General features: G+C 44.7%; 1 protein-coding gene and 2 long non-coding RNA genes across 3 annotated transcripts; 1 reads left to right on the forward strand and 2 right to left on the reverse strand.

Annotated features, from left to right (window-relative positions):
• Positions 1-45,019: 45,019 nt before the first annotated feature.
• On the forward strand, positions 45,020-71,648 carry LOC134565278 (serine/threonine-protein kinase 26). The gene is made up of 12 exons (XM_063424793.1): positions 45,020-45,309; positions 45,401-45,522; positions 60,801-61,031; positions 62,400-62,456; positions 64,044-64,152; positions 64,244-64,401; positions 66,856-67,041; positions 67,673-67,821; positions 68,459-68,552; positions 69,035-69,097; positions 69,185-69,321; positions 69,731-71,648. Exons 2-12 carry the CDS (start codon positions 45,481-45,483, stop codon positions 69,753-69,755), a joined length of 1,251 nt encoding a protein of 416 aa, XP_063280863.1. The 5' UTR covers positions 45,020-45,309; positions 45,401-45,480; the 3' UTR covers positions 69,756-71,648.
• On the reverse strand, positions 71,009-78,890 carry LOC134565279 (uncharacterized). Its single transcript, XR_010083851.1, has 2 exons — positions 78,522-78,890; positions 71,009-75,224 (listed from the first exon to the last, which is right to left on the reverse strand). It is a non-coding gene; the product is annotated as an uncharacterized LOC134565279 (long non-coding RNA).
• Positions 78,891-91,225: 12,335 nt separating this feature from the next.
• On the reverse strand, positions 91,226-98,454 carry LOC134565285 (uncharacterized). Its single transcript, XR_010083856.1, has 2 exons — positions 95,283-98,454; positions 91,226-91,879 (listed from the first exon to the last, which is right to left on the reverse strand). It is a non-coding gene; the product is annotated as an uncharacterized LOC134565285 (long non-coding RNA).
• Between the last annotated feature and the right edge of the window lie 45,725 nt (positions 98,455-144,179).

Raw genomic sequence — 144,179 nt, forward strand, 5'->3', positions numbered from 1 at the left:
GGTGCAGACTCCGGGGGTTTTTCCCTTGACGTTCCCGAATCAGGGCCCGAAGCAGGTCCGATGTCTTCAGGGAAGGGGAGGAAGGAAAGAAGGGGAAACACAAAAGCAGAAAAATGGCAAAAAGCAAGCAAAAAAAAGCAGAAAGCAAGAGAGCAAAGCCAGCAAAGCAGCCTAAAGCTAGCAGCAAGCAAGCCGAAAGCAAGCAGCCGGGGGAGGGGCTCAGCTATAGACAAAACAAACTGAGAACACGGGAACAGAAACACACGATTTGGGATACAAAGCATGAAAATGTCCTGTCACCCCAGGACATTCCACCCCTTATCCCATATCGTGAACGTGTTACTGAACACAATGAAAAATTTTCTTCTCACTTCCTCAAACCTTCCACACTTACACATTTCCTTCCATCTTACTTGCTCAGACCTTTGACACTTTCTCGTTTCCTTCTGTCTCATATCTGTATGATCTAACGTACAGATAATGGTGGTAACGCTCAGCGAACAATGATATCATCCCACAATCAGATCTCCCTGAGGTACACAACGGGTTGTCCCATCTTTCTGCATTATCCACCAGGTATAACCTGGTCCTTGAGCAAAGACAATCCCACGAATGGGTTTGCCTGTACTCAAGGCAGGATTAATCCATACTGTCTTCCCCAACAAACCTCTGACATGGGCCACTGGGACTTTATCTCCATCTACTATATTAAGGGGCTCAGACTGGGCAGGACCTGCTCGGTTGGTGGAACCTCGAGTGTTAACTAACCAGGTGGCTCTTGCTAAATGCTGCTCCCAGTTCTTGAAAGACCCCCCACCCAGTGCTTTCTAAGTGGTTTTTAACAATCCATTGTACCTCTCCACTTTACCTGCAGCTGGTGCATGGTAGGGGATGTGGTACACCCACTCGATGCCATGTTCCCTAGCCCAGGTGTTAATAAGATTATTTTTAAAATGAGTCCCATTGTCTGACTCAATCCTCTCAGGAGTACCATGCCTCCAAAGGACCTGCTTTTCAAGGCCCAGAATGGTGTTGCAGGCTGTAGCATGAGACACGGAGTAGGTTTCCAACCATCCCGTAGTGGCTTCTACCATGGTTAGTACATGACGCTTGCCTTGGCGGGTTTGAGGCAGTGTGATGTAATCAATCTGCCAGGCCTCCCCATAGTTGTACTTGGACCACCGCCCCCCATACCAGAGGGGCTTCACCCGCTTAGCCTGCTTAATGGTAGCACATGTCTCACAGTCATGAATAACCTGAGAAATGCTATCCATGGTTAGATCCACCCCTCAGTCTCGTGCCCACTTATAGGTGGCATCTCTACCCTGGTGGCCTGAGGCATCATGGGCCCATCGTGCTAGGAACAGCTCTCCTTTGTGCTCCCAGTCAAGATCTATCTTCAACTCCCCTATCTTTGCAGCCTGATCTACCTGCTGGTTGTTCTGCTGTTCCTCATTAGCTCTGCTTCTAGGGACATGGGCATCTACATGGCAAACCTTCACAGGTAGTTTCTCTAACCGGGTAGCAATGTCTTTCCATTCTTCAGCAGCCCAAATTGGTTTTCCTCTGTGCTGCCAGTTCGCCTCCTTCCATCTCTTCAGCCATCCCCACAGAGCATTGGCTACCATCCAGGAATCAGTATAAAGGTAAAGTTTTGGCCACTTCTCTGCTTCAGCAATGTCCAGGGCCAACTGAACGGCTTTGAACTCCGCGAGTTGACTCGATCCACCTTCTCCTTCGATAGCTTGTGCACCTTCTCGTGTGGGGCTCCATACGGCTGCTTTCCACTTCCGGTTCATCCCCACAAGGCGACAGGAACCATCAGTAAAATGAGCGTAGCGTGTGTCTTCTGCCGGCAGTTGGTTATATGGTGGAGCTTCTTCAGCACGGGTCACTTGCTCTTCTCCCTCTTCACCAGTGAGACTGAAGCTTTCACCCTCAGGCCAATTTGCAATTACCTCCAAAATCCCAGGACGATTTAGTTTCCCAATTTGGGCGCGCTGTGTAATGAGGGCAATCCACTTGCTCCATGTAGCATTGGTGGCATGGTGGGTGGAGGGAACCTTTCCTCTAAACATCCCCCCCAGCACGGGTAGTCGAGGTGCCAGGAAGAGTTGTACCTCGGTACCAATCACTTCTGAAGCAGCTTGGACTCCTTCATACGCTGCCAGGATTTCTCTCTCTGTTGGGGTGTAGTTGGCTTCAGACCCTCTGTAGCTCCGACTCCAGAATCCCAGTGGTCGGCCTCGGGTCTCACCAGGCACCTTCTGCCAAAGGCTCCAGGACAGGCCATGGTTCCCAGCTGCAGAGTAGAGCACGTTCTTCACCTCTGGTCCTGTCCTGACTGGGCCAAGGGCTACTGCATGAGTGATCTCCTGCTTGATCTGGGCAAAGGCTTGCTGCTTTTCAGGGCCCCAATAGAAATCATTCTTCTTACGGGTAACCAAGTAAAGAGGGCTCACAATCTGACTATATTCAGGAATGTGCATCCTCCAGAAACCTATAGCACCTAAGAAAGCTTGTGTTTCCTTTTTGTTGGTTGGTGGGGACATAGCTGTGATTTTGTTGATGACATCAGTAGGAATCTGGCGCAGTCCATCTTGCCACTTCACTCCCAGGAACTGGATCTCCTGAGCAGGTCCCTTAACTTTACTTTTCTTAATGGCAAAGCCAGCTTTCAGGAGAATTTGGATGATTTTCTCTCCTTTCTCAAACACTTCTGCTGCTGTGTTTCCCCACACAATGATATCATCAATGTATTGTAAATGTTCTGGAGCCTCACCCTTTTCTAGCGTAGTCTGGATCAGTCCATGACAGATGGTAGGACTGTGCTTCCACCCCTGGGGCAGTCGGTTCCAGGTGTACTGCACGCCCCTCCAGGTGAAAGCAAACTGAGGCCTGCATTCTGCAGCCAGAGGAATGGAGAAAAATGCATTAGCGATGTCGATTGTGGCATACCACTTTGCTGCCTTGGACTCCAGCTCGTACTGGAGTTCCAGCATGTCCGGCACAGCGGCGCTCAGTGGTGGAGTCACTTCATTCAAAGCACGGTAATCCACGGTCAATCTCCATTCTCCTTCAGATTTATGCACAGGCCAGATGGGACTGTTGAAGGGTGAGTGGGTTTTGCTGACCACCCCTTGGCTCTCCAGCTCTCGGATCATCTTGTGGATGGGGATCACAGCATCTCGATTCGTTCGATACTGCCGGCGATGCACTGTCGAGGTGGCAACAGGTACTCGTTGCTCTTCTACCTTCAGGAGTCTTACTGCAGATGGGTTCTCTGACAGTCCAGGCAAAGTGTTCAAATTCTTAATGCCCTCTGCCTCCATGGCAGCTATTCCAAAAGCCCATCTGAACCCCTTAGGGTCTTTGTAATAGCCATTCCTGAGATAGTCTATGCCCAGAATACACGGAGCCTCTGGGCCAGTCACAATCGGATGTTCCTGCCACTCCTTCCCGGTCAGGCTCACCTTGGCTTCCAACAGGGTCAATTCTTGTGATCCCCCCGTCACACCAGCAATGGAAATAGGTTCTGTTCCCTCTTGTTCCGATGGCATTAGGGTACACTGAGAACCGGTATCAACCTGTCATGGGTTGGCACTGGCCAGATGTTAATGCACCTATGAATATATGTTTTTTCTCTAACAACTACTGTGGGATGTGATTAGGAACAGAGCAGAGCAGGCTTAAATCTTGAAAACAAAACAAAAAAAAAACTACCAAAACTTTATTACATTACATAAGAACAGAGACAGAAAAAAACTCTTGAACACACACAGACACAGAAATAAAAAAACTTCTCAGAACATTTCTTCTCCCAGTTTCTACCCCCCCACACATTACTCTTCACAGACCAAACTTTTGGGTTTTAGATCAAACTATCACCACTCAAAGAAAAACCAATCTTCAATTCAGCAAGGGAGAGAGGAGTCTCTCTCGCACCACAGACTGTTCCTCAGAAAACACGGGTCTACCTCTTATGTGTTTCCATGTCACCCTTGGCACCGCCCGGAGAAGTCTGCCAGGGTGACACTTTCTTTTTTCCTACGTCCAGCACTCTCACCGCTGTCTATAGTCTAAGGCTGCATACAGGGCTCTTTTAAGGATACTTGCATGCCGAGCTCTCTCCCTTTTTACCCAGGGGCTGAGGTTCCGAGAGCAGGTCTCCCCTGAGGGCAGAGGGTGCCACCTCACCCTCCCCCTCTCTTCTCTGCTCGCTCCACTCTTCAAGTGCCAGTCACTGTAGCAAAAGCAAGGGCAGCTGTATCCACCCAAAATGCAGTTTATGTTCAAAAGAGACTTAAGTTCAGTCTATGGCTGACATTATGCAAGAAAAGTCCAGCTCAGAAAGCTACTCCTCTCATTCTTTGCCCATCGGGTTCCTTCTAATCGTGCTTTATCATCTCAGTCCCAGGCTGCTTCTTTTTCTTTTCTGAAACCACCAGTCATGAGAATCAATGTCTAAGAAAAGTTTCTTTCTGCCAAGCAAGGGTTAACAGTTTCTATCTCTCAGCAGGATGCAGTCTGAGGCACTACCAGGCTCGGCAACTCCCACGTGGCTGGGCACCTTCTCCCAGAGTTTGGGGGGGGGGAGGGGGGTGAGCACACACAGAAGGCACTTCCACAGTTTTCTACCCCTCCATCCTGGACAGGGCAGCTCAGTTCCAGTCCTGTCTACTCTCTTCTCCCCCCGGGGGCCCAGCTTACTTTAGTTCCACCGCGTGGTTGTCCTGAGCCCGGCCACGTGGCTTCCCCCTCCCCCTCTCAGCCCAGAGCTGAGCAGGGGAGAGGAGATGTTTCTCCTGCTGAAACCGGAACCCAAAAGAGGGCGAACCCACCTGGAGTCCTGCTTTAACTCTTTATGTCCTCAGAGGCATGTCCAAACTTCCGAGTGACCAATCCAGGTGCTAGCAGAAAAGTTGATCACTGATTGGCTTGCTCACATCCCCCTGGAAAAATTCACCTCCCCTCGCAACCACGACACAACCAAAGCTTTATATTTCTGTGGCTCTGATGTGCCAGGCCATAGAACCCATACTGTCCAAAAAACTCGGTTTTCCCTAACCTCTACCTGGCTAGAGGCAGCGCCCCTCTAAGCCTGGTTATCCTTCTTTCCTGAGACATATGTCTTGGAGGTTCCTTCAAGGGGATCAGACAAGTCATCGTCATCATTATGCCTGACAGTTCGACTACGGGCAACTGGAGCTGCTTCCCTTTTCTTACCTTCCTTCAATTCACGCACCCGTTGTGCCAGAGCAGCAGTAGGCTTCCCATCCCATCTCCTCATGTTTTCTCCAGACTCACGTAGGAAGAACCACAACTCAGCTCGTGGGGTGTACCTTCTCTCCCCAACAAGGGAACATCTGCATTGGATACTAGGGCCTCAAATTTGTACAGCTGAGATTTGGAGGAGGTCCTTCTTAATGTCTTCCCTGAGTTTCTTACGACTTTCCTCTATTTTGTCTTCTAATTTCTGCAGTCGTGTTTCCACAGCTGCAATTCTGGCATGAGTTGGGCCATGTACAGCATCTGCATATGCCCGAAGCTTCTTTGCCATATCGAGCACAGTCTCATATACCTCATCCCGCTTCATTATTGCTAGAGCAGAAGCGTATTCAGGTGGCCCAAGGCGCACAAGTTTCCTCCACATTACAGGTGTGCACGGTACGAAGTCCAGATTCCTAGTTGTTATGTCATCTGAAAAAATGATCTCTACCACTGCCATCTCCCTCAGGTGTTGGATCCCCTGTTCTATGGTCTTCCACCGTGTCTGCTGAATATAGACGTCATCTGCACACAGGTATCTTTGTGCTACGCTGTCCAGGACCCGTTCCCAGAGGCTGTGAGGGCTAGCCCTCCTCATCATGCCTTGGTCGATGACAGGATCATGTGACAGGGATCCTAAATGCCTCGCTTCAGTGCCATCCAGAATGGTAGCCTCCCCTGCCGCATCCCAAAGGCGGACTAGCCAACTAATTATAGACTCATCGGGCTGTCGCCTATAATCCTTCCTTAGGCCTCGAAGGTCCTTCAGGGAGAAGGAATCAATATTGGCTCCGGAATCTGTGCCACTTGGTGTGGTCTCTGATGTTGGTGATGGTCCTTCCCTTGGATCATCATCATCCTCCACCCTTCGGTCAGTCTTGCTTTTACACTTTCCACCTTTTGTATTTGCAGCAACAGCCATTGGTTGGGGCTTACTGTCTGGTTTAACTACTGGCCTGGACCCCGGGATGTTTGCTGCAGCCTGAGTGACTGGGACAGTAACTAATCTCCCTGTTCCCTTTCCTCTATCTGCTGCCCTACAGTATCTAGCAGGGTGCGATAAGCATGTGCCAGGACCCAGCTCACTGCAGTGATCCTTTCCTCCTTAGTGTTACCATGGCACCTCTCTTTCAGATACTTTACCAGCTCAGCTGGGTTCTGAATTTGTTCAGATGGAAAGTCCCAGACTACAGGATCAGAAAACTCCTTTAAAATTTGGCCCATATCCTCCCATTTCCCACGCCACTCAGAATTCTTCATCCTTGGTTTTACTCCTAAATCAGGAGTCTCACCAGCCCCTCTAGAAATCTCAGCCTTCATCTTATATAAACTGCAGACAGTATAAAGAAAGCTTACTAAATTAAATGCCAGAAAGATGGTGTCCTTGGCAGTCAGGGAGGACCAAACATTTTCTAATAGAGATGTAAACAATTCGGAGGAGAAGAAGGAAAGCAAAGGCTGAAAAGCCTCCTCCCCTGCTTCTCCCCTAAAAAACTGAGTACACAACTACAACCATGAACCATACATTCCTGAAACTGATAAGAACATTTTTATAAACCTCTTGCAAATCATCACGACCAAGCCCAGCCCGATAAATATTCTGGTTAGTGCCCCACGGCTACAAAAGCTACGCATCAGGGACAATACCGGAGCTATTTCTAGATAAGAAAATAAACCTAGGGACCACAAAGGTATTAAAACTTCAAAGAACTCTAATGACCAGAAATAGAGGCAGGCTTTCACTCCAAATGACATTATACCTTCAAAAAGAGACATACCAATATGCCCACAAAAAAACTGAAACCAAAATATTATTAGAATAAAGTTTTTTCCACTTGATATGGTCGATCCCCCCGTACGGGCCACCAAAGATGTTTGTCCTGGTTTAGGACAAAATTAGGGGAAAATCTCCACAACTCCCTCCCCCACCACCGGGTTCGGGAGGAATTTCCTCAGAGGAAAAATGGAAAAAACTTGTTTATTAAGAAACAACAAAAAAAACCCACTCCCCAACACAAGAAAAACAGTCCGAGATGACAACAAGTGTTTTCACCAGTCCAAGAGAGGGTGAGCAGTCTCTGCTGGGGAGGGTGCCAAAGCTTCTCTCAGGTGCAGACTCCGGGGGTTTTTCCCTTGACGTTCCCGAATCAGGGCCCGAAGCAGGTCCGATGTCTTCAGGGAAGGGGAGGAAGGAAAGAAGGGGAAACACAAAAGCGGAAAAATGGCAAAAAGCAAGCAAAAAAAAGCAGAAAGCAAGAGAGCAAAGCCAGCAAAGCAGCCTAAAGCTAGCAGCAAGCAAGCCGAAAGCAAGCAGCCGGGGGAGGGGCTCAGCTATAGACAAAACAAACTGAGAACATGGGAACAAAAACACACGATTTGGGATACAAAGCATGAAAATGTCCTGTCACCCCAGGACAGATGGACATGAGCCGACAATTGCCTTAGCCTGCTGACGTGTGAGATGTAAACGTCTGACCAAGCTTGGCACGTTCTGGTGGAAAAGCTGATGACTGAGCTTTGCCTGTTCGAATATGTTTGGCAATGGGGCTATTGCTGCAGGAGCAGCGAGGGCATCAGCTCTCCTGTTACCTTCAGCAATAAATCCTGGCAAATCAGTGTGTGATCTCGTGTGCATCACATAAAACAGATGCTCTCGGTGGGAGACAAGCTTTACAAGCTTCGAGAGCAGCTCATACAGAGTGGTGTTGGACACTTCTTGTAAGATGGCCTGATCTGCCCTAGATACCACCCCCGCCACATATGCGGAGTCAGTTACTAAACTGAATGATTCGGGAAACCTCTCGAAGGCTCTAACGACTGAGGCCAACTCAGCAATCTGAGGTGATCCCATCACCTCCTTAACATCTTCCCACTGCTGAGTTTCAGGATTCTCCCAAGTCAGAACTGACTTGTGAGAAGCCCCAGACGTGTCTGTGAAAACTGTCAGAGCTTTGAGGGGCTTTCTGCTCCGAATACTTTGCATTGCCAATGTGAATGCTGTTTCTGAATTGAACAATTTGTGGGCCGGCAGATGAATTGAAATTTGGCCTGTAAAGGAATCTAGGGCAAATTGCAATGCTTCATTCTCTTGAAGCAGGTGTTCTAACATGGATGTTGTCATTTGGCCCGTTGCCAAGCCAATTGCCATGTGAATGCACTCAAAGTCACAACCGGCCAGATCTTTCATCCGCACTCTCGCTTTGCGGACGAGCTCAGCCATGAGCTCCTTTCTTTTGGGCCGCTGGTGGCTGAGAAAGACCCACTCTATAATCAGCAGAGGATCTCCCCTGCCTTGGCCCTTGTTACCTTGTCTGGGTGTTTTTGCAGACTGGTCCCACTGAAAAATGATGCCATACAGATGCGGCAGCTTTCCTAGGATGATGAAACGGAAAGGCAGGTCTGGGTCACATCTGTGTGCCTGTCTGGAAGACATTGCATTTTGAACCTTCTCAAGTGCTGTTTTTGCCTCTGGAGTAAGTACCCTAGGAGAACTCAGCTCCTCTCCCCCCTTCAAAAGATTGAAAAGAGGGGCTAGGTCCCCAGTAGTCAGACCCAGCCAGGGCCTTACCCAATTCAAAGCACCACAGAGTTGATGGGCATCAGCAAGAGTCTGGACTTTTGTCCTGATCTCCAATTTCTGCGGCACAATGGTCCGCTTACCTATTTCCAAGCCCAGGTACTTCCAGGGTGGCATCTTCTGAATCTTGTTTGTCTGCAGCTCGAAACCTGCAGCAACTAACGAATCTGTTACAAGGCCAAGTGTGTGGGACAGTAAATCATCTGTCGGGGCACACACAAGTATATCATCCATATAGTGATGGATGATTACTTCCTCCGCGGCTGCTCTCACAGGGGACAACAAGGAAGCGACAAATTGCTGACACAGAATTGGCGAGACTTTCAGACCTTGTGGAAGCACACGCCAGTGATATCGTTTCCTTGGAGCTACTCGGTTGATGGAAGGAACCGAAAAGGCAAAACGTGGAGCATCGTCAGGGTGTAGGGGAATTTGGAAGAAACAATCTTTTATGTCAATGACTGCCAGATTCCAGTCTCAAGGGAACATGGTTAGGGAGGGCATTCCTGGTTGGAGAGACCCCATATCTTCGATAACATTATTAATTTGGCGGAGGTCGTGAAGGAGCCGCCACCGTGTCTTGCCAGCTTTTCGAATGACAAAGACAGGTGAATTCCAAGGAGAATTAGTCTCCTCAATATGACCCTTTTTCAATTGCTCTTCTACGAGCTCCTGAAGCGCCTGTAATTTCTCCTTTGCCAGCGGCCACTGTTCCACCCAGACTGGGTTATCAGTTTTCCAATTCAGTTTTTGGATGTGGCGCTTCTCAGTGGCCACTGCCCAAAAAATTTGTGGGGGTTCAGGAATGCTAATTGTGACCCCCCCCTTGGCCATGAGGTCTCTATCAAGCAGTGGCTCCTCATAATCTAAAACAAAAGGACGTACAGATGCCAATTGTCCATTTGGTCCCCTTACTTTCACCACGCTCTTAGATTGCTGTGCCAATTGAAGGCCTCCCACACCTTGGACGTGACCTGCCACGTCCTCCAGCAGCCAGTGCGTCGGCCAATCTTTGATTGGGACAAGAGTTAAGTCTGATCCTGTGTCAAAAAGGAGATTTTTATCAAAGGATTCCCCAACCAATATAAATGTACACTTCACCCTGGGTTTCTGTGTTGTTACTTTGTGTACTGCGTTAACTGTGACTGTGTTGTTCTGGAGGCCAAAGCACCTGAATGGGATGGCCTGTGCAATTATCTGCCCTTTTGGCAAGAATGTGGGTGGGTGAATACAACGCAGCCAGAGGATGAGGCGCTTGGGACAGTTAGCAAGTCGCCCAGGAAGAACCTCAACCTCTTGCGGAGTGTGTTTGCAGTCCCCAATGATGATGTACTTACTGCACTCTACCAATGGCCAGTCGCTGACACTGCAAGGATCTATGGTAACAAAATGCCAGTCGTGGTCACTTAGAATCAGAGGTTCTGTGATCTGCAACCAGTAAGGTTCATAAAGAGAATTAGTTGTTAAAATGGGTTTTGCAAGTTCAAATTCAGGAGAAAGAATTCTCCAGTCCGGTGTGTTTTCACAAATTGGTTGACCCCCTTTTGACTCCCCCACCTGGTCCACCCGATTAAAGTCCTCGCGCTGGGTGGACCCGCGCTCCCTTTTTAGTTTTTTGGCTGTTGCTGCAAAGGTGGAGGAGTCCCAGGTGTTCGGGGCATTGTCGTCTGTCCTTGGTGTTTGTGAGGACAGGAGGCAGCCCAGTGTCCTTCTTCTCCGCAGAAGTAGCACTGCTGTTGCTGCTTGCCACAGAAGGACGAGCGGCGTTGGAAAGGCTTGTGCAGCGTCTGGCCTGCAGGGGACGCTTGAGCCACATGTGGAGGTCGCAGGAGAGAAGATGCCAGAGCTGGTCGAGGCTGAGTCCCACGGCTGAGGAAGGGGACCTTGACCTGACACACTTGGAGCATGGAATGAAGTGTGTGGGGTGGATCTAGAGGAAGACTTAAAATTGCTGAACGACACAAATCATTTGCATTAATAAATGTGATTTCTTCTAAAATCTGATCCCTTGCACTCTCATTCCTAACCTGCACTTCAATAGCACGAGTCAATTTCTCCACAAAATCTACAAAAGGCTCAGTTGGACCCTGTCTGATCATGGTATAAGGTGGCATGGGAGCGTGGGTTTGGAGGCTAAAAAACGCTTTGCAAGCCTGATCTCTAATTGCTGTGAGGGCTGCAGAGGGAATCAGTAAGGCTTGTGTGGAATGAGAGTTCCACTGGCCTTCACCACAAAGGAGCTCAAGGGACATCGCATTCCCTTGTCCATCCACTGCAGTATCTGGCTGTTGTAAAAGGCGTGGAAGTGTTTCCCGCACCAGCTGCTTCCATGCCGCTTCCCAGAGTTTAAACTCTGTGACATTCATGAAGCATGAAAACAGCTGCTTTAAATCAGCAGGAACAACTGTCACATTAGAAAGATCGGCTGTAAGGAGACCAAGGAAGTACGGGCTTTCCCTTCCGTACTCTCAGTGGGCTTTACAGAGATCCTTAATCAACTCTTGGGAAAAAGGTTGCCAATTCGGACTGTCACTGGTGTCCCCCCGGGAGCGCCTGAATGTCACCGGAGCAGCAGTGAAGCAAGCCTGCTGACTCCCTGGTTCCCGGTTGTTTTCTTCCTGGTTCCGACCGTGGGAACCGGAAGCATCACCGTGGGAACCAAGCAAACAACATGACCGAATTCTGGGGTGGGGACACGCCAGGGACTCCGCCTGTAGCCCCGCCTGGCAGGCGGGTCCGTGGGCGGGCTCGGGGGCAGGGCAGGTGGGTGGGGTAGAGGACGGGAGGGGGTGGGGTGAAGGGGAAGGGTGGGGACAACGAAGAGGATTGTGGGGACAAGGAGTGGGGGGTGGTGAAGGGACCACGCGGTCCCCGCCATCTTGGACTCCACAGCCACCACCACAAGGCTTCTGTGGCGCAGCAACTTTAAAATAAACTTTTGGCTTGGAACTGGGAGAAATCGTGGTGGGGGAAGGGCTTCTAGACGCCGGGCCAGGGCTCCTAGAAGCATCCCGCGCAGTCCAGCTCAGACTACGCAGGCGGGGGGAACAGGAATTTTGAAAAAAGCCAGGGCTGGTAGACCTTTTGTCTGCCGCTTTCCTTAAAATTCCTTTTTTGCGGGGAGAGGGTTTGGGGCTGTGGGAAGGGCGAACCGGGGCAAGCTGTCCTCGCAATGGCTCTTTTTCAAATTCTCTTAACTCCGCCACGGCGGCTTTAAGTTGCAGAATTAAGGCCGCAAATTTTTGCATCTGCCAAATCTGCCAATTTCTGCTCCACAGCGCTCCAAAATTGCAGGCTGCGGGCATGTGCTCGCGAGATTTCTGGAAAGTTCACACAAAGCTATTGCGAAAATCGCTTTACACAACTTTTAGAAAACCTAGCTTTCTTAAATTCTAACAACTCAATCAGAACCTTAAAAATCCCATCCTGTACCGACGAGGAAGAGGCACCCATCACCATCCCCGTTTAGATCTTAAATCAGCACTTTCCCAACCGAGATCGAGAAAATAAATGTTTAAAAGAAAAAAAACCCCGCTGTGTCTTTAAAAGACCGGCACCTCGCACTCGCTAAATCTGCGAACCCAACCGGCGCACAGTGCGAAACGAAAGCGGCTGCCACAAACACGCTCCTTCCGAGCAACCGCCAATGGCCACGCGAGCGGCTGCACACACACGTGCACACCCGCACTCGCGCACAAAACAAAAATCGCGAAAACAAACGGAAAGAAAGAAAAGCGCCAGGAAAAACCAAAAACCGGTGAACGAGCAAAAGCGCTCCGATCCCGGCGGTCGCGCAACCAGCCTCTCCTCGGACTCGCTCCGACGGCGGCTTCCCAAAACCGAAACCCGCTCCTCAGAAACAGTGGGGATACTTACCAAATTCCTGGCGGCGGATGCAAAAACTGATCTCGGGGTACCTCTGCTTTTGGGGGAGACGCCTTCCCTCGAGTGCGAAGAGGGTGGCGCTACCTCCCGTCGCTCCGGGAGCTCTTCCTCGAGTCCACGAGGCTGCTACAACCGAAGCTGCTTGCAATGCTCACGGACCGCGATTTCAGACCACGCGCCTGGCGCGGGGTCTGCCAGTCCTTTTTCCGTGGGCTTTCGAGAGCTCCGTGGATCTCTTCTCAGCCTCACGACTTGGGCGCCACAATTTATGTCACGGTGCTGTTTCGAGACCTCAGCGTCTCCACGCACGGCCAGCCCGGGCACCGCGACACGGGACGAGGATCAGTTCGTGCGCTGAGCGACGATACTGATTCCTGTGGGTTCTTGTTTCGAGAGATCTTTGGCAGCGGTCTTAAAGTGACGAAGCAGAGGCAGGGTGGGAGGCTGCGAGGTAGCGATGTTTATTGTGCAGCAAGCGTGATCTCTCGCACCTGCGTTTGCTCTCGCAACTGCCCCGAGGGCAGTTCTGCGTACCCTTTTATACAGATGGTGTCAGGGAGGGGTAAAGGTGAAACAACCAATAGAGGGAGTTCTAGGGACTGTTAGACAGGTGCAATATTCAACTTTTGCCAACCAGGGGACAGGGAGAAATACAAAATTTGCGGGCTTTCTGACGGACAGAAAACTGACAGTTACGTCACTTGCCTCAGGGGTACACGTGGATGAGGAGGGAACAAAGGAACATAGAACAAACTTAATAAACTAAATTTCACACACCACCACAGTTTATGTCCTAAAAGGAGACGGAGGAGTCCTACAACTTTATTTGAATAAAGGGAGAGAGTCCATTGGGACACATGCCTGCACAGTTTACTCTCTCGAGGTTTCGGAGGACACAGCCTCGTTTTATCCTAACTCCCAGCCCCATGATGCTCTCTTCCTTTCCCCATTGGCTGAGGTACTAGGAAGGTACAGCCTTCCTGAACCACCTATCATGTATTCCCCCCTTGAATCTGTTCAGAAACTAAAGCTCATGCAGACTCGTGTCCGTTCCAGCAGCCTGGCTGTCTGGACTCTGCAGCAAACCTGCTGCCCAAAGTCAGTAGAGACATTATGACCCACATCAAAGATGTTAATGTTATGAACGACTTCTCAGTGAGTGTGGATGCTCCAAAGGCTGCCCCTGTGTGGCTGCTGTAGCCCGAGATGTGTTATGTCTCCAGAACTCCTGAGACTGATGTCTCAGCCCCTCTGCCATCCCAAAGAGATAAGAGAGCTGACAGATGAGTTTGCAAAGCCACTCTCCATCATCTACCAATAGTCCCAACTCACTAGGGAAGTTCTAGATGACTGAAAGCTGGCCGATGTAATTACCATTCATAAAAAGTAGAGAAGAGCCTAGTAATTATAAGCCAGTTAGCCTGACCAAAGTACCGAGTAAGAGAATATAGCAGTTTATACTGACAGCTATTGTGCAGCACTGATGAGATAGAGTATCAGACCCAGCCAGCATGAGTTTAAGAGAAGTAAGTTGTGTTCGACCCCACTAGCCTCCTTTTATGACCAGGTGACTCGCCTGGTAGATACAAGAAAAGTTGTATATGTTGTCTGTTCAGACTTCAGCGAAGTCTTTGACACTGTTTCCCACAGCATACTCCTGAGAGAGCTGGCAGCTCACAGCTTATACAAGAATACTCTTTGCTAAGTTAAGAACTGGCTAGATACCCGAGCCCAGAGAGTAGTAATGAATGGTGCTGCATCCAGCAAGCAACCAGCCACCAGTGGTGTGCCTCAAAGGTCTGTGCTGAAGCCAGTTCTATTTAATATATTTATTAATAACACAGATGAAAGTATTGAGTCCTTCATTAGTAAATTTACAGACGACACTAAGCTGAGAGCATGTGTCCATCTGTTAGAGAGTAAGAAGACTCTGTAGAGAAACCTAAAGTAATTAGATAGATAAGCAAAATCCAATAAGATAACGTTTAATAAGTCCAAATGCCAGGTGTTGCATTTTAGCCACAATAACCCCCTGCAACATTACAAGCTGAAGGTAGTGTGGCTGGACAGTGCCCAAGCAGAAAGAGACCTGAAAGTGCTAGTTGATAACCAACTAAATATGAGCCAGCAGTATGCCCTGATGGCCAAAGCTAACAGTATCGTGGGCTGTATCAAGAAGAGTGCGGCCAGCAGGAGCAGAAAGGTCATCCTTTCCTTGCGCATAGCATTGGTGAGGCCACGCCTTGAGTACTGTGCCCAATTCTGAGCCCCTCAGTTTAAGAAAGACGTTAATAAAATAATTTTTATTAATTTAAGAAAATATAGAACAGAATTTTAAACCTACCAGCAATCAAAAGTACGATGTCGATAGACCCGGGATCGGCATTGGGTGAACGCCAGTCACAGTCTCAATGTGAGCCCCCCTCTGTTCACAAATCCCGCCCCCTTCAAGTCCCCTTATATATCCCTTCTATATGTTGTCTGGGAGATGTGTCTTCCTTCAATATGTTGTCTGAGAGATATGTCTTCCTTCGATGTGGTGTCTGAGATTCCTGTAAACATCCAATGATTGAACCCTCAGTAGTCCTTGTTGCCAGACAAAGAGATGGCTCCTTCCTTAATGACGGTGATTAGATGTGGTAAGTAGGGGACAGGCGCTCAGGAGATCTCGGGATGTACGGAAAGAGTGAACCTTCCCCCCTCACTTCCCGTGGTATGCAATCCCCTAGCCCCAGTAATGTTCCATTCCGTTACTAACCCTAGTTATACCCAGCTATGACCATCCCCAGCTACCATCCCCCCTGTGACATAACATAACCTCCCCCAGACTATATAACCCCACGGTGTAACGTAATATACGCTATGTTATAAACGCCAGGACAAATTTATTGCCAAATTCAATAGTTTGGTTTATTAATATCCAAATCACAAAATTTAGAATCAAATTATAACAATTTCAAACAATAAGACAAAACAATACGAACCCCACGAACAGCAGAACTTACTTGACCGAAGTTCTCCCGGGAAAAGTAGAGCCAAGGGTGACCCCAGAGACACAGGACCTGGCAGCCGGTGTCTCTAGCTGGGTTCACCAATTTGCCATGTTCGAGGCTCGGTTTTTATACTCTTTATTCTGCCTCTGGCAATATTTCCCCATACTTCCCTTTGTTTCTTGGTTAGTTATTCAAACCCAAATTCGTCTCCGGTCAGATTGAAAAAGAGCTCCCCTCCCAAGTCCATGTGTTAATATTCAGTATTTATGGATCCTTATAGTTGATGAATGTTCGAGATATGGGTGATATTGCTTGATGGTCTGTGAAAGTGGCTCCCGAGGTGTGAGTTGCTGATCCGGCTCATCTCAACAGGTCCCCTCCCAATACTTGAGAAGGCTGCAAAGTCTTTTGTTCCCTTCTGAATGGAGACGCCTGATTTTCAGGGTGGTCAGTTTCACTATCTGCTGCAGAAACCTCCTGAAACATAGACTTTTACCTGATATAAATTTATACAGCTTTATAATTTTCCAGTTTATCATAAGAACATGAATTAATCATCCCACGTTTTTCACACGCTATTTGACCATCCACCACATTGGCGTCAGTGTGTCAATGGTCCGAGTGACCCGGGTGGGGCTGGGTTGCTGTGCCACTTCTTGGGACCAGGTCGTCCGCCTTTCAGCAGAAGGCAGCAATTAGCGTCATCCCTCCACCCAGCTACACCTTTGTCCTTTCTCAAAAGTAACTTTACAAGCCTGGGCTTGCCCGTTTCAGGGCAAAACCCTTGCTTATAAGTTAACTGTATTTTATACCCATATTCTTAACAAAATATAACAAAAAAACCATGAATTATCCCTGGTCATCTATAACAAAGGGACAAATGGTCCCGGCACTGCGGCGGCAGCAGCAGCGACTCTACCCACCCGTTACCTCTTCTACTCATCCTTCTCCTCTACCAGTCCCCCTCTCCCGTTCCTGTTCTCTTTGGCCCTCTGCCAGCCCAGCCCGTGCCACCCCCCTGTCCCCGCTCCTTCTGGGGGACCTGCTTCCTCCCCCCTCTGGGCAGCCGCCGCGGTCTCGCCTCTGCCCGGGTCTTGCCCTAGCGGCTGTGGCTCTGCCTGGTGCAGCCCCGGATGCTGCTGCCGCCCCCTCTGAGAATTGCCCAGGCGGAGCTCCGCCGCTTGGTGCCTGCTCCAGATGGGGAAGCCCGGCCCAGGGAGGTCGAGGACCTGCCCGGACCCCAGGAAGGAGAAGGTGCCGGATGGGACCACTGCTGGGGACTTGACCAAGTCAGCCAAAAGTGGCTGGAAGGTCCAGAAGTTACTCAGGAGCAGAGAGGAAGAGCTCGGCCCATCCTCTGCACCTCCATCAAACCAGCTTTGTGCAAGGGGAAATGTCACATTTGAGTTCAAAGGTGACCAGTGACCTGAGAGCAACCGGACAGGCCAGGGGGTGACACTGTCATCAGCCCTGAGACCAGAAGACATGACAAGCGCGAAGGAACAGAGCTGGTGTCATCTACGGGGACCTTGGTTGTGTCCTGCACACCTTCGGGATGCTTTTATGGCCTTGGGTTTGTTCGGTTTTTGAGGGATTTTGGAAGAAGAGTGTGTCTTGGGTGACACTATGTCCGAGTCTTCTAGCTAGCTCAGCCACGGCGGCACAGTGCCATGAGTGGGACACGTCTCCAGAGCAGGCGACAGGAGACGTGGCTTAGAGCACTTGGCTCTACAGCATGGAGGTCTTTAGATCGGCGCAGGTTGGAGGCAAGGAATGAGAGGGAGGTCCTCTGTGATCCAGAAGGGTTTATTCTCCTGAACAGCCAGTGACAGACTGGACCCCAAGCACAGTGCGCAGCAGCTTATAAACGAGGGAGGTCCAAGGGGCAAGTAACAAATTTTGACCAATAGGGAGAGGATGTGGGAGGAGAACAAGGAGTTTCACACTTTAGGAACCAATAATAAAACAGTGGGAAGAAAACAAGTCACATGGACCAATGCGGCATCATGGATTAGGGGAATCCCCAGGACAGGTTTCGGCAGGGACTGGTCCAGGGAAAGACTTACTTAGAACATTCAGGAAAAAGGGGTTGGGGGAGGTACAACTGACAGCTCGGGGGGGAAACAACTTTTGGGACAAAACCATTAACACAGAGAAACAGGGGGATACAGAGCAGTCCATTAACAATAAAACTCAAAGTACAACACTTGGGGACTTGTTTGATTTTCTGGCGTTTTTCTAAGAGTGTTGATTTGGGTTTTGCTTTTGTTAAACTGGTGTTTTGAAAGCTGTTTTATGGGAATTCACAAGACAGAGAGTCAAACAGACTTGATTAGCATAGCTAGTTTGATAACCAAGATGCCATGGCAGGAACAAACAGAACTGTGAAAATCACAGGAGATGGGATTACACCTGCTTACGGGAAGAGAGAAGATTCAATCAACTTCTGCAAGCAAAGAATTGTTGTAAAATGCATGAGTTTTCTGTGTGATTTTTAACCTGATTATTGTAGTAGAAATGATTAACCTGTTTGAAATAGTATATAAGCTTTTGGGAAACCTGAGTAAAATCGAATTCTGATCACCGAATCAGTCTTCCCGTCTCTCATCAATCGCCAATACTTTTTGGCTGCAGACCCCCCGCTAGCCCCAGGCGGGGGGAGACCTGGAGAGCGGCACTGGCTGGGGCCAACACTGGGTGGCAGAAGGCTCCTGCAAACGGCTTCTGTCCTAGTCGTTCGTCCCTTCCCAGCCCATCACCTCCAGCACAGGCTGTACTGTGCACCCCCTGGGCTTATCTAGGACTCCCTCGTGCCTGCCTTGCCACCCCTGCATGTGCCCTGGCTCCTCAAGTGCACACTTAGTCCCCCACCCCATTCACGCCTGGGCACCCTGTGGCCCCACCATCATCTGCACAGCCAGGGCTGGGTGTGCACCTTCTTTCATGGGCATGCAAGACTGCTCGGAGGGATGCAGGTGTGCTCGGAGGAGTGCACACATATTCCAGGGTCACTCGAGCCAATGCTTGGGCCTGGCTTAGTGAGTGAGCAGAGGCAGCACATCCCTCCCACTGTTTGAATAAACTGGGGGATGTCTGCCCATAGGGGATTAACAGTTCCAAGAACTTCTCAGAGCACAGGGACCTTCCATCTGAGAATGTCCCTGAACTGCAGCCTCCCACCAACCTCCTGCTGTTGTGTGAGAGTCCTCCTGCTCTTCCTACTTCTCCACTGTGGATGCACAATACTTGACCCAAACACCAAGAAGAACCCGGAGGAACCAGAATGGGCTTTTGTCAAGGTGTAAAATGCAGCCCAAGGGTGGGAAGGGAGCAGTTGGGGCTCTTGTGATGTGAACCTACCAGGAGCTGCCTACACATCCATATCCTGAATTTTTTTTTTTTTTAAAAGTAAATTCAGTGGGTGAGAGCTGCCCATGGCTGTATTGCCCAATAGTTACCCAGTGTCAGCAGCAAATCTCATATTCCCTTTTGCAGAGAGGGCACTTGCAGTCACTTTTGACCCCTACTCCCTGTGAACAGCCAGTCTTTGATACTTCCACAAAATCTGATTTTTTTGCTTTAACTGACTCTGTGTTTTCTAGGAAGGAGGACCAAGCACCCTGTGACCAGCCACTCTGGGATGTTTGACAATGTGCCACACTGCTTTAGGGCTTCCAGTAACAGAAGATGGTTGCTGTGGTCATGCAGCAGGTGGCATGGTTGAAGCCACCTCTGCTGCTACACATCTCTATGGTCAGCAGGTTGGTTACCTCTGTACCACTGCCTTCCCATGGGATTGTGGACTTCCAGTGCTGGTGCCTGGAGGAACATTTGTCAACAGGATACAAACATGCTTTATGCTGTTGTCAGATCAAGAGGAACAAATAAATGTGCCATGGGACAAATAAATAGGAAAGGACTTGAGGCTGCACTGCCAGGATAGCCTGAAGTAGTAAAGCACATGAGAAGTCCCTCAGGGCAGAGGGCAGAGTGGAGTGCCCAGGCCCTGCTTGAAAACCTGAGATGATGGGGAAGGGTGATGTTCTATTAGTAAACCATTAATGACCACCTCTTTGGCATTTCCTGAAAACTATGGTAGGTTGGCTGGTCCCTGGAGAAGCGCTGTGATGTCAGCAGCCAGAAATCCCATGGAACTGGGCCAGACTGGCAAATGCATGAAAGTCAGTTAATCTACTGTTTTATCGCTCCTCTGCCCCCAAATCCCTATCCACTTCCGGCATCAGAGGGAAGCTAATTGACTTGAGCTTCCTTTTTGTGCTCAAACACCTTGGTTGACTTGGTTATTTTCTCTCATTTTTGTTTCATACAAACAGATCAGCTTCAAAGGCAGTGCTGGTGCAGGTGTTATGTGATACATATCTACGAAATAACCTGGGAGAGGCCTTGCTTCACCAGGTGCTCACTGCCTCTGAGTGGTCTGGTCACAGTTTTGCTGCCTCTCCCCACTAACTGGGGTGAGAGTTACTGCTGGCAAAGGACATCAGTTGTTGCTCACCTTCCCTCTTTTCCTTTATCCCCCAAGCAGAGGAAAGTGGAAACTTTTGTGCAGCAAGGGCCAATGTGGAGTGGCTTTCCAGGGAATGGGACCATAGCAGGGACATGGCATCATTCCTCAGAGTGGCTTTTGTAGTGAGAAGGGCAGGTGTCCATGGAAATGGCTTCCTGGATGGGGGCTTACCCAGAGTGTGAGGCTCCCATCTTTCACCTTACCTGACCCAATAAGTTTGACTCTGATCCTCATCCTCCTCTACCCTGCAGATTGCTGGATGGGCATGCTGCCAGACTGTATTTTCCCTTACCACGTTGGAAACACAGTATAAACTTGGAAGCAGGTGGGAGGTGATGAGCTCTTGCATTGGCAGCATCTGGGACAACTCACTTCCTCATACCTGCCATCTTATTGGTGTGAGAAAATAGGAGCAGTTTGAATGGAGCTCCTCACAAGGGCCCCTATTCTTAGACACCCAGGGAATTTCTGGGATCTGTGCAGGGAAGGAAGCTGTATCTCTCCCCACTGGCATGTGCCAGGAACATGCACTGAGCCATGGACCAGCTGGGCGTCACCTCTGTCCCTGGCAGGGAGATGTGCATCCAGGTCTGCCCCAGACACACATGGAGGCAGCTCTCAAAAACCAGTCTAGGGCAAAGGGTCACCTATGTTGGACCCCAGAGAAACCACATGGGGTCTTTCTGTGCTGTGGCCTGCTGTTCAGGTCCCTCCTGGGGAAAAATTCCAGGCTGGGGGAGTAACTGGGACAAAACCAAAAGGCTGAGGAAGCTGTGCTGTAGGACACATCAGGGTGTTTATCATGGTAATGTAAAGAATGGTCTGCAGGCCATGCACATGAATATTTGCATGTGTGTGGGAGCATTGTTGTTTCATTTTGATGTAGAACCACAGCAATAATATCCAGCTGGAATAAATTGCTCCAAAATTCAGGTACTTGCATGCTCCGGTAGTACCAGCATGGGCAGGTGGAGGGAGGCAAGTTGCTAGACCTGAGAGCAAAAGCATGTGAGTTAAATTGGATCCACTTATACAGGCACCTCTGGAACATAGCAAAGCACCTACAGAAACCACCTGCAGAAACCCCTCTGTGGAGTGCTGGGGGAATTCAGGGGAAGCACTGCAGCTGCAGGTGAGGTTCTGCACAGACTCTACTGCAATGTGACAGCACAGAATGGTCAGGGCTGTGCAGAGCCATGGTGGGAACAGGGAGATGGGTGGGAAGCAGGATGCACTGCCAGTACCTTACCTGCTCACCAAAACATGCTATGCCAGATGGGGAAGCACCAGGAGAGGCTTCAATCTACCCCAGCTATAATTAGCCAGGAGGTGAATGCAACCATACAAACAAGGCTGCAGGAGCTCCATGTAACCTGGATGTGTGGATGTGATGGGGTCCTGGTGACACTGGCTGTGCCAGGAACAGAAGGGATGGGAGGGATATGAGCACAGGGGCCACTGGGACTTGGCATGAGGGAGCCCAGCGCTCTGGCAAACGCAAACCCACAGTTCCTCCAGTAAAATGTCATGGTGTGCATCTCTGCCAGGGGCCATCCACTGCTGCTGGCTGTGTCCCTGCTCCCTCTACAGCCGTACCTCAGAGTAAAGCAGGTTCCCACTGCCTTTGCCCATCACGTCAGGGAGAAGTGGAAGGAAAGCACTACAGCTCAAAAAATAGCCATGATGGTTGTCCATCCCTGTGGCAGTATGACTTGCCAACAGCAGGAAGTTCAAAATATGCTCATTGGGTGAGGACAAGCCAGCCAGCAGCCACTAATACATCCCTCTGAGCAGCCATAAATCACCAAACTGCATCACTGGAAGACATGTCAGAGAAGTCATGTAGGATAAACTGGTCAGGTGGGACCTACCTAATCCATAGGGGCATAATGCCAAGTATCTGGTGACTGAGCCTGTTTCTCAGGGCTTGGTGCTGCCTCTGAGCAGCTCATGGGCTCTGGGAATCAGCTGAAGCATGAATCTCTGCAGACCAGCACCACGTTGGACCAGTCTGGGAGTGTTACTTGCCCTTCTGACCTTACACTTCCAGATTGGTGACCCATCTTGCCTCAGGAGCTAGCAGAGGAGGAAGAGTACTTTGCAGGGTTTTCTCTCCTTGGTGGCTGGATGTGGGGCAGAGGGGACATTTGAGGATGCTGGCTCACCCTGCCAGGCAGCACCCCCTTGTCAGATGCACAGGTGCAGGCAGCATGGGCACACAGCAGTGACACAGCTGAGATACCACTTGCACCTTGTTTCACTCACGGGACCCTCCGGCAGAGGCTAGTACCTCCTGCCTCTACAACATTTTTCCTCTTATTCACTTGCTTGTTTTCTTTTGCTACACATATATGGTCTATATGGCCTAGCCAAACAGTTCATCCTTTTGGCTTGTGCAAGCCCTTTCAGGAGGCTGGCTTATTCCTCTTATCTGTGAGTTGATGTTTAATCAAGTCAAGCATTATTTTGTTACAATCTTTCTGCAGTGGCACTGTTGCACTTGAGCCTTCCTTCTCCTCCTGATGTTTTTGAAGTGTCAGCATCCTCCTTAACTTTCCCTGCCATGAGCATAGGCATTTTATGGTGACGCTATGCTTCATGCCCATCCTGTTTGACTTGCACAAACTTCCAGATCACCTCTGGTCTTCTGTCCACATTGCAATATGGGTTGAAAGTAGAAAGTTCTGTTAGAGAACACTCCTGTGCATTCTCTACTTTTCACATATGATCCATAAGTTGTCACTGAAGCTGTAGAAACACAAAGTATTGCTTTTCTTTGAGTGCAAAGAGCAGAGGACAGATGCAGGAGAGAGGAAATGGAAAGAGAAGAGATGCCCTATTGTGCTGCACAAGAGCAATCAGACCAGCATAGAGCAAAACTACAGCATGTCAAATTTGCTCTCTCTGAATTGCAAAAAGAACAGCTCTTTTTGCAAGAATACACAGCTTTGTTGCAGTTTTTTCCTCCCTAGGGTTACAAAATTTGCTCCCAGGCCCCCAGGCAACAGTCTCTGCTGCAAAGGCAAAGCTTTGCTCTGGTGGGATGCTCTCACAGCAGGAGAATTTTCAGAGTGCTGTAACCTTCCAAAGGAAGGGTGAGCCCACCTCTTCACAGCTTGGTTATGCATTTTATCCTGCCTCCTACAAATATAACTTTGGTCCATAAAATCGGTGTGTGAAATAAGGTTAGTCACAGGACTTCCTGGCAGCAGCTCATAAACAAGCTTTCCTCACTTCCCTCTTATGAAAGGTCATCTCTCCCCTGCTGCACTTTCTTTGTTTCCCTCTTCTCCCATTTATCCCTTGACTCCTATTAGTATCTCTGTCAGTCTAGTAAACGTTTTGCCCCATGGCAGCCTCATCAAACACAGCAGGAAGATCAGGCTCTGGAGTGCACTCTTGACAGATCTCCTGGGTATGGATCCTTTTGCACTTTCGGGTAGGTTATTTTGCTATCGTTCCTCATTCACACATTGAGCAAGGGGGAACCAATGGCCCAAGTATTCAGCAGCTCATTAGCAGTGAAAGGTAATAGGGTCTGTGAAGCTTCCTCTTCATCCCTTTCTCACTCATATGCTCCTCCTACTTTAACCTTTGTAGTGGCAGTTTCCTGGGCTGAGTCTGCTGTTCAACATCTGGTTGTAGAGGGTAGTATTTAACTAAGTCTCACAATTATTTATTTATCTATGATAAATACACCCACTTTCCTGGATGCAAAGGTGGCCAAGCACTAGCACACATGAAGGATTCACTACCCATTGTGTGTTTTATAGATGCAGCCTTCTAGCACACAGGTCACGCTGTCACCATTATGGCATTTACAGTCTCACCAGTAGCCTTGCTGGCCTTGATCCATGTTTACATCTGACTTCCTCATCAGCAGAAGGGATAAGTGTACCTAGCAGTTGGACCAGATAGAGGAGAGTTCTGAAAGCAGCCAGGGGAGATGTGCACTCATGAGTCATCTGCTCTTTGGTTGCTCTTAGCTGCCAGAAAAGTGACTCTTGTGGAAATTTCCCTTCCTTGCTGCAGCCTCTGTCATTGAACACACTGCACTTAGATCCACACACTCACCATGCTAGTGCCTTGATCTCACCCATTCACCCAGAGAAACCCTGGCCCTTGCCCAGAGTTTTATTTTACCTACCAGGCTCCTCCTGTACCACTTTGATTGCAGGTCTGGGACTAAGAACTGTCACCTTATTGTCACCCCATTTGCCCCCTGGCTAGTCACAGCTGTGATGGCAGCTGGGTTGCTTTGCAGCAGTGCTTGAGGGTTCATTTCCTGGAAACAACAAGTGTGAAGCCAGGAAAATTTTCATATCACCCCATTTACATATTCAAACAAAGATTAAAACCTAGCAGGATTTTCTGGTAGACCTGTGTTTCCTTTTTTTTATAAATACGTAGCCAATCCAATTAATAAAAATGAATTTTATTAATAATTTACAAAAAAAAATTAGAAACAAAATTTGCAAAATGAAAAAGACAAAAACAAGGTCAGTGTCAAGCCCGGGATTGGCACTGGGTGAACCTAGCTACGGCCTCTATCGCACTGTAGCCTCCTTGTTCACAATTTCAGTCCCCGCAGAGTCAGCTTATATACAGTTTTGGCCGGACAGGGAATTTCTTCATACTTCTTTTGTCCTTTTCTCACTCTTGCTCTATATTCATGAAATTCTGTTCTCACTGCCAGGACAGTTGATTGAATTTCTGAGAAGAGATGAATACTTGATTAGATTTGGATTTCAGGGAATCCTGTATTGGGATGCGCACCCTGGATGATGGAGTCTAGATCCATATCTGGCTATAATTGTCAGTCATTGGTTAGTCCATCTCCAGAGTGGGCTTATCTCTTCCCGTGGCCACCCTCCTTTCTGTTGTAAATTATGGTCCTTGCCCAAGTTTCAAGCAAGGGCGTTTTTCAATTCTTAATCCTTTTTCACTTTATTTCCAAGCCTGGGTGACCGCTAACGTATTCCTCTTAAAATGTGCCGAACTTATACCATTGACACACCATATCACATGAACATGGATGCTTATACACTTATATTAAATGAACACGAATTACATCATATATTACACTTTTCCTCTCTGTCATCCTTTTACCCTGTCTTGCTGTAAAACTGACAAAGCTCTCAACTCCTCATCTCAACCTCAGATTGCCTCCCTCCTCCTTACTGTCCTTGCTGAAGTCTTGAGCATCTCCTGATTTTTTTCACCCAAGAGCCACCATCTGTGACATCTAGCAGTTCACAAAAAGCTGCGTGCTTGCTGTTCATGAGTGATAGCCCAACTGGGACACAGATGTTGAGTCTAATTTCCCACAGTCCGATGGCTTTTGGACATTTTTCCAAGAGATTTGTTCCATTCTCTCGTCTTGTTCAAGCTCCCTTTTAACAACCAACTCAACTGAGTATGTCTTTTATGCAAATAGCAATTTCCTTTTGAAGCTCTCGCTGAAGGCCATGTTTGTCACATAGTGCTCTGAGGGGAATTTGGGTAAATTGGACTGGAGACAAAAATACCTCTGTTCCCTCTCCCAGGAAGGTATCAGGTTCCTGCATTTCATGTGTATTTCTGCTCTAAGAAGCTCAGTAAAGTGGTATTATCAGATTGTCTCTTCACATTGATTCCTGGCTCAACCACACACAATTCACTCATTAAAAAGACCTCTTGCCATCATTATTAAGTTCCAACTGGAGGTTTGTTACAACTCGTGTGGGCGGGGTCACAGGGTCCTGAAGAGCAACTCACACCTCTAAGCCCGGGAGCGCAGGATTGTAAGGACACGACTGTAATGGCACTGAAGAAGCAGCAAAGAGACAGGTTCTCGTTTGAATATCCAAAGACTGTTTATTTAGGAGTGAAGGGGCCCAGGGATTCAGAATAGAGGTTCAGGGATGAGAACAGCTTCAAACAGAATCAGAGATGAGAACGAGGAGGGGGCCGAGGGCATAGGGTTACAAATGAGACAAATTGGGTGGTTCTGAGGGTCAAGGTCCAATAGGGATAGGGGAAAATGGTGCAGAGGAGTGGCTAGGAACCAGGGGGACTAATAGGATCACAGGGATGGGGTACTGCATGTCTTGGTTTGGAAAGACAGGTATCTGTCAGGGAAATACTGGAGTTTCCCTTGGAATGGAAAATGTAAAAACCCCCTCCCTCTAAATTATTACAATTTTGCAATTAGGAGCGTACAGGCAAAAATATGGGAATAGGTGAAGGCTGGGAACAGATAAGATCGGGGACTAGAGAAACGAGGGTCCAAACCAATATGGTTATATCACAGGTTCTCCTACTTTATTCCGTGAGATGTCGGGTTAAATACAGACAGAATAGTTTACACGAACAGGTGCATTCTGATAGGCAGTGAACATACAGAAGTATGTAAGCTATTGCAGTTTAAGGTAGCCACCGTGTCTTCCCAGTAACTGTCCCATGCTAGCAGCACCACTACCTTAACACATTTCCAGTAACAGATAAGGTTATTTGTGCTGCGTATGTGGAACGTACTGAGGCCTGCTAGACCAGGCCTGAGGCCTGGTCTGAGGCCTGGCTTGAGGCCCAGTTTTGCGGATACCTCTGCCTTATGATATAAGCTATCCTCCTACAAATAGGAATAACAGTTCTTTACTAGGAATATAAAAAAAATACAAATGCAGTAGTACAAAAAAACCCAAACAAAAGTCCTAGAAAACCCTGACAAAGTCAGAGATACGATCTGACACCCTGTTGTCAGGGTGTTGGAAGCAGTCCAAATGAGTCTTCCTGGAGTAACAGATGTTCTGTGAAGTAGAGATGTTCCTGTAGAAAAAAGGGTCCAGTGCTGGTGAGACGGGTCCAGTCTTCCTCCAAGAATTCAGTGGAAAACCATCTCTCTTGGTGTTTGGGATTGCTGGTTTTATCCCAGTGGAAAGGCCTTGGCTCCTCCCACTGGGTGGAGCATCTCACAATGGAATGAAGTAATGTTATCAGTCATGTGAGAGGCCTTAAATGGCTCATTCAGAGGTGATATCCTTTGGAGGAGGCTGGGTGGAGGAAGAGATAAGAAGACACTGCCTTATCTGGTGTTATCAGTTGTCCCATTAACAGAAGGCATCCACCCTCTTCCACCCCTAGAGTTATAAGAGATAAAGAACAATATCTCCCAACCGGTTTCAACAGATGAAAATAGAATACACATTTTTGGTTACATTTTTCAACCCAAGACACTGCAGTAATACAGAGCCAATGGGGTTCAAGGGAAGGAACAACATTCTAGGAGGGGTACATATATGGTGAACTGAAGCTGAACAGGGTGACATAAACTTAGCAAACCAATAGAACAACGAAACCTCAGAGATATTAACATATGGCTGCAAAGGCCATTGGGAGGAAGGTTTTCCTCACCCTAATCTATAGGGGTGTTTCTGCCCAGTTGCATTGGTCCCTCCAGGGTTGAGGCAAAAATATCCTGGTGGCAGGCCCCTTGGCCTCTACATAGGTTCGGGTGAGTCCCCATTACCCAGCTGCGGTCTTTCCCCTTCTAAGATGCCATCACTAAAAGCAAAGGGTATATATGACAAATGCAGCACTTGGATGCACTGGCTGTGACAGTCATTACCTTGTTTGGACTCAGCTTGATGTTGTGTTACAGTGCTGGCTCTGCAGGGATATGGGAATGAAAAGTGAAAAAGAGAGGATTGCATTTAATGTCTCAGTTTGTCCAGGCAGAACTTGTGGGTAGACGCAAAGGCGGGTCTCTGCCTATTCTGACCACTCCTCAGGGAACTGAATGTAAACTTGGAGCCATCAAATACACGTCTCTCTGAATGGTTTCCAGGGACAAATGCTTTTCCACAGCCACATCCCATTGCTTTCCTTCTCTGCCTGCAGTGGAGCAACTGGGAAGAAACTGTGGGCTGGGGTGATGAGCACGTCTCAGCCACATGGAAGGGACCGTGGTGCCACCGTTTCTTCCTAGCTGCCAGCATCACTGCAGGGGCAATGGATTTCTGAGCTGTATTCCTCCAAGGGAACCATGAAGTTTTTTCTAGCTTTGACCAAAGTTTTCTCTTCTCAGTCCCCACTGTGCTGTGACCACTCCATCAGCCTATTTTCAGCAGATAATGATAGCTGTGATGTGCCAGGAGCTCTTGGAGGGCTGCCTGTGCATGTTGTGAACCCTATTGCCACAATACTGAATGCAGAGCAGATGTTTATTTCAATAGAGATGGCTTTGATTCCTTTTCAGCTTTTCTCTCGAGCTGCCATCGTGTATGAATACTTCTTCCTGGGAGCCAAGCACGCTGTCAGGGCCCAACAGGCAGGGGTTGTGGCTGCAGCCAGTGAGGAGGGCAGCAAGGCTGAGAGGCAGGTGGCAGAGCAGCACAAAGCAAGCTGATGGTGCTGGCCTCTCAGGAAGGATGGCTGAAGCTCTGGGGACAGGGACTGAAGATATGTGTCCGTCTGCATTCACATGTTTGTGCACACGTGTGTATGTGTGTTTGTGTGGCTCTGTTTTGGTGCTAGAAGCCTGGCAAGGCTGGGAAAAAGCAGTCTCCTTCTCACAGCTAGTGCTCCCTAGCACTTCATTCTCCTCTTTTCCTGTCCCAGTTGCCTCCATCAGATCATTGCTGCCTTGCTGCATATGTGGACCAGCTTAGCTGGAGACTGAGGTGAAGAGACCATCTTCTTGAGAGCAACAGAAACCAGGCACCAAAAAATATTGAAGATGTGGTAGGAAAGGTAAGGCAATTTCTTCCTTTAGTACAGTAATTCCATATGAGAATTATCAAGATGAAATTATTACTTCTTTCTGATTTTCTTTTTCCTTCCCTTCCTTTTTTTTTTTCTCAGTTGGCATATTTTAAAAATTACCTTTTTTTTCTCTTTCCTCTCTCTTCTTTAACCCATCTTGTCTTTCTCTCCACCTTTGGTGCTGGCAGAGCAACGTGCCCTCAGTAATATCCTGCCCAGAGTTCTGCCCAGGGCTATCAGCCTCTTTGGAAGGAGTGCTTTGCTAGTGTAGGAATTCCATCAGAACCAGCTTCTTGCTGTTCCCTTATATAGAAATATTTTTAATTCTATAAATCCTGTATGCATTTTACTAAAAAAAATTGGGAAAAAAAAGGTTGGACTGGCTATGTAAAGACACTGCGCTGTTTGGGCTGGTGTTTTGTTTGCCCACTGGCAGGGCCTCTCATTTCCTTCACCCTTTACCCTGTTGTGAACAAACTATTTTTGGTATTCCAAGAGCACAAGCTTTGCTGAAATTCTGGTTTCCTGCTTTGGGGGGGGAAATTAGAGCAGGGAAGAGTTATTTAAAATTACAAAATATATTTGCAAACAGGAGGAAGAATATATGAGAACAATAATTTGAGGACAATGTTCTGTGATACTAAACTAGTGAATTGGATACAATTACCTATAAATACATATATGTGTGTCTGTGTGTATTTAGAGATGTGTGGTTTATTTTAGAGATGAAAGTGTAAATAGAGTATATTTTTAATAAAGAGGTCAGAAAAAAACCAGTAGCTCCATCTCACTTATCTTGCAATTTTGGAAACACAGAACTATCCTACAGAAAATTATGTTCTTTAAGCCAAATATTGTATTGAAATAAAAAGGTGACTGTCACAAGGATCTTTTGTGTTGAAGGTGGAAAAGTTGCCTTTGAACTTGTGAACAGTCCATTAAATTTATCGTAATCCTTAGGAACATAGTGACTCACTGTAACAGGATTTCTTAGAGAACATGGACATGACGTATTATGGATTGAAGTTTGAGCTATCCCAAACTAGGCCTCAGGTTTGGGCCTGCTGGGCCTCAGTTTTAGGCCTGTGTAGAAGTAGATGAGCCTGTGGCGCAGTTAGAATTTAGGTTAAGGTGTGTGTATGGATTAGATAGGATAGTTAGAGTAGAATCATGGTAGCTACCTTAAACTGAGATTGTTTGCATTCCTTTTCACACTGAATGCCAATTAGAAAACACCTGCAACTGTAAACTATTTGAAACTGTATATAACTGGCCATTTCGGGAATAAAGAGGAGAATGTATGATTTCACCATATTGGTTGTGTTCTGCGTTGCTCTGTCCAGCTTCCATATAGTTAATAGAGACCCTGGCTTCAACTCACCATTTACCAGACTGGTATAATACACATGCACTATCAGCTTAGTGATAAAGACCTCATAAAGACAACTCACTGATTTTTTTTTCCCTGTTATGGAAAATTAAAGATTATGACAATGCAAAATTCCTGTGCTACAGACTCATCTAGTACCATGGGCACTGTGTCTACTAGTCCTGTTAGCAAGTAGCTCTGCCTACCATTGCAGGGCAGTTCCTCCCACCTCAGCTGAGTACTTTGGCCGAATTTTAACCCTCCAGGCTGAAACTTCTGCATGGAACAGGCCAATCATGCAAGAGCAAAACCCATCCACCACAGTAGATCATCTCTGACTGAAGCCAGTGGAAGGGGCTTGGGGAAGTGGATGAGAATGGAGCAAGCAGGGGATTTGCAGCTCACCTAATTCCTCAACTAGAGGTTCTGGTTTTATAAACAGTATTTCCCAGTGTTAGGGTTTTTTTTCCTTCCATGAAACTGTCCAGTCACTTTTGGCCTGTAGCAAATAGTTCACCAGCTTAATTATACCCTGTGTGAAGAAGTGCCTTCTTTTGTTTGTTTTGAACTTAGCATCTGCTTGTTTGATTTAATGATCTTTAGTCTTTACATTGAAGGAGATGGTGAACCAGTATCCTTCACTCACTTCTTCCATCCTAGGTATTTACGTCAGTCTGATTATTTTCCTTATAAGTACAGGAAGTATCAATTTAAAAATAGTTCAGGCATTTCTAAGAGGAAGATTGCAAGATGTATCATTTTGCTCCCTTTGCTTCTGAGGGAGGATGTGGAGCATCATACTTTTTGTCAAGCATGTGCCATTGTTGTCTCCTGGAGAAAATTCATGGTTTTGCTATATTACATGAAAATCTCAGTTTTTTCATACTTAGTTGGCACTGGCAGACTTTGGCAGGTGAATTATCTAAATAATCCATTTGTGCTGGAGGAGCACCATGCACCTGGTGTCCTACAGAACAACTGAGCTGCCTCTTCTGGGGGAACCCAGAGCTGCAGAGGCTACAAGGAAGGTGGGATACTGAGAATACTAGAGAATGAGGGGAGACAAGATGTATTCTGGGCATAGGAATGAAGGTGGTGAGCAGAAGTGAATGTACTATGGTACTGTTTCTAGTCCAGCTGCAAGGCTCTATAATTTTAAATTGTTTATTGGATACAGAGATGTCAAAGTTGTAATAAGGCATTGAGAAGGACTACATTTGTCTCCCATGTTAGTATCAGCAGCTTCTAGTGGGAGTGCTGGAAATTCTGAAGGTCCTAAATAAGTTGCCTTGAAGACAAAGTGATTTCCCTAATGCCCATGAATTTACTGATTTATGTCAAAGAATTGAGAAATTATGTGCTTACAAAAACATTTTAATTCTTCCTTTGACATCCCTGATGTTGTCATTAATAAAATTAATATGTGGGGTTTTTTCCCCCCATTCCAGTCAACTTTTAACTTCCACAACATTTGGCAAGGTGTTTCAGACTTAAAAAACATGAAAGGCATTCAAAGTTACTGGTTTGGGATGCTGTATTCCACTTTTATGGGATAACCCTTTAGCTGTGCTGCTTGTATTGAGAGAAAGGTGCCAGGAAGGAGAATTGTAGGTGCCTCTAAATGCATCTCATGGGATTGTCACCACAAGCCCAAGTCAGTGCAACACCAGCCAGCTGAACTTTGCAAATGCATTGAAGGGTTTGGAACACCCAGATCCATCCTGATACATAGAAACTGGGCATCACATTTCCTAGAGAGATGTGTGAGTTAGCATCAGCTCTGCTAGAACCAGATCAGACACCTGTTCCCTCTCTCCCCCCAGCACATCACTGTGAGGAGTCCTTGGAGTATGTAAAATGCAGTATTTTTCTGCTTAGCTCTCTAATTAATTTCATTTTATTCATTTATGTTTGAAAGTTTAAGAGACAGTTCTACCACTTTTTGTGGCAGGTCTAAAGCAACTAACATGGTGCAGGCCCTCTCCAAAAGCTCTGTGGTTTTGATAGCTCCCTGCAGTCTTCTGATGTAAAAATAATTATCTTTTCACACCAGCAACACAAAAAAACATGAAACAGTTGAAGGTCTGACTTGGGTCACATCACTACTGTGAGGCCCTGGGAGCTGTCCTAAGTGAATTATAGACACATTTTAAGTCTTGGAAAACAGCAGCACCAGGTATTTAAAGGGCAGGCTGGGAGGGAGCAGGGAAGGTCTTTCATAGAGCAATATCAGCAACTGATCACCTGTCTTTCTTAATGCACAAACTAGAATTTGCTAATTACAGAGGGGAATACAATATTACAGCCTTTTTCTTAGATGTTATGGTGCCAGTCTACCTCAATTCACAGCCTGGCTCAATGATTCAGTCATTGCATGACCAGCTGATTACTTAAGATTCCCTGACAGATTTTCCTCCCTGGCTTTGCTCACCATGTCATTCCCAGGCTTTCTGACCTGCCTTTTCACAGGATGTTTTTCTTTGTGTTTTTGTCACTGCACTTTTCTTTTGGTCAACTTGCCATGCACAGGAGACAGCTACAGATATAATTACTGAGGAGAATACCTTATCACATGCTTCACAGTTGTCCTGCAAGAGCAGAAGTAGAATTCTCTTAAATAAGTCTGCTACAATCTCTTTCATGTTATATTAAGCTGCATGCAAGTCAGAAATGCATAAAAGGCCAAAAGTCTCAGTATATGGCCCCAAAATAGGAAGAATGGATTGGCAATTAGTATTCTCTGGTACAAAGTAAACAGGGAGAAAATATGTATAACATCAAGACAAGGCTGAGATAAACAGTGAGCAGGAATCTGGAGAGAAAAATCAAGGTAATATATGGATAGAAAGAGAAAAACAAAGCCTCAGAACCAGAAGAGGAGCAGCAGGTCTGCAATGCAGCAGCAGAGTGAAATAAAAATCATCCTATTTCATTTGTCAGGATTTTTTCAGGGCTCATGTTCTAAAGATTATTAAAAGGTAGAAGGAGAAGTGATTTAAGTATATTTGAGCAGAATGAATCAGGCAGGATTCAGAAGTACCACGAGTGAATATTCATTCATTTATTTGCTGAACCACTGTACATAATTAAGAAAGCTTTTTGTCAGTAGAAATCCCCATTTCTTCCCAGAGGTTTATTAATAGAAAACATTTTTGAATTTAAGTGTAAGGTATAAACTTTCAGAAAATACTTACCTTAAACATTCCATACATTAAAATGAACTCCAGGTAGACTCATAAGTAACTTAGATGTATAACTATCACACAGAAGCCTTTTAAAGTCATGCTATTTTTTAAAAAAAGGTGCAGAAGAAAGTACCTATTTTAGTAACAGTAAAGGCTTAACAAACTGTCAAGTTGGAAAAAAATATTCCAACATGATCCACAAGCCTGTCCTTAACAAACATTACTGTTTTTTGGTTCAAACCACAGTGAGTTAAGGATGAAAAGACTGCCTAACTTTGAAATTCTTGTCTTCAGCCTGTTTTAACACAACCTTACCTTAAACAGAGGTGTTTTGTGTTTCTTGCCACAGTGCAACATTCCTCTGAGTCCTGAGGGAGGGAGACTGCCTGCTGTCATATCCTTTCTGAAGGGACCCACCCTCTCATCAGGATAGCTCTGGTATGGCCAGCAATCCAACACCTCCAGCTTACCTTATTTTCTTGACTTTTAGACCTAAAAACCTATGAATTCAAGGGAAGCCCTCACATACCCATGAGGATATTTGTGATGGATCCATGTGATTTCTATACTCTTGCTCAGAGGGCTGCTGGGAAGACCAGTGCCATGAAAGATGTAGATTTGAGCTATGCTTTAGTAACTGGCAAAACTTACATTTATAGGAATGTGAATCACACACACTAATGTGACTCATACATGAATGGGAAAAAAGTCACTTCAAAACACTGTTCTTTTCCCCTCTCCAGGCCATGGCAGAATGTTGGGGGCAGCCCACCTCACCAGGAAAGCAAGTGGTGGTGAGGGACAGAGGTATGTGTTGGGACAGCCCCGCAATAGCCCTTGCAGGTGGGGAGAGCTGGCCAAGGAGGGGGTAACCCTCCTGGTGAGCCAAGAAAGAGCCAACCACCCTGAACTGGGACCTGAACCTCCAAAGATGAACTGGACCTGCCCTCACCACCTCCATCACAGCAGGCTGCCAGGAGCACCCCTGAGACAAGAAGACATCACCACTTTTGTCACAAAAGCAAGTAAACCCCATCAAATATTCCCTCAGTTATTTGTACCGTTACTACCCTGTGTCTTTGGGGTGCAGGAGCCAGGAGTACAGGGGTGATGGGGTGTTGACAGTGGGGCCAGGTAGCAGTGCTGTGACTGTGCAGGAGGGACCCTATGACAGCACCCAAGGGGTGGGCATTGCCACTGGTGAAGCCACACCTTGAGTGCTGGGTCCAGTTCTGGGCCCCTCAACTCAGAAAGGACATTGAGGTGCTGGACCAGGTCCAGAGAAGAGCAACAGAACTCAGTGAAGCATCTGGAGCACAAGTCTGATAAGGAGCTCCCGAGGGAGCTGAGGGTGTTTGGCTTGGAGAAAGGACACTCAGGGAGGACCTTATTGCTCTGAACAACTCCCCGACAGGAGGCTGTAGCCAGGTGGGTGTTGGGCTCTTCTCCCAGGAAACCAGCGACAGGACAAGGGGATAAGGTCTTAGCTGTGCCAGGGGAGGTTTAGGTTGAACATTAGAAAGAATTTCTTCACTAAAAGTGTTATGAACGGAAAAAAAAAAAAAAAAAAAAAACAACAAACAAACAAAAAAAAAAAAAACACCAAAAAAACCAAAACAACCACCCCACAACTGACCCTCTCCTGGCTAGAGTAACACCCCCCACACCCCAGACAATTTGAGCAGGGAAAGCTGCCCTGAAGGAAAGTTGCCTGGCAACTTTTCCCTACCTAATTGAAATGTGAAAAGAAGCTGCCCACACCTAGATAGCCCTATTGTCCTTTGTAACTACCTCATTTAGCAAGAGTAACTTCGGCTATGACCAGGACAAATGCATATGCATTTGGATATGCAGATAGGGCAGGGCCGCCCCCGTGGATCCTGGGAGGTTTTTTTTGGGGATACTGCACCCCGGGACAGGAAGCTGGATTCGTCAGAAGAGAATGGGATAGTGCCCTGGCTGAGCGGGGAGTGGGTGCACCTCCTGGCCTGGTTTGAAGATTGGCCATGACCTGTGAGGAGCCTGAATGGAATGGGAACCGGCCAGCTGAGCTGACTGATGTAGAGAATGGGAAACTCTTGAAACTTTTCCCTGAGGGCAAAGAGCTGACTGCCAGTGCTCTGCCTTCTGATGGTTGACCAGAGAGAACTGCCAGCTGTTTCTATGGGAACAAGGACTCAGCATCCACTGGGACAGCATCTGCTCCTTCAGATGGCTGCAGTAGTGTGGAAAACTCCGTTCGGACTTTGCAATCCTGCTGATGATTTTAATAATGAGCTGATCACTTTAATAAAGAGCTGAATATTAATAAAGGCATATGCCCTGTTCTTTTCAATTGGGGACTCGTCCGGGAGAGCCACGCCCACAAAGGACCACCCCCGAAGAAGACGATCATCTGCTTCGAGGGATCCTCGGGAATCGCTGGCTACCCCCGGACCTTGGCATCAGCGTGGGACCAAGCAGCACAGAAGAACGCAGGATCGGCCCTGGGATCAGCGCTGGATCGGCCCTGGGATCATCGTGAGACCAAGCAAAGGAGAACGCCAGATGGGTGAGATAAATCCGTGGCGGAAATGGGAGGCGAGTGAATGAGTGCTTGAGTGAGATGGGGGCCGGCAGCTCGGACCCCCAGAGCGAGAGTGGACCCCCTAGTATCGCGTTTCCGGTCTCCCGAGAGGGTGCCGGCCGAGAACGGGCGGGAAGCGAATGGCATAGAAGAGTGACTGAGGCGCCTCCTTGGGGGAGGGCCCCATCGAGCGTGCAAAGGCTCTTGAGGTGTGAGGTAAGATCCTCGGCAGGGCAGGTGAGAGGTCCCTGGCAGGGCTGCCCCAGAAGGCAGATGAGAGGAGATCCCCAACAGGGAAGGTAATGTCCCTGGCAGGGCTGCCCCAGAAGGCAGATGAGAGATCCCCAACAGGGAAGGTAATGTCCCTGGCAGGGCTGCCCCAGAAGGCAGGTGAGAGGAGACCCCAGCAGGGCAGGTGAGAGGTCTCTGGCAGGGCTGCTCCAGAAAGCAAGTGAAAGAAGATCCCTGGCACAGCAGGATGCCCCATCAGGCAGGCGAGGGATGATCCCCGGCAGAGCAGGTGCAAGGTAATGTCCCTGGCATAACAAGACAAGATGCTCCAGTAGGCAGGCGAGAGAAGATCCCCAGCAGGGCAAGTGAGAGGCCCCTGGCAGGGTTACTCCAGAAGGCAGATGAGAGAAGATCCCCAGCAGGGCAGGTGAGAGGTCTCTGGCAGGGCTGCTCCAGAAAGCAAGTGAAAGAAGATCCCTGGCACAGCAGGATGCCCCATCAGGCAGGCGAGAGATGATCCCCGGCAGAGCAAGTGCAAGGTAATGTCCCTAGCATAACAAGACAAGATGCTCCAGTAGGCAGGCGAGAGAAGATCCCCAGCAGGGCAAGTGAGAGGCCCCTGGCAGGGTTACTCCAGAAGGCAGATGAGAGAAGATCCTCAGCAGGGCAGGTGAGAGGTCCCTGGCAGGGCTGCTCCAGAAGGGAATTGAAAGAGGATCCCTGGCACGGCAAGATGCCCCATCAGGCAGACGAGGAAAGATCCCCAGCAGAGCAGGTGCAAGGTAATGTCCCCGGCATGGCAAAACAAGATGCCCCAGTAGGCAGGTGAGAAAAAGTCCCTGGCAGGGCAGGTAGAAAGTCTCGGGCAGGGCAGGATGCCCTGACAGGCAGGCAAGGAAGATCCCTAATAGGGCAAGTGGGAAGCCCCTGGCAGGATAGGGCATGATGTCCCAGGAGGCAGGTGGGCTGTCCCTAAGAGAGTTTAAGCATATCTGGGCAAGCAAGTAAGATATCATTAGCAAGCAGGAAAGCAGGCATAAAGGTGAAGAAACAGACAAGAAAGCAGACAGGCAAGCAAGAAGGCAAGCAAGATTTATGAGCAAAAAAAGGCAAACAAAAAGAGCAGCCAGATAAACAAAAAGGGAGGCGAAGGGGACTCGGCCGGAGTTCGGGTGTGAGGCTCGGCAGGACGTTCGACCTCACCCCGGCAGGGAGTTTGAGTCTCCTAAGCCTAGGGGGCAAGGGGGGCTTGGCCGGAGTTCAGGTGTGAGGCTCGGCAGGAAGTTCGACCTCACCCTGGCAGGGAGTTCAAGCCTCCTAAGCCTTGTAGGAAAGGGAGGCGAAGGGGACTCGGCCGGAGTTCGGGTGTGAGGCTCGGCAGGACGTTCGACCTCACCCCGGCAGGGAGTTCGAGTCTCCTAAGCCTAGGGGGCAAGGGGGGCTTGGCCGGAGTTCAGGTGTGAGGCTCGGCAGGAAGTTCGACCTCACCCTGGCAGGGAGTTCAAGCCTCCTAAGCCTTGTAGGAAAGGGAGGCGAAGGGGACTCGGCCGGAGTTCGGGTGTGAGGCTCGGCAGGACGTTCGACCTCACCCCGGCAGGGAGTTTGAGTCTCCTAAGCCTAGGGGGCAAGGGGGGCTTGGCCGGAGTTCAGGTGTGAGGCTCGGCAGGAAGTTCGACCTCACCCTGGCAGGGAGTTCAAGCCTCCTAAGCCTTGTAGGAAAGGGAGGCGAAGGGGACTCGGCCGGAGTTCGGGTGTGAGGCTCGGCAGGACGTTCGACCTCACCCCGGCAGGGAGTTCGAGTCTCCTAAGCCTAGGGGGCAAGGGGGGCTTGGCCGGAGTTCAGGTGTGAGGCTCGGCAGGAAGTTCGACCTCACCCTGGCAGGGAGTTCAAGCCTCCTAAGCCTTGTAGGAAAGGGAGGCGAAGGGGACTCGGCCGGAGTTCGGGAGTGAGGCTCGGCAGGACGTTCGACCTCACCCCGGCAGGGAGTTCGAGTCTCCTAAGCCTAGGGGGCAAGGGGGGCTTGGCCGGAGTTCAGGTGTGAGGCTCGGCAGGAAGTTCGACCTCACCCTGACAGGGAGTTCAAGCCTCCTAAGCCTTGTAGGAAAGGGAGGCGAAGGGGACTCGGCCGGAGTTCGGGTGTGAGGCTCGGCAGGACGTTCGACCTCACCCCGGCAGGGAGTTCGAGTCTCCTAAGCCTAGGGGGCAAGGGGGGCTTGGCCGGAGTTCAGGTGTGAGGCTCGGCAGGAAGTTCGACCTCACCCTGGCAGGGAGTTCAAGCCTCCTAAGCCTTGTAGGAAAGGGAGGCGAAGGGGACTCGGCCGGAGTTCGGGTGTGAGGCTCGGCAGGACGTTCGACCTCACCCCGGCAGGGAGTTCGAGTCTCCTAAGCCTAGGGGGCAAGGGGGGCTTGGCCGGAGTTCAGGTGTGAGGCTCGGCAGGAAGTTCGACCTCACCCTGGCAGGGAGTTCAAGCCTCCTAAGCCTTGTAGGAAAGGGAGGCGAAGGGGACTCGGCCGGAGTTCGGGTGTGAGGCTCGGCAGGACGTTCGACCTCACCCCGGCAGGGAGTTCGAGTCTCCTAAGCCTAGGGGGCAAGGGGGGCTTGGCCGGAGTTCAGGTGTGAGGCTCGGCAGGACGTTCGACCTCACCCTGGCAGGGAGTTCAAGCCTCCTAAGCCTTGTAGGAAAGGGAGGCGAAGGGGACTCGGCCGGAGTTCGGGTGTGAGGCTCGGCAGGACGTTCGACCTCACCCCGGCAGGGAGTTCGAGTCTCCTAAGCCTAGGGGGCAAGGGAGGCTTGGCCGGAGTTCAGGTGTGAGGCTCGGCAGGAAGTTCGACCTCAGCCTGGCAGGGAGTTCAAGCCTCCTAAGCCTTGTGAAGTTAGAGAGTTCAAACAAGACTCAGCAGGGGTCCAAGCCTAGAAAGCCTAGAAAAAAGTTGAGACTTAAGTCGAAAAGTTAAGAGATACCCTTAGCAGAAAACAATGGGTGTGATTCATAGTAGTAAGTGTCATAGCCAAGAGAGAGTTTTAAAAAGACAGACGAAAAAGTGTCAAAAGTGGGTTGCCAAGAAATTAGATTCTGACCCTTTAAAGTTCAGCAAAGAGATTCAGAATGTTTAGTTGTGAGAGATCAGACAACCTTTAGTTATCTTAAAGTTTAGATTGCCCATCAGAATATTCCAGTTTAGATTGAAGCACTGTTAAAGTACTTCGTTTTTCCTTTTATTTTTTAAGACCTAAAAACTGAGATGTTATAGTAAACAAGCAGACCCTTCCAAAAGGACAGTAAAGAAGATTCTCCCTAACATCCCCCTAGAACAATTGTCAGACCAATAATATCCTTAAAAGACCACAAAGAGTCCAGATAAAGTTAAGATGACATATTATAGTAAAAGAATATAGCTGAGATTAAAATTACAAAGAGAGTAGTCATAGTGTAAGACCTGAATTCAGTAAATGTGTAACCAGTTAAACCAACATCTCTAAGCCCAAGAAGACCCTGATGTAAAACCACTATCTTATGCAGCCTGCTGGCTAGAAAACTATAAGTAATGAAAATGTGAAAATATGCAAACTCTCCCTCCTACCCCAGCTGTACCTCCAGTCTCTTCCTTAACCTCTCCAACAGTTCCCCTTCACCAGTTGTGATACCCTCACTTCCCCACTTGGGAGTGGGAACCACCCCTGCCCAGTGTTTCTCTTGGCCTGTCTCCACTACTGCTCCCTCTACCTGGTGTTTTAGAGGAAGAGACAGATTACAACACCCAATCCAAAGCACCAAGAACAGAGGAGGTCTTTCCCCTTAGAAAAGTTCCTATAGATTAATTAAAAAGATTAAAATTTATAAATGCACCTTTGACAGCCCCTGAAGCCCAAGACTCTAAGAAAGAGAGAGGGTTTAGTAGAAGACCCCATTGGAATGTCTAACCAGCTAGACCAGCTTCTGAGGCCAAATAGTTATTTCCAGAGAGAGTTAAACTCTATTCTAATAGTTCTGTTCACTCCAGAAGAAGCCCGGATAGTCCAGATAGCAAAAAAAAAAAAAAAAAAAATAGACTGTGACACCCAAGAGACCATAAGATGCCCTTAATAGACACCAGCTAAAATTCAGACCAAAAAAAAAAAAAAAAAAAAAAAAAAAAAGCAAAGCATGAGAGACTATAGATCCCTCATAGTGAGAATCAAAGTCTACGGTCTACCTCTCAAAACTACTAGACCCAGTAGTTAAGAGATAACCAACTTGCCTGCAAACAGTTGCAGTAACAGCTACTCTAATAAAAGAAGTCTAAAAGGTTGACCCTGCAAAAGAAAAATTGCTAAGCCAGAAGACTTTACACTAGTTGACTGACTCTAAAATAATGAACACAAGTGACTTAGAATTAATCACCCTATGCAGTTTCTCGCTAGAGAACCCCTAGCCAATCTAGAACATGATTCAAAGTAAGAAGAAAATTAGTAATTGCAGACAAAGAGAAAGCAGAAGTGCTTTATGCTTTGTTTTGCTGCTGTCTTTAGTGAGAAGACAGCTTGTCTTCAAGACAGTGGTCATACTAAGTCAGTAGATATTTTTAAAGAACAGAATAGTCCTCCTGTTATCAAAAACAAAGTAGTCAGAGAAGTAGTAATTTGCTTGAATGCCCACTCACATGAAATCCATCCCAAAGAGATAAGAGAGCTAACTGATAAGTTTGCAAAGCCACTCTATCATCTACCAACAGTCTCAACTCACTAGTGAAGTTCTAGATGACTGAGAGCTAGCCAATGTAATTCCCATTCATAAAGAGTAGAGAAGAGCCTAGTAATTATATGCCAGTTAGCCTGACCAAAGTACCGAGTAAGAGAATATAGCAGTTTATACTGACAGCTATTGTGCAGCACTGATGAGATAAACAGAGTATCAGACCCAGCCAGCATGAGCTTAAGAGAAGTAAGTAGTGTTCGACCCCACTAGCCTCCTTCTCTGACCAGGTGACCTGCCTGGTAGATACATGAAAAGTTGTTTATGTTGTCTATTCAGACTTCAGCAAAGTCTTTGACACTGTTTCCCACAGCTTATACAAGAACACTCTTTGCTAAGTTAAGAACTGGCTAGATACCCAAGCCCAGAGGGTAGTAACGAATAGTGCTGCATCCAGCAGGCAACCAGCCACCAGTGGTGTCCCTCAAAAGTCTGTGCTGAAGCCAGTTCTATTTATTATATTTATTAATAACACAGATGAAAATATTGAGTCCTTCATTAGTAAATTTACAGATGACACTAAGCTGAGAGCACGTGTCCATCTGTTAGAGAGTAAGAAGACTCTGTAGAGAAACCTAAAATGATTAGATAGATAAGCAAAATCCAAGAAGATAACGTTTAATAAGTCCAAATCCCAGGTGTTGCATTTTAGCCACAATAACCCCCTGCAACCTTACAAGTTGAAGGTAGTGTAGCTAGACAGTACCCAAGCAGAAAAAGACCTGAAAGTGCTAGTTGATAACCAACTAAATATGAGCCAGCAGTATGCCCTGATGGCCAAAGCTAACAATATCGTAGGCTGTATTGAGAATAATGTGGCCAGCAGAAGCAGAAAGGTCATCCTTTCCTTACACATAGCATTGGTGAGGCCACTTAGCATTGGTGAGGCCACTCCTTGAGTACTGTGCCCAGTTCTGAGCCCCTCAGTTTAAAAAAGACATTAAGATGCTTGAGCGTGTCAAAAGAAAGCAACAAAGCTAGTGAGAAGCTTAGAACACTAGCCCTATAAATACTAGCTGGAAGAGCTGAAGTCACCATTCCTAGATGTGTGTAAGAAGAGAGTAGATGTAGCACTTAGTGACATCGTGTAATTAGAGTTAGACTTAATCCTAGAAGTCTCTTCCAGCCTAGTGATTCTGTAATTCTGTAACTAAGAAGAGGAAAATTATGAAAGTCTCTTCCAGGTGCTGCTCACCACACATACCGCAGTGCGAACTCCAGAGAGAAGTCAGACCCACGTTACCGGAGTCACAGGACCAGTACCGCCCCTGATGCCGAACCAGACCCAACAGGACCACCTGCCACCTCTTCTACGTAGATAACAATTGAGAGACCAAGAGACCTATCCCTAGTTAAATTGTTATCGAGTGTGTCTTAATTCCTGATAAAAAACCCAAGTTTAAAGGCACCCCTCCCACATCTGCTCAGTCTCCCGCTGGGCAATTCCCCTAGAGAACTCCTAAATTTCTTTGAGCAGTGTCTACTGAGAGGATACACAGTAGGAAGCTGCAAGTTGATGCGGGCTACCGCCCGATCAAAGAAATAGAGGAGGGATTTGTTATGAACGGAAAAAAAAAAAAAAAAAAAAAAACAACAAACAAAAAAAAAAAAAAAAAAAAAAAAAACACCAAAAAAACCAAAACAACCACCCCACAACTGACCCTCTCCTGGCTAGAGTAACACCCCCCACACCCCAGACAATTTGAGCAGGGAAAGCTGCCCTGAAGGAAAGTTGCCTGGCAACTTTTCCCTACCTAATTGAAATGTGAAAAGAAGCTGCCCACACCTAGATAGCCCTATTGTCCTTTGTAACTACCTCATTTAGCAAGAGTAACTTCGGCTATGACCAGGACAAATGCATATGCATTTGGATATGCAGATAGGGCAGGGCCGCCCCCGTGGATCCTGGGAGGTTTTTTTTGGGGATACTGCACCCCGGGACAGGAAGCTGGATTCGTCAGAAGAGAATGGGATAGTGCCCTGGCTGAGCGGGGAGTGGGTGCACCTCCTGGCCTGGTTTGAAGATTGGCCATGACCTGTGAGGAGCCTGAATGGAATGGGAACCGGCCAGCTGAGCTGACTGATGTAGAGAATGGGAAACTCTTGAAACTTTTCCCTGAGGGCAAAGAGCTGACTGCCAGTGCTCTGCCTTCTGATGGTTGACCAGAGAGAACTGCCAGCTGTTTCTATGGGAACAAGGACTCAGCATCCACTGGGACAGCATCTGCTCCTTCAGATGGCTGCAGTAGTGTGGAAAACTCCGTTCGGACTTTGCAATCCTGCTGATGATTTTAATAATGAGCTGATCACTTTAATAAAGAGCTGAATATTAATAAAGGCATATGCCCTGTTCTTTTCAAAAGGGTGATTTAGACATTGGAACAGGCAGCCCAAGGAGGTGGTGGAGTTATGGATGCTGAAAACCTGATCAGAGAGAAATCAGGCAACAGCAGAGTTTGTGAGAAACTCAGGCACATAACTTTCTCACACTGGCCTGAGAATGTGTGAGGAGGATTGTAACAGTCCTTGAGACTGAAAAACAGTTTCCACAGCTGTTGTTATTCGTCCTTTCAGCTGGTGTTTTTTCCAACTTGTTTACTCGCAAGTGTGTTCGAGGGGTGTTCTGAGTGTCCAATCAATTCTCTCTTGCTTGGAACTGTAATAAATGCCAAACCAATTCCAAATTAATAAATGATTTTATTAATTTTAGAAAAATCAATGAACAGAATTTCAGGTAAGCCAACAATCAAAGAATCAGTGTCGAGTCCTGGGATCGGCACTGGGTGAACCTTAGCTGCGGCCTCTATCGCACTGTAGCACCCCCTGTTCACACTTTCGGTTCTGTGAGTCCAGTTTTTATACAGTTTCTTTAGTGAGACAGTGTTGCTATGAATTTTCCTAGTTTGCTGAGTGTTCATATTAAAGAAGAAATGTGCAGTTTCTCACGCTGGTGAATTGTAAACACAAGACCATGTTTTGTAAATATTGGCAATGTTATGAATTCCTTCTCCAAGAGAAGGGGAGGTTGAATGACAGCCTCCTGGGCCAATGTGGCAGGAGAGGTGGCGATACCCTTCTCCAATCCATAGTCACCTTGCCACAGATATATAATAGCAAAATAAACTAAGAGGTGGTCTTCTGCCCTGCATGCTCTGTTGCACCCAGATCTGTGTCCCCAGTCTGTTTTCTGGCTAGGCCTCCACAGTGATAAGACAGCATTACTTCATGCTTTCTTTGTCCCTTCAGTTTTCCTTCATATTCATGGAGATTCATCCTCGCTGTTTGGTCAGTTGAATAGTTCTTCCATGGGGAGATGAATATTAGATACGACTTCTGGGAATCGTGTATTTAGATGCGCGTCCCTGATGGTGGGCAAGGCCCATTTTGGTGGTAATGGTTGGGTCGTTTGCAATCCCATCTCCGGAGAGGACCCATCTTCCTCGGACTCTCTCCTTCTCTCTTGTAAATTCGGCCGTTCTCCAGTTCCCAGCAAGGTCGCTCTTCGATTCCCGAATCTGTCTACCCCCAGTCTCGTATGATTTTACCATTTATTTCAAAGGGCATAACTTGATTTATATTATACATACATTATAAGCACGAATTATCCTACATCATTTATCACAGAACTGTATATATAAAGGACAATGTAAAATAAAGTCTGGCTTTTTGTCGGAGAATAAAGAGTCCATGTTGTTGTTCTACCGCCGTCCCTAATCAGACGACGACAGTGGAGTCACCATTCCTGAAGGTTTTTAAGGAAAGACTGAATGTAGCACTCAGTGCCCTGGTCTGGTTGATAAGGTGGTGTTGGGCCGTAGGTTGGACTCGATGACCTCAGAGGTCTTTTCCAACCTACTTGTTGATTCTGTGACAGCGCGGGCGGCTCGGGGGTCTCCGCGGCCCCTCCCTCCGCCGTGCCCCGGCCCGCCCGAGGAGGCGGGTGCCGTGACGCCAGGACCGTGCGGCAACTCCGCCCCCGAGGCCGGAGCTGAGACGGAAGCAGCCGCCGCTCAGCAGCTGCCGCCTGCATCCAGAGCCCGACATGGCGCTCTAAGCCAGCCCCGGCCGCGCTAAGAGCCGCCACCCCGGGGGGCCCCGAGCAGCCACTCCCGCGCTGGTACCGGGGAACGGGGCATGGGCAAGGCCGCTGCGGGGAGCCCGGCGGGCAGGGGACAGCGGCGCTAGCGACCCCCGCCCGCCCTTCGCACAGCGCAGCCCCGCGGCCGCGAGGTGAGGAGCCGGCGGCGGGCAGGGCGGGGAGGGAAGGAAGGAGCGCGGCCCGCGCTGAAGCCGCCCCTTCCCCGCCGCTTTGTCCTTCCAGGTCCCGCCGCCGCCGCCCAGGAGAAAGAGGCCGAGATCGGGGAGCAGCGGGCGGCGCCCGCCCGGCCGCCGCAGCCCGCCATGGCCCACTCGCCCGTGGCAGTGCAAGTGCCCGGCATGCAGGTGAGCTCCACACCGGGCCCAAAATGGAGGCGACGGGCCCGGCTCCGGCTCCGGAAGCGGCCTTTGCGGCCCGCACCGGGCGGAGCCGCCGCCGGGCCGCGGGTGGGCGAAGCGGAGCGGGGCCGCGGGGAGGCCGCGTTCAAGGTGGAAGGAGGCCGGGCCGGCCGGCTCGCCGGGGGAGCGAGGGAGGCAGGGAGGGAAGCAGAGTCTGCTCCGAGGTAACGGGAGGCTTCGGGGGCCGCATACCTGCACCCCGGCAGGGGAGAAGGGATTCCTCTCCCTGCCCCCTTTGTTCAGGGGTGGCCGCGCCGCATCCAGGAGCTCGTAAGAGCCTCTAAAACTGATGAAAGACGAAGTGAAGTTAATCGCAGGGTGTGTGGGTGCGCTGTAAATGACATACCAGGCACCCTGGCAGGCGGACCTGCTGTAGGACTTCCCCACTACCCCTGGCGCTGGGCCTGTAGTGCAGCTTCCGGGAGGACCTTGGGATTCATGGAAAGGTGGTATCTGCTAGGTCTGGTGGGGACAGCGCACTGGGGAACATAGTCTGTCAGAAACCTGTACCTCTCCTCGCCTGGGAATGAGGCCTAGTGTCATTTTTGCATGTTTGTGTTACCTGCTTAGAAAACGAACAAGTTAGTATGGTACTGACTTTCCTAGGAAAGGTGGAATACCTCTGACTCTTCATTCTTCCTCCACTAGATAATCTAATATAAATTTGGCCAGAGATCTTTATCAGTGTAAAGTAGTTGAGAACCCAGCTCATTTCAGTGTTGATTTTTGCTTGTCAGACACTGGCAGCCCAGTCAGTGTTTTGAGCATTCTTTTAACTTCTGGGATAGTCATACCTGTATAACATCAGAGGGTTTTTTCACTTCAAATAATATAGAAACATTTGTGATACATCTGTGTATGTGAGAGATACAGTAGAGAGTTCAGGAGGCTTCAGAACAGAAAGTTAATATATCTCTTGGTCAGGTAACTTTATGACTTCTAGAAAGTGTAGAATTGATGTATAAACAGTATTTATATATTAATTTATGCCAGTTACAGTGCTATGGTTTATTTTACCTTTCTCATCTCTAATAGTTTCTAGGCTTTCTGAAATTTGTTAAATTATGGTCATTCACTGACTTTCTGTTTCTCTAAGAGGACACAAGCCATGTCTTCTCAGCCTACTTGTTCCCTTGTGTCAGAGTAACTGTTGCATTAGAACATTCTAAAGAAATTTTGTGATAAAAGAGTTAAAGGCTTTAATCTGAGCTTCTTTATTTACAGCCTCTGGGGTTTCTAGTGTGTTTATATTTGGGAAACTTCTGTTTCAACATTCTAGTTTGACAATTTCCTATTTTTATATCTACTCAGTGTATTGCTGTCCTGTCTTCCGTAACTGCCATCACAAAAGGACCTTGAAATTGTTTAAAGTTCTGTTTTTCCATTGTTATACCAATAAACTTTATCCTAATAGCATCCTTATCCCCACTAGTATTCTTATTAGTGTAACCCACAGCCCTTAACGTATATCAGTATGCTAAAAACATTTTTAAACTATTAGATAAATCCAGATGCATGGAATTAAAACACATTTTTTCCTTGGTTATCTTTTTTTATGAAGATGATTACACAAGTCCTGAAACCCTCAGAATACAAAGAAATAGAATTTGGTGTGATGTTAATCTGCTCATCCTTCTTCTGGAAGAGTCATAATATAGAGTGTTTTAATTTAAAAAAAAAATAAAATCAACACAACTGCGTGGCAGTCTGAGGTAGAAGAGTTGTTTCCTTTAGGTTTTTTTAACCTGTCTGGACTATTCAGTCAGGATCATCTAAGTGATGGTAAAAGCCTGCCTGCTTCTGCTCAGTGTTAAAGTAAATATGTGGTGATTGAAGAAGGAATAAACAGGTTCTTCTGTGATGCAAGATGTAATAGTTATGTTAAAACTGTCACTGTGGGAAAGTGTAATGTCAAACCTCTTGTTCTGTAATCTGTTGAGGGAAGATTTTATTGAATATAACAGTTGGAAACTGAATTTGTCAGAGAATGTCACAAGCCTGAAGTTTTCAGCTTGTCATCTTATGCTCTCCTTTATATTTGATTATACAAAAAATATCAAGAAAAATCCAGAAATAAACATGTTATGTAATTCACATACTCCAAAAGCAAGGCTTAAGACAGTTTCTATCACCAAAGTATATCAGAAGTTTTTTTGACTTTTAAGATTTTTCATCTTATGAAGAGGCAGGTCCCCTTTAAAAAAACCTCAAACATGGAAAATTACAGAAAATCACACAGAGTTATTTTGGTGGACTTGAAGTCTTACTTTAGTCCCCTGGCAGCAGTAGCAGACCCAGAGGTAGTATTATCTGTTGCCCTTATGAGTAGTTACAGAGCTGTTTGTTTATGCAGTGGTTACATTCTGTTTAACCTGTCTTGTGTCCCTAACAAAACCAAATTTTATACCTAACAATTCTTGCCTCTGCAAACAACTTCCTAGACACATTCATTTTCCTTGCTCCTTTGGAAAGGCTCCACTTGATGCAGTAGCCAGCTGCTGAATGTCTAAGCCCATTCAGTAAAATCAAAGTATTCAGTGTATGTATAAAATGAGTGCCCTGAAGCTGAACATGATACCCCAAATTACGGCATTTTACACAGAATCCAAGATGAGATGGAAAATGGAAAGGATAGTGAGCACAGTTAAGGTGTCCTGGTTACAGGAAGCACAGTTTGCAGTGAGCTTGATTGTCAGGTTTGAGGTTTTATTCAGTAATGTCACAGTAACTTTGTTCCTTGTGATAAAAATATTTAAACTAGTTCTTAGTCTGGAATGCTTTGAGATCTCACAGTGAGAAACCTGTTCACCAGCACTGTCTTCAAGAAATCTAGTTGAACTCTTCCAGAACATTTCTGGATACAGCTTGCGAGAGAGATGTTGCCTGTCTTTGCCAGCCCAGGTGCTGAAAACAGCTGGAGTGAAGAAGGTGTTGTACCCTTTATTATTAGTCCTAAGTGCTTTTGTATTGCCCAGCAGACAGAGTACATACATAGTTCAGAGGGTTGTTTGTTTCAAGTGATCCGAACATTTTGAGGATGTCAGTCATTTGAGATTCATGTGTTTCTGATGAACTTATGTTCTTGGCAGCATCTCACACAATGCTCCAAAACTCTTTACAAATAAGAGGTTGGAAACTGTTCACTTGCGAGTGAGTAACAATTAACCTTTCTAAGGTGGACAGGGAGGCTACTTTTCAATATGTCAGCATTTAAATTTTCTAAACTAGTCTGTAAACTTGATGGAGCATCACTCAAGTAATAAATATCTTTTTTAGCTGGTAGAGTTTTAATGTATAAACTTACCCTTTTCCTATTCTAATTTGTCATGCAAAACCTAAAGTCTGTGAAATACTAATTTATTAACTGTTGGAAATATTGATTCTTCTCATTTGTACTTTTTGTTAGTATGTGTGTCTTTGGAACCTGGTTTGGGGCTTTATGTCCTGTTATCTCTGCTATCCTACTCATCTAAACACTTTCTGTTTCCTTTCTCATGGCTTTGTTGATATCTCCTGATCCTGTATGACAGTAGTTTTGAGCACACCCAGAAAGGTTGTTTAGAACTGCTCTCCATCTGTTTTTGTTTGCATTCACACTATCTTGCAATAAAGAACCTAACTTCCTCTAAAAGTGGAGCAGCCAGGAGCATGTGACCTGTCAGGCAGTGTACTCTGATTCACAATTGAAGGATTGCTTAATTAAATGAAAGCTTGGATGTCAAGGTGAGCTTTGCTCTCTGTGCTGCCAGTTAACAGAGTGGCTATAGGGCACTGCTTATTGAACGGCCTGAGCCTGGCAGCTGGAGAGTCCCTCCCTGAAGGCTGCTCAGCGCAGATCAGTTAATCCCTAGTTGGATGTGTAGAGAAGGATGAGTAGTGTTTAATTTTGTAAGTGGTCATTTTCATAGCCCTAGAAAAAACCCACATTTTCTCTTAGTGCACATCTGGAAATGTGTGGTACCTAAGGCTAGTCTGGAAGTGTGTCAGATTTCTAGTAAACCTTATGCACTGAAGTTAAAAGAATATGGCTTCTGTTAAGAGCAATCAGTCTGTTACTGTAAAATACTTAAATGTTTAGAAAGTGCATGTTAGAGGAACTTAAACCTTTGAAGAAAGATCCAATCAAGGTTCTTTTAATTTATTCCTCTCCTAGGAACTGAGCTGTATCCAGATGCTTCTACAGTGAATTTGAAAAGGCTTTAAACTTTTTCTATTTAGAAACATGTCTTACTTAAGGGAAACTGCAAAGTCTAGCACTTGTGGGACACCAGGAGACTTCCACAGTGCCTAGAAAACTGATGTCTTATGATTAAGTTGATGTGGACTGTGGTGTTTTTTCCAATTTCAGTTCCTTGATTGGTACTTTGAGCCACAGTGCAGGTAGACTGCAGGAAGACAGTATTTTAAGCCTTATGGAGAACAAGCCTCTTTTCTGCTTGAAGCAGATCTGCTTTAAATTATTTGTGGAATTCAACACTGCAGTTGTTCCTTTCCAGGTTGTGCAGGACCTACAGGCTCTATTGTGTCTAATAGTAGATTGCTAAATCAGCTCAGGCTTTATTAGCTGAACTTGGTTCTTCCCTCTCATACCTCGTGGTAAGTTACTCTGGTGACAAGAAAAGTAGGGCTCGGTCATCCTTGTACTGTCTTACTAGTGTCAAAGGAGGAGAGTAGGCAGAGCTCTGAAAAGTATTTGGTACATGGGAGCTGTGCAGGTATAATCACCTGGAATTCAGCAGATGGTTTTATCGGGGTTAAAAGAAAAAGTCCAGTCCTGTAGTAGTATTTTCTGTGCATATTTTACCATTTTATAGACACATTAAGTGCTTTGACTTGGAATTCTGAGGCAAATCAGCTGAAGCTGGAGAGAGCACATAAACCAATTCATCTTAATCTCTGTGCTGTTCTGTACTGTCACTTTTGAGCAGAGAATAATATTACCCCAAAGGTAAAAACATTACATCTGAAAACAGAGTTCTAGCTTTTAAAAGTATATAATTGTTATTTTATTCTGATTTTAACATAGAATATATTTGCACTGGCTCTTTTTGAACTCCGGTGTCTCAGCTTTACAAGTCCCGATGAAAGTTTTGTTTTGCTTTTCCCCTTTTTCTCCAAAAGGAGAATGTATAGCAAGCAATAGCTCAGTAATATATTGCGATTTTTTATTTAGGTACTTATTTTGAAGAGAGGAATGTTTCTTTATATATAGAAACTCAGTGGTATACCAGGAAGCATATATGACTGAGTGTGCCTCTGCAACAGCATTTGTCCTATGAAACCTGTGAAATGTATTAGTGAAGATAGACAAGAGTAGTAGCCTCAGTTTTTAGTCATCTCTAAAAGTGAAAGGCTGAATTTTAGAACCAGTAGTAAAAGTACCTCTTGTTTTCTCTTTAGTGACTGTCTTCAGATTTAGAAGTCATGAAATTTTAGAAAATTATAAGACTATTGTTTTGTTTTTTCATTTATTCTTAGGGACTGAATTTAATAATTGTCAGAAGGGTTCAGAAATGGGTTTTGAGGAGATGAGGTTGGAGATGAACAGTACAAAGTTGGTTTTGAAATGCTTTTGTGACAAATATTTTTTGTCATGCTGTATTGTCTGCTTGTATGTTGTCTTTGAAGAAATAAAGAGTTGGTGAGGTATCTATCGCGTCAGGAGTCACTGTTCCAAATCCTGCTGTTTCTTTCTTACAATAATTGGAAATAAAATTCCTTCCTAATACTGCCTCACTGATATTTATTCTATTTAAAGAACTGTCATTTGTTCTTTAAATTTAAACTTCTTGCAGTTCTTCTGGAACATGTCTGTTCTGCTGATTAGATGAAGATCACTGAGCACACTCCTTAGCTCTGAAAGGAGAAGCTTAAATCTCGTAGGAAGGGTGCCCACCTGGTGGCATTCACTGAAATCTCCTCTGCCAGAGGATTGCTAGCCAAATAGATTTGGCAAAAAGAACTGAATCAGAGAAACTATTAATACAGGTAGTGACAAGGTAGCAGTAGTTTGCTGGTCTCATTCTTCCTCATTTTGTGCATGTGTTTTTGCAGAGATGGGCTATATTGATTAGGTCCATAGCTCACGAAAGAGCATGGCTTCAACTTAGTTCCTTCTTCATAAGGAAAACTGAAGAATTGCACAGAACTGCAATTTTTGGAAGTGTGTAGCCAAGTTTATGTTGCTGAAGTCTGGATTTGAATGGTCTTGATTGAGGCAGCATATCTGAAAAAGCTTTGTGGCAAGGTCTGTCATGGTTCTGCATGAATTCTCGCTGCATCAGTGAAGGAAAAAAGGAATGAGAAATGTGCAGAAATCTGCAGGTTTCACACTTGAGCCTTGGAAAGGGGGAGTCTGAGAGCCCAGAGTAGCTTCACTGTTTACATGAACCAGAATTCAAGAACCATGTGTTCAGTCCTGGAGAATGGGTTTTTTTTCCAGTTTCCTCCTGCTCCCAGTCTTTTGCAGGCTTTCCTCTCAACTGAATACTGTTATATGTTTTGAATATCTGAATAATGTTGACTGGGTGAGGATCAGAGGGTGTCTGTGCTTTGCTAGATGTCAAGTTGTGTTTCAGTGGAGGCTTCTGTGTTGGAAGCTGAATGCAGAATAATAAGAACAGTGTACAGCTTGAAGTGACCATGAGTGTTGTACCGTGCGTAAATGTAAAACACTGAGTAAAAAAGACTGAATTTCTACTGATGTAGATCAGTTAAAACCATAGAGAATTATGAGGGGAGCAAAATGTTCTTGCTGTTGATCTTTCACCTAGGAAGGTATTATCTGGCAGCTGGTTATAGCAAGAACATTTTTACATTCCTGTACAGCTTTATTCTAGCCTAGTTGGCAAGAAGAATCTGATTTTTTTTTTTCTCCAGGGTGTTTCTTTTCCTCCCCTCCCCCTTCCCCTTGCCTTTTATGTAATGAGATGCTTTGCTATGCTATGAATGAGCTGCAAATTAATTGAAAAAGGAGCTCCCTGAAATGGGCAGGTTGGTTCTGGTAGCAGAGATTTCTTTCTTTGTAGCTCGTTTTGGAGTTGTATTTCTGATTTTTCATTGTGTGCTTTTTGTAGCTTCAGGTCCAGTATCATCAATATGATCAAGGGCCAGTGTTCAAGAGGAGAGTACAGCTTTCAAGCTTGTGGTCCTCTAGCCTTGGGGAGAGGACAGAAATGTAGGATTCTAGTAGACTGGTATGTTCATTGCAGGCAGTCACTATGCCTGGAGACTTATCTGTGGTAACTAAACTTGTGGCTTGCTCTTTAAACCCACCCACACTGTGGTTTGGAGCCATCCTTTTCAACTAGCATGTTTGTGCCTCACTTTAGTTTTGTTTGGTCTAAAAATAAGTAATGACTTCTTCAGTGGAGAGATGTAGCAAAAGTACTAACGTGTCATACTAGAGGTCTTTTTACTACTTTTTAGTTTATGAATTGGCAAGTTAAAAACCTAGATTTTGTTGTCATTTGTGTTCTAGCTAGCTTGTAGTATAATTCTGATCTTATGTACAGGAGGGAAGTCTGTGTATAAAATCCTAACTTACACAGAAGAAATGCTAAAATGGTTTTAGAGTGAGATGGCCTGTCAAATTTATGTAGCAGTTGCCACTTAGCTGTATTTAAATATTAGGAAAATAGTTGAAATGCTGTAATGATGTAGGTTATTGCTGGCAGAGTTCTGACATGGTTATTCCTTTAAATGGGTGTGGCAAGAATAAAAAAAAATTGTTTTTGTACTGATAAGCAGGCTGGTGCTGAAAGGAAAGGCACACTGCTAAAAGTAGGCTGCAGCCCATAAATGGTTATTTTTCCATATTCCTATTAGATATGGCCTTTGAAATCTCTCTGCAGAGTGTTTTTCAAAGCAGTTCTTAAAATAGAGAGGTTACAAATGTTCTTTAGCAATGAAAAATTGCACTAGTCCTTTATGTTCTGACTTCTGATTCAGGTTAGTTCATTGAGGTGGGTTAGTTACTCATTCAGCAGTCACTTGTCCCGCACTGTTCAACAGAGAAGATGAAACTTGTGAAAGATCAGTTTGTTGAACTCTTAATAAATGCACAACAGTTAGTTGAAACACTGGGACACCAGAACCTGTTGATGTCTTGAACTGATTTCTATCTCCATTTCAGGATATCTGTGCTTCTAGCTAGAAAACATTCAGCCACTCACATTTTTTTCAAATCATAATAAAGTGTCGCTGGTGCCTTGCAGAACACGGTCCCGCCCTGCCCAGGCTAGCTCAGGCACCGCGGCAAGCAGCAGGTATGGCTGGCAAGCAGCGCAAGCCAAGCCGATCCAGTGGGTCTTGGTTCCAACGAAACATCGAGGGCACAGGTGGCAGGGGGCAGACAACGGCAGAGAATAAAGGGAGGAGCCGGCCGAGTAAGTCCAAGGGGGTTTATTTGAGGGGTCAGGCAGAGCCTGCCCACCTGCCAAGAACTCGCTCTGACCGAGCCACTTTTAGCTTTTTGGGACCCCCTTTTATGGGGGGCCGGTACAGAGGGCGGTGAGGAGGATACAACCAATTAGGTTCAATACAGAAGGGGCTAGGAAAGTAACTGACACAAACGAGGACCACACAGAAAGGAGAGGAGGGGTTTTTCCCTTAACCTAGCCTATCACTCGAAGCCCCTCACAGAACTTTCTAGCTCTGAGGCAGGGCTCTGAGATAACAGACAGGCTCCAGGGAGGAGGGGGGGAAAGGATTGACACCTAACAGTTACTGGGGGATTACCAGGGACAACTATCAGGAAGGCAAAATGGGGGGTACAAGGAACAAACCATCTTACAAAGAACTTAGAAAAACTTATAAAATATAAAGAACTCATTAACACACCACTACAGTAAAGACTCAGTCATGTAATTTGTGTGTCCCCCCTGCCTTAATTTCTCTTATTTTTTTAATAGGCTGTGCTCCTCAGAGGTGTGAACAGACTAGAGATTATGCAGCTGTATGCAGTGGTTTGAGGACGTTTTAAAAATATACTAGGTAGTTAAAAGGTATTGATACATAGAAGCCAAGTGGGACTCCATTTGAACTGTAGGATGTGCAGAATATCAGTCATAGAGAAACTCACTGTCATGGGAAATTTTTCTTTGTTTCCTTTCCTCAGTGCAGAGTACTCTTTATAAATAATTGGTGTAATTTTTTTTAATTGCCTTGTGTCAAAGAGCTAATCTTTGGGACATATGGTATTAGTCTTTTTTTGTGCTTATTTATGCTTTTTCCTAAGCTGCTTTATGTTGTGTGAAAGAAAAGCTAAGAATAGATGAAGTGACTTCAGTGGTTTCCATTTTCAGTTTAACGTACAATTGACAGCTCACATCTGTCACAGGTCAGAGATGGTTTGAATATGAAGGTAATTCTTTCCTTAAAAATCTTACAATAGGTGGATTTGAATGCTGATTTTAGAGTTTTGATAGTCATATAAATTTTCAAGCAGCTTGTCTTATGGCTAACTTGATGAAAACAAAGCCACATATGTTTTTGGTTGCTGTTTTTGCTTTTATATGACGTTCCCTAGGTTTTCACTAAAAATGGCAATGAGTCTTGGCCTTGTCAGATAAGAGAGATATTTCATAAAGGGTGTAACAGAGGTCAGGCCCCATTTAAGGACAGCAAAACTCGGATCTAGTTCTTACTACCCACTGAGTAGAAAAACTTGTAGACAATGTAGAAGTTTGATAAAATCAAATTGAGTTTTTTTGTTGTTAAAATAATTTTCTCTGCATATGTATCATACAGTTCCAGTAAATATAATCAAATCCTGATGTCTTAGTCTTGAACAGGACTGCAGGGCAGCATCAGAGTTTATTTACTTGCCAAAATAGCTGAAAACAAGTGTGTATGTGTTCAAGATGGAGAAAAAGAGATGTCTATAGGTTCCACCCTTGTCTTGAATGTCAGCAGGTTCATTTTTCTTATTCTTTGTAAGTAATAATGGATCTGCACCTGTGCCTTCATTAACTTCAAGCTATTTAAATTTTTATGTATACACACACACACCTATGGCACTTTTTCTGTGAGTAACTTTCCTTATGCAGGTAAAATATGAAAATATATATAATTTATGTGAATAAATATTGTTACATGAATTAATATGCATGGTATATAATTAGTGTGTGTATATATATATATATATAAAATATCTGAAACTACATGCAGATAGTGTATGGGAAGAGATAAAGAAGAATGTATCTGTTGATTAAAACATTACTCTTAAGAAGTACTGTAGCCTATCAAGATTGTCAGTCTTACTCCCTCTTAATTTTATTTTTGGGGGGTCTGAATAGAAGGAAAATTTAAGAGGTACTTTATTATCTGAGAATAGGTAAATGCCTGCAAATGGAATTGCTTGAAATGAGAGTCTTTTAAACACAGGTAATTCTGATGGCTTCCAAATATACCAGGACCTGTTAGACTGCCATAGTAGTGGTTGCTTGAAAAACATGAGTAAACACTCTATGGTCTTCTCTTACCAAACTTTTATAAAAACCTTTGAACTAATTATTATATCTTTAATGTATATTTGGGTAATGTAGGTGTAAGTGTAGGTGAGCTGCTCTGTAGCAGTGCTACAATTCTAAGGTAACTTCTGTTCCAGGTAAAGCCTGGGAGATGCTCAAAAGTCCTCATAGTGTAACAGCATTTCTCAGTCAGGTTTTAGAAATACTGTTAAGACAAGAGAATGTATGTTCTCACACTGACAGACTACTTAAAAGAAATCTCACAAGACTGTTAAAATAGTTGCTTTAGGAATCCTAGAGGATGTTAGGTGCTTGATTTTGATAGAATCAAAATATTAGTTTGGTCTCTGTCCAAGATTCTTTGAAGTTTTGTTTTTTCATTTAATTGTATTCAGTACCTTTGAATGAAATTCATTAATGACGTTTTCAGAAGACCTGTTTCTGTAAAAGAGCTGTCCTGCGCTGACTGATCCAGACACAGCCTGACACACTGTTTCTTCTAATTTGGTCTATGTTATTAGATTTCTGTATAATCTTGGAAGTTACATATTCAGTATGTTTTAAGTTTGTTTTAAAGGGAGAATTCAGAATTTGAAGAACAGGTACATGACAGGGTCAAAGGTGAAAAGATGAGTCACCAAGTCAGTCTTGTAGCAGAACACAACCAGGACATTGCTTTGGAAACATGTGTTTATTGGAATCAAAGGAAAGAGGTTATATAAGCCAGATTGGCAGAATGCTTGACACAACAACTGGCAAAAATTACATTTTAAAAAAAAAAGTATGCTGGCAAAAATGATGCTATAGTGTTTTTTATTTGGGGCTTCTGAGCAGGTGGTCAGACTGGATGACCTCCTGAGGTCTTTTTGGAGCCAGACTGTGTGACTTTCTGTGTGTGCATACAGATGTGTATAAACACATACAGTGATGGCACAAGGTTGAATAAGAGAGGAGGAGAGATTTCCTGAAGGCCTCAGGCTATGTGGTTCTGCTGGGCTGGTGAAATGATGTACTTGGAAGCAGTGCAGAGGGCTTGTGTTGTCACACTCGTGCTGGTGCTCTTAGTCACACTGGCGGGACTGGAGCTGGCATGTGCCTGTGCTTGTACTTGTTGCTGCTTTTGTCTGTGGAACTGGGCTTAGGGAGGGAAAGAGCAAGACATTCTCTGCCTGATTTGTCCACTTACAGGTATTATCTTTGGAGAGGTGATGATGGAGTTCATATACTGTCTATTGTGTTGTTACCATCTGCTGCCCAACAGACATGGCTTCCCATGGAAACCAGTATTTATTTTACAAAAAGAATACCAGTTATTCATGCAGGCGTCTTTCAAATCTTTTTTCCATTTCAGTAAAAGATCTGTGAAACAACAAGGAATAACAATGGGTGTTTTTGCTCAGGAATGTTAATAGTGTTAAAAATCTTAATTTCTACCATATTAGAAGTTTAGCTGGCAGCTTTGTTGCAGTAATTTACTGGTATGTATTGAGGGTGTGTATACATACATATACGTTTCTATTTATGTAAAATCTATCTCCATCCTTTTCTATACATTTGTTTAAGGAGCAATCTTTTAAAGTTTTTTGTTTTCATTAGTTAAAGAAAAACATTCCTGTAGAACAGTAGGCTGAAAGACAAGGAAATTAAGAAAGGTAAAAGCAAATCTTTCAAAATGCAGTCTTTTCTCAGGCCATGTTTTGAGTTATGTAGTGTTACAAGTTTGAAGTCTTTCCAAAGGACATTATCTCAATATTAGCTGTAGTTGGTCAGAAATATTTGTCTTTATCCTGGAGTGTTCTACAGTCCCTTGTCAGGCTTTGTGAGTAACAGAAGCTGTAAAGCTGACTCTGCTTGCTGTGAGATTTTCTGAGAATAGAAAGATGTGACTATTTCTTCAAGTAGTCCCGCACAGTTTGTTCTCCTCTGATGCCCCTCTGTTCCACCTCCTCCTCACAGGGATGTACATGGAGTTCTGCAGCATTGGGAAGTCCAGCCATGACTTATCTCTCCCTGTACGCCAGCACTCACACACAATGGCATCAGAAATTGTTGGAAGATAAAATGGCCTTTAAAGCTCTGATTCACCTGAAGTAGCTTGGGGGAGAGAATTTGTAGGCCTGATTTGTTCTGTTGATGATGGTTAAGTGGGTGTATGGGATGGAGTGATGTGCTTTTCTACTGAGGAGCCCAGAGGAGTTTTCTGCTTGTTTCTCCCCCAGCAAAATCCAGGTGTTGCCCTTTGAGGTGATCAGACATTTGTGAAAGGCTGGATTAGCTGAGTATGTCTGTGATTAAATTACTTTTCTTTTATCTGACTGGAAGTGTTTAACAGGTTTAATCTCAAATGAACAATACCTATTAGTATGAATGACTCCTGAAATCCCAGATTCCAAGTGTCTTGAATTGAAGCTAGTTTTTGTGAAGATGAGTATTTAAGCATCAATAAAAAGTTTTACCAGTCATCTTTCTTGTTTACTGGAAGTGTGTGTCTCTGTTTATTGTAAATGGAGAACTATCAGTTAGTTATTCCTTATTGTAACTAATGCAGTTGAGTAACCATTCCTGGCTAGAGGATGGTTTCCCATCTTACCTGGCAGTAGGGAAAGGCTTGGTGGCAGTTGCTGCTGCTTTTGCCACGCCTGTCCCTACAATAATTTTTTGGAGCACCCCTGGAAATTGATTTTAAATTAAGATTTTAAAAAAATGGGTTTTAGTCTTAGCAATGAAATGATGACAGGAGCTGATGCAGTAGTGTATGACAATGTGTCTGTCTTTGGACAGTCTGAAGATTTACTGGTGTTCTGGGACCATTTTAACTAAAAACTTTATGAGCGCCTGAAGCCTTCAGTTATTTTCTCTCCTAATATAATTATATTAGTTCTCCCAGGTTTCAGACCAAATAGATCCTCTTTTTTTTTCATTTCCTTTGATTGTGTATTTGTTCATCTTTTAGGTCTTTCACTGTCTCTATCAACAGAAGAAAATACAAGTTTTTTGCTTAACTATTTCTAGGAATTTTTTTTAATGGAGCAGAGTAGCAATGAGCTCATTACAGACAAAGGGGAAACTCCTCATTCCTGTTGTAATGCGCTTCTCAGGAGCGGCAGTGTGTCTTGTCTGTTTGCAAAATCTAGAAATCTTACCTCCACAGATCACTAAGAATCTGCAGTACTAATTCATGTTCCCTCCTCTTGTGATAGCAGAAATAACAGCTTGGTATATATGAGCAGTAAACTGATTCAGCTGAAAATAAACCTGGCAAATCATATGGTTAACTCAGCTAAATCGGTTTCCTGATTCATTTCATAGTATTGTGGAATAAATTCTGGTTTTGGTCAAAGGGAAGAAGCAACAGTAGGGACCCACATGTAAGGAAATGGGACTGTCCATTTTGGACTAGCTTAAAGTACTAATGTATTTTTTTTCCCAGTAAAAATTTTCTCATGAATTTGCAAGAACACCAATGTAAAGTTATTTTCTGGAGTTTCATGTTGATACTTGAGTATTTGGTTATCTAGGGTAATCTGTGCTTTAGGTTAAATGTCTGCTTTCACCAAACCTGCCGCTTCTTTTGCTGCTTCTGACTTTTGGAATGTGAGAAAGATGCAGAGCAAAGCATCTCTTCCATATTCTCAAAACTTTACTGAATTAGAGGGCTTTTTTCTTTATTCAGCACTGATTTGTGCAGTCAGTTGCCCAGTTCTGGTAGCAGTAAGGCGTTTAATTCTGTTAATCTGCAAAGCATGGGCTGTTCTGTTCTTTTGGTGTGTCTGTCTGACCTCTTCAAAACATTTCTCTGTAAATTTTTCTACTCTGGTCTGAAGTTCTGTGTTCTTAAACTGTGGAGTGTGTCATCCATGTCCTTCAAAAGCCAGTGCTCTGATGTTTGGATATGCAAGATTCTCTAAGCAGCCACATGGCATGCTTTATCTTGATGGGGAAACGAGAATTTGCTTCCTTTTTGTTGCCCTCCCGACTACTCGAGTGAAGCTAAGAAATTTAAAATATTTTTATAATAACCAGTCTGGTGATTTTAAGAGTTGTTATTCAGCAGAGATTCCAAACCAGCAGTGTCCTCAGCAGTGCTCTTCTCCCCTCTGTAAGGCATGTATGGTGATACCAGCCAGTTCCGATCAGTGCCGTGGGTTCAGTACTCTGTGACAGCTTCTTATTACTTCGCTGAACACATCTCAGTCCCTTTGGCTCATCTTTCTGTCAGCACTTTTAACTCCCCTGAAGACATCTGGTCTTACCTGATCTCGGACTCTGGCAGTCGTGCCATCCTCTCCCGAGCACCCCTCGCTGTGTTAGGTGACAGGGAGCTGTGCCTGCCCCAGGCTCTTGGCCAGGTGGGAAGCCCAGCCTTGTCTGCCTGGGTGATGTCGTTGGTGGTCCTGTGCCAGTAATTGCATTCCCCAGTCTTCTGAATTACTGCAGAGACAGGATTAACATTAAGAACAGCTCTATCCTTTCATTTTAAAGGGTTGTTATGTGAGGAAGTAAAATGAGGTTTGTACCTGACTCCCTCCTTAGTAAGGCTCACTTACCTTTGACAGAATTGCATAATGTATGTTCTGTAACTAATAGCTGAATTAGAAGTTAGTGTGTAGGGAATAAATTTGCCTGATGCAACCATTCTTGTCATGATAAATCTGGATGACGTGATTCTTGGAGAGTAATGAGGGCTAATAACTTGGAAGTAAATTAGGCAACTTGTGTGTCTTTTTTCCCTTCTTTTTTTTCTTTTTCTAGAACCACAGAGCAGACCCAGAAGAACTACTCACAAAATTGGAACGCATTGGGAAAGGCTCCTTTGGTGAGGTCTTCAAAGGAATTGATAATCGGACACAGCAAGTCGTTGCCATAAAAATCATAGACCTTGAGGAAGCAGAAGATGAAATAGAAGATATACAGCAAGAGATAACTGTTTTAAGTCAGTGTGATAGTCCTTATGTAACAAAATACTATGGATCATATTTAAAGGTAATGTATAATATTGTACAAAGATTTGCTAGAATGCCGCTTGGAAAATAATCTAAAATTAAGCAAGATTTATCATGCCAACCTGGCATTTTTAGTAGGTTTTTATTTTTCTTTGAACAGAGTTTTTTACTTCATTTTTTTCTTTTTGCTGCTTGCTCTTTGGGGCTGGGATTTGCACAAAATGGCTACAGAATGAACAGAGTTGATAAAGGATTCTTTTTGCCATTGCTTTTGGACCTTGGGTTTCTCTCCTCCCTCCACAATTCCTAGCACAATTTTGTGGCTTTTCTGAGCAAGAGAAATATACCTTCATAGTTACAGAAACAAAAGCTGTTCCTGGTGTGGAAAGAAACCCTGCACCATGTAAAATGTGTTGGCAGTTATGCAGCTTAGTAGGCCTGAGACAAAGTAACACATCAGCAGTTATGTAACCACTGTGTGAAATGTTATCTAAGGCATAATTTAACAAACAAAAATGAAAACCTACAGAAAACCAAAATGTTGAGTAAAACTTTTCATCTTAAATAATGCTTAAATGTTTTGTGCTGCTGACATATTTTAGGTGACTTTTAAAAAAATCCCTGAAACTATTTAATGTAAGCTTAAGTTTTAGTGATAGTTCAAAGTATATTAAGTATCTGGGATGGGTTATTTGCTTGTGTTTGGGTTTTTTGTTGGTTTTGGTTTGTTTGCTTCAGTTTGGGAGGTTTTTCTGTTTGATTTTGTTTTTTGACACTTGGTCTCCCTCTCAGCATTTCATTCATTTTCTAGAGTAGCGCCACATAGATTCATATTTGAGTTTTGTCTTTTGAGGAGGCTCTGGCAAGGAAGTAGTCTGTAAATTTGCTACCAAGTGTTTCCAGTTTTGTTTCTATGAACCAGCCACCTTTTGCAGTGACAAGCCGAGGACAAAGTCAGCACCTAGAAATCAGTGTTAGAATAATTTGTCAGTTCTAGAGGTTGAGACATCTCCACAGAGGAAGTGCAGAAACTCACATATTCTCAAGGTCCGTTTTAAATAATTATTTGTATTTAATTAAAACTTAAACCACCACCTAATCACTTTTTTCCCCTCAAAGTTCTGTTCCTTTAAGTGAAATAATTTTAGTTACTACTTAGCTGAAATTGGTTAGTAGTGATGGTATTTTTTCATTGCTTTTTAAAATACAGAAGTCAAACTTATTAATTAATATTTTAGACTTCAGAGGAACTGTATGACCATTCTACAAGAAGTAGTTGCATACAACTAGGTGATTAACGAGACTCTCTATTTGCCTTTTCCTAAGAGTGTGCGCATAGTCTATTGAAATATATATAAAATTTTTATGGCAGCCTTGGACTTTTGACAACTCATGCCTTCCTATACAGGGCACAAAACTATGGATAATAATGGAATACTTGGGTGGAGGGTCAGCTTTGGATCTTGTAAGTATATGATTTTTTTGCATTATAAGTATCAGTGAACTTTATTTCATTGTGGTTTTATATCACTTTATAAAAATAAGTACCTGGAGGCAGCTGATATTACATCACTGCTGTGTGGTAATGCTCCAAAAAGTGTGAATTTGAATGCTAGTTCTGTCACATTGAATTCATGTAAATTTTTCTTTTACTCTTTGTCTCTAAGCATTAAGAAGCATCCATTTGTTCTCAGCCAAATGAAACAATGGGGTTTTTTTAGTTTGGGAAGTCCTTTTCTTGCTGTATATTTGGTGGGATTTTGGGTTTGGGGTCCTCTGTCCATCGCTTCCCACCTCCTCCAAGTAGAATTCATTACACTTAAGTAAAAAATGTTTCCTTTAGGTTTGGATCTCAAGAATGAATGAGGAGTGTGGCCACAGACAGTTAATTTTAACTGGTTAAAAGGTGTTGGGTTTTCCATGTTCAGGTATTTTCAGTTAAGCATGAAAGTACCTTTTACTTCAGATAGTGTGGCATTCATGGAAGGTGTAGCCTGGAGAGTGCAAAATTACAGTCCACTGAGTGTGGATGTGGTTTCCCCATGGTTTCAGTGCAGCTCTGCCTCAGCTTCATGTCTTCACTATTACAGAATGGTAATAATTATGTATTCGCTAACAGGGGTCCTGTCTGTGAGAGTTGAAGTATGTGCTTGACTTCACAAATCTAAACTTTTTTATGAAATTGCGTCAGATCAACTCATCACAAGCATAGTAATTAGGTGTAGCATGTGGTAGTTTGTAGCTCTAGAACTTGGCCCTTTTGAGAAAGGGGCTGGGAGGTACTCTTAACACTTTTGAGTAATTGATTGTATTTTGTGGAGTATCAGAAACAGGAAAGTAGCTTTTACTAGTGCCAATTTAAATCACTGAACCTGTAGAAGAATAAAATTTTAGAAGAATAAAGTTTAAGTTTTGCCTCATTTGCCTTACCATAATTTCATGGTGTTCACTATTTTGGTGCTGTGCTGTTGGTATTTTTTTGATCACTCACCTTAATTTCTTTTGTTTTATTTGCATAGCTTTCTAATGTGCAAAGTTTACACTTAATCCATTAGCAGCTTTATAGTAGCATGTTATGTTCTTGATACAAAAGCAAGCATGGAATCAAAAAGGCTGGGACAAGTAAAAACTGCATCATTAAATATAAAACCCACAGTTAACAGATTAATCTATTTTGAAATTGGTTTTCTTAATTTACTTAATCTAAATTGCAAAATTCAGTCTGCTGTGTTTGCTGCCTGTAGGGAAATACAACTTTATGGAAAGTTAATTGTTGCTTTTCTTGTGCTTTGCGTGCTGAGGGGAGCACAGACAGTGTAAGTTTGAGGAGTAACAGCATTTTCAGTGTATTGGCAGTAGAGTAGATATGAAGGTGATCATTCCAGTGGCACCTATTTAAATTAGAATATTGACATATTGCATTGAATATTTCATTAATTTTGTTAGTTCTTGACTTTAAAAAAAAGTTTCAAGTTTAAGATTTAATTTAGTCAAAGCAAGGCAAAAATTAGATACAAGACTAAAATTATTTTAATCTGTCTTTTTTCCAAAGCTGCGTGCTGGCCCATTTGATGAGTTCCAGATTGCTACTATGCTAAAGGAAATCTTGAAAGGTCTTGACTACCTACACTCAGAGAAGAAAATTCACAGGGATATAAAAGGTGTGCAACATTTCAAATGTTACTTTGTTAAAGCCTTTAAAAGCCATTAAACAGTATTCTAATTAGTTATTACGTTATTTCCCCTTGGCAGCTGCCAATGTCTTGTTATCAGAACAAGGTGATGTTAAGCTTGCTGATTTTGGAGTTGCTGGGCAGCTAACAGACACACAAATTAAGAGAAATACCTTTGTTGGAACCCCATTTTGGATGGCCCCTGAAGTTATTCAGCAGTCAGCATATGATTCAAAAGTAAGTGTGAGAGTAGAACATTTTTTTTATATCTGATTATCCGACAGCATTTATTTTGGTTTTTTTAATTTTAGCTCTATCAGTATGAGGAGAAAAAAAAGTAGATTTGAAATTACAGGATTTCAAATAATAAAATTAAAAGTAGGGTTAAATTTGTTTTATACAGTAGTTACATGTCATTGTACTCAGGTGCAAAGTCACCAAGTAAAATGGTGATGTCATGTCTCTTCCAGAGCAACTCCCTGAATGTGGAGTGGTTGGTTGATTTGGTTTCAATTCAGTGTTTTGCATTTAATTCAAACAGTAATAAAGTACTCACAAAGTAAAATGCCACCAGAACATGGTAGTTGATTTAAAGCCAAGATGGTGGCCAAAATGTTAATTTCTTCTCACATTTTTATACACAGCTCTGGGTATAATTTCTCAAATGGTATTTCTGAGGATCCACATAATGCTGAAAGTTTTAGTGCAAGTCTTGAGGAGGTAAAAAGTAACTTGGTGGCTGTGGCTTAGTAGCATTATGGTACCTTATGCCTTTCTTTGTCATGAAAGCTCTTGATGGATGACTGATTGCGAAGGAGAGTTTCCCTATGTGAACTAGCAGTAGAAAAGCAGAGTTCTTCCATGTTTTTGTGTGAGTTGAAAACTGGTGCTAGAAATGACAATAAGGAGGAAACAGTCCCCTCTTCTGTGTGTAAAACTACAAGATGTCCTAGAGCGTGTGATTGGTGAAACAGCAGTGTGTTTCAGTCTGGCATTGGACTTTCCATGCTCTGGGATAAAACCTGAAAATAGGATCAAGAGAATAAAAATCTTGCTATGTGTGAAGTAATACTGTACCTATGTGATGTGCATATAAAGAAAAAACTGTTGGATATCTGAAGTGTCCTGAAAACCTTCACACTCCAGGAGACTTTCCCAGGATCAGTCAGACTTCAAGGAATTTGTGTACTTTTCACAAGGGTTGTTGCTGATAAAAAAGTTGGAATTCTGTTTAGGGTTTCAGTGGTCCCACTGTAATGTGTTCCCTAGAGCATTTTGGAAAAGCTCTCTACCCTGCTTTAAAAATGTGTGTTGGCCAGTCAGATTGGGAATAATTCTTCTGCTTGCCCTGTGTATAGATCAGCTTTACCACCCTTTCATTTACATTTCCCCATCAACCTAATCTTTTGCCTTCCATATCTCCTCAGTGTGTTGGAAGAGCAAAGTCTTCCTCGTTTTTTTCCATGCCAGTAGGATGATGGGAGAGCACAGAAGATACAAGCCTTTGGTACGAGAGATGAAGGATTTGGATAGGATACACTTCAATTTCTAGACTAATAGTGATGACTATTTTGGTATCTGGACTGAATTTTAATCTTTCTTCTTCTCTCTCTAATCCAAAAGGCTGGAAAATAAACTAGAAATTCATACATTTTAGTAGTGCCAGAAATTTGTCAGCCCCATCTCTTCTTTCAAATTTTTTTGCTCCAATACACAATTGTTGGTTATGGTATTTCAGTAATAAACAGTGAGTTAGTTTAATTCTTTGCTATAAAGTACAGCTATTTTAGGTCTTGTGAACAAAAAAGGAATATTGGAGAGATGCCAGTTGTAATCCTTGTTTACTCTATGGGCAGTTTTGGTTTATGGTTCTGTGCCAAGTGTAGTTGACTATTGCCAAACACTTTTTTATTGAGAAACACCTTTAGTGATCTAAGTAGCTATTGTAGCTCATCTAAAAAGATGCAAGTAATAATGTATTTCACTTGGGGAAAAAATCAAAATCAGAAAAGAATTTTAGAATGCTAGTATTTTATATATGATATCATAATATACTATGTTTTAATACAAAGGCAGAATTTGTTTATAATGCTTGCTTTTAGCTAAAATAAATGGTACTCCATTATTTTTCTGACTTACACTATGAACTTGGTGCTTCAGGTGGTGTTTCAAGTCTTAACTAGTTGTCAATAATTCTCCAGCTAAATTCATCAAGCAGTCTGTTAGGAAAGAAATTAAGTGATCCTCTGCTGGATTTGATTCAGCTTTCTGCCTTGTTCCTTTAGAGTGAGCTGTCAAACAAGATTGGATACCTAAAAAACTCCTAATTAGACATAGGAAATTTGTGGCAATTTGTCATTAACATATGGAAAAAATCAAACTAAGAGCAATATTTCTGAAACTTTTCTAAAAGTGTGTAAATTTAGGTGTCCATTTAACTTGCTGGCAGTGTTAGAACACCAGCTGCAACAAAAATGATAATCCAGATGTTTGTCATTAAAGATTAAGTCAGCCAGGTCTTTGTGAGTCAGGTGTTCCTGCAGTGTTAGAAAAGAATGTTTGCATTATCTACTTAGGCCAACATTAATTTTATTATATAGGTGCATTATATGTGAAGATTTCAGTTATTGAATGAATGCAGTCATGACAGCCCATAATTTTGTACTAACAGTCCCTTTTTCCCTCTCTCAGGCTGACATATGGTCACTGGGCATCACTGCAATTGAACTGGCCAAGGGGGAGCCTCCCAACTCGGATATGCATCCAATGAGAGTTCTGTTCCTCATTCCAAAAAACAATCCTCCCACTTTATTAGGTGACTTCAGTAAACCTTTTAAAGAATTCATTGATGCCTGTCTGAATAAGGACCCAACATTTGTGAGTAGATAAATGTGTGTGTGTGTAGATGTTTCAGTTTTGTTTTCTGTTCTCCTATGCTTGTGAAATATTTTGCTGGCATTGTGCATCGTCAGTGATTTAAATAATCTTAGAGACTACTTTCCACTGTAAATTTTAGTGGTACTTTTTAATATCTCTGTCTCTATCCTAGTTTGTTTTGTTTAAAATACTCAAAAGGAGGAGGGAGAATGCTGAAAGAAATTACAGTAGCAGAGACAGATTCCTAAAATGCACGCTAAGCTAGGATAATGTCAGAAGAGAAGTTTTAACAGAGGAGAGAATCATCTGAAATCCTTTTCTTCAGCACAGCTTTTGCTGTCTGAATTCATCTTACAAGGAAATGCTGCACTGGAGAGTTTTCATTAGTCATTTTCCTGGGTGTGACCTTCTAATGTAGAAGGATAAGCTGTATAGTCCATGGGTGACTTAATTGTATTTTTAGCGTGCTCGTAAATGTGGATTACTGGCTTTTCTGACTTCCTGTTTCACTAGTTTCCTGATATTATACAAGTTAGCTCTAGAAGTTTGTTGTCTTACTAAGTCTCCCCTATTAGCATTTAAAATCATTAAATATTAGCATAACATTAAATATTTAAAGTGTTTCTTACAGCGCCCCACTGCAAAAGAACTTCTGAAGCACAAATTCATTATGAAAAATGCCAAGAAGACTTCCTATCTGACAGAACTGATTGATAGGTTTAAGAGATGGAAAGCAGAGGGACATAGTAGTGATGAAAGTGATTCCGATGGTTCAGATTCGTAAGTTTATTTTCAATACAGTCTTTTTTGGCGGTGTTTTTTTGTTTAGATAATGTTCTTAAAGTGGGTTTGCTGCAGCTTTTCTGTCTAATAGCACCATTTCTTTACACCTGTCTGTTTCTTTTTTTATTGTCTTCTTCCAAGAAAACTCCCTGTATGACCCTAAAGACTAACACATAAGCTGTGTGCTTGTTGCCTCTTTAAACTTTCTCACTTTAGACTCAATTTCAGTTCTGTTTAAGTGCTATTTATTTCCTAGTCTGAGGCTAGTGGTTGTACCAAAACCACTGAATCACAATTAGAGATATTGCAGAGGAAGGTTGAGGTGCATGAAGTTTGCACAATGCCTGTGGAACAACATGCTTTCTGTAAGTCTCTTGTTTTTCTGGCTATCAGATAACTCTTAAATGGGATGCCATGGGAGAAGGTAAGCCTTGTAGGTAGACAATATGTTTGCTTTTGATCACATTTCATTTTATTCAGCCTCTTTTAAAGTACAGTTAATGTTTCAATACATGTTTTTCTTCACATTTTAAGGACTATGGAACTAATCCTGATAGACTTGTTATGTATTTGGGTTACCTATGCCTGCTTGGTGTTCTGTTGTATTATGTACATCACGTCCTTTTTGTTTCAGGGAGTCCAGCAACAAAGAAAATAATTCTCACCCTGAGTGGAGCTTTACTACAGTCCGGAAGAAGCCGGATGCAAAGAAGCTCCAGAATGGGACGGTTCGTACAGACAGAGGAGGAGTTATTTCTAACTGCTGGTTCTGAAGCCAGTTTAAGGAAGATAGTGATAAAACTTAGTAACTTCACTTTTCATAAGAACTGACTGGGTTTTTTGCAGTTCAAGACATAATGCATGTTAGTGATATTTCCTATGCCATGTCAGCCTCAAATGCAAAATATACTGCAGATGTACTGTAGATCAGTATCCATTCATAGAGATGGGAATTTTAGTCTCTTACTAGTGAAGAAAAACTGAACTGTTTTTCTGATGCTGAATGACATTGTTTGAGATGTCATCAGGCATCTATTTTAACATCCCATAACATTTGTTGATGTAGTGTGTCTTTGTGGGTTTTGTAATGTATTTTAAACACTTTGTTAAATTTAACTCAACTTCCAAAATCGTGTGTGCTGTGTTAAGAGGCAGTATGTATGATGTATGTTGTAATATGCTGATGTAATCCATATGTGTTAACTTCTAGGATCAGGATCTTGTTAAAACCCTGAGTTGTTTAACTATGATAATCACCCCTGTGTTTGCTGAGGTAAGTGTTGGCTTAAAAATCTTCCTTGAAAGTATAAGCCAAATGTCTAATAACTTCTGAGTTTAACGTTTTTGGTTTGCTCCTCAGCTCAAGCAGCAGGACACAAATAATGCTAACAAAAAGAAAGCAATTGAGGAACTTGAGAAAAGCATCAACGTGGCAGAAACAACATGTCCAGGGATCACAGATAAGATGGTGAAGAAACTTATGGAGAAATTTCAGAAGTAAGTAGTTTAGTGAATAAGAGAAAGATCTGCTATGTCCAGTGCTTTAAACCTTTAGCTTTGTAGTTATAGTTAACACTTCTGTTTGAGACTAAAACTAATATTAACAATTACTGGATCTGGTCTTGAAGTGTTGCAGCTTTAATGTAGTTGCTATATATTGCTTCTTTAATTTAGCCTGCAGGTTTGTCTTAAGCATACTTACAGGCAATAGGGGAGAACAGAGAATCTTTTTCTTACCTCTTTTAGGAATGTTTTCTTGACAATGTCACTTCTGATGGGTTTTTTACTATGAACCATTGAGATGAAGGCATGTACTAGTTTAGTGATGCAGAAATATTTATGTGCTGTTTGCCTAGCTGAAACAATATAAATAACAATTTTTTTAACTTGCATTTTTTATCTGTAGATTTTCTGTTAACGACTCATCCTAAGAAACTCCACACAATTGTGAATTGACTGCTCTTTCGTATGAACCCAGTGAAACCCACCAAAACTACTTCAAGCTTGGCAGTGCTTAGCTCATGAGCTCCTTGTGCCTTTTGGATCTTTGCAACATATTGATGGTGATTGAGGATTTGAAAGAACCTACTCAACTATTTTGTGGCAGTGCACATGGTTTTATATTTTCAGGAAATTATTTTGTAAAGAACAACTTTTAATATTGTAGTTTCCCCTGTTTAATCTGATAAATGTTGAGGTGCAGTTTTGCTTTTAGAAATAACCGTTACTTTAGTTAATAAAATGTGCAAGTACAGTATGTTTTGATGCTATTTTGTTCCTGTACATGGAGTTGTACAGGTCTTTTCATGAGTTAAACTTTTGTAAATCGCTAACAAGTTTCAGAGAAAAATAGCTTTTTCACAAGCATATTCAAGACATGTAATGTAGTGGCAAAGGGTATTGCTGCAGCACCTGCTTCAACCAGCATATAGTAATCGTGTCCTGAAAAACAAACCTGCAACAGTATTTATTTTAATTCTAAATTGGTACCATATTTTAGGCAGCTCTGTGATTAAATATATTTGACAGCAATATGGCAATAGTTTTCAGGTGTTATGTAGCAACAGGTCTGTCCTGATGTATGGTCTGTGTATTACCTTTTAGAACAGGTTTTCAAGTACTAACTCAATCTTATATCATCATGGTAGGAAAAGTTAGAGCAATACAGTCGAGAGGGTGGGGCTTTCGGCAATAATGGACAAAACCTGAAGTCCAATTTAACTTAATTTAATTTTTTTTCTCTCTGAGTATACATGCCTGGGTGGAAGGGAGCCAGAGAAGCTGAGCGTCGCATGTTGCATACCTCACACGCAGGTATCGGTGTAACACCAGCATTCTATGTGGTAGTGTTGTTTCTCCTGTAAGATATTTATACACATTTTTGTTCTGAAATACATTAAATACAGTACATCAACATAATTTGTTTATAATTTTCTGAAAGTGTATTTTAAATATGTATTTACCAGTTAATATGCAAACAACTGATTTATATATATTCTTTCACAAAAAGGTAGTACTGTGCAGTACAGAGTGATTTTTTTCCTAAAAAGTAGGTAAGACTATAAAGTTGCTTTCAGTTATATATTTATGGTACTGCTAGATGGGTAATCTCTTCTGTTGTTTTAATTTTCTTTTTTCCCTTTTCCAACCCAGTATGTATATTATGCTGAAGTTTTGAACTGGGATTGTTTTTCAGTACTTAGCTGTGGAACCATTGGTGTAAATTTATTTTTGATAAAGGCTGGGTGTGTTTATTTTATGGTTCAGACCTGCACATTTTGTTTTTGCACAAAAGTCATTTTAAAGAATCTGAAATATATCTGCCAAATATTGAAAAAGTAAAGGTGTACAAGTAAATACTGCATTTTTCATCAAATGTTGCCACTGCATCGTTTTTATTTAAAGGACACTTGTGAGAGATGGTGGTTAGATATGCCAAGGACAATTTTTTTCAATGGTGCCTACACTGTAAAAAAATTACTTTTAACTCCTTGTTTTAATTTAAAAAAAAATGTTTCTGTTTAAAACTTTCGTCTGCTATATAACTGAAATTCAATAAGAATTTATATCTGAGAAAAAATCTGGAAATAGTTTTTGAAAACAATAATGTTATGGATTAAATATTTTTATAAATGTAAAAGCAGCAAAAGTTGTAAATAGAGTTGATCTGAAGCTTTACAAAATAACTGCATCACAGAAACAAATTATAGTGCTCCTCTAGCTTCTGTAGTTCTTAGTCTTGTAAATCTGTTTATAGATGAAGCTTCAATGTTTTGGGGGGTTTAAAATGGTTTAAAAATAAATATTTAAGTTCTGTAAACTTTCATGAGCTTGCTCTGTTGTGCATCATTTTATTCTGGATTTCAGCAGCTGTGCAGAGGTTTGGACATGTCTGTCACAGACTTATGTTGTGAGGAAGGTGTTCCCTGCGTGGGTGCTTTGCAAAGCTCTGAGTGCCCCACACTGTCCTTGTCCAGAGGACACCTTCCAGCTGCTTTACCCCAGGGGATGGATGGAGCAGTCCCGGTGTTCAGTTTGGTTCCTTTCCTAGAGAGGAGACTCCAGGATGTGTGAGCTCAGATGTGTCCGGCAGTGCAGCAATGTCACAGCTCGGTCACAGCTCTGACTGCCTTTGGCCTCAGCGCGGGGCAGTGAAGGGACACAAAGGCCTGTGCCACAGCTCCCTCAACTTTCACCTCAGCAGTCTCAACACAAATCTCATTTTAAGGAGCTCCATATACATTTTTCACAATTAAAAACGTTTTTACTTCCATGTCACTTCCCTTAAGGTGTTCTTTTTCTGTGGGAAAGAGCTGATGGGAGTTCCTCCTGAGTTTTCTAACTGGTGGCTCTACCCTCTTGACACAGGATCTTTAATCTATGCAACTCTGAACAATTCTGAGTAGGTGGGGTCAGTAAAGGACATGGGAAATTGGAACCTGACATGTTTGAGATACAACTGTAATAAGTTGCTGAACTATGGTGCCTTTTCCTATGGAATGTGTGGGATGTATACCTACCTCATGGGACAGCATGGGAAAAACTTCCCCACATGTACAAAACAGACTCATTCTCTTGTACTACAGTCCTTTCAAGGTTTTTTTTTTTTATTGTGCTGCATATGCCTGAAGTCTCTGTGTATTCATCTCTTCACTTTTGAAAACTTTCAATCAAATCTCTTATTTAAGTCTTCATTAACTGGTATTTTTAATTGATCTCTATTTGGTATTGGTAAAAAAATCTTGGTTGTATGATTCTCAGAGTACAACTCCTTTTCTACAGGGAAGGGAGTCTTGGATAGGTTCTTTTTCTACATATCTAAAATAAGCCATCTGGTGCTTTAAAACAAATCTATCTCTCTCTTTTTGGGTATTTACTTCTCAACTTGTTACTACTTGTTCTTAAGTTTTCTACAATCCAGGATTTCTTCTCGTTGTGCACACAATTACTTAATTTGGATGGGTTATATAACAGTGGCTGTCAACACAAGTGTGTGTGATAAAAAAGAAACTTCGGTGTCTGTTGCAATTTTAGATTTTATGGCAGGGGTCCCCGGGGAGGGTTCCCCGGGTCCTAGGGTCGTGGGTGTTGGCATGCAGGCAGGCAAAGAGACTCCAGACGGCTGGTGAGGTGCTGATGAAATGAGGATTTATTTGGAGTCTTACCCGGGGAAGGCAGCATGGTCACTGAGGGAGAGGGGGAAGGGGAGAGAGAGAAGGGGAGAAGAGCGGAGCCTCTGGAGACTTCCCAGGCAAAGAGGACGAGCCTACTTCCCCCTGCATTCTTAACAGGGAGTTTCGAAGTAGGCGCGGTAAGATTCTCTAGTCAATAGAGTTACATATACACGATACTGCAGGGAGGTTACAGACTTAGGATAAACCATACACTTTCCAGGGGTGAGCCAGAGCATACAATTTCCATAAAATGCAATTCCACAAGTGTCTTTCTATATACAGCTTTCAGTAACACCTGTGACATGACACTGCCGATATCCCAGGAGGGAAAAGACAAAAAAATGAGTGACAGTAAAAGGAATAACAGAGGTCCAGTATGGCTTATACACCTACCTTGCCTGCCTATGGGTGTGCAACCCACAGCAGGTGTATATGATCTTCTTGATGGATGGGGAGTACAGTGGCCAACCCAGTCTTGCCCTCTATTTCTTTGTCACTTTTTTTTTTTTTTTTTTTAATGTCTAGGCAAATCATCTTTGACACTTCTTAACTGTAGTTTCTCACTGTTCTTCAGGTATTGCTTACTTAACAGGCACTAGTAATTCTCTATTTACAAGGATATATATATATTTAGTCTTAAAAGCTAGCCACAAAGTCTTTTTAGAGCTGACAACTAACTGTGCAGGCTAGACTGCACTTTTGAACAAAACTGAAATAACTGCATCTTTGAATTAGCCAGTTAATGCACTGTGACTCTTGCAGGCAATCTTCAGCTCTTTGGCGTGTGGTGGGAAAGAATTTTTACTGAGCTCTTAGGAGACTCTGGCATTACTGAACTTAGGGTGCCGTTCTCCTTTCCAGGGGACTAACTCACACCTTTGGTGTCACAGTATCTTTTAAAAGCCTCTACCTTTTGTGAAATGCAGCCAGACTTGAGGGACAGGTTAAAAGGAAACTTAAAAGAGAAAAATCTACTCAATAACAAAAATAAGTTAAACTGCAGAGGGACAGGTTAAAAGGAAACTTAAAAGAGAAAAATCTACTCAATAACAAAAATAAGTTAAACTGCAGAGGGTAAAAAAAAAAACTATTTTACTTTTTTACTTCTTTCTTCTCCACTAGGGTACTATGGGCTGTTTTTAACTCTTTAATTTCCAGTAAATATTTTAAAGTTAGAGCTTTACAATACTGAAAGTTTCTGGTGGGCAGATCTCCTGCCCAGCTTGTTTTTGGGGCAGGAGGACAACGAACTCTTGCTTATCCTTGAAGATTTTTCCTTCACTACTCTAGGAAAACTTAGGAAGACACATACACTATAGGATTCATTTCTCTCTAAGGCAAACATCTACTTAATCTGCCATGCATTGACTTGAGAGATTAGGAACTTTTCAGAAACCTTGATGAAAACTTCTTTTTAACAGCAAACAATACTACTAATTCTGTGAGACAGGTCTCATCTGCAAAAAGCTGGAAAACTCAGTAAAGTTTTAAAAACAACTTCTGTAAGAGTCACAATAATTTAGTGTCATTTGATGGTACACAATTTTAAATGCTATCACTAAACAGGGAAGAAGATGGTAAATGAACAAATGAAATGATAAAGATATTTTAAAGTAGTAAGAATCTTGTCATTTATACTATTTCTCTCCCATATTTTACCACAGGAAAAATCTGATATTTTCTTATATTTAAAAACAAAACAAAACATCTTCAAAAATCTTTCAATAAACATACAGAAAGATAGGGAAGATAAAAGAGGCAAAAAAATATTGTCTGTCTCATCAGGTACAAAACTTAAAATAATTTAGCCAAAATTCTAGTTGATTTGCATATGTTAAAACAAATAACCAACTCAAGTGGTGAGAAGGGGCAAGAAGAAGTTAGTTACATTAGATTTGTTACTTCTTGTGATCTCTATGCACTTGTAATACTGCACAGTGGGATGACATATCTTTCAGCTGTGAAGAAACAAGTAATTAGGAAGATCTGACAGACTAGATTGTTTTCCACTGATTAAAAAGTTCTTTGTCCAATTTTTCTTGAATTTTTTGGGTCTTTTCAGTTCATTATTACTCAGTCTTGTTTAAAATTCAACTTGGTATCACCTGGTTCAGATGTTGTAGTTCATTCTCAGGTTCTTAGACTGGTCTCTTTATCTTGCTGGCGTTGATTCATATTTGCAGCCTCAGGTGTCAGTCATACTGCAGCTTTAGTTGCTTGTAATACCTGAAAAAGCATCTTCATATTGTTGGGTTAAAGGACTGTTCTTTTCATTTTTGCAATTGTGATGGCATATTTTTTTAATACCATTTCTTCTACTTTATAAGCAACAGTTTCATAATCTAAACACTATCTCATAGGGTGTTACTTTCAGGTTTTAATCTGGGAATTAATTTCATCTATAATTCTTATTTTTTACTATGTTTTGAAACTTCTAATTTTTCCTATCAAACATTAGAATTATCACAACTCTTTTGACTTCAATTTTTGCCCTATTAAACTATTAAATTATTTTCTCTTATTTCTGAAGTTATTCCCCTTTTGTATTTTATAATTATTTTTAATGCCTCTAAAAACATTTAAAAACGAGCCTCTCATGTATTATTCCTTTTCAAATAGTTCCTTTTTTCCTCAAATTTTCCAAAAGTGTGTACTAACCCTAAAAGCATGCACACAATCAGTATGTATTTTACACTTTCTTCTATCAACAAAGGCACATCCTGACATTCTTTTCTTTGTAAAACTTTTAAACAAACTATCAACATATATTCTTCCTCCTTCTAGGAGGATCTTACTCTGTCACTTTCACCATCTCTCTGGTACAACTTCTGTTTTCAACAACACTTCTAGATCTTTTCCTAAAATGTTGAGACCTAGTTCTGGGATTAATAAAATATTACCTATCCATCTTTTGGTATTTCCGCTAATCACTACATCTTTTATGATAGAAACTTCAAACCTTTTGTTTCCCTCTGTCACTATTTCTAAAATTTCTTTACTCCCCTCACATCCTATTGGTTTTTTCATGATACAGGTTCTTTCTGCTTCTAAATCTACTAAAAATGAAAAACTTTTTCTCTAGAACCCACTTTTAAGCTTACCAAATGTGAAAAATATGGTTATTTAATTCATGTTCTATAGATAATTATAAACTGGAAACTGTAATATATTGTATAAAAGTATGTGTACGTGCTCCACCCGCGTGCCTCACAGATTTCCGTGGAGCACCTCTCCTGATCTTCCCGGTCCAGAAATAGAAGGTGAAAATACAAGGCACTAATGTTGTCAGAAGAAGACAATGAACATTGACCAACCTACACTCTGACTACGTGCAGCGAAGATCACCTAAGAGCAAGGACTTACTCTGGTCACTAGCCTACCTGCGGCAAAGTCATCACACGCTGCTACGGCCTTTAGATTACCTCAAAGCAAGGACTTACTCTGGACATTAGCATTTGAATATGGATCGAGGGACTTTTTCAGGGCTTAGTGTAAACACTCTTAATTGCCGGTGCTTAACAGAAACAATGGGAAGAGTGCTGCCGAAGGGGAAATAAAGCGTATTTATACTGAGCCCCTAAGCGGGCGAATTCGTGTACCCAGCTAGAGACCAGACTGCCAGGCTCTGTGTCTAAGGGTCACCCTTGGCTCTTTTTCCCGGGAGAAACTCTGTCAAGTAGGTATCGCTGTTTGTGGGGGGTTTTTTTTGTTGCTTAAAATTCTGTGATTTGGTTCCAAATTTTGTGATTTGAATTTTTAATAAACCAAATTATTGAATTTGGAAATAAATTGTCCTGGCATTTATAACACCAAAGGTTTTATATGATATTCATCTCTTGTAATGTAAACTTTATCATTTCCTCGTTCTTCTCCTGAGTGTAACTGCGCTTCACCCCCTCCCTCTTTGTCTTCAAAACTTGAGTTGAGATGCCCTTGGGTCCTAACTCCCAGTCCTCCAAGGCAGGGGGAGAAGGCGGAAGTTGGCACAGGGACCAGACCCTCCGAGGGGGAAAGGCAGGGACTGGAGCTGAAATTGCCCAAGAGACAGGGGAAAGGTCGCTTAGAGGAAGCCAGACTTCCGGGGCAGCCACCGGAGCCGCCACGGACCACACGGCTGGAGTAGGCGGGACCCCCGATGGGGCCAGCAGGGCAGCCACGGCACCTCTCAAGGAGGGGCCAAGGCGGCTTTCTCCATCGGCGTTCGCAGCTGCAGCATGAGCAGGGGGAAGGCAGGGCTGCGGGGAGCAAGGGAGACAGCAAGGGAGGCAGCGCTTCCAAGGGGTCCCACCTTTTCCTCTCTGTTTTTCTTTCTGTTTTTCCCTGGGAGTCTCTGCCACTTTACAGATTTTTATCTCTGTACTATCTGTGTCTCCTATCCAGCATGCAGCATACTCTTTTTCTTCTGGATTAAATGGTTCTTTTGAATTTACAAGTATGTTTAAAGCTTGACAAATCCACACTTCCGTTGATCCGTATCTGGGCCAATACACATGGTCTGATCTTATTTCCTTTTTTGCCCATTCTATGACACAAAACTGTATCATCTTTACTTTGTCTTTCTTTCTTGTACTAGGGTTATTATCCCAGTTAGCTAACATGACCCCCAAAGGGCTATCCTGGGGAATTTCTTTTGGTATTTTCTTACCTTTTCTTCTCTCAACCTAACTTGCTTGTTTTCTGTCCCATTTCCCAAGATTTTATCTATTTGTTTCTTGCTCCTGTTTCCTTCTTTCTCTAACCACCTATACTCTACCTTCTCCTCCCCTCACCTCAGGCACACAACACTTTTCTTCTACTTATATTTTAGAGTACAATACATTACAATGTACCACCCCTCCAGAAAATAAAGTCAAACTGGAAATTAGCAACCCATATTACGTTTACTTTCATTCATCATACTTAGTCAGTTTTATTTCTTCAATCTCTCATTCTCTCCCACTCACAACTGAATGACACAAAATTTGGTGCCTTTTCAGATTACTTATTAATATCCCCTCGTGTATTTTTAAGGTCTCTTATGTTATTGGTTAATCTCAGATGTTTTTACTTTCAACCCAGCAACCCTTCAAAGCCCAGCTTCTCAGAAACTGAAACTTTCAACCCAGCCACTTTTAAAAGTCTAGGTTTCTTGACTCTGAAACTCTCAACCCAGCCAGATTTTAAAGTCCAAATTTCTTGGATTTTCCAACCCTCAATTTGGCCACAAAAAAAAAAAAAGAGGAAATTTTAGGGCCCTTCTTTCCTTTTTATCTCGTTTCCCAGTGGATTATACTGGAAAACACTCAGCTCCCTATACCAGAAGTCCAACCCCTCCCTTGGGACCCTGTCTCAACCACCGGGGGGCATTTCTCTCACTCCTTTTATCTTTCTCTTTGCCTCGGTACTGGCCGCCTTTCTCATGAAAGGACAGAAACGCAGCTTAAGAGGCTCCACGCTCGTTTCCCCGGTCTAGCCAGCATCTCATTCACAAATTTCACACGTTCCACTCCCCCCAGTATCCGCCCCCTCTGGAAAGGTACTTACAATCTTTCTTTTCTTTTTCCAGGTCTTTGTACACGAGTGTTTTATGGGGCTAAAGTACCGCGGTTTTTTTAAGGCAGCCTTTTAACCCTTTCCTTTGCTCTATTGTCTCCTTCTTGTCCTCGGGGTATTAACCTGCCACTTCCAATCCCCACCAGGAGAAGCAAAGCGAGGCCGCCAAAAATCAGACAGGGTGCCTCCCCACTCTTCCTCTCCCGACATCTCAGAAGTCGCGGTATGTTGGGAAGGATGAAGTAGAGAGGCCTTGTAAATATGATGGTTTAGATTCTAGGAGTTTGAGACCAACAAGTGAGATAGAAATGAAGGCAAGCTTTGAGATGTAAAATATCAAGCCATCAGCTAGTGAACAATAGTGTGCCTAGCTGAGGGCCAGCTCCCTTGATTAAACAATACCCTTCTGCTTGCCAAAGGTAATGGGACAGTTCTATTGGCTGTATGTAAATGTTGTGAGAGTGATATCTTGTATTAGATTGGTTGGTCCAACACAGACTATTCAACTTGGAAAAACATTTATTGTATGGTATTCAGAACCTCCTTCTCTTTTTCTGCCCTCTCCTGGCCTACTTTAGCCCTGCCTAGCAGATACAAGCAAGACCCTCACAATAAACCACGTGCTACCTCAGCTGTTTTGCTTATAGAGATACTTTGTTGCCGACTATGCCGTCACCGAGAAGCTCCTACAATTGGTGCCCAGATGTGGCTGAAGGATCGATTCAGCTTTTCCACCTGTGGGAGACTTCTCCATGGACGCTAACTAAATAACCAGTTTTAGCCACCTGAAAAGTGTCGCGAGCATGGCTTACTGCTGCAGTGCAGCACCATAGCTGGAGCTCTTAAATTCTGCTGAGGTACACCTGGAGCACGGGAAGCTGTTACTGCAGTAGCAGTCTCCTCGAGCTCTCAGAGGAAACTACCTGGCTGTCCTTGAGCATGGGGCCACCGCTGAGCAGCGGCTCCTTGGAGCTCTCCTGAGGTCTGGCGTAAAAACCCGCTAGCACTGTCTCGCCGTTGCTGGCAGCGGCATGCCTGGAGCTCTCCTGAGGAAATCTGCAGCACATCAGAGCACATGCAAGTGTTGCTGAAAGCACCGCCCGCACTACAGCTCTGAGTGGGACGTCCCGAGCACGGCAAGCCGAAGCCGGTACTCTGAGGAGGGACGTGAAGCAGCGTCCATGCTGACGGGAGTGCCTGGCCAGCACTCCACGCCATTCGAGCTGAGAACCTTGCTTTGGCGACACACAGGTGAACAACAAATCAGTCTAATAATGGAGCAAACACACTCTACAGGTGATAAATATCTTTATAAGCAACTAAAGCATTTATTGAGCTCCAGTCCAAGTAAATTACCGAAACAAGAGCTAAAAAACCTCTGAGAATGGACTTTGGTCAATTTCCCAAATGTTGACCGGTCAGCTCTCTTCACCAAAGAATTTTGGGACACAGTTGGAATTAAGCTCTTTAATAATATTTCCTGTCGTGATTTCACGGTCGCGGAGCTTGTCCCAGCCTGCAGGGTGCTTATAGAGCTGCTAGCTGTGAAGGAGCAACCCGCAGCGGCTGCTTTGCAAAGCGCCGCTCCCGCCGTGAGTTTGTAGCAGGACACTCCTACCACCTTCCAGCTGAACCTTGTGGCTCCGGTACCTGCTGTCCCACTTGCCCCTGCCGCCCCATCAAGCAAGGCCCTCACAATAAACCACGTGCTACCTCAGCTGTTTTGCTTATAGAGATACTTTGTCGCCAACTCTGCCCTCACCGAGAAGCTCCTACAGAGGTATTTTCCCCCATATGGGCCACCAAATTGTGAAAGACGAGGTTCACTTGGTAAAATTTAAAAGTTTAATAAAAAAAATACAAATAGACAATCAGAGACAATAAGAACAAAAGTATTCTTTTACAGGCACCTGGGTACCTTCACATGGGATTCACCATACAGGTGCCCTGCTTAACAAGTCTCATCCCTTAAAAACACTAGTGTGTTGAATACTCATACATTACATACATGATTCAAACATTCCTTTCAAATCTTAGGTGTTCCTGCTTAATCTCACCCCCCCCCCCTTCTCTTTTCCATGTATAAATCTGGTCTACTCATGGCTCCATTCAGTCACAGGGCTGTGCCATAAATCTTTTCTCAGAACCTTTTTAGAGTCGTTGCTGCTATCTCTTATCAAGTTAGGATACTGTGAAAAAAAAATTCTTTGGTTATCTTCTCTATTTCTTGAGCTAATTACAAAAGCATCTTTACATAACATAGTTTCTATTTTACTATTATTCTATAACCTAAAAACTACATTTACCATATTACTGAAAGAAACTATATGAATACAGCATAACTTCCCAACATAACACATGGGATATTCATTTTATTATGTGCGAAAAGCCAATTATATAATATGCATTTATAACAACCCTCTATCAAACTGTGCCAACAGACTGCCATTCTTAAATGTTATACTGAGTGCTTGCTCTTGCTCTTTCCAAGGTGTAGAGCTTTTGGAATGGGGAAGAAACAACCCTCTAGCCAGAAAGATTATCCCTTTTTTCAGTAGAACGTGTGCCAGAGCAGCATGAGGGATCTCTGCAGTTCACAGCTTCAGCACAGGGTAACTAGGAGCAGAAGCAAACCTTAGAATGTACTCACTGTTTGGGCTAATGCGTTTCTTTGGGCAACCAAAAATGTGGCTGTTTTCAGCAGCCTTCCGGGATCTCCACAAGTCTCTCCAGTTGCTGGGACAGTGAAGGCACAGAGGCAGCCAGGCTGCAGAGCAGGAGAGCGAAACTATCGGAGTACCTGGGTCCCGGGGTCAAGTCCTGGCTTGTTCTAGACCCTGATAATGGACCGAAGATAAAAGACAGAGGTGCTCTTTTTCTTCCTCGTGACCACGGTCCCACAGCTTTATTGTAGAACCCAAACTCCAGGAGAAAGAGAAAGAGAAAGAGAAAGAGAAAGAGAAAGAGAGAAGGAGAGAGAGAAGGAGAAAGAGAAAGAGATCCACGTGGTGGGGGGTTTTAAGCCCAGGGAAAAGGGGGGGGGGGAGGGGGAGAGGAACCACAACCAATGGGAAAAGACCCAGGGAGGGGCCGTAGGGAGGAATCAAATAAAGGATACTGAAACCCAGAGGGGGGGTACAGAATATACCATGTGCAAAATATAATAAAACTATTTTTGTGTGCAAATATGACAAACCACCCAGTGCAATATAATAACAAAAATGAACTAACTATTTAGTGCACTGCAACAGGAAACCAACTCCTTGGAGCACTGAGGAGGGAAGCTCCTGAGCTGGGAGGCTCAGGGCAAGGTGTGCTGGAGGGAGTGTGCCTGCAGGACTAGGGGTGCAGATTCCACAGGGCAGAAGGAGGAACTCAAAACTCCAGTGTGAAGAACTGTTTTTTATTGTCCACCTTCTAAAACAAAGGACAGCAACATGCAGGGTGAGCAGGACCCAAAAGCCCAGTTCTTTCTACATTTTAATCTATTTTTTTTTTTTTGTCCCAGCTTCTGTGTTTCTGAAATCCTTCTAGCAGGCTGCAGTGGTTTCTCTGCTGTCGATTTTCTGGGCTGTCCCTCTGCTTACAGTCATGTCCTACAAAGACTGACAGGGTTGTTCTTAAAGAAAATTATCAAGATCCCTCCTAAAATCTTATGGAGATGTCATCATTCTCAAGATTTCATGCAGTTTTAGGGTGATAGTAAGCTTTTTTAATAAAAATACTTCAAAGAAGCTGCCTGTTCCTTTCCTACCTGCTCCTGCTATCTTTTTTCCCATGCTGCTTAACTGAGGACAGATTTGGGGAAGCAAAGGACCCCAAAGAACCCCTTTACACATCTCTCTCCCTCAGATTTAAGCAGAGCACTGAGGTATTGGGGCTGTCACGGTGTTGCCAGGAGATGATAGCTGATGTGCCTAAGCAAAGCACAATTAGAGTATGAACCCACTTCCCAGCGCTCACCATGGGGTGCAACAGGCTGTTTCTACAGGTTAAAAGATCTTAAAGGTCCAAAGACATTTTAAGGTTATTACAGAGTTGTTTATTACATAAATGCATAGGTCTGAAGGCAAAAGAGTTCTGGATATGCGGTCTTAGAATGGTTATGAGCATAAAATCCCAGAAAAATGAAACACCAGGGTAAACCGTAAACTGTTTCTGGATTTCTAAACTAAAAAAAAAAGCCTTTTTCCTATGTATACCGGTGTAAAATTGCACTTATAGATATATCCACTGACAGATGGATATTTTGTACTTCAAAGAATGGATATTCAATAAGATCTGTTTACTATAATTGCAAGCTCCTCAATTCTTATGAATTGACTGCTCCTGTAGATACTGGGGGTTGCAGCAGCTGGTAGACTGGTCAGTATTTATGATTGATATCTAGAAATACAAATATTACATAAGTGCACAGGTACTCTGAACAAATGCATAACTATTAAGAACTGACAGCAATCAGAAAAATTCAGGTACAATAATTAAGAATATTTCAGATGACAAGCATAATTAATGACTGTTAATGATAACACATATGTGAAATCAGATAATTATTAATTACTAAAATATTGTGCCATCATCTCAGAGTCTCCAAACAGCTTATGGAACCTTTTTTCAGTGGGGACGCAGACATCTTTTCCCGGGCAAGGTGCTCAGGTCCACTCCAAAAATTGGTTCAGCTGTCATTTTATAGGGTCAAACTGTCAAGTCAAAATAACTTGAATTTATTTTTGAGGCAGAAAATATCTGAGTTTGTTGGCAGAACATCTGTCCAAATAGAGTCAAGAGTCTGGCCAGGACCCAGGCTCTAAACTGGAGTGATATTCCTTAATATCTTTTTGTTGTTGTTGTTAAAAACAAGCCTCTTAACAGCAGTTATAAAATGCTTAAACAGTTAAAAAAATAAAAGGAAAGATCTTGAAATGACATGTGTCTTTTGATAATTAGAAAAAGGATATTAAAGCACATAAAAATCAACTGTAAATAAGGAAAATTAACAAATTCACATCATATGATTAATATATCAATACTAATCATTTCAAGAAGTTGAAATAACACCTTTCTAAACTATCATACCCTTATAACCTACCAACTCCCCCCCAAAAAAACCCCCACTAAAACACCTTACAAACAACAACAATTATGATGTGGATTTGTGAAATCGTAATGAATAATAAAACTTTTCATGAAATCAAGCATATGGTAAACTGCATCTTCTTCCATCTACTAATAGGTGTTCACCAGTGTTTCATCACAGATGTTCCAGAGACGTATCTTATCTCTAGAAATAATTAAACCTTGCAGATGAGATGAGTCTATTTTAACAGAACTTAGGGTAATTTTAAAATCAAACAATTCTTAAACTCAATATGAATAAATTTTGGCAGAAAGAATTTTAAATTATATGAAAGAATTTTAAATTACTTAAAAGAATTTTAAATTATATGAACTTAATAAAACTCATATGCAAAAAAAACTTAATAATATCATCTAAATTTTATAAAACTTGAACTTAACTTAAAAGTAACCTAAACTTAACAGGGCTTAAGCTTAACTGAACTTTACATGACATAATTTAACTGAGCAATACTTAGCCTATAGTTAAACTAAACCACACAGGAATTAATACTGACAGACTACTAAAATAGAACTTAGACATATATATAATAAATGACTCAAATCAAAAATCCATTTCTATTTTACTCTCCATTGTGATAGTGCTCTATATTATAATGGGTTTCTGTATAGATCAGACTGCAAGATAAGTGTTGTTCTTTTTGGTGGTGACTGCTTTCCCTGCAAGTGGACTGAAGGAGCCCAGAAGAGATGCTGGACAGAGGTTTTCCATTTACATCTAGCTTAGAGCGACACTGATTTGCATAATTTCTCCCCTTTTTACATCTAGGGCAGTGATGAGGTGGTTTTGAATTTTGTGCTGGCTCTGAGCAACGCTTTGATATGTGTCCAGGCTTCCCACATCGGAAGCAGTCTTTTGTCATTCTTGTTGTCTTGTGATGTCTTGTTCTTTTGCTGAAGTGCTGAGTTGAGGACTTCAAAGGCTTTTACAAATTTGTCATCCCTTACTTCTGCTTGAAGTGTTACCTTAAGAGCAGCAATAGTTTTGTAATATATTGTGAAATTTCCTTTTCTCTACAAGCTTTGATCATTTGATGTATAGAAGGCTGTGGATCAGGCAAAGCTCTAATTATTTGTTTACATTCTTCGTTAGCATTAACAAAGGCAAGATGCTCAAGCAGATAAAGATGTGCCAGGTCATCCTTGCATTGTGTCTCTACTGCATCTATCAGACTATCTACAAATGTAAGAAATGACTCTGATGTTCCTTGCTTTATTTTGGTTTAAGTCCCTTCAGGAGATTCCACTGACTGAGTCAACACCAGAGCTTTGCAAGCAGCATTTTTAATGTCCCCGTGTTTTTGTGGTTCCTGCTTGGAGTTGACACCCTCTCTGCCATCCCTATCTGGCAAAGCTAAAAGCAGCTCTTCAGCCAAGTTAAAGTCCTTTCATTGCTTGGCATCTGACTGCTGCCCAGTCTGTCAGAGACTCACGCTGACTTCTTGGAGGACACCTTGATTCAGGCAGAGATGAGGGGTGTTCCGTGTCAGAAGATAAGTCTCCTTCCCAGTTTGAGTCTGGTGGGTCTGAAGTTGATGAATCCTATTCATTGTCCGAGGCAATATCATTTGTATCTCTGCTTTGATACATTATAATCCTGTGGTGTCTTCCATTGATGTTCTGTGTAGTTGCTTCGCTTTGGTACCTGCCCGCCCTGTTCCCCCTCCTTGTAGAAACATTGGTATTGTCCAAGTCCTGTGTAGGGTTAGGGGGGTTTGACGCAGGCGCAGAAGGCATGATGAAGTGGTTTACAGTGTGGTGTGGGTGAGCAGGCACCGGCGCAGGCGCTAAAGGCAGAACAGTGTGGTTTGGCGCAGGCATGACATCATTCCACTGCACCGGTCCTTTTCTGCGGCTGACATGATCCGCATGGCTGCATAATGGCAGCACGGTTGCCAGCAGAGGCATTTTTGGTCGCACTCCGGGGTGGCAGTCCCCGATGGGTGGTACTAGGTTGGGTGCCAAATCCCTTGCGTTGTGGCTGAGCCCGCTTTCTTAGGGCAGCGGCAGCGGTGGCTCCGGTAGACTGTGCAGTGTTTGCTGTAGGAATTCACTGGTTCCTGTTGCGAGCCGTGAATTTTCGGATGGCAGCGGGGTTGGCTCCGCTGTGTTTAGCTGAAGCAGTGGTGTAAAAGGCACCAGGAATCCCGCTTCTGAGCAAGGCCTGGCCTGTGTAGCCACGTTCCGGGGCCTCCCGCCATGGACCCATGTGATCGGATCGTGGCAGCGGGGGTCCCTCCGCAGCCACTTTCCGGGGTTCAAGCTGGCAGGGGGGGGTCTGACGATACTGTAATTTGTGTTTGGGGTCCCGTGTCCACGGCCGCATGCAGTGGAACTGACACACGGAAAAGACTAAAACTCGGAGGCAGAGCGAGTTTTCGCTGGGCGCGATGTGAGATAATTCTCAAAGGCATGCGCACCTCGGTCACTTTACATTTCTCTTTTATCTTCGTTTTTCTTTTATCTGTGTTTCTCTTTTATCTTCTGGAATGTTACATATGTATTGAGTTTCACAAGACCCTCATGCATATTCATCCTTTGGCTCTCCCCCCTCTGCTTCGTATGCTAATTAGCTCATCAGTCTTTTGCGCCTGCGCAGTTGTCTCTGGTGGTCTTCTCTGGGGGTCTCAGCGATGAAGGAAGAAGTCTTCCTCTCAACTCCTCTCGAGATGAACTTTTGACCCTGGCGCCTTGCGCATGCTCACTGATGCTCTGGTCATAGCTCAAGCTGTAAGGTCAGTTTTATCTGTCCCCGGGGGTGCAAGGCGCCTGTTATCTTAGTATCTTTGGTTCACTTGCATTCTTGTCTCCTGCTTTGGGTAAGCATTCTCCTTCTTATCAAGCATCCTTGCATTCCTACATACTTCTGTTTTTTCTAAGGGCAGCAATACATCATCTGAATGCCTACTCTTTTAAAGAACTTTTTCTAATTTCTATGATTAATATCCTCTAATTTCTAATATCATGTTTCAGTCCCCCCTTTTCAATAAGGTAGTAAATTCTTTTACGTAGTACAAGCTCCAATCCTTTACGATATGTGTCTCTCAACGCCTTGCCATGTACTTGGGATAAAGAGGTTAATATTGCTATTCATTGTAACAGTTTCCAATTCTAAATAAGCATTACAAAAGACAGCATTAAAGTTATACTAACTAATAGTAGTAAGACAATGATGGGGTGACACAATGTATTTCGGATCCCAGTTGCGGTGAGTGACCATCCAAAGAATGAGTCTTACTAATTGTGACTTGCATTTTGTTTTACCCTTTGTAGAAGGGTACATGATGGACAGTAATTAAGGTTTTCTCTCCAGTTTCCTGAATACTTTTTAGAATTTTAACAAGGTCCTGATGATTGGTTAATTGTTTGATTAAAGTGAGATTCATCCCAATAGGTGTGGGTGACAACTTGTGATGTATTGTCAGACAGCTAGCTGGCGGGACACAACTGGTGCCAAATACAGAAAGTCACACCCTAGAATTTTAACGAAGTTACAAATACAAATGTTAGACTGATTCTTGCTAATCAAAGTTACATTATCCCTGTCTACTTTTATATAAGCACACGCAGTCCTTAGGCATACACAACCTTGACCAATATATACAAGTATAGTTTTTTGACCAGTATTTGGATGAATTTCAAAATGACACACACTTTGTTCAGTATCAAGACATATATCTCAAATATCGATTGTGTTACTTTCACAAATGAACTCCTGCTGTTCTCTGGTAATGCAAGATTCTAGATTCACAGTTTGCCATTTCTTATTCACTCTCCGTGCCCACGTTCTGTGTTTTGAAGGGTGGAGCACTGATCTTTCATGATTCAGCCCTAGTGCTATAATGGGGTGAATAAGATAAACTGTGGCCTTGCAATGGTGAGCACAAACGCAGTAGCCATACTGGCAATTGGATCATAAGTGAAGTTTACCAAGGTCAACCAGGATTGAAATTTCTTTTCAAATTGAGTAGCATTTTCCCAGACAGCTTTTCGGATTTCCATTGGAAAGACTCCTTCACTTCTTTCTCTTATAATCAATGCAGCTGTTGATTGCAGCCACAGTTGTGCCTGTATACAGCTGAAAGCCAAAGATATATTATTCTGAGCTATACCAAGTACATCTATGATTAACCTATGGTCTTGGTCCTCTGCTTTTTCCCAACTTGGCAACACTTTTGAAACCTGCCACTGACTTGTTCCCAATGCCAACAAAGATGATTGTAAGAGTTGTTTTAATTTAGTTAGATCACTTGTTGCAGTGGCTAATTTATTCATTAATATTTCAGAATCAATTCCATTTAGAACTCCTAGCCCTGCCCCCAATATTCCAGTCAGATCCCTTCGCATTCTACTCTTGGTGTATGTTTGCCTTTGCAACCATGTTGTCCACCCTTCAAAGGATGTCTTTAGGAAGGAAGAGCAGGCTGGTTGAACTGCAGAGATGTTAGTTTGCATTAGTAGTTAAGGGACCACTTTGGATTAAATAGGAATTGCTGTTGGCCCATGTCAATTATTACATATGGGCCTATTTCATAAATTTTGGGTCCAAACCTGGTTGGTGTGATTGGGGTTTGGGCTGGGGTGCTAGTATAAGTTGTAATGGGTTTAGTGGCATTTATTTTAAACTTGAAGGAGAGCCCAATATTGTCATGGGCCCAAAGACAGACCACCTCAACAGTTCGTACTAATGTAAAATTATACCAGCAATCCAATTCACTTGAACAACTACAAACTTGTGTGTGTTTGCCTGTGCGGGTGGTTGAAGTGCTAATTTGGATTGCCTTCTTATGAGCAGTTCCATTAATCAGCCTACATCCTATTCTAATTTCCTCTCCTATAGTCCCTTGGAGCGACCACAGCTTCTGTTTTTGCCAGTTGTCTTTTATACACGTGGTTCTTGTGCATGACTACAGTTGATAGGTTTAAATCTTTTATATTAGAATACTCTCCCATGGATCCAGTATACTGAATGAAAGCTTGGGACCAAGGCCATTCGGTATCATTCTGGCTAGAGGTATTTCTCAGTTCTTGGATTACGATTATGATTATGCACCAAACAATTTTCTCAACTGAGCTCTTGCAACTTAGATTATAGAACATACTCAACCACAATGTACTTATTTTGCTGGAGTGAATTTTAGTTTCAGTTCTTTATCACCCAGTGTTACTTTCCAGAAGGTCTCAGGAGTTTTCTTCACTAGGGAGTGGTGAATCCAGGCGTTCTGCTCTTGGATTTTAATTGCAGTAAAAGTGGTGAGAAGCACTTGGAACGGTCTTTCCCACTGCGGCTCCAAGGTTTTTTCCTGTAAAAGACTTGACATACACATAATCCCCAGGTTGTATGTCATGCACTGGCCTATCTAGCCCTCTGCTTTGAGTTCCAGCCACATGTTTCTCAATTTTTCTAAGCTGTGTGCCTAAGGCTATCATGTACACAGTCAGCCTTTCTTCCCTGATTTGGGTGGATACCCCTTTTTGCACCCCATATGGTCTCCCATAAAGCATTTCAAAGGGGCTTAGCTTTTCTTTAGTTCTGGGCTTAGTCTGAATTCGCAGCAATGCTAATGGGAGAGACTGGAGCCAAGGTAAATTAGCCTCTTGCCCTAGCCTCACAATTTGTTGTTTAATCAGATGGTTCATTTTTTCAACTTGGCCACTTGACTGGGGATGGTATGGCATATGAAGTTCCCAGTTTATGCCCAGATGCTGACTGATCTGTTGAACCACCTTTGAAATGAAATGCGGTCCCCTGTCTGAAGATATTGTGGCTGGAACTCCAAAGCATGGTAATATTTTTTGCAGTAACACCTTGGTTACTTCCCGGGCTTCGGCAGTTCTGGTGGGGAAAGCTTCTGGCCATCCTGAAAAGGTATCTGTTAGCACCAACAAATATCGATACCCCCCTTTTCTTGGTAATTCTGAAAAATCAATTTGCCACTGCTGACCGGGTCTATGGCCCTTTCCAATTTAGCCAAGGTTTGGTTTAGGGGTATTCTTATGGTTAGTCTGGAGGCAAAGTTCACACTGCCGGGCCACTTGGGTGATAGTGGCATATAAATTCCTGGCAGTGATCTTTCCAATCAAGTAATTATACAAAGCATCAATTCCTCAGTGTGTTTTCTGATGTTCTTCCCTTACTAATGGCCGCAGTAAATGGGAGGGGATAACCAATTTCCTTCCTTCTGTAGTAGCCCATCCCTCTTGGTTATAGGTTATTGTACACTGGCTTACCTTTGAGGGAGATTTGGCCATCAGGAATCAGGGCTCCTTCCACTATCACCTCACCTTTTGCTGCTTCTTTTGCCTCTCTGTCCGCCAGCTCGTTTCTCTCTTCCAATTCTGAGCTCACTTTTTGATGTGCCTTAATGTGCATGATTGTCACTTTTTCAGGCAGTTGAACTGCTTTCAGCAGCTGTATTATTTCTCGTGCATGTTTAATGTTCTCTTGTGAATTTAACAGTCCTCTTTCTTTTTAAATAGCTCTATGAGCATGCACTACCCTGAATGCATAGCGGGAATCTGTGTAGATATTTATTCTCTTTTTTTTTGACAATTCTAATGCACGGGTTAGGGCAATTATTTCTGCCTTCTGTGCAGAGGTACCTGCTGGTAATGGTGCTGATTCAATTACGTCTCTGGATGTGGTGACTGCATACTCAGCATGTCGTTTTCTATATCTGACATAACTGCTTCCATCAGTGAACCAGGTTTCTGCATCATCCAAAGGGGTGTCCTTCAGGTCTGAGCAACTGGAGTAGGTGGCTTCAATGTTCTCATTAAGGAAAGAAGCTGGGTTGACAATGTTAGTCACTACTATCTCTACATCATCTTGTTCTACTATGGTAGCTTGGTATTTCAGAAACCGTTGTGGGGAAAGCCAGTGGTCTCCTTTTGTTTCCAGTACTGAGGATACTGTATGAGACACTAGCACAGTCATTTTCTGGCCCAGGGTGAACTTACGGGCTTCTTGAATGTTCAGCACTACAGCAGCCACTGCCATGAGGCAACCTGGCCATCCTTTAGCTGCTGTATCCAGCTGCTTAGAAATATAAGCAACTGCCCTTCTGTATGGACCCAGGTCCTGTGCCAGTATTCCCAGGGCAATTCCCTGTTTCTCGTGAGAGAAGAGAAAAAATGGTTTACTCACGTCTGGCAATCCTAAAGCTGGAGCTGACATGGGGGCCTTTTTCAGCTGACCAAAGTCCTGTGTGGCTTCCTTTGTCCATTGGAAGTCTCTGCTTCCTTTTGCAATGAGCACATACAAAGGTTTCACGAGTAATCTGTAGTGGTAAATCCATAGTCTGCACCATCACGTCATGCCCAGGAAGGTTCTCAGTTCTTTTATTGTCTGGGGTTTCGGGGTTTGGCATATTGATTCTATGAGTTCTCTCCCCAGAGTCCGTTGCCCAGTACTGATCTCATAGCCCAGGTAGATCACCTTTTGTTTCATTACCTGAGCTTTTTTCTTAGTCACTCTGTACCCCTTGTCACAATCCAAGCAGGAATCGTGATAGGTTCGTGTGATCTCAGAGTGCAAAAAGTACTCGAGGGGACAATAGTTTAATCATACAACAAATGCACCTTTATTGAGTGCCAACAACACTTGCGATAGAGGGAGTGAGAAAGGAAAAATAGGATACAGAGCGAGGAAAGGGGGGCAGGGGGATATAGCTACCAACGGCAGAGGCGTCCTCGTGGCGTGGCGTCTGGCCAATGGATCCGTCTTCTGTCCGTGGGGAGATCTCAAAGTGTGAGTCACAGGGGGAAGCTTTTATAGTCATTTCAGAAGCGGGGGGCACCTGGCCAAGGCAGGCAGAAGCGGGAGGGAGCACCCGAAAGTCATTGTGAGGAGCCCCGTTGCTCTGGGAACCAGGTGCAACCGTTTAGATCGAGGAGGTCTGGGACAAGCAGGTCTGGGCCTGGTTGCAGGTAAGCACAGGCTGTCCAGCCGTCCATTGTCTTCGTACAAGTTCCCATGGGAGCCAGCTCCGGTCCAGTAGTCACACCTGCAGTTCAGTGCTTGGTACACACACACACCGTGGGTTAGGCCCGAGCCCCTTGCACACAGTCCCTTCCTTGACTGAGGACCTTGACGAAGGTCGTGAGGCAAAACCAGGGACCCTTGGGCCCCGACTCTCACACCACCCCGTGACTCACGATCGTCGTCAAGAAAACTCCGTTGATTCAGCAGCGCGGTTGTGAAGTCTTCAGGACTCATCAAGCCCTCAGTAGCACATCCCGGAAAAATAGGGAAAAAGAGTAGAGGGATAAAGAAAAGTAGGAAAGAGGAAAACAAAAGGGACAGGGAAAAAGAAAACAAAACAAATTGTTTTTAATAATTGATTCTCATTATGTTTACATTCAATTAACCATTAGAAAATCAAACAATTCCAATTAAACAATTTCAGTCAATAATAATTACAATAAAACAAATTTCTTTCAAACAATCAAAACAAATCACAAAAAAAATCAAAATACAACAATCAATTTAAAATATGCATCAAAAGATCCTTACTTTGCTATTAGTGCAATTCACTCTGTGTCAATAACTTTGGGAACATCCATGTCAAGTGAGCACAAATAAACTTTTGTTGTTCCCAAACAATACAAAATTCTAAATTAACAGTTTGCAATTTCTCATCAGTTTGATGGGCCCATTCCCTATACTGGAAAGGATAGAGAATAGCTCCATCATGATTTAAACTTAACACAATAATAGGAAATATCAAATATACTAAAACATTACATATGATCAATACAAAACTGTGACTATGTTTATAATAGAGTTTTAAATAAAATTCACTAAGTTTTGCCAAAATTGAAAATCTTTTAAAATTATTAGCATTGTCCCAAATTATTTTCCAAATTTCAATAAAGAGACTGCCTTCTTTATAATTGAGGCAGCAACTAACTGCATCCACAACTAAAACTGGAGGCAGCTAATAGCTAAAAGTTTTGTAATCAATTATCAATTTATAATCATTCACATTTACCAGTTCTCAGTTTAATAATATATTTGATAATAACCACTGAGTCATTCCCAAGGCCAATAAGGACGACTGTAAAAGATGTTGTCAAATTCTTAATTATAACAACCAATTTATTAATTAATATTTCTCAATCAATACTATTTAAAATTCTTAATTTTGTTCCTATAACACAAATAATGTTTAAAATATCACCAGTTTTATCATGGTTTTATGTGGTCTTTATGTCCCTCGGAGTTCTCCTGTAAAAAGTAAACACAACAGAATCTGCCTCCAAAGGCAGAAAAATTAATATGAAGGAATTATCCAGCACGTATTTATGCTTGGAACTGCTGGGCAAAAAGCAGTGATTTTGGAACCCTTGTTAGCCTCCCATCCATAAGAGGTATGAGAAGCCCATTTGGTCTTTTCACATTTTGCCCAATCTGGGACAATTTCTGCAGTAAGGTGAGACTGCTTGGGGCAAAAGGGAGGGGCTGTTCCAGTGACTGAGGCAGGTACTTCTGGGCTGCCATCCAAGTTCATTGTCAGATTTTTTACAGCTCCGACTGAGGCTCTTTCAGCCACCCTGTCAGGTGGGGGGGGTTGGATTGTTAGATTGTTTCTGGGCTCACTGCCCAGATTCTCAGAAGAAAGGTGTGTGCTGGGCTGTGATTTTTTGGTGAGGGGTTGCCCCAGAAAATTTGGGTTTTCTTTGGGGACCCCTTTTTTAATATCTAATAGCAACAAGTGTTGGCAGCTAGTGATCTGTTTTCTTTTCTCTGATTTTTCACTACTAAGAGTTTTAACATAGTTGGTCAATTCTACTACAATTTCACTCAATACACAAAAATTACAATCACCAACAGGTGAATTAAATCGAGGGGCTGGGGGCTGGGAGAGGGTAGGATAAGGACTGAAACCACGATCTGTAGATCCGGTTGGTTCACTCGGGTTTCCGAGGGATCTGTCTAGCTTTTCTACAGAACTTAAAACAATTGCTATAGGTTTAAGTGATTCCAAAGACTTTTGAATTAAAAGATTCATAATTTCAGGCTTTACAGGCAATTGCATGGGTGATTCACAGCCAAAAAGTAATTTCCTTTCATCTATCATTTGTAAACAGGCAGCTTTATGAATGTTTTCTAAAATTTGGTCTGAACTACCAACTAGGGCCAAAGGGTCTCCTCTTTCCAAGGCACTAATTCCCCCAGCCCAGTAAGCTGCACGCTGAGTTAGGGACCATGGTCTGCGCTTATCTCCAGTTGTTAAGAAAACACCATGACCCCAATAACCACCAGTCTCTTGTTCTGATAATAAAATTTGATCTCCTCCGGTGAGAGACACCCGGAAGACATATTCTGTTTCTGATTCATGTGGGAGTCGGCTAAAGTCTTTTTTCAATTTTGCTAATTCAGTAGCTGTGTATGGGACTTCTTTAGTTGTAATATGTGGGTCAGTGTCTTCATCATTAATGTAATTGTATTCCATTTTAATTACTGGTCTCAATTTTGGCACCGAGGTTTCAGTTTGATCTGTTTTTTCTTTAGCCAATTCCAAATCTTTTTGTGGATATATTTGATTGTTACAAGGAGATTCCTTTTCCACAGTAATTTGGGAGGGGTCATCATGTTTAGAGTTTTTAACAGATAATTCTTTCAAAGCTGTTTTCAGTAAAAGATTCTCTTTTCTTTCTTGATCTAACTCTTTCCTCTCCTGATCTAACTGTCCTTGCAAAATTGTTACTAAATCCTGAAGAGAGTCTATGATTTTTTGTTCCTCACTCATTTTCACATTACGTTCTGCTATGGCTGCTGTAAGACAAGCTCCCAAAACCGAAGCAAGGACATTCTTATTTCTGCCCAATTTATACTTTACTTCATGTTGCAAAGAGGATATTCTATCAGTTACACTCTCCAAGTTAAACCAGTTATCTTTTGCCCACTCTTCTCCCACAGGAGAGGGTCGGGCATTATGTTTTGCCAACAAGGCATAAAATGCAGCTTTATCTTTTACAGGGAGCTCCTCAGCCATGTCTGTGTAGGGATCAAAACCACGTCAGGGAGGCACTGCTTAGTTACACACACACATGCACAGCAGGGCTGTGTCTTCCCTTTTCTTCCCTGAGTGGGTGGGGAGACCTATCTACCTGGGAGGATCACCTTCAATTACAACACAGGATGTCTCCCCCTAACACCAGGTAGTCAGTCCCGACTTTTGCACTCAAAGTTCTTTTGTGAAATTCTGACAACAGAGCCCTCAATCGAGTTTGGGGTGCTGTTACACCTTAGGTGTGTGCAGTGTGCGAGGAATCAGAGAGGCCCCCCTTGCTTTCTAACCACGTTCACCGGGGTGACGGGCTAGGTGCGGCTGGAGCCAAACTTCCTCCCCCTGGTACAGACTACACACAACCTTGCAACCCCTCTGTCTGTCAGAATCCTGTCCGTGACGCCAATTTAATGTCACGATCCAAGCAGGAATCGTGATAGGTTCGTGTGATCTCAGAGTGCAAAAAGTACTCGAGGGGACAATAGTTTAATCATACAACAAATGCACCTTTATTGAGTGCCAACAACACTTGCGATAGAGGGAGTGAGAAAGGAAAAATAGGATACAGAGCGAGGAAAGGGGGGCAGGGGGATATAGCTACCAACGGCAGAGGCGTCCTCGTGGCGTGGCATCTGGCCAATGGATCCGTCTTCTGTCCGTGGGGAGATCTCAAAGTGTGAGTCACAGGGGGAAGCTTTTATAGTCATTTCAGAAGCGGGGGGCACCTGGCCAAGGCAGGCAGAAGCGGGAGGGAGCACCCGAAAGTCATTGTGAGGAGCCCCGTTGCTCTGGGAACCAGGTGCAACCGTTTAGATCGAGGAGGTCTGGGACAAGCAGGTCTGGGCCTGGTTGCAGGTAAGCACAGGCTGTCCAGCCGTCCATTGTCTTCGTACAAGTTCCCATGGGAGCCAGCTCCGGTCCAGTAGTCACACCTGCAGTTCAGTGCTTGGTACACACACACACCATGGGTTAGGCCCGAGCTCCTTGCACACAGTCCCTTCCTTGACTGAGGACCTTGACGAAGGTTGTGAGGCAAAACCAGGGACCCTTGGGCCCCGACTCTCACACCCCTGAAGCCCCAAAAAGTTTAGAAGGCTTACCATCCAGGCTACACACTCTTCTTCTTTTGGGGTAGCTATTAGGATGTCATCCACATACTGCAACAGTCTCCCTTCTGGTGGAGCTTTCAAACAGGGTGGGGCTGTTCTCTACCTTTGTGGAAGCACTGTCCATGTGAGCTGAATTTTGCATCTGCTTTTGGGATTCTCTCATTCAAATGCGAAAATTTTCTGGCTGGCTTCGTGGAGAGGGAGGCAAAAGAAGGCATCTTTCAAATCTAAAACAGTAAACTAAGTTAGCTCTGGTGTCAAACACGTTAACAAGGTATATGGGTTAGCTACCACAGAGTAGAGATCCTCAGTTATCTTATTGAGAGACTATAAGTCTTGTACCACCCGGTATCTGCTCATTTACCTCTAGAGTAACCTCTCCATTTTTAAACTAAATGGTTGCCTCCAATTTCTCTAACAGATCTCTCTCTAGGAGAGAATCCGGGGAGTTGGGCATGTATAGAAATTTATGGATGCCACACTGTTTCTCATATTTGTATTCAAGCGGCTTGCAAAAGTATGCTATTTCAGGTTGGCCAGTTGCTCTCCACACTTTAACACAGTCATTTCCCACTGGCACCAAAGCTTTATTCAAAACTGAAAGGGTTGCCCCCGTGTCTACCATAAATTTCACCTCCTTCCAGTGAGCTAAATACAGCCCGAGGGGCTTGCCTTTGGGATTTTCTTACTCTCTCCCAATCTCATTATTTCTACCAAGTACTGTAAAATCTCTAGTTTAGGGCTCTCGTCACCCTTTTACCCTACACTGGGCACAAGCACTGTCTTCTACTCAAGAAAACACCACTGTTAGCAAAACATTAAAACAAACCGCACCAACCTAGAACAGCATTTATCATCTAAAACCCTAAAGGCGATACTCACAACAAAAGCATGAAAAAAACAGCAATACACAAAAACCCCAGGCAGTTTATCACACAAACTCTAAAGGTTCTCAGACACCTCACAACAACAATCTCTATAGACAGCACCCCATCAAAGCAGAATGCGAAACCCTTTAAGGACAGAATTCTTGGCAAACTATACTAAACAAACTTTACAACAGCACGCTGTAAAAGAAAAAAAGGAAAAAACCCGCAAAAAGTCCAAAGAGTTTTCTGTGAGCACAATAAGAAAGGAAATATATATAACCAGTACTTTGATGCATTTATAACCTCAGAAATACAACACAGCTCTCAAACGCACGGTCATTTCACATACGCTCTCAGGCAGGCACAGAACCAAACACAAAACACACTCAAACTTTTCTCAAACTCACATGCACACAACCAAATAGGACTTTGCTCGAATCACCCCCAGAATCGCCAGAGGCCGATCCACGGTCAACGAACCCCTCCCCACTGCTCTCAGGAAGGCACAGAACCAAACACAAAACACACCTGAACTTTTCTCAAACTCACATGCACACAACCAAATAGCAGCAATAAAACAGGAGTTTGCTCGATTCACCCCCAGAATCGCTAGCGGCCAATCCACGGTCAACGAACCCCTCCCCGCTGCCTTTCCCTCGGTCAGTGGTTCCCACCTCTGGCCACACGTTCGGCCAGCGGTCACCTGCAAGCCCAAATCCACCAAAACCCTTTCTGTGCGCTCAGACATCTCTGTGCGACTTACCAGTGGTCTTTACGGGGCCCCTTTTTAAAGAAATACATACTGTTTCTCCACTGCTCAGGGGCCGTTGTCTGCCCCAGCAGTGAGCGACCTGAGGAGCAGAATTCCTTCCAGGAAAATCCTGTCGGTGCCTTAGGAAGTCCACCCCTCAGCCATTCCTGCGGCTGGGCAGAGAACGTGCCATCTGCGGTGCCAAAATGACATGCGGAAAAGACTTATGCGGTTTATTCAGCGCTGGGTGCGATGTGAGATAATTCTCAAAGGCATGTGCACCTTGGTCACTTTACATTTCTCTTTTATCTTCTGGAATGTTGCATATGTATTGAGTTTCACAAGACCCTCATGCATATTCATCCTTTGGCTCCCCCCCCCACTTTGTATGTTTATTAGCTCATCAGTCTTTTGCGCCTGCGCAGTTGTCTCTGGTGGTCTTCTCTGGGGGTCTCAGCGATGAAGGAAGAAGTCTTCCTCTCAACTCCTCTCGAGATGAACTTTTGACCCTGGCGCCTTGCGCATGCTCACTGATGCTCTGGTCATAGCTCAAGCTGTAAGGTCAGTTTTATCTGTCCCCGGGGGTGCAAGGCGCCTGTTATCTTAGTATCTTTGGTTCACTTGCATTCTTGTCTCCTGCTTTGGGTAAGCATTCTCCTTCTTATCAAGCATCCTTGCATTCCTACATACTTCTGTTTTTTCTAAGGGCAGCAATACATCATCTGAATGCCTACTCTTTTAAAGAACTTTTTCTAATTTCTATGATTAATATCCTCTAATTTCTAATATCATGTTTCAGAACCACGGCAGCCACAAGCGGTTGTGGAGGCAGCAGCGGGGCCATCCCTTCTGCCGCCCGATGGCTCCCGGGCTGTGGCATGGCTTCGGCAGCTGCGAGAGCAAGCCCCTGTGGCTGAGGGACAGATGAAAATTCCCTGGACTGTATCGGTCGGTCCTCTTTGCTCCCCACCGCCTGTAAGAGTTAATCGCAGTCCCGAGTTTCCCTGATGGATTGTGATGCAGCCGCAGTACCGAATAAAGTAAGTTCTGAGTTTACAGTTGTTATTGGTGATTTGTTAAAAACTTGTACAATTAATCTCCGCGTTGGTAATATTAGTGGTGCTGTTTTATCCCCTCTAGTAACTTCATCAAACAGTTTAATCCCTACTTCGTACCAAAATTATTTACTTAGTGCAAATAGTGGTTCTATTTCTGGGAAATATTTCTGAACATATGTTAAAGGCTCTTTTAACTCTTTGCCTGAGATCTCATAACCATTATTCAGAAGTAACAATTTCAGACTATCATAAATATATTTTTGTTCTTTGGACAAATTATTTCCCATAATTAAGATTACTCCAGACCTCACCTTTGCTTTTCCTAGATGTCCGGCGTCCTGGAACAAAGCTTTTTTAGATACCGCCTGTATCCTTCCTTTCAGGATTCACTTATGTTTTTCCTAGGAATGCTGTTTTCTTTGTAACAGCCAAATCAAGCAGTCATCTGGAGAGGCCTGGCCGAAGCTTATGTATAGCTACATTTGCCGCTTAAAATCGGGGCACCATTTGCAACAGGCCGTTTCTACAGGTTAAAAGATCTTAAAGATCCAAAGACATTTTAAGGTTATTACAGAGTTGTTTATTACATAAATGCATAGGTCTGAAGGCAAAAGAGTTCTGGATATGCAGTCTTACAACAATTATGAGCATAAAATCCCAAAAAGATGAAACACCAGGGTAAACAGCAATTTAGCACAGGATCCCAGCCTTGGAGCAAAGCAACTTCCCACTCTAGCTCCTGTCCCCAAGCAGGGTTCTCAGCAGCAGGGCCACAGTGGCCTTCTGATAATAGGCCAGCTGTTAAAACCAGGTGGGGCAGTTTCTTATCTCTTCCACCACTGTCCACCCTTCGGGGGGGATATCTTCTGTTAATGGGCCATTAAGGCTCACCAATGACATGACACATTACATCATCCCATTGTGAGATGCTCTACCCAGTGGGGGGGGGGGTACCCAGATGCTCTACGCAGCCGTTCCTACCAAGATAAAAACAGAGATGTAGAAACACCAAGCATCCTCTTTTCCACTGAATTCTCAGAGGAAGACAGGACTCATCTCACCGCCTCTACAGGATCATCTCTACTCCAACAGAACCACATCTGTCATCATCTCTACTCCAACAGAACCACATCTGTCACTCCAGGAGGACTTATTTGGACTGCTTCCGACAGGGTGTCAGGTTGCATTCCTAACTCTGTCAGGGTTTTCTAGGACTTTTGTTTGCTTGCTTGCTTGTTTTTTTGGTTTTTGTTTTGTTTTGTTTTGTTTTTTGTATTACTGCATTTGCATTTTTAATCTTCCTAGTAAAGAACTGTTACTCCTATTCCCATATTTTTTCCTGAAAGCTCCTAATTGCAAAATTGTAATAATTTGGAGGGAGAGGGTTTTACATTCTCCATTCCAAGGGAAACTCCAGTTTTCCCTGAAAAATACCTGTCTTTCCAAACCAAGACAGATTTTGGCGCCCAACATGGGGGCACGAGGGCATTAAAAGGAGTAACAGTTCTTGGGTGACTCAGGTTCTTGTGTACTAGATATAGAGGCCTCGTTAGACAGCATCACGTGGTCTAGCTTGCCCTGGTTTGGGTGGCATGTGGTTGTGGCAGTGTTTCTGCCATTTACAGGCCCTTATCTAAGCATGGGCCCTATAACTAAGGCTACTGTGGCTGTTATTCAGTTTATTTTATGGGTTAATAAAGTGAGGAATTAGTGGATTTTTAACTTCCTCTGGAAGGCAGGTATATAGATTCAGAGCTATCACACATTAACTGTGTGTTTTTGGGTTTACTTTAGCAATGGTACCTACTGTGGGGAAATGACACTGGAGGAAATCTTTTCCCAACTCTTCACCCAGCTCTTTAGGTCTACCTCACCAGTTTTTGAAGGGTTAAATCTTCTCTGAATTCTAATGATATCATACAATGGCTGGTATTGCTTACAGGCCTATTCTATTAAGCATTCAGAGATAAGGGGAGATTGGCCCAGATAACCACCCTGATACCTACCCCAAAGACTAGAGATGCTTCCCAAGAGCCTGACCCTGCCCCACAGCCCGCCTCAGAAATGAACAACCCAGATTGGGTGGGGGTTCTGGTGAAGGAGATAGGCCAGATGCTGAAAGAACACATTTCCCCAGTGGTGGCCTCATTAGCCTCATTGGCTCCAGCTGATGGGAAACCCTCCCTCTGCTATGACAAAGGAGAGTCTGATGGCGCAGCAGTGGAACCCACAGATGTTACAAGTGTCCAGGTTCCAGCTGAACCACAGGGGCAGTCACAGCCAGCAGCAATTGCCCCTGTGGAAACAAAGAAGTCTAAGGTGAAATCGGTGAACCCAGGTAATCAGGATAAGAAAGGAGGGCCCTCACAACCCACAGGGGAGCCAGAAGTTGAGATCATCACTGAGTCCCTGTTGTATGAAAGTCTCTGTAATCTGCAAAAAGATGTTGTACGATGGGGACGTGAGGCTCACACAGCCTGGTTACTTCAGGTCTGGGACCTTATGGGTGCAGGGGTGCAACTAGACAGTGGTGAGGCAAGGAATTTGGGACCCTTGACCCAGGACTCAGGTTTGAATCAGGTATTTTCTAACAGAGCCAGAGCCCCTTTCCCTTTGGGAGAGGCTTTTAATGAGTGTGAGAGAGGTTTGTCCACAGAGAAAGAATGCAAGAACACCACCATAGAATGCGCTGGAAGCCTCTTGAGGAAGAGATCCAACAGCTGAAGGGAGTAACAGTATTGGAGGCACTTTTTGGGAGGAGCGGACAGCATGATAATGACCCCGACAAGGTTAGGTGCACAGGGCAAATGTTGTGGAATCTGGTAACTCTAGGACCATCTCAATATGACACATTTATTGAAACAATTATTCTGAAGACAACCGAGAGACAGTGGGTTCCTGTCCTAGGGTGACTTTATGATGCTTGTACCCCCAATCGTCTGTTCCGCTTGTGCTGTATATTGAATTCTGTGCCTTTAACACTGGCTCTGAGAGCAAAGCAAGGAACGAAGAAGCGCCAAGTTTGTTTTGAAAACAGCTCTCACTCCTGCACATTCCTCTCTGAACTGTGTTCATCTGAGGCACAGACCGGCACCTGTGACAGAGATCTTTTTTTTGCTTTTTAGTTAGTTTAGCTAGCTAGGGCAGAGAAGTTCCCTGGACTGTTTTTTTCCTTTCTCTTGGGACTCTTTGAATCTGCTCTGGACTGAAAACCCCAGAGGAGCACCGAGGGCTTGCACCTGCAGCTCACCGGGCCTGGACCTCCAGAGGGACTGGGACTGATAAAGAACTGAGTGAGCTGAGCCACGCACAGCAAGGATTTTCTCAGTTTTACTATCTATGAGGTTTCCTCCCAAATTTGCCCTAAACCAGGACAATACATTTCGTTATTAGCGCCCAACTGCGTGGCTCAAGAGAGTGGAAAAAACCTGTATTGATTATTGATTGCATTTTGGTTGTAGTTTGTGTAAGGATAAAACAGTCAGTAACCATGTTGCTACTGGAATTCCTAATGTCTCTAGGAATGGAGTCCTTCTTGTGTTTCTGTTCCTGAGGCTTTTTTGAAGTTTTAATACCTCTCTGGTCCCTAGGTTTTTTTTCTTATCTGGAAATAGCTCCAATGTTGTCTCTAATCCATAGCTTTTACACTAGAGGTGCACGAATTAGGATTGCTGTTTTGCTAGGCTCAGTGATTATGATTTATAGAAAGTTTATAAAAGTACTGGAGTTTGTGCCAGGTATGTTTGGTTTGTGGTTTTTTCGTCCTACCCTGCATCCTAGTTCCAGTAGCATGTTTTGGGGATTTATTAGTAATTGTACCCAGTTTTTTAGAGGAGGACTAGGGGATGAAGCTTTGCAGCCTTTCCTTTCCTTCTTCTCTTTTCAATGTTACATCACTTTTTGAGAATGTTCAGTGTCCCCTGAATGTTAAAGATACCATCTTCCTGGTATTTCATCTGGTAAGCTTCCTCTATATGGTTTGTAGCTGGTCTAGAGTCAGGTCTGAGATTTCCAGAGGGGCTGATGAGACCCCTGACCCAGAAGTAGACCAAGAAGTAGACCCAGGCATGGAAAATCCTGAGTGGTGTGCAGAATGGGCCGAACCTTGAAGGAATTTTCTGATCCCCCAGCTTGGGAATTTTCATGTGAACAAATTCAGAACCCAGATGAGGTGGGGAAATATCTGGAGGAGTACTGCCACTGTGGCTCTAAGGAGAAAAAGCTCATTGCAATAAGCTGGGCCCTGGCATATGCTTATCGCATGCTGCTAGATACTGTACGGCACCAGATAGAGGCAGGGGAGCAGGGAGATAAATCAGCAGCTACCCCAGCCCCTCAGACTGCAGCCAACACCCCAACTACTCAGACAGCAGCTAAACCAGACAGTGAGCCTAAGACATGGGCAGTCACTGCAGGAAAGAAGGGAAAGAAGCACACACGCAAAACTGATCAACCAGTGGAAAGTGATCCAGGTGGTGGACCCTCAACACTTCCTGAAACAAAAATCAAAAGCTGAACCAACTGGCACCCAATCAGAAGCTGAAGCAACTGATACACAATCAGAAGCCGAACCAACTAACACAAAACCAGAAGTCCAACCATCTGGCACAAGATCAGGAATCTGACCAATTCACACAAGATCAGAAGGCAAATCAACTGGTACAAGATCAGGAGCCCAACCAACTAGCACAAGATCAAAAGCCCCACAGACTGACACAAGATCAGGAGCCACTATTTGAAATAAATCCCCCTGTAGCCCCTCCTGTGTTCCAATGCTAGCTCAGACCTTAGAAGGCTTTGGAGGAATATTTCAGGGACAGGACAAAGGATCCAAAAGAGGCTCTGACCCCCAGCTGTAGCTCAAGATGTTTATTCCAGGTGGTTACCAGAGGGGAAAAAGCACAAGTGCGGAAGAAGAGGGACTCATCTAGGCTTCTGCTATGGAGAGATAATTGGAACACAGCCAATAGGGTCAGAAAGGGGAGGAAGGGTTAAACTACATGGTTACAGGCTCTAGGGGTCTCTGAGGGAGGAGAAACCATTCCCCAGGGGAATGCAACAACTATTGAGTCCTTTTCCCTGAAGGACCTTTGTGGCCTAAGAAAGGATTACACTCGACAACCTGATGAATCTATAATTAGTTGGTTAGTCCGTCTTTGGGATGCTGCAGGTGAGGCTACAATTCTGGATGGCACTAAAGCGAGGCATTTGGGATCCCTGTCACATGATCTGGTTATTGACCAAGAAATGATGAGGGAGGCTCACCCTTGCAGTCTCTGGGAACGGGTCCTGGGAAGTGTGGCACAAAGATATCTGTGTACAGACAACCTCTATATGCAGCAGACCCAGTGGAAGACCATAGAACAAGGGATTCAACGCTTAAGAGAAATGGCAGTGGCAGAGATTGCCTTCTCAGATGACCTAAACATTAGGAACCCAGACTTGGTACCATGTTTACCCGTGATGTGGTGAAAACTTGTACGACTTGGCCCACAAGAATACTCTTCTGCTTTAGCAATAATGAAGCGGGATGACACAGAAGAGACCATGCTGGATATGGCAAAGAAGCTCCGAGTGTATGCAGATGTATGCAGATGCTGTGCATGGTCCAACACACGCAAGAATCGCAGCTGTGGAAACACCCCTGCAGAAATTAGAAGACAAGATAGAGGAGAGCCACAAGAAGCTCAGGGAGGAAATGAAAGAGGGCTTTCTCTAAATCTCAGCAGTACAGATCAGAGGTTCTGGCACCAAATGCAGATGTTCCCCAAATAGGGAGAGAAGGGGCACTCTACGAGCTGAGCTGTGGTGGTTCCTGCATGACTGTAGAGAAAACATGAAGAGATAAGATTAAAAACCTACTGCTGCTCTGGCATGACGGGTATCTGAATTAGAGGACAGCAAGACTCAAAGAGGAAGTTCCACCAAAAAGGAAGCAGCTCCAGTTACCCAAGAAAAGAAAGATAACAAGGCTTAGAGGGGCCCTGCTTCTAGCCAGGTAGAAGTTAGGGAAAACCGTGTTTTTTGGACTGTGTGGATTCGTTGGCCTGGCACATCTGAACCACAAGAGTATGAGGCCTTGGTTGACACTGGTGCACAGTGCACATTAATCCCATCAAGATATGTAAGAGAAGAATCTGTTTCTATTGCTGGCGTGACAGGGGGATCACAGGATTTTACTTTGGTGGAAGCAGATGTGAGCCTGACTAGAAATGAGTGGGAAAAAAACTCTATTGTGACTGGCCCAGAGGCCCCATGTATTTTGGGCATAGATTTCCTCCGAAATGGGTCTTTCAAGGACCCAGAGGGACTCAAGTGGGCATTTGGAACAGCAGCTGTAGAGACAGAGACCAGGTAAGCGCTATGTGCTCACAATGGTCGAAGCCACCACGGGATGGCTGGAAACCTACCCTGTGCCTCACGCTACGGCCCGTAACACCATTCTAGGCCTTGAAAAGCAAGTTCTTTGGAGGCATGGTATCCCTGAGAGGATTGAGTCCAACAATGGGACTCATTTCAAGAATAGCCTTATCAACACCTGGGTTAGGGAACATGTCATTGAGTGGGTGTACCATATCCCCTACCATGCACCAGCTGCTGGGAAAGTAGAGACACAATGGACTGTTAAAGACTACCTTTAAAGCATTGGGTGGGGGATCTTTCAAAAACTGGGAGCAGCATTTAGCGAAGGCCACCTAGTTAGTAAACACCCGAGGTTCCACCAACAGAGCAGGCCCTGTCCAGTCTGAGCTCCTATCTACAGTAGATCAAGTCCCAGTGGTACATTTGAAAGGTTTGTTAGGGAAGACAGTTTGGATCAGATTTGCCTCGAGTACAGACAAACCCAGCCGTGCGAGTGTCTTTGCTCAGGGACCAGGTTGCACATGGTGGATAATGCAGAAAGGTGGAACAACATGTGTACCTCAGTGTGGAATTGCATTTTATGGAAATGGTTTGCTCTGGCTCACCCCTGGAAAATGTATGGTTTGTCCTAAGTCTGTACCCTCCCTGCAGTATCCTGTATCTGTAACTTCATTAGCTGGAGAATGTTACCGCGCCCCTTTGAACCTCTGTGATAAGAATGCTAAGGCAGAAGGCTCTGCCCCTCTTGCCCCTCTACCCCTGGAGGCGTCCGGACGCTCCTCTCTCTTCTCCCCCCCTTCCCCCTCTCCCTTTCCCCTCTCCCTCAGTGAATAAACCCTCACTTCATCAGCATCCCACCGGCGTCTGAGTCTCCTTGCCTGCAAGCCCGGGAACACCACGACCCCAAAAGACCCCGGGGGTCTCCGGGGGGCACTCCCCGGGGACCCCCCCATAAATTTAAACAACAACACCTCAGGGAGATATGATTGTTGGGTGAGAACCATGTGTAAATATCATTGTTTGCTGAATATCACTGCCATTGTCTGTATATAGTTGTATGCTGTGTATATATATGCATGTAAGAGGTGTGTGTGTGTAGAGTTAAAATTTATTTAGTTTTGGTATTAAGTTGACGATATGGGGATAAGGGGTGGAATGTCCTAGGGTGACTTTATGATGCTTGTATCCCCAATCGTCTGTTCCGCTTGTGCTGTATATTGAGTTCTGTGCCTTTAACACTGGCTCTGAGAGCAAAGCAAGGAATGAAGAAGCGCCAACTTTGTTTTGAAAACAGCTCTCACTCTTGCACATTTCCTCTCCAGACTGTGTTTGTCTGAGGCACAGACCGGCACCTGTGACAGAGATCTTTTTTTGCTTTTTAGTTAGTTTAGCCAGCTAGGGCAGAGAAGTTCCCTGGACTGTTTTTTTCCTTTCTCTTGGGACTCTTTGAATCTGCTCCGGACTGAAAACCCCAGAGGAGCACCGAGGGCTTGCACCTGCAGCTCACCGGGCCTGGACCTCCAGAGGGACTGGGACTGATAAAGAACTGAGTAAGCTGAGCCACCTACGGCAAAGATTTTTCTCAGGTTTACCATCTCTGTTCGGAGCAGTGAGAGGTTTTATTGTTTCATACTATTCATTCTTTATGCTTGTGGGCATTTTGTTGTTAAATAAATAAGTTTTTTCCACTTTTCTCCAAGGAAGTTCTTTTCCCGGACCAGCTGGGGAGAGGGGCCTTTTGGGTTTGCTTTCCAGAGGGACCCTACTCGGAGGTTTCCTCCCAAATTTGCCCTAAACCAGGACAGTTCTGTAGCCAAAAAGCTTAGAAATTATGAGAGCATGATCAATGGCCCGATGCAGGCTCATGTCTCTGCCATGGTTAAGGAACTCCAAGAGAAGATAAGGGAGGTAAGGGAGGAGATGAGGAGGAACAGTTTGCATGTGGCACCAGTGCAAGTTACAGGCCCGAAAATCAGAGCCCAACATCCCCCAGCTAGAGAGAGAGGGTACACCCCACAAGGTGACCTGTGTTTTTTTCTGCATGACCATGGGGAAGACATGAGAGTGTGGCACGGGAAAACCACTTCTGTTCCAGCAGCACGGATGCGTGAGCTCAAACAGAGAAACACTAACCGAGGGAGTTCCACTAGAAGGAAGGTAGCCTCAGCCTCCCATGAACAAGCCACCAGGTATTACAAAAGTGAGGATGCTGTGTCGGATCCCCTTGAAGGAAGCTCTACTATGAATGCACAGGAAGAGAATAGTAACCAGTGCTAGAGGGCCCTGCCTCTAGCCAGGAAGAGGCACGGGAAAAACGGGTCTTTTGGACGGTGTAGATCCGATGGCCTGTGTTGCCTTTCGATGGAAAGGCAGGCGACCTGGTTTCAGAAAGCCAGCATGGCGGCTTGACTCCTCAAGCCACTCGGGCCACAGACAACGCATACACCAATATGGTGGACGGCAAATGGCGATTTATTAGGTTCTTACATGGGGTTATATAGTCTGAGGGGTCTTCACTACGTCAGCGGGGAAGGGAGGTTAGAGGTTAGTGGAAAACTACTGGGTTTGGAGGGGCTACATTGTTCTCAAAGTTAGTTACACATCTCGGAGGGTGAGGGGGAGGTTTCTGTCTTTCCGTTACAATCCCGAGATCTTCCGCGGCGCCAGGCCTTATCTTATCTGCTCACACACATCTCCCCCCCTCCTCTCACAAATAAATGAGGTAGTTAAAATATAGGCATTAAAATGAGGTACAAAGTAGTAAATTAATAAAAGAAAAAGGGGTTTGAAAAATTGAGTAAATATTTGCGAGGTAGATCAGACAAATCTCGCGACTGGCAGTGTTCACAGTTTCATTCACAGCAATAGTTGCTGTTCTACGAATAGAATGTTGGCCCGTTCTAGGCGTGTTTGGTGGTTCGTCACTTCCCTCTGGAACAGGGGTGTACGCGTTACGGGGGCGTCCCACGAGCATGTCCTGCAAATAGAAACTCACAGTTTTCATTAGTTTCATTCTGAAGATCAGGCTTGATTGACTTAAGGGGACACCACTTGATTCTGCCCTCTCTTTTGACAGCTGCGTACCCTCTTCCCGTGAGTACCAACCTCCAGCCCTGCTCCCATTCACCCAGCTCATTTTTAATTACAACCTGTGGGCCCTCCTCTAGTGCTCGAGTGGCCCAGTGCTTTTGTGCAGGACTGTTTGTTTCATCTCCCCTGGGGAACTGATTCAGTGCTAGCAAGGCAGTTGCCAGCAGCCGTGCCTGGTCCCCTGGGGGAATGACATTGGCGAAACCCTCTGACTTCGCCAGCACCTCTATTCTGGCTTTGAGGGTTTGGTTGGCTCTCTCCACTATGGCCTGACCTGTAGAATTGTATGGAATGCCCTGCACTAAAGTGATGCCCCACTTTGAGGCGAAATCTTGCACCGGTTTGGAGGTGAAATTTGAGCCATTGTCAGTTTTAATTTGCTTGGGGATACCAAGCCATGCCATAGCTGTCAGCCAGTGCTGAATTGTGGCCTTAGAGTTGGTTTTGGGGTGCTGTGTGGCTACAATCACTCCGCTGTAAGTGTCCACTGTCACTGCCAGCCATGCTCGAGGCTTCAGCAGTTGACATAAGGTAAAGTCTGATTGCCAAATTTCTGAGGCCTTGAGACCTCTTGGGTTGACCCCACTGGTCCACAGGGGTGACTTCTGGCAATGAGGGCAGGTGGCCACTACATGTTTCGCATCTGCTGTCGAGATCCTGCACCTCTTTGCCAGTGCTTTGGCTCCGATGTGGAGCGACTCATGCAGTTGACGAGCTTCCTGCAATGTCCACACTCCCTTTGCTGCTGCGTCTGCTTTGTCGTTGCCGGTCTGGAAGAAGCCCTTGACTGGGTTGTGGCTGTTGACGTGAATGACAGACACGGTGCCTTGTCGCGAGGAGAGCACTTCTTCCAGCATTGAGGCTGCTGTAGATGTTGACACACCTGGTCCTGACATGGCCAGGCAGAGCCTTGCCACGAATATGGAGTCTGTTACGATATTGAGGTGCTCATCTTGGAAGAGTCCACACGCCAAGACCACAGCTGTTGCTTCCAGTTGTTGCACTGACAGTGTGGGGTCGCATGCTTTGACACAATGCCACTGTTCTCCTGTCTGCCACACCGCTGCTGCGGTGGAAGTCGCAGAGGAGGCGTCTGTGAAGACCGTCGGTCATGGCAGCGGACGGTCCATGACCTTTGGTGGCAGGTCTATGTCGACAATGGTCAGTAGCTGAGTCCAAGGTGGTCTGGAGGCGTAGCAGATTTCTCCTCCGAAGCCAGTGAGGGCAAGGGCCAGGTGTTCTGACGCTGCGGTCGACTCTGTGGTCAGCTGCTTGCGGAAGGGAAGGTGGATTTTTGTTGGCTCTATTCCCAGATGTTTCAGGGCAAGTTTCCTGCCTTTCATGATGATGTTGGCGACGCATTCGACTCCTGGGGAAAATGCACGAGCTGGTCTTCCGAGGACCACCCACTGGATTGGCTGGGCTTTCTCAGAAGGTCCTTGGGCCAGTGCTCCCACCCCTCCCTTCTGTGTAAAGTGGACGTATAGGTCAAGGGACACACCTGCGTTCCACCTGGCCAGTGTGCCAGTAGACATCTGACGTTCGATGAAGTCGAGGGAGCTCGCTGCTTGTGGTGTCAGCTCCTTGGGTTCCCAGGGGTGCTTTCCTTTCAGGAGGTCATATAAGGGGTCCATGACCTCGGGAGGGATTAGGATGATGTTGCGAAGCCACTGCAGAGATCCTACAAGTCGCTGCATGTCATGGAGCGTCTTGATGTCTCGGCAGACCTTTACCTTGGGAGGGGTCACGTAGGAATTTGTGATCCCCACTCCCAGGAAGGTCACGCAGGGTCCTCTCTTGATCTTTGCGCTCGCGATCTCAAAGCCATTAGCCTGTAGAGTTTCCGTGATTGTGGACACTAAATGATCCACTTGGCTGGCTGATGGTGCAGCGATGAGGACGTTGTCCATGTACTGAATGATGGTTGCAGCAGGGTAGGAGTGTCGGACTGGCATCAGTGCTTTGTCCACGGTGATCTGGCATACCGTAGGGCTGTCCACAAAGCCTTGGGGTAACATACACCATTGGAAACGGAGGCTGGGTCGCTCGCCGTTCGGGAACACGACAGAAAAAGCAAACCGTTCCTTGTCCTCGGGGTGTAGAGGTATCGAAAAGAAACAGTCTTTGATGTCCAGCACTGCGCATGGCTGCCCTTGAGGGATGGCTGAGTTCATGGGCAGCAGTGTCTGGACGGGACCCATAGATTTGGTCGTCTTGTTTACTTCCCTCAGGTCGTGGACGAGACGATAGCCTTCTCCAGACCTTTTGGGGATCACAAACACAGGTGTATTCCAGGGGCTAGTGGAGGGTTCTATGTGACCCTTTTGCAGCTCACGGTCGACCAATTCCAGTAAGGCTGCCATTCGAGGCTTTGACAAGGGCCACTGCTCAACCCATACAGGGTCTGACGATTTCCATGTCAGTTTGATTGGCAGTGGTGGGTGCACGGCAGTGGCCCTCAGGATAAATTTGTAATTCTCACTCCTAACATAGCAAAGACATCCCTTCCTATCAAGGGTGGTGAATTTTGCAAAATGTAGGGGTAGATTGCCACAGTTTGTTCTGATCCTTTTTCTGTGTGGAGTGTTATAGCTACCAACTGGGTGCTTCTCCACGCCCGGGTCTGCCCTCCCACTCCTCTCAATGGGGGTACTTCTTTAAATTGCCAATGCCGAGGCCAGTGTGCTTGCGGGATTATCGAACAGTCAGACCCCGTGTCCCCCCAAAACGGAAGCCCTATGGTGTGGGGATCCTGGCTGCCATAAAGGCGACATGTTCCCCAAATCACCAGGGGCTCCTTCCCGATTTTCATGGCCAAGGCCACCCAGGGCTCCCGCTCTGGGGTGACCCCTGCTGGCCCTGTGCCCCAGGTGCGGCTTGCGGTGGTGGTGGACACGAGAGTGTCGCTGGCGGTGTTGTGAAACCTTGCCATTGTGTCGCTGTGGGGGGTGCAAAACCGGCTGTCCCCTGTGGGGGCATGGGGTATGATGGTTCCCCGCCCCACTGGGGGTTGGCATAGATGGGCCGCCTTGCGTTCACAGCGGGAGGAGGCTGGGTGCGGCCTGCACGCCCCCTCCCTTTCCCGTTTCCCTGAGGCCGGGACTTGCAGTCTTTGACAAGGTGCCCTTTCTTCCCACAGCTCCAGCAGGGCCCTCTCGCACGGGCTTGGAGCGGGGGCATCGCCGGGGATGGCTGTGCTGGCTGGGGACAGCTCACTGCGATGTGGCCTGCCTGGCCACATTTGAAACATGCCATGGCACTGGTTAGGGTGCGGACAGCTGCCTGGATGGGTGTCAGCTGCTCCTCTTTTGCTACATGTTTGACCATGTCGGCCAGGCTGGCTCCGGCCGGCAAGGAGCGTAGAATGTCTTTGGTAATTGAGTTACATTGTTGCCGCAGGCAATCAGCTACTACGGGGCCTCTTGCCTCTGGGGGCAGGGTGGACGAATCCACCGCTGCCTGAAGGCGATCCACAAACTGAGTGAAGCTTTCGCTTTCACCCTGTTTTATGGTGGACCATGGAGAGGGCCTGGCCACCACTCGGGATGCAGCTCGAAAAGCCTCCCGAGCAGCCTGGGTGGTGGCTCTGACCTCCTCGGCCCGCATGTTCGTGGCTTGTTGCTGTGGGGTTATCATGGTGTCATGTTTTCCCATCAGCCTGGATAGACTGGAATCATGTAGTGGCTGCCCTGCTCCAGAAGACTGAGCCAATAAATTTGTACAGTTGTCTTTCCACTCTTGTTTGAAGACAATCATCCCCGCACCATCAAATATCATGCGGCTTATTTGTTTGATATCAAAAGGGAGCAAGTCATAGTTGCCAAAACGTCCATCCACCAGAGTGGAGACCATGGCTGAATTCAACCCTTTTTCTGAGATTGCTTTTACGATTGTTTGTATGTCTTTGGGGTTTACCGGTGTATATGTTCTTTGCTGATTGCCTTCTGGCCCCGTAACTCTCACTGGGAAAACCTTCACTGCAGCCGCTGGTGCCCATTCAGCACAAGCTATTTTTATCTTTCCCCAGTCAGTAAGCTGAGCTGGCTCGCATTGTAAACCCCTTCCGAAATGGTCTAAAGCTTTATTCGTTTTCGCTTTAAACCGTAGCGGCTTTTCCCTTTCCGTTTCTGAGTCCCAGCCATCTTCCGTCAGCTCTCCCGAGCTGCTGGAGCTGCTGCTGCTGGACTCAGAGTCGGAAGCGGACTGCCAGTGCACTTCCGGGCTGCGGTGCCGTTCCGTGCGGCTCCGGCCCCGGCCCTCCCTCTGGGGGTGGTGCCGCTCCCACCCCCTGGGCTTGCCCTGCCTCCCGCGGGGGGAGGTCTCTCCCTTAGATGGAAGCAGCGCCGAGCGCCGCTCCCGATCGGGCATGCGCTCTCTGCTGTTCTCCCGCGCACGCGCGTTTGCAAAAGCCCGCTGTTCTGGGCTGAGCGGGTGCTCTCTGCCACTCTCCCGCGCATACGCGCCCGTGGAGAGCCGCGGCGCCGCTTTGAGCGTGCACTCTCTCCCTTCATGCCGCGCGTACGCATCAGCCAAAGCCCGCAGCTCCTGTCTGAGCGTGCGCTCTTCTCCCTCTCCCCCGTCTCTCTCCTGCGCATGCGTATCAGCGGATACCCGCGGCAGCTCCCCGCCACAGACATCCAGACCCCGCCCCTCCTCACGGCCGCCGGCGCCATTTTCAAACGCGTATGGCGGCGGTGCCGCCCGTGCCGCGTTTTCAGCGTCTCTGGCTTCACCCGCCAATCCCTCCCAGAAGAACCGCGCGCGTTGCCGCGCCTCGGGCTCTGAAATGCCGGCCGGCGGCGAAGAGCCGGGCGAGGGACTCGCGGTTTTTTGGGAAGGTTCCGCGGGCGAGGGGGGGACCCGGCGGTTTCGGCGGGGGGGTCGGGGGATTCTCTAAGGGCACTGGGGGGTTTGGGCTCGGGCTCCGGGAGCGAGGAAGCGCGCCTGACTCCCGCGGCTCCCCGCCCTCGGACAAATCGCGTTCGAATGCCGTTTGCGTGGTGGCACCCACTCCCGATTTGGGTGCAGTTAGCAAACACACGCGTGCGGCGCTCCAGGTCTCCTGTTCCTCCAACGCCCTGCTCAAAGCCTGCTCGACTCTTCCCCACGCTTTGAGACTTTTGGCACTGCCCGAGGCTTTCGTATCCTTAGCCAGGGCAATCGTGCACTTATCCCATACCTCCGAATGGAGTATATCTATTGGGCGGTCTATCACCCCAAGCTCTAGTAATCTTGCCATAGCAAGTTGAAGATCTCTGAGCTTACACTTAATTCCCCACTGTTTATGAATCAAACTCACGACCTTCGCGATGGCCTCCATGATCCTCGCTGGTCCGGGGACGTCTCCCCTGCCGTGGGTCGGGTCCTTTTGTCCCGCCCCGGCCGCTGCTCCTGTCCAGGCAAAAACCCCGATTCCCGAGCGTTTTTTGTCCCGGGTTTCAGCACCACTAATGTTGCCTTTCGATGGAAAGGCAGGCGACCTGGTTTCAGAAAGCCAGCATGGCGGCTTGACTCCTCAAGCCACTCGGGCCACAGACAACGCATACACCAATATGGTGGACGGCAAATGGCGATTTATTAGGTTCTTACATGGGGTTATATAGTCTGAGGGGTCTTCACTACGTCAGCGGGGAAGGGAGGTTAGAGGTTAGTGGAAAACTACTGGGTTTGGAGGGGCTACATTGTTCTCAAAGTTAGTTACACATCTCGGAGGGTGAGGGGGAGGTTTCTGTCTTTCCGTTACAATCCCGAGATCTTCCGCGGCACCAGGCCTTATCTTATCTGCTCACACACAGGCCTGGCACATCAGAGCCACAGAAATATGAAGCTTTGGTTAATGCCATCAGGACATGTGGGGGCAGAAGCTATTTCCATTGCCGGGGTGACGGGGAGATCACAAGAATTGACTCTGTTAGAAGCCGAGGTGAGCCTGACTGGGAAGGAGTGGCAGAAACATCCAATTGCGACTGGCCCAAAGGCTCCGTGTATTCTGGGCATAGACTTTCTCAAGACTGGCTAATACTAAGACCCTAAGGGACTCAGGTGGGCTTTTGGAATAGCTGCCGTGGAGGCAGAGGGCATTAAGAAATTGAACACTTTGCCTGGATTATCAGAGGACCCATCTGCAGTTGGACTCCTGAAGGTAGAAGAGCAATGAGTACCTGTTGCCACCTCGACAGTGCACCGCCGGCAGTATTGGACAAATCCAGATGCTGTGATCCCCATCCACACGATGATCTGAGAGCTGGAGAGCCAAGGGGTGGTCAGACAAACCCACTCACCCTTCAACAGCCCCATTTGGCCTGTGCGCAAGTCTGACGGAGAATGGAAATTGACTGTAGACTATCATGGCTTGAATGAAGTGACTCCACCACTGAGCGCCGCTGTGCTGGACATGTTAGAGCTCCAGTACAAGCTGGAGTCCAAGGCATCAAAGTGGTACGCCACAATTGACATTGCCAATGTCTTTTTCTCCATTGCCCTGGCAGCAGAATGCAGGCCTCAGTTTGCTTTCACCTGCAAATATAGAAGTGTCAGAGATAGACCTAGATTGGCAACATAAGGGAGAGTTGTTCCTAGCTCAATGGGCAGATGACGCCTCAGGTCATCAGGGCAGAGATGCTACCTATAAGTGGGCATGAGACCGAGGGGTGGATCTAAACATGGACAGTTTTTCTCAGGTTATCCAAGACTGTGAGACATGTGCTGCAATCAAGCAGGCCAAGCGAGTGAAGCCCCTATGGTATGGTGGGTGGTGGTCCAAATATAGGTATGGGGAAGCCTGGTAAATTGACTACAACACCCTTCCCCAAACCCGCCAAGGCAAGCGCTATGTACTGACCATGGTGGAAGCCACCACTGGATAGTTGGAGACCTACCCTGTGCCTCACACTACTGCCTGGAACACCATCCTGGGCCTGGAAAAGCAAGTCCTGTGGTGATGTGGGAATCCACAAGACTGAGAGTCAGACTTGATTAGCATAGCTGGTTTGATAACCAAGATGCCATGGCAGGAACAAACAGAACTGTGAAAATTACAGAAGATGGGATTAAACCTGCTTACGGGAAGAGAGAAGATTGAATCAACTTCTGCAAGCAAAGAATTATTGTAAAATGCATGAGTTTTCTGTGTGATTTTTAACCTGATTATTGTAGTAGAAATTATTAACCTGTCTGAAATAGTATATAAGCTTTTGGAAAATCTGAGTAAAATGGAATTCTGATCACTCAATCAGTCTTCCCGTCTCTCAATCAATCGCCAATAATTGGTGCCCCATGTGAGAAGAACCGGCTACCTGACGTCAATTGGCGACACTCCTGGAACTGGTCGTGACGGTGAGAGAACTGTGTTTAGGCCCACAACGCCTGTATGCTGCAACGTGACAGGTGAGCCAGAGGAACTCAAGGTATGAGATAGGACGTGTCCAACGAGAGAAATGTTAATGAAACCATGCTACGCTTGCTGAGCAAGCATAAATCCACCATCCTTAAGATCTTAAGTCCCTCCTACGATGTGTGTCGCATGTTCCTCAATACCACCCCTTCCTCTATTTTTACTCTCCGCTACTGGGACAAGGTCGGCGTAAAACTCTACGACCTGGCTACATTGCCTGGCCACGAGCCAGAGCTTTGCTTGCTTCCTGCATGGAGGGCGGTCATGGACCTGATTAAAAAAGAGGGGAGGAGTGAGGCAGCCTGCGAGGCCACCGCGGAGACAGCCCCAGTGGCTGTGCTAGACCAAAACCTGCCCAGGTCTCACTCCCCATCCCTGACGAACGCCAGGGATAGAGCCCAGCCACCATCTACAGCCCTACCGGTATCCCACCGGTGACCCCAGAGCCACCGAATGCTAATCGCCTATGGGGACTCTGACCCTAGCAGTAATGGAGAGCCTTTCGATCCCGGCCCCAAAAATGATCTGGACTTATTCCCTTCATATATGCATAACAAATGGTTACAGATTGTCTTGGTTTGAAAGACAGATATCTACTAGGAAGGGGGCAGGACCTCCCTAGAGATGGAGAATTCAAATCTCCTCCCTCCATTCTAATTAAAAAAAAAAAATTAAAGGAGCTTTTAGACAGAGCTATGGGGGTAGGAATAACAGTTCTTTACTAGTATATATGACAAAACGACAAACAAACAACAATTACAGCATTAATAATAAACAGAACCAGGAACCTTGAGGGTTTTCTTTCACAAAAACGCCCGGGGCAGTTTGATCTCGGCACCCCTGTAGGACTCCGAGAGGCCGAGCTGGAAGCGAGGAAAGTCCCAGGCTGGTGGATGAGATGAGGAGCTCTGCGTTGGTAGCTGGAGCAGCAAGGGTGTCCCGGCAGGGCTGGGCAGTGCAGGGCTGCAGAGTAGCAGGGGAACTTCAAAGCTCCGAAGAAGCAGCGGCAGTGGGGGGAGAGGATGGAGAAAGCGAGCTCAGGATTCCTGGGTACACGAGCAGATGACGATAGATTTCCCAGGACGAGACCGAGGCAGAGGGCAGCCTGACCGTCCTCCTCGGCGCTGAGAGCAAGAGTGCTTTCCCCTCCCCCAGATCTGTCTTTTTGCCTTTCCCAAAGCTCATCATCTCTCCCCTCTGAGGGACACTCCCAGGGACTCAAAAACAATAGGTGTAGCCTTGTGCTGCCATATCCCTCAAGTACTCCTTTTTGTTCTGACTAAGTAGTCATCAAGGCTTCTTGGAAACTTATGGGAAAAAATTCTGTGAGAAGAAAAAAAAAACCAAATCTAACCCCCAACACAGATAAAAAAGAAAGCCCTTAAAGACAGAGACTTTGCCTTTATTTCGATAATCAATGCCGCTTCAAGTTTCACCAAATCAACCAGCTTTTACAGAGAAGCATCTCAGCACGGGACAGCAACAAGTACAGACACAAATCCTACAGCAGATTCAGCAGCTAACACAGTAACCAGGAGCAACCTTCAGATTCCAGCCAGCCCAGCCCCCATCCACCGGACCGTCTCCAACCTACGTGCAGCCACCCCAAGAAGTTCAGTAACACTGTCTAATTGTTCAGTTTTTGTCTCCCTACAGGAAATCTATGGACTCTTAGTACCCAGTTACCATGCCTTGCTTATAGGTAGATCATCTACCTCGGCAACACAACTGTTTGTTTTACCAGCAGTCATCGACTCTGACACAGCTGGAGAGATAGAGATCATGGCTTGGACCCCCCAGCCACCCTGTGTAGTACCAGCCGGGAGCAATATCACCCAACTCGTACCTTTCCCAGCAGTACCCTTATCCACACCCCCGATAGCTGAACAGAGAGAAAGCAAGTTTGGTTAAACAGGGGCCCCACAAATTTTCTGAACACAAGGTATTACATCTCAGCGTCCCACATGCTAATGCAAAGTGACTCTAAAAAGCAAAAAGGTAGTTTTAACCAGACTCATTGGCACGGGCACAAATATTAATCTTATCTCCCAAAATGAATAGCCTAATGATTGGCCATTAATGCCTGTCCCCCAGGTCTTTTCAGGGGTGGGTAGAAACAGTCAAAGCTATCAAAGCCAACACCTGGTACAGATTACAGGGCCTGAGGGGAGGGTAGCTACTGTCAAGCCTTTTGTGCTGTCTTTGCCCCTAGTTTTGTGAGAGAGAGATGTTCTATCTCAGCAGAGAATTTTTATGCAGTCAGATTTTGTATAAAAGTCATTAAAGCACGTGACTAAAACTAACCTAGAAAGCAAAAAAAACCTGTTTAGTAAATTAATGTCTCTTAAGTTCTTAACAAGAAATGGGGAGCTGAGGATGGCACCCCTGCTGAGAAGACTGCAGAAAGCTCTTTTATGTTTTCAATTTTTTAAATTGTTCTTGATGAACCCTAAACAAATGGTTACAGCCTTTGAGTGAAAACTTAATGCAGGACTGCTTCTCTCTTTCCTCTTGTTTAGTTTGTCATCAAACCTAGGTTGAATGCAAATGTGTTATATGTGAGATACTGTAGTACTGTGCATCTCATAAAAGACGAGGTATTTGCTGTTAATGTGATCCATCAAGATACATCAGAAATAATGCACAAATTCAACGATTAATGTGTGTATATAAGTTTGATCTACCTGAACAATTAGAGCACAGCGGCTTACTGCCACTGAGAATAAGGATATATGATGATTTCCTGACTATCATGATATTTACTGAGAATTGTTTCTAGTGCTCAGACGTAGCCTGTTAAACTTACATGCTTTTGACAAAGATTGTGATAACCAGTTTGATTTTTAGTTCAAAAGAGATTCCCATAGAAATATCTAGACTGATGCATAAGAATGCATTCTATTTTGGCACAGCCTTTGCAAATTTTAACTGAAATCAAAACTTTACATGATGTACAAAAATTTTTAGGGGCAAGATCCCTATTAGAAATCCCAAATGCAGAACTAAGTCCTTTGTTTGGACTGCTAAAGAGAGATTCAAACCTTTTATCACCTAAACGACTTAATTTACAAGTTCAACATGCACTGCAGACCTTGGTAAACCGGTAAGCTGCACGCTAGGCACCTGAACTGCCTTTCCTTTTAATAATTTTGCATCTAGCAAAACAGCCCCATGCTTTGGTATTTCTATGAGACTCCAAAGCACCAGACCCTGTGCTTATTGATTTTTCTACCTCACCAAGTGACCAAAACCATCAGTACTCAACATGAAATGATAGCCCAACTAGGTGTTAAAGCCTGACAGAAACTAACTTCTCTTGCAAGAGTGAAATTTTCCATTGTTTTGCTGCCTCTTATCGCCTTTATTTGAATTAGATATTTCAAGAATCTGAAGCTATTAAAATGGCCTTTGCTGAATTCTGCAGACAAATCTCAATATATCCTCCAAAATATAAGCTTTTAACACCTTTATTTCAATTAATAGAAAAATCTAAGAGAAGTGAGGTTCCACTTCAAGCCTTAACAGTATTCACAGATGGTTCTGGTCGCTCTCATAAATCAGCAACAGTATAAAAAACTATTTTTCTAGTGCCTAAAGATCAGATGTATCCACATTTGAGAAATCCCCTCAAATTATTGAACTTGATACTGTTGTCAGAGCTTTTCAAAATTTTTCTGTTCCTTTTAATCTAGAAACAGATTCAGTTTATGTTACAAGAATCGGGATGAGAGCTGAAGCCTCAGCCCTGAAAGAAGGTGTAAAAAACCTGCAGAGATGATAGATTTGAATAGTGGAATAAACTCCTGAGAAGCTAGAGAATCCATAAATAAATTAGAAATTTAGTTAAAATGAGCTTATACGTATTAAGCATTATATTATGTATTGTTATAATTATTCCTTATATTTTGCATTTTGTTTACACTTAAGATAGAATCTAGATCTTGGCTAGGTAACCTGTTTAGTGGCTGGGGTTTGAAACCTTGGCTAAACGATTTTCTTAAAATAAGAAAGCATGTAATGATTTTAATAATAATTGTATTAGCTATGACACCTTGGTTGCTTCAATGTGTACAGAGATTAATTAATAAGGCCATCAAGAGAGTGTTCTTGGTTGATACAGGAGGGGGAGATGTGGGACTACACAAGACAGAGTCAGACTTGATTAGCATAGCTGGTTTGATAACCAGGATGCCATGGCAGGAACAAACAGAACTGTGAAAATTACAGAAGATGGGATTAAACCTGCTTTTGGGAAGAAAGAAGATTCAATCCACTTTTGCAAGCAAATAGTTGTTGTAAAATGTATGAGTTTTCTGTGTGATTTTTAACCTGATTATTGTAGTAGGAGTTATTAACCTGTCTGAAATAGTATATAACCTTTTGGAAAATCTGAGTAAAATGGAATTCTAATCACCGAATCAGTCTTCCTGTCTCTCAATCAATTGCCAGTATGGAGATATAGCACCCCTGAGAGAATCGAGTGAGACAATGAGACCCATTTCAAGAACAGCCTTATAAACACCTGGGCCGGACAACATAGCATTGAATGGATATATCATATCCCTTATCATGCACCAGGTGCCGGGAAAGTTGAATGATGCAATGGACTGCTTAAGACTACCCTGAAGGCACTTGGCCGAGGGACCTTCAAAAATTGGGAAGTGAACTTAGCAAAAGCCACCTGGATGGTCAACACCCGAGGCTCCATCAATCGAGCTGGTCCTTGCCCAGTCTGAACCCTTGCACACGGTGGATGGAGATAAAGTCCTGGTGGTACACATGAAAGGTTTTTTAGGAAAGACTGTTTAGATTAATCCCACCTCAGGCAAAGGCAAGCCCATCTGTGGGACTGTTTTTGCTCAAGGACCTGGTTGCACTTGGTGGGTAATGCAGAAAGATGGAGAAACCAGTTGTGTACCACAAGGAAACCTAATCCTAAGTGAGAACTGGGTGTAAGGATTCCTTGTGTATAGCAGAGTTTGTTGATTTAGGTATGATACAGATGGTAATAGAATAAGGGGTGGATAAAGTCTTAGGTTATGTAACCAAAAAAATGTGTATTCTATTTCATCTGTAGAAAGCAGTTGGGAGATGGTTTCTTTTTTCCTTTATCTTTTGTAATTCGGCGCGGGGGGGGGGGGCTGTATGGGTGCTGACAAATGGTCTGAATTTAGGCATCAGGCAGCAGCAGTGTCTGTGTGAAATCATTCACATAATACCTTCACACAGGCCTGAGAAAGTGGCCTGGGAAAAAATAAAGGAGGAACCATAACAATCCTTGGGAAGTGAAAGGTGTTTACAAAAGGATGTAGACTAAAGACCAATCATATGAATTGTGCTGAAGTACTCTATAAAAGACAAGGTAGAAGAATAAAGACTGCTCTCATTTTCATCATCATATCAAGAGACATGTCGTTATTTCTACACCATCCAAAAACCATAACGACACAGCTGCCTTCTGATAATAGGCCAGTTGTTTAAACCAGGTGGGGCAGTGTTTCTTATCTCTTTCATCAACTTTGTCCACCCTCCCAGGGATATCTTCTGTTAATGGGCCATTAAGGCTCACCAATGACATGACCCATTACACCATCCCATTGTGAGATGCTCTACCCAGTGGGGGGGCAGCCAGCCGTTCCTACCAAGATAAAAACAGAGATGTAGGAACACCAAGCATCCTCTTTTCCTCTGAATTCTCAGAGGAAGATTGGATTCATCTCACCGCCACTACAGGATCATCTCTACTCCAACAGAACCACATCTGTCGCTCCAGGAGGACTTACGTGGACTGCTTCCAACACCCTGGCCAACAGGGTATCAGGTTGCATTCCTGACTCTGTCAGGGTTTTCTAGGACTTTTGTTTGCTTGCTTGTTTTTTTGTTTGTTTGTTTTTTTTGGTTTTTGTTTTGTTTTGTTTTGTTTTTTGTATTACTGCATTTGCATTTTTAATCTTCCTAGTAAAGAACTGTTACTCCTATTCCCATATTTTTTCCTGAAAGCTCCTAATTGCAAAATTGTAATAATTTGGAGGGAGGGGCTTTTACATTCTCCATTCAAAGGGAAACTCCAGTTCTCCCTGACAGATACCTGTCTTTCCAAACCAAGACACCCTGGCTGCACAGCCAAAGCCCATCCACAGAGAAGGGGCACTGTCCCTGCAGGCACTCACTCGTCCTTACACTGCAGCAGGCAGGAGATGAGTAGCGCCGTGCTCTTATCACTGCGGGGCAGCCATCCCTGTGACAGGTTGTTGGGGGTTAGATTTGGTTTTTTTTCTTCTCACAGAATTTTTTCCCATAAGTTTCCAAGAAGCCTTGATGACTACTTAGTCAGAACAAAAGGAGTACTTGAGGGATATGGCAGCACGAAGCTACACCTATTGTTTATGAGTCCCTGGGAGTGTCCCTCAGAGGGGAGAGATGATGAGCTTTGGGAAAGGCAAAAAGACAGATCTGGGGGAGGGGGAGGCACTCTTGCTCTCAGCGCCGAGGAGGACGGTCAGGCTGCCCTCTGCCTCTGCCTCGTCCTGGGAAATCTATCGTCATCTGCTCGTGTACCCGGGAATCCTGAGCTCGCTTTCTCCAGCCTCCCTCCACCGCCGCTGCTTCTTCAGAGCTTTGAGGCTCTCCTGCTACTCTGTAGCCCTGCACTGCCCAGCCCTGCCGGGACACCCCTGCCGCTCCAGCTGCCAGCGCAGAGCTCCTCATCTCATCCACCAGCCCGGGACTTTCCTACCTTCCAGCTCGGCCTCTCGGAGTCCTGCAGGGGCACCGAGATCAAACTGCTCTGGGCTTTTGTAAAAGAAAGCCCTCAAGGTTCTTGGTTCTGTTTATTATTGATGCTATAGTTGTTGTTTGTTTGTTGTTTTGTCATATATACTAGTAAAGAACTGTTATTCCTACCCCCATAGCTCTGTCTGAAAGCTCCTTTAATTTTTTTTTTAAATTGGAATAATTTGGAGGGAGGGGATTTGAATTCTCCATCTCTAGGGAGGTCCTGCCCTTTTCTAGCAGATATCTGTCTTTCAAACCAAGACAGATTATTGGAGCCCACTGTGGGGCTTGAGGGCATTGAGAGGAAAAGGAATAACAGTTCTTAAGTGACCTTGTGCACTGGGTATAGAAACCTCCCTAAATAGCATCATGTGGTCTAGCTTACCTTGGTTTGGGTGGCATGTGATTGTGGCTGTGTTTCTCCCATTTGCAGGCCCTTATTTAAACATGGGCCCTATAACTAAGGCTACTGTGGCTGTTATCCAGTTTGCACTATGGGTTAATAAGGTGAGGAATTCATGGATTTTTAACTTCCTCTGGAAGGCAGGCACATGGATACATGGCTATCACACTCTAAGTGTTTGTTTGTGGGGTTACTTTAACAATGGTACCTATTGTGAGGAAATGACACCAGGGGAAATTTTTTCCCAACCCTTTACTCAGCTCTTTGGGTCTATTCCACCAGTTTTTGAAGGGTTTAAATCTTCTCTGAATGCTAATGATATCATACAATGGCTAGTATTGCTCACGGGCCTATCCTATTTAATATTCCGAGATAAGGGGAGATTGGCCTGGATAACCACCCTGATACCTACCCCAGAGAATAAGGATACTGCCCTAGAGATTGAGGGTGCTGCCATGGAGCCTGACACTGCCCCACAGACTAAAGATGCTGCCCCACCACCTGACCCTGACATAAAGCCCACCTCAGGAATGAACCACCCAGATTGGGTGGGAGTTCTAGTGAAAGAGATAAGCCAGATGCTAAAGGAGCACACTTCCCTAGTGGTGGCCTCATTGGCCTCATTAGCCCCAGCTGGTGGCAAACCCTCCCCCTGCCCTGAAGAGGGAGAGTCTGAAGGTGCAGCAGTGGAACCCACAGACGTTACAACTGTCCAGGTTCCAGCTGAACCACAGGGGCAGTCACAGCCAGCAGCAGTTGCCCCTGTGGAAAGGAAGAAATATAAGGTGAAATCAGAGCACCCAAGTGATAAGGATAAAAAAGGAAGGCCCTCACAACCCACAGGGGAGCCAGAAGTTGAGATCATCACTGAGTCCCTGTCATATGAAAATCTCCGTACTCTGCAAAAAGATGTTGCACGACGGGGACGTGAGCCTCATACAACCTGGTTACTTAGGGTCTGGGACCTTATGGGTAGAGGTGTGCAACTGGATGGTGGTGAGGCAAGGAATATGGGACCCTTGACCCAAGACTCAGGTGTGAATCAGGTATTTGTAAAAGAGCAAGGACCCCTTCACCTTTGGGACCGGCTTTTAATGAGTGTAAGGGAGAGGTTTGTCCACAGAGACAGAATGCAGGAGCACCACCTCAGCATGCGCTGGAAGACTGTTGAGGAAGGGATCCAACAGCTGAGAGAAGTGGCAATACTGGAGGTAGTTTTTGGGAGGGATGGACAGCATAACAATGACCCCGACAACGTCAGGTGCACAGGGCAAATGTTGTGGAATCTAGCAACTAAAGGGCCATCTGAATACAAAACATTCATGTCAATGATTAATGCTGATACCAGCCGAGTGACTGTAGGTTCTGTAGCCAGCAAGCTTAGAAATTTTGACAGTATGATCAGTGGCCCAATGCAGACTCAGGTCTCTGCTGTGGTTAAAGAACTCCAAGAGGAGATAAGGGAGGTGAGGGAGGAGATGAGGAGGAACAGTTCCCATGTGGCACCGGTGCGAGTCACAGGCCCCAGAGTCAGAACCCAATGTCCCTCAGCTAGAGAGAAAGGGTACATCCCACGAGCTGACCTGTGGTCCTTCCTGCGTGACCATGGGGAAGACATGGGAAGGTGGGATGGGAAACCCACTTCTGCCCTAGCAGCATGGGTGCGTGAGCTCAAACAGAGAAACACTAACCGAGGGGGTTCCACTAGAATGAAGGTAGCCTCAGCCTCCCATGACCAGGCTGTCAGGTATTACAGAAATGAGGATGCTCTGTCAGACCCCCTTGAAGGAACCTCTACTATGTATGCACAGGAAGAGAGTAGTAACCGGTGCTAGAGGGGCCCTGCCTCTAGCCAGGAAGAGGCACAGGAAAACCGAGTCTTTTGGACTGTGTGGGTTCTATGGCCTGGCACATCAGAGCCACAGAAATATAAAGCTTTGGTTGATACCGGTTCTCAGTGTGTTAGCGTAGGAAAACATATAACCACACGAAGGCGATCATATGCGGTTCTTTATTCAAGCGCGCGGAACACAGGGGTGATGATACACCCAAATCTGATGTCCAAAGAATACAGAGTCGATTCGTGATTTTTATAGTTTAAATTATACACATGTTAACTAACCCCCACCCCTAGATACTGATTATCCTATTCCTTAGTTACTATCTTAAATCATACCTACGCTTCTACCCTGATCCACACTTGATTTGGTTAAAACAATGCTTCTCAATTATCCCCTGAGTTGCAGTCACACTTGATTCGGTCATTACAATAGCATGGAGCTGTTTGCAGAAGCTGATGCGTGTTCCGAGCTGAGCTGCGTCATGTTCCAGTTGTACGTTCTCTACTTTCCTCCCCCCACACATACCTCAACTTAACCCAGAAATTATATTTTTTAACCCTCCACCAACATTCCCTCCTTTGAAAGTATTTTCACTCTAATATACTAAGTGTAAATGCTTTCACTTAATACAGTCTATTAGGCTTCAGAGTTCATACTGGATGTTCATCTTCAAATCCTCTGTTGTCATAGGCTTTGTCCGGGATGTTGTTGCGGATTGAAGGTGCTGGGTTCCGTGCCAATGCTTTCATTATGGTCTTGTTTCAAGATGCCTTTTTCTGTATCTCTCTCTTTAGGATTCTGTAAACTAAATTACTAAAAATATAATCGGTAAAATTATCAGATTTTCAAGGATAGACTTTATCTATGAACTCACATTCTATCTTAATCTTTCAAAGATTTTACCTAACTAGCTAGTAGCTAAATCTTTTTGTTCCTTTTGTGCCTCATGCTCTATTTGTTTTAACTGACTGATGTCATGTTCTACATTTGCAGTTACATTTGGGATGTGGATGCAGCAATGGTCGATTTGTCTCTTTAAATATCTACACACTCCGTGTTCTTTCAAAAGTAACATATCTAAAGCTAAACGATTTTGCAGGGTCATTTTGGTGGTGGCTTGTAATTGCACATTGAGTTCTCTAAATCTCTCTCGTGTGATTCTTGCTAATCTGTCTACCTGACCTGTGAGTCTATATAGCATTTTTCTATTTTGATAATTTGCAATGGGACTAAACAAGGATTCTAGGGCCTACCTAATCTTTACTCTACTAGAGGGTTCCTTCCAAGTGTCATCTGGGTTCTTGTTTTCTGAGACGTCTCGTTTTGTTTTTATTTGCAAGGATTCACTGCTCCTGTTAAATGGGGATTTCTTCTAAATTGGACATAAAGTGGGAAGGCCCAGGGTGATTTCTCTTACTTCTCTGTCTATAGGCAAGTGTGTTGTCCATGTGCCATCACTCATTGCCTATGCAAATGGTCTTGGACTTCGAATTGTACTCTTGCTACATTTTACTATAATCTTAGAATCTATTTTGCCTTGTTTGTGTTTAATTTTCTTGCAGGCACAACCAATTCGTAAGGCTATTGCTAATGGTGACTACTGTTTCATTTCTAGATTATCAGAGGTGCAATCATAAATTTTCTTACATACCCACTAACTTACCTTATTTGCCTCTTTCTGACTGCTAGTATCAGTATTCGTCACTGTGGGATCTGTCTCATTTTCAGAGCTTTTCTATTTAATGCACTAGGGTGTGCTTTCTATATATTGGAATTTCTGGAGGATGCTCACAGACTATGCACTGTCTCAAGGTTCTAGTCCTTTCTAATCTTTTTTTTCACATTTCTACACCACAACACTTTCTGTAGCGTTGTCCCTGATCTTTTGATAGTGTAGAAACTAACATTGCCATTTTGCAAGGTCTTGGTCTTTAACTTACTACTCTATGATTTGTCCTAATTTGCTATTACTAAGAATGCACTCTGACTTTCTCATGGGTTGCATATAGGAATTCTCTGTTATCTTCTAGTATTCTCTGACTACCACCCTTGACTCTGGTACTTGTTTACAGTTAATTGTTTTGTTCTCTCTTATTTCAGGTAATTTTGACGTTATTATTCCCCAGCTTACTGGGTTCTCTGCTGCCTTTGGTATTGGCAGACAGGCCGTTATTCTGCTGGTATTATGCATTTTGGCAAAGTCTCTGACCAATCTAATCATTACATTCTCAGCCCGAATTTCATTAGAAATTTCTATTACTTGTGTTTTTGCCTCTATCTCTCTCTTCATTCTAGAATGAAGAGTTGTCAGCTGACTCTTCTGTATCTCATATCTTAAAGTAACAGCAATCTCTACTGGTGACATTAGTATCTATGAAATTAACATTACTCACAGGAAGAGCATGAGCACAGTTACTAATACTATTTGAACAGTTACAGACGTTTCAGCCTCAGCTTTGTTGGTCCAAAAGTTTCTACAGCTCATGACTGGACTCCACGAGGGACTTTCTTCACACGCGTGTAGTGTATTCAGGGTTCTACTTTAGCTACTTTGACTGCTTGTAAAGGTGGTTAGCAGTACCTGATGGGGACTAGTCTACTTCTCTTTTAGTGGTTCTTCGTTCCAGGTTTTGATGTATACTTCATCTCTTGGTTCGATATTGTGGACTGGATTCTCCAGGGCCAGTGGTCTGTTCTACACGAGAACACTTCGAAGCCGAGCTAGAGTTTTCTCGAGGGACAGAACATAATTATACACATCTTGTTTCCCTGTGACATGAACATTTGGATTGGGGTTAGGAGATTCATATGGTTTCTCATACAATATTTCATAAGGACTAACTGATATCCCACTCTTAGGCTTTATCCGAACTCTCAGCAATGCGATCGGCAAAGCCTGTGGCCACTGCAGTTTGGCTTCCTGGCATATTTTACTGATCTGCCTCTTCAGTGTCTGGTTCATTCTTTTTACTTGCTCACTTGACTGGGGTCTCCATGGTGTGTGGAGGTCCCAAGATATTCCCAATAACTTGCTTACTTCTTGTACCACTGTGGCTATGAAGTGTGGGCCTCTGTCTGATGATATCTCTAGGGGCACCCCAAACTTGGGAATGATCTCTTGTAATAACTACTTAACTGTTTCCTTTGCTTGGTTTGTGCGACAGGGAAGGGCTTCTGGCCATCCAGAAAACGTGTCAACCCCTACTAACAGGTATTTGTATCCCCGAGTTTTTGGCAGTTCTGCAAAATCCACTTGCCAATAGTCTCCTGGTTCTATTCCTATCCGAATTCTGCCTAACTGTGCCTGTCGTCTAGCTACGGGATTGTTTTTTAGACAGATTTCACATTTAGACATTACTGACTTGGCCATTGTTTGCATCCGTACTGAGATTAGGTATTGTCTTTACTTTACTAACGCCTCTGCACCTCAGTGACACTCATTATGTTTTACCTGTAAAATTTCTCTCATTACCAAAGGAGGTACTACTATTTGCCTTTGTGCGGTTACATACCACCCTTCTGCGTTCTTCTGTGCCTTCAGCAGTTGTGCTAGTCTGTCATCTTCGATTGTATAGTTTGGCTTCGGAGGCAAATTAAATTGAGAGATATTAAGTCTTGATGGTATCAACGCCATTGTTTTCTGCACTTCTCGCGCTACCTGACGGGCTGCCCAATCTGCTTTTCGATTTCCTTCACAAATTTTGGAGTTGCCTGATTGATGTGCCTTGCAGTGCATGATTGCTACTTGTTCAGGTTTTTGTCCTGCATCTATCAATTGTAGGACTGCATCTTGATGTTTAATATTTGTCTCTTGGGAGGACAGCAGTCCTCTTTCTTTCCATAAAGCTCTGTGTACATGCACTACTCCGAAGGCATATTTGGGGTTAGTCTAGGTATTCACTGTCTTCCCTTCACTCAGCTTGAGTGCTCTGGTTAATGCGATTAGTTCTGCCCTTTGTGCAGACGTGTTAGGTGGTAGTGATTTTGCCTCTATTACTACATCAATTGTAGTTACCGCATATCCTGCGTATCTGGCTCCGTTCTCCATGAAGCTGCTTCTATCTGTAAAGAGTTCCCACTCTGGTTGCTCCAGGGGGACATCTTTCAGATCTGTTCTTGCTGAATAAGTGTGCTCGATGACTTCTAGACAGTCATGCTCTAATGGACTTTCCTCAGCTGTGGCACCTAGAAATAGAGCTGGATTCAAGAGGTTAGCTGTTTTTAGTGCAACGTCATCCTGCTCAGTCAGGGTTACCTGAAACTTCATCATCCGGCTTGGAGAGAGCTAATGGCCCCCTTTTGGTTCCAGGACTGTAGTTACTACGTGTGGCACATAGACATCTATGTGTCTTCCCATTGTGAGCTTCCTGGCTTCCTGTATCAGCAGCACGGTAGCTGCCACTGCCCGCAGACATGAAGGCCATCCGGCACTTACGTTGTCGAGTTGTTTGGAAAAGTAACCCACCGGCCTTTTCCAGCTTCCTAGTCGTTGGGTCAGGACTCCCAGTGCCAGTCGCTGCCTTTCATGCGCATACAACTGAAAGTCTTTAGACAGATCAGGTAACTCTAAAGCAGGAGCAGTTGTCAGTGCTTCTTTTAACTTCTGGAAGGCCTCTTTCTGTGGTTTGCCCCAGGTGAACGGCTGTGTCTTCTGAGCTTCGTACAAGGGTTTTGCAATCAGTCCATAGTCTATGATCCACAGGCGACACCACCCTGTCATTCCGAGGAAGATCCGCAGCTCGTGTAGATTCTGGGGCTCTGGAATAGCACAGATAGCTTGAATATGATTAGTACCCAGTTTTCTCTGCCCTTGTGAGATTTCACATCACAGGTAAATCACAGTCTGTTGGGCAATTTGTGCTTTTTCTCTGGATACTTTATACCTTCCCATTCTTAATGAATTTAAGATCTCAATGGTTACCTTTTGTAGTCGTGCATTTCTGTACCCGAGCAGGTGTTTCCATATACGGAAGTGAAGCTAGAATTTTCTATAGCCTGCTGGCTGTAATTGGCTCAGTCCCAGCACAGACACAGTGATAGGACTTTAGAAGTGCACCTCAAAGTCTAGTGTCCATCTCATTGGGCCAAGAGCCAAAAAAGCCCACCTAGATCATCGAGTACTAAAGGGCCTGCATAAGGGTACACGAGGCTTTTTGGGAGTGCCTTAGCCTGTGTAGCTGTGCTTGGTACACTGTGCTCGGCTTATCTCTTTTCATTTTGTAACGTTTATTATTTTTGCAGTTATTAAAACTTTTATTTTACAAAGCATATCCTGGGAAGCCGTCTCGCTATTTTATTAAGCCATTACTCCGCTGGCTGGACCCTCAGAGTTATCGGGAGAAATCCCGATAAATGGCGCCCGAACAGGGACCCTACATTAGGGTAACTGAATCGAAGTTTGCTGACAAGCCCTCACGTTCAGCTAGGCCATTTTGCTCTTGGTTTTCGTTTTTTTAAAAGCGAGCTCGTGGTGGTTTTTTTGGTCGTGAAAATAAAACCACATTTTTGGGTCAAAAAGGCTGAGAGGGAGCCTTTTGACTGAACCCCTATACCGGTGAGAGGGGGTCTTTGCCGGACACCGATTCTGGTACAAGGTGGATTACTCTTTAGAAGAGAGAAGCTGCAGTCTAGCAGAGCTGGAGAACAGCTAATCACCGAGTGACCTGAGAGAGTCGGAGACAACCAAGAGCTGCCGGGGGATCACAAGAGCCATTCTGGTGAGTGACAATGGGGACCCGGCAATCCGTAGAACAGCGAGACACCTTTTGTTATTTTAATTATAAACTGACTATTCAAGACTATAAGTTTGAGAGGAAAGAACTTAAAAAACTTGTGAAATGGGTCTATAAAAAGTATCCGGACACTAATACAGCTGAAACAGTAACAGTGGAATTTTGGGACAAAATAGGATTGAAGTTGTATAATTCAAAGAAAAAATCTGTGTTAAAATTAAGACCCATCTTTAAAACTGTGTTAGACTTTGTAACAGAAGAAGGTGAAAGGCTCAGCAGTGAAAAAACACTTGAAACTGCAGAAAGAGAAACCTTGGGAAAAGCCTCTAAAAGCAACAATAAAAAAGGAGCCCAGAAAGTAAAATGCAAAAAGGCTCCTGCTCACCTTAGACATGAAGATAAAAATCCAAGTTCTGATGCCCCAAGTCCCAGAAAAAAACGGTTTGATTTACTCCCGAGAAGCAGGCAGGGAAGGACTCAGAGCCCTTCCCTGAGCCCTCCTCAGTCCCCCGGAGTGGGACCTGTGCCAGCCTTGGCCAAGCGGGCTAGGGTTCCATTCCAACCGCCCTCCCCACCCCCTCAGTCACCCAGTACGAGATTCGGGCGATCCCGGTCCGTTAATTTTGAGCGCGCGAGTTTTCAACAAAGCCCTGAAAGCGCGGGCTCACAGAACAATGAAAAACGTGGAATTCTCCCCATCTCTGAGGCAGAAACTGTAGCTCCACGTGGGTGGGCTCAGTACAGCCCGACCCTGCGGCACGCTCCATCCGATGTGTCGCTCAGCTCCTCCCACTCCAGCACGGGAGGCTCCCCCTCCATGGGCAGTGCCAAGCCTCGGGCACCGCCCCGGGTTGCCACCCACAGCCTGGACAGACACGCCCTGGCTGTGAGGAGCGTGGGAACCGGATGTGACATCCCGGAACTTGCCCTCCCCAAGATGGCGGCGCCCATGCCGGAGAAATGTAAACAAACTCCGATGAAAAATCAGAAGGTTTCCCACACGTCCTGCAGTTTCTCTGATGATTCAGAGGATTCATCAGCCAGCATAGATCCCTGGCACAACATAAGGAAAGAAACCAGCACCCCAGAGCCAGCCCGGCTCTGGCGACAGGAGACCAAAACAAAACAAAAACAAGGACAGAGCAAGACTGAAGCAGTGAAAGTTTATCATCGTCTAAAACCCTCCAAGAAAACAGAACAGAGACAGCTAACAGTTCAATTCCAGCAGCCAAGATACAAAGTAGACTTCGTCCAAAAGAAGACTGTCATGAAAACCACCACAAGAATCCACCAAAGCAGCAGGCTCAAAATACCTTAAAACCCTGACCTATTCTTTTATTTTGCAGTTTTAACAAGAAACCCAGAACTTTATAAGTTAATTTTTTCATTAAGATCTCACAAAGACTACCAAGTAATTCCAATACAAAAAGTTTTTCTTTTCTGTTTTGTCAATTAAGCAAGAAGATTGTAATAACTTGCCCAAAAAATTTATATTCCAAACTAATTATAAAAGCGAATTCCTAAATAATTTTTCCTTTACAGGAAAAGATTCTGCAAAAATATTTTGCTTGCTCGTATCTTTAATTGAAATAGTTAATTCAAAATTCAAAAGTTTTTAAAAATAGCCCGTATAAATATTACAAAAAAAATTATTAAATTCATCTCTATAATTAAATTGAAAACCTTTCAAAATTCATACTCCTCTAAAAACAATTCGTTTTATAAATAAGTCAAGAAAATCTAAAATCTCATAACCACGTAGTAAAATCCTAACACCAAAAAATAAAAATAAGATTTTAAGAAAGTCTAAAATCTATATCTCAAAACCAAAAAAGAACAACTGTCTACATGTTTTTCAAAGTTCATATTTTATGTTTACAAATTTTTATGTTGCAAGTTTGGTAGAGAGAGCAAAGACCTCTCAAGAAAAAGTTCTAATCAATTGTAAAATTCACATTAAAATACTAATCTTTTTCCCTTTTTCTCAACAGCAACTGTATTGTGTCACATGTTAAAGCAAACACTAAACTCCTAAGTTTTATAGCAAATAGCAAAGTAACAGCAAACTTTTAACCATACATCAAAATACATCAGCTCTTGTAAAAAGTGTCGCATATATCTCAAAATCAAATTAAGACAATTGTGCAACCATGCCCAAACTACCAAACACTAACTACGCCATCAATAGCAGCAAAAGTTAACCCTCAAAATTAAAAACAAGTATCATGCAATATCAACCATTTAAACAATTCAAACAAATTCACTTGTCTAACCACACACTTTTTAAAGTATGTTCTACCTCAACACATAAAGGAGAAAAAGACCAAAAAAGACAATTAAAACATCTCTTGTAAACATTTCTCATTCCTAAATGTACAGTTCTTAAAATTACAGAAGTTTTTCAACATATCAAATCTACCACATATTATAACTAATTCATTCAAAAGCCAATCTATTGTTAAAAAACACACAAACAGCTAAAAATGCTCTTTAAAAGATAAAAATGGGAAAGGGTGTAGTGCTTTCTTTTATAGAAAGGTTGAACAAAGTTATATATATGTTTTTTAATCTCTCATATTCATAAAAATTCTGAAAACAAGACAAATTTTAGAGCCTGTCCTTTATGGCAGGGAGAGAGGTTTTGTTTGTCTCCACAGGTACAGACTCTAAGAAAGTTCCTGCAAAAGAAGTTGAGTCACAACTACAAAAGAAGAAAGGAGAGCAAAACACACCTCAAGAAGAGCATGCAAAAAGACCCAGAGTGACCACAGACTGTGTCTTCAAAAAGACTTCTGCATTCTGACACAGCCCAGCACTATAGACACTGAAATACGTTTGAAACAGAGACTTAAGTTTTATAAAAGTTGCACTGTTAAAATTTCTGAAGTTATTATTGTCAAGTCAAAATTGTTCGTTGTTGTATGTTAAAGGTTATTATCAAATCTTTATGTAGAAGAAAAAGAAAATATAGTTCACTTGAAAAAATCTCCCTAAACAAAAAGTAAAATAAGATTCATATGTAATTTGAGACTAAATATTAATTTTAAAGATTGGCTAATAAAAAGAAAGTACCAAATTTAAAATTTTGTAATCCATAAAACTACAGCTTAACTATAAACCAAATTGTTAAATAACAATAAGTTATTGACACAATCACAACTATGAACAAAAGTGAGAATTTTTTCAAAGTAACTATTTCTCTTTTTTTTCTTTTTTTAATATGATTTTACAGGGTGAGATGTAGTCGTGCATTTCTGTACCCGAGCAGGTGTTTCCATATAAGGAAGTGAAGCTAGAATTTTCTATAGCCTGCTCGCTGTAATTGGCTCAGTCCCAGCACAGACACAGTGATAGGACTTTAGAAGTGCACCTCAAAGTCTAGTGTCCATCTCATTGGGCCAAGAGCCAAAAAAGCCCACCTAGACCATCGAGTACTAAAGGGCCTGCATAAGGGTACACGAGGCTTTTTGGGAGTGCCTTAGCCTGTGTAGCTGTGCTTGGTACACTGTGCTCGGCTTATCTCTTTTCATTTTGTAACGTTTATTATTTTTGCAGTTATTAAAACTTTTATTTTACAAAGCATATCCTGGGAAGCCGTCTCGCTATTTTATTAAGCCATTACTCCGCTGGCTGGACCCTCGGAGTTATCGGGAGAAATCCCGATAACCTTTATGCAGGTCATTTCTTCTGTTGCAATCAAAATGTCATCTACATACTGGAGTAATAAATATTGGTCTCTTGGTACTTGCCCTTCTCTGGTCCAGATTTCCAGTTCTTTTGCTAGTTGACTTCTAAAGAGAGTGGGGGACCCCTTGTACCCCATCGGTAATCGAGTCCAGGTGAGCTGAGTTTTTCTTCTACTTTCTGGATGTTCCTACTCAAAGGCAAATAGTTTCTTACTTTCTTGGTCAAGGGGTATACAGAAGAAAGCATCTTTTAAGTCAATTACAATAAACTATTTATATATCTCTTTTACGGATGCTAACAATGTATAGGGATTGGCAACCACTGGATGAATGTCTTTTGTTATTTCATTTATACTTCTAAAATCTTGTACAAGTCTATACTCACCATTGGGTTTCTTCACTGGGAAAATTGGGGTGTTGTATTCCGATTTACATTCTTCTAGAATTCGATATTTTAAAAATTTATCAATGGTCTTTGCTATTCCCTGTCGTGCTTCTGGTTTTATAGGGTATTGTTTGATTCGTACAGCCTTTGCTCTTTCTTTTAACTCTACATGTACCGGTTGTGCCAATTTAGATTTTCCAGGTACATCTGTTTCCCAGACAGAGGGAATTACTGCATCTTCTACTTCTTTAGGAATATTAGAAATCGGTTTTTCTTTTATCATCAAAATCTTTCCTGTCTTAGACTCCGGAATTTTCATTACGAGTTCACCATTCTCAAAAGTAATTACTGCCTCCAGTGCTGCCAGTAGATCGCGCCCTAAGAGCGGAGTTGGGCAGTCTGGCATGTATAGGAATTCATGGGTCAAGATCTTATCTTCAAAGCTCAATTCTAGGGGTTGCAAGAATGGCCGTACCTCCTCTTTCCCTGTGGCTCCAATGACTGCTGGTGACTTGTTCCCGATTTTCCCTTTAAGATAATTTAGTACAGAATGTGTGGCCCCCGTGTCAATGAGAAAATCTACGTTTTTTCTTTCTAAATGCAAAGTCACCATGGGCTCCCTTGATCTTGGCTTTCTCTCATGTAAAACTATGACCCTGGCTACACCATCCAGCTGATGCTCACTACTTTGATTAAACATACTGTCTAACTGAGGCTGACCATTCTGGCTAAACCGGTTTGGACACTCCCTTTTCCAGTGTCCCTCCATCTGACAATATGCACACTGATTCAGACCTAATCTACCATGACCAGAACTTCTGCCAAAGCCACTTTTATTAACGCCACGACCACTTCTACCACGTCCCCGCCCCTGTCTCTGTAAAACTGCCAAAAGGCTTTGCCCCTGTTTCTTGACAATTTCTCTGTCTCTGTTATTATAAACTTTCTAGGCAACTTCTAGGAGTTTATCTAAGTTTCTTAACTCTTCACTTTCCAGTTTCTGTAGCTTTTTCCTAATATCTTCTTGTGCCTGACCCAGAAAAATAAAGGCAAGCTGAGTTCTTCCTTGCTCACTGTCTACTTGAAGATCAGTATATCTTCTAGCTGCTTCCTTAAGTCTTTCTAGAAAGGCAGTGGGAGATTCTTTCTTTTCCTGACGAATTTCATACAACTTAGACCAGTTCATACTCTTAGGTATTGCCTGTTGAACACCAACTGAAATCTACTCTTGATATCTCTTTAGCTTTAACATATCTACTCCAGAGGGGTCATTAGCATCTCACTCTGGGTCTGCAGTGGGAAAATTATAATCTAGTGTCTCTGTCACTAAACTATTTCGTATGTCTTCTCTAGCTCTTTCTCTTGCTGCTCGAAGAACCATATCTCTTTCTGTCTCATCCATCAGAGTGTCTAATATGACATGAATATCTTCCCAATCAGGGTTCTGAGTTTTCATTATCATCTTAACCACACGAGCTACCTTATCTGGGTTTTCTCTATACGTTCCGGCTGATTGTTTCCATATAACTAAATCAGCAGGTGAAAAGGGTACCTTTACAAAGACGGGTCTATTAGTTCCCACCCCTTGCCTTAGTGGTGCAATAATCGTTCTCTTTTGTTTGCCTGACTTTAATATACTCTTTCTTGCCTGAGGCCACTCCAGGGCCAGTTTTCTTCGTGTTCGGTGAGCTACTGGGGCGTCTAGTTCATCTGCTTCACTGTCATTACTTTCTATTCTATCTGTCTTCTTCACATTCCCCCTTTGCTTCCGCCTCACAATCACATCCTGGACAGGTGAATCTGGCAGGGGGGGTACAGGGGGGCAGACGGGACAGGAGCTGGTGAAGGAGGTGTAGGTGGGAGCGGAGAGTACCTTTGAGCTGGTGTTAGAGGGGGGATAAATCTTTCAGTGGGTGTGGGCGGGGGAGCAGGATAGCTTTGAGCAGGTGTATGTGGAGAAGGGGGGGTTCTCTGAGCAGGCGGAAGAGGGACAGGCACCTGGGCAGGCAGAGGAGGGGCAAGCACCCGAGCAGGCGGAGGAGCGGCTGGCACAGGCAGAGGAGGATAATTACCTTCAGCAGACAAAGGTGGGGGTGAAGCATATTGTGCTGGCGCGAGCGAGGGGGGTGTAAGAGAATCAGGTGGGGTCAGGGTGAGCGGGGTAGAACTTGGTGTTGAGGGGGCCGTGGTGGTTCCGGGAGCCATGGGAGATACCAATAATTCCGATTCCAGTTCATCTCTTTTTTCCCCTAAAATTTCAGTTAAAACTGCATGTTCCATACAATGCTTATTTTGGACGCAAGCCAGACACTTATTATTCTCAAGCTTTATTGCTTTCATTTTGTCAAGCTACAAAACCGGTTTCTCAAGCAAGCACAGAAATAAGTCAATATATGGTAATTGTTCTACCTTTCCATCTTGTGTACAAAGCGATCTAAGTTGCATAATAACCTTCACATCAAAAGACCCGTTTTTCGGCCACCTCTGATTTTCAGGCAAAGCGTATTTTGGCCAGTGAACATTACAATATTCAATCAACTTATCTTTTCGTAATTCCTGACCGAAGTTCCCCTTTTTTCAATGTGCCAACAAACAACCCAACAGAGAAGAACTTGGTATAGAGGCATTATTGCTGCCCAAAACCTTTTTTAACCCTTTTAGTTTCTCTATATTACAGATAGATAAAAACCACAGATGCTGAACCTGCAGCGCTTTCGCGATGTCTGACGGACGGCTGCCTAGGCAATACCACCAGGAATTCCTTTTGCCCAACCAAGCGTAGCTTTCGCTGCGTCTTAATGGCAGGCCCCCAGACCAGAGAATAAAGAACCTTGCCTCTCACCAGGGATCGTTGTGAGCGGCGAGGGTCGCGGCTCCGATGGGCTCCCCGAGAAATCACCCGGTGCCGGCTGGAGCGTGATCGGGTCGCGGGGTCCTGGCTGCGCCCACAAGGTCCCATCTGGGTCGCCAAAAATGTTAGCGTAGGAAAACATATAACCACACGAAGGCGATCATATGCGGTTCTTTATTCAAGCGCGCGGAACACAGGGGTGATGATACACCCAAATCTGATGTCCAAAGAATACAGAGTCGATTCGTGATTTTTATAGTTTAAATTATACACATGTTAACTAACCCCCACCCCTAGATACTGATTATCCTATTCCTTAGTTACTATCTTAAATCATACCTACGCTTCTACCCTGATCCACACTTGATTTGGTTAAAACAATGCTTCTCAATTATCCCCTGAGTTGCAGTCACACTTGATTCGGTCATTACAATAGCATGGAGCTGTTTGCAGAAGCTGACGCTTGTTCCGAGCTGAGCTGCGTCATGTTCCAGTTGTACGTTCTCTACTTTCCTCCCCCCACACATACCTCAACTTAACCCAGAAATTATATTTTTTAACCCTCCACCAACAAGTGTACCCTAATGCCGTCAGAACATGAGGGAGCAGAACCTATTTCCATTGCCGGTGTGACGGGGGGATCACAAGAACTGACTCAGTTAGAAGCCCAGGTGAGCCTGACTGGGAAGGAGTGGCAGAAACATCCAGTTGTCACTGGCCCAGAGGCTCCGTGTATTCTGGGCATGGACTATCTCAGGAATGGCTATTACAAAGACCCTAAGGGGTTCAGATGGGCTTTTGGAATAGCTGCTGTGGAGGCAGATGGCATTAAGAAATTGAACACCTTGCCTGGACTGTCAGAGAACCCATCTGCAGTAGGACTCCTGAAGGTAGAAGAGCAACGAGTACCTGTTGCCACCTCGACGGTGCATCGCCGGCAGTATCGAACGAATCGAGATGCTGTGATCCCCATCCACAAGATGATCCGAGAGCTGGAGAGCCAAGGGGTGGTCAGTAAAACCCACTCACCCTTCAACAGCCCCATTTGGCCTGTGCTCAAGTCTGACGGAGAATGGAGACTGACTGTGGACTATCGTGGCTTGAATGAAGTGACTCCACCGCTGAGCGCTGCTGTGCCAGACATGCTGGAACTCCAGTACCAGCTGGAGTCCAAGGCAGCAAAGTGGTATGCCACAATCGACATGGCTAATGCGTTTTTCTCCATTCCTCTGGCTGCAGAATGCAGGCCTCAGTTTGCTTTCACCTGGAGGGGCGTGCAGTATACCTGGAACCGACTGCCCCAGGGGTGGAAGCACAGTCCCACCATCTGCCATGTACTGATCCAGGCTGCACTGGAAAAGGGTGAAGCTCCAGAACACCTACAGTACATTGATGACATCATTGTGTGGGGGAACACAGCAAGGGAAGTATTCGAGAAAGGAGAGAAGATCATCCAGATTCTCCTGGAAGCTGGTTTTGCCATCAAAAAGAGCAAAGTCAAGGGACCTGCTAAGGAGATCCAGTTCCTGGGAGTAAAGTGGGAAGATGGGCGGCGTCAGATCCCCATTGAGGTCATCAACAAGATCACTGCGATGTCTCCACCGACCAGCAAGAAGGAAACGCAAGCTTTCCAAGGCGCCATAGGCTTTTGGAGAATGCACATTCCTGAGTATAGCCAGATCGTGAGCCCTCTCTACCGGGTCACCCGCAAGAAGAACGATTTCCACTGGGGCCCTGAACAGCAACAAGCCTTTGCCCAGATCAATCAGGAGATCACTCATGCAGTAGCCCTTGGCCCAGTCAGGGCAGGACCAGAGGTGAAGAACGTGCTCTACTCTGCGGCCGGGAACCATGGCCTGTCCTGGAGCCTTTGGCAGAAGGTGCCTGGTGAGACTCGGGGTCGACCACTGGGATTCTGGAGTCGGAGCTACAGAGGGTCTGAAGCCAACTACACCCCAACAGAGAAAGAAATCTTGGCTGCCTACGAAGGAGTCCAGGCTGCCTCAGAAGTGATTGGCACAGAAGCCCAACTCCTCCTGGCACCCCGACTACCAGTGTTGGGGTGGATGTTCAAAGGAAAGGTTCCCTCTACCCACCATGCCACCGATGCCACATGGAGCAAATGGACTGCCCTCATCACTCAGCGTGCCCATATCGGAAGCCCAAATCGCCCTGGGATTTTGGAGATAATCACAAACTGGCCAGAAAGTGAAAACTTTGATCTCACAGATGAAGAGGAACAAGAGCAAGTGACACGTGCCGAAGAAGCTCCGCCGTATAATCAGCTGCCAGCAGAAGAAACATGCTACGCTCTTTTCACTGACGGTTCCTGTCGCATCGTAGGGATGAACCGCAAGTGGAAAGCAGCCGTATGGAGCCCCACACGACAGGTTGCACAAGCCACTGAAGGAGAAGGTGGATCAAGTCAACTTGCAGAACTCAAGGCTGTTCAGTTGGCCCTGGACATTGCTGAAAGAGAGAAGTGGCCAAAGCTCTACCTCTACACTGATTCATGGATGGTGGCCAATGCTCTGTAGGGTTGGCTGGAAAGGTGGAAAAAGGCCAACTGGCAGCGTGGGGGGAAACCAATCTGGGCTGCTGATGAGTGGAAAGACATTGCTGCTCGGGTAGTCAAGATACCTGTAAAAGTCCGCCATGTAGATGTCCATGTCCCCAAGAGTCGGGCTAATGAGGAGCACCGAAACAACGAGCAAGTAGATCAAGCTGCCAAGATAGAAGTGTCAAAGATAGACCTAGATTGGCAACACAAGGGAGAGTTGTTCCTAGCTCAATGGGCCCATTATGCCTCAGGTCATCAGGGCAGAGATGCCGCCTATAAGTGGGCACGAGACCGAGGGGTGGATCTAACCATGGACAGCATCTCTCAGGTTATCCATGACTGCGAGACGTGCTGCAATCAAGCAGGCTAAGCGAGTGAAGCCCCTATGGTATGGCGGGCGGTGGTCCAAATACAGGTATGGGTAAGCCTGGCAGATTGACTACATCACCCTTCCCCAAACCCGCCAAGGCAAGCGCTACGTGCTGACCATGGTGGAAGCCACCACTGGATGGCTGGAAACCTACCCCGTGCCTCACGCTACTGCCCGGATCACCATCCTTGGTCTGGAAAAGCAAGTCCTGTAGAGACATGGCACCCCTGAGAGAATCGAGTCAGACAATGGAACCCATTTCAAGAACAGCCTTATAGCAGCCTGGGCTAGGGAACATGGCATTGAGTGGGTGTACCATATTCCTTATCACGCACCAGCAGCCGGGAAAGTTGAACGGTGCAATGGCCTGCTTAAAACCACCTTGAAGGCACTGGGTGGGGGGACTTTCAAGAACTGGGAGATTAATTTAGCAAAAGCCACATGGTTAGTGAACACTCGAGGTTCCACCAACCGAGCAGGCCCTGCCCAATCTGAGCCCCTGAGAACAACAGATGGAGATAAGGTTCCAGTAGTACACATGAGAGGTATGCTGGGAGAAACTGTTTGGATTAATTTTGCCTCCAGCAAAGACAATCCCATCCGTGGGGTTTTCTTCGCTCAGGGACCAGGATGCACCTGGTGGGTGATGCAAAGGGATGGAGAGACCCGATGCATACCTCAAGGAGACCTTGTTTTAGGATGAACTAACCACATCATGTGTCTGTACCCATATCTGTATGTATAGATGTATATAATTTAGGTCATGCATGTGTGTACATATATATATCTTTTAAAGGTTTAAATTCAATGTAATAGGTTGGTATGGGAAAAAATTCGGGGTTGTCGTGGTTGCTGGGGGAGGTGAATTTTTCCAGGGGGATGTGGGCAGGCCAATTAGTAATCAGCTTTTCTGCTGGCACCTGGATTGGTCACTCGGAGGTTTGGACACGCCTCTGAGGACACAAAGAGTTAAAAGCAGGAGTCTAGGGGGTTCGGTCTGTTTTTGGATCCCAGTTTCAGCAGAGAGATGTCTCAGGCCTCCTTCCCCTTCCCAGCCACGAGGCTGGGTGGGGGAGGGGAAACACATGGTCAGGCTCAGGTAAGTTGAAGCCCCGGGGGGGAGAAAAGAGTGGACAGGACTGGAACTGAGCTGCCCCAGCCAGGATGGAGGGGTGGAAAACTGTGGAAGTGCCTTCTGTGTGTGCTCACCCCCCTCCCCCCCCAAATTCCGGGAGAAGGTGCCCAGCCACGTGGGGGTTGCCGAGCCTGGGAGTGCCTGAGCCTGCACCCTGCCAAGAGCTAGAAACTGTTAACCCTTGCTTGGCAGAAAGAAACTTTTCTTAGACATTGATTCTCATGACTGGTGATTTCGGAAAAAAAGGAGAAGGAAGCGGCCTGGGACCGAGGTGATAAAGCACGATTAGAAGGAACCTGATGGGCAAAGAATGAGAGGAGTAGCCTTCTGAGCTGGACTTTTCTTGCATAATGTCAGCCATGGACTGAACTTGAGTCTCTTTTGAACATAAACTGCATTTTGGGTGGATACAGCTGCCCCTGCTTTTGCTACAGTGACTGGCACTTGAAGAGTAGAGCGAGCAGAGAAGAGAGAGAGAGGGTGAGGTGGTGCCCTCTGCCCTCAGGGGAGACCTGCTCCTGGAACCCAGGCCCCTGGGTAAAAAGGGGAGAGCTCGGCATGCAAGTATCCTTAAAAGAGCCCTGTATGCAGCTTTCAGACTATGGACAGCGGTGAGAGCGCTAGACATAGGAAAAAGAGAGTGTCACCCTGGCAGACTTCTCCGGGCGGTGCCATAGGTGACATGGGAACACATAAGGGGTAGACCCGTGTTTTCTGGAGAACAGTCTGTGGTGCGAGAGAGACTCCTCTCTCCCTTGCTGAATTGAAGATTAGTTTGTTTTTGAGTGGTGATTGTTTGATCTAAAACCCAAAGGTTGGTCTGTGAAGAGTGATGTGTGGGGAAGTAGAAACTAGGAGAAGAAATGTTCTAAGAAGTTTTTATTTCTGTCTCTGTGTGTGTTTAAGAGTATTTCTGTCCCTGTTCTTATGTAATGTAATAAAGTTTTGGTGGGGTTTTTTTTGTTTTCAAGATTTAAGCCTGCTCTGCTCTGTTCCTGATCACATCCCACAGTAGCTGTTAGGGAAAAAACATATATTCATAGGTGCATTAACATCTGGCCAGTGCCAACCCATGACAGGGGTGGATGATGTTGGGGGTTAGATTTGGTTTTTTTTTCTTCTCACAGAATTTTTTCCCATAAGTTTCCAAGAAGCCTTGATGACTACTTAGTCAGAACAAAAGGAGTACTTGAGGGATATTGCATCACGAAGCTACACCTATTGTTTATGAGTCCCTGGGAGTGTCTCTCAGAGGGGAGAGATGATGAGCTTTGGGAAAGGCAAAAAGACAGATCTGGGGGAGGGGGAGGCACTCTTGCTCTCAGCGCTGAGTAGGACGGTCAGGCTGCCCTCTGCCTCTGCCTCGTCCTGGGAAATCTATCGTCATCTGCTGTGTACCCGGGAATCCTGAGCTCACTTTCTCCAGCCTCCCTCCACCGCCGCTGCTTCTTCAGAGCTTTGAGGCTCTCCTGCTACTCTGTAGCCCTGCACTGCCCAGCCCTGCCGGGACACCCCTGCCGCTCCAGCTGCCAGCGCAGAGCTCCTCATCTCATCCACCAGCCCGGGACTTTCCTACCTTCCAGCTCGGCCTCTCGGAGTCCTGCAGGGGCACCGAGATCAAACTGCTCTGGGCTTTTGTAAAAAAAAGCCCTCAAGGTTCTTGGTTCTGTTTATTATTGATGCTGTAGTTGTTGTTTGTTTGTTGTTTTGTCATATATACTAGTAAAGAACTGTTATTCCTACCCCCATAGCTCTGTCTGAAAGCTCCTTTAATTTTTTTTTTAAATTGGAATAATTTGGAGGGAGGGGATTTGAATTCTCCATCTCTAGGGAGGTCCTGCCCTTTCCTAGCAGACATCTGTCTTTCAAACCAAGACACAGGTCCTTCTTGATCTGGAGGGTGAAGAGGTACCTGTGGAGGGGGACACTTTTCCCTGGGGGAAACTGGGTGCTGGGCTGAGCCATGAGGGCTGTGCCTGTTCCCATATCTCAACCCATGGGATGCACGTTGGCAGGGTCACAGGATGAGCATACAACCCCTGCAGAAGGCTGCAGCTGGGCACCAGTATGACCAGCAGATGTCCCTGTCATTGAAACGCTCAACAGTAGATTTCAAAATTAACATTCCTTTCTGTTTTGGAGGGCATTTGCCTCTATTGGGGCTGATGTTCAGCAGAAGCACTGTCTTGGTTTTATTCTTAGTCCCTGTTTGCAATACTTTATCTAAAATCGTTAAAGCTAACAATGTCATTTTTAAAAATAAAACTAAAGTTGTTCTTTTGTAACTCTGCTTGAGGCAGGAGCTAGACTGAGCAGACTGTGCCCAACTGCTAGTGTTTGGCAGTAAACAAATTGCAGCCTCATAAGACAGCTGATCCTTCAAGTTGATTGTGTTTAAAAACAGAGGATCAAAAAATATATTCTCTGGTTTTGTTCTGTGAAGTGTAATACTTAGGATAACCACTGCTCACAGACAGGCTGGAGTGGATTAAGATAAAGAATTAACACTGCAAAAACACAGAACTGTGTAGTAAGAAAGTAAGAAAACAAGCACTGTACCTGGTCAGTTCTCTCAGGTGGCTGGGGTCCACTGGGAAAAATTTCACCATAAATTTGAAAAGAACCTCCTTAGGATCTTAAAACACAACATCTTCATAAGTTTTCTTCTACATGTCTATTGAGAGCAGTACAACTTTCCTCACACATGCTGCCTCCTTACAGAGTAAATTAATCTGGACCCTTACAAGTCAGGGACTACAGTTGGCCCCCCCAAAACCAGCCTGTCCAGGGCCCCAGTATTACCAATGGATACAAATAGAGATGTGGATGTCTAAAGAACACTCAAGAGAAAAATGCCCCAGTGATGCCTTAGGGCTGGGTTTTTCTGTTTTGTCTGATAGCACTGAGTGGTGCTAGGATCTTCACAGGGTGATGGGAGTAGGGCAGTCTTGTTCAAGGACATTGTCTCCAAGCTCCAGGCCCGAGCATAAACAACCTGGAAGAGAAGGGCAGGTTGAGAGGAGGGTGTTTGGTGATTTGGGGTTATTGATTGGACGGTGCATTGCTATATGCAAATGAATGGAAACTTGTAAAAGGGGTAAGATCTGGGGACAAGCCCCTTTTTCGTC

This window comes from Prinia subflava (genome assembly GCF_021018805.1).
Source record: "Prinia subflava isolate CZ2003 ecotype Zambia chromosome W unlocalized genomic scaffold, Cam_Psub_1.2 scaffold_54_NEW, whole genome shotgun sequence".
Taxonomy (NCBI): Eukaryota; Metazoa; Chordata; class Aves; order Passeriformes; family Cisticolidae; genus Prinia; species Prinia subflava.

Bases quoted from the DNA above. Each gene is read 5' to 3' on its own strand.
- LOC134565278 (XM_063424793.1), top strand. From the start codon at position 45,481: ATGGCCCACTCGCCCGTGGCAGTGCAAGTGCCCGGCATGCAG. The intron at 64,402-66,855 runs GTAAGTGTGAGA...TCCCTCTCTCAG, and splicing joins AGTCAGCATATGATTCAAAA to GCTGACATATGGTCACTGGG. The intron at 69,322-69,730 runs GTAAGTAGTTTA...TTTTATCTGTAG, and splicing joins CTTATGGAGAAATTTCAGAA to ATTTTCTGTTAACGACTCAT.